The sequence below is a fragment of the Balaenoptera musculus genome, chromosome 13 (assembly GCF_009873245.2).
Source record: "Balaenoptera musculus isolate JJ_BM4_2016_0621 chromosome 13, mBalMus1.pri.v3, whole genome shotgun sequence".
Classification (NCBI taxonomy): Eukaryota; Metazoa; Chordata; class Mammalia; order Artiodactyla; family Balaenopteridae; genus Balaenoptera; species Balaenoptera musculus.
This window is the reverse complement of record NC_045797.1, coordinates 11,857,933-12,002,111: the sequence shown is the minus strand read 5'-3', so window position 1 is coordinate 12,002,111 and position 144,179 is coordinate 11,857,933. Positions and strand designations below refer to the sequence as shown.

Genomic DNA, 144,179 nt, shown 5'->3' with positions numbered 1-144,179 from the left:
GACCAGGGCTCGAACCCGTGTCCCCTGCATTGGCAGGCAGATTCTCAACCGCTGCGCCACCAGGGAAGCCCAACCCTGATTCTTGACTGCTATGTTTCTCTCCCATGAGAAAGCCCAGGAAGTTAGCAAGTGTGTGAGGGCCCCAGCTCTGCAACTGAACAGCTGCCAGGATGTGGCACAGTCATATTTATGGGCTGAGCGGCCTGAGTGTCAAATTTATGGGCCGAGCAGCTGATAGGCAAATTCTCCACAAGGAGTCAAAAGTAAAATAAGGGAAGACAAAAGCTGTCACATATTCTCTCCAATATTCCTTTCCCCCAATGTTTTGACATTTTGCTGTGCTGGGTTGTTTGGGTTGGTGTGATTCTGCACACTGGGAACTCGGGATATTTTACATGAGGGTAGCTGGATTGTTTGGGGCAGGAAAGAATGAGGAGCATTGAAATCAGCTGCCATTAGGTAAGGGACCAAAAGCTGAGAGGAGCTTCTCTGAGATCGCTCAAGCTGGCACTCCTGTGTCCTCCCAGCCTGCAAGTCCAAAGGCACAGAGCTCAGCCTCATTTGCAAAGAATAACCATTATATGATCAGGCGGGAGGGGGTGGGACTTTTCTTGTTTTGTTTTGTGTGGTTAGGGATTATTATTGAAGAAGAAATGTTTGCAATCACATGAACAAAACAGCTGCTGTGGACATCTGTGTTCATGGAAACTGATTTTTGTTACACAAAACATCTCCTCCTGATAACATGGATCGCAATGAGATTCTAGATAGTTCTTCCTTACAAAAAGAGGCTTATTGTTTTCTGTAGTAATTATATGTGTTCATTGCAGAGAAAATGAGAGCAATTCAAAAAGGAACAAAGCATATTTTAAGACGCCAAGATAGAACCACAGTTTGATGATTATCCTTCTCGATAAATGGTTCTCGATGTAGATCTACACTTAACTGAAAACAAATTAAGTTTGTTAGATCTTGCCACACACTATTCTGTAGTTTGGTTTTATTCACTCAATATCACATCTTGGAGAGGCTTCTGTCACCTTACATATAGACCTACATCACCACTTTAATGGCTTCATAGTGCTCTGTAACTTCTATGCGTCATAGTTTCCTTACTGGGATGTTTCTTTTTTGTAACATTACATTCATGGAGTGTTGGTAAATGCTGAGCGAAGAACGTGTCTGTCTAGGCTGGCAGGAAACTCTGAGGAAGTGTGGCTCCAGGAGGAAATGGGGGTTGCTGCGGAGTCTCTGATCCTGTCTTCAAGGAATATCACACTGGTAGCTCAGAAGCTCCATCTTCAGCCGGAATGTCAGAGCCACCAGGAGGAGCTAGTGACCACAGCTCAGCACATCCTGGTAGACACCACGAAGGTAAGGCTGATGTCAGAGCTGGCTGGCCGGTTGGTCTGGACAGAGAGCTCATTGCTGGGAAGCATGGATGGGGCATGTCATTCCCACAAGGGATGCCCACCCCAGAGAGAGAAACCTGCCCAAGTTTATGCCAAGATCGCAGAGTTCATTACCAATTTAATAAATGCTCATTGTGGAAGCTGCCATAGGGAGCTGGGTAGACATACTGAGTCTATGTTCTTAAACCCACGTGCAACCCCTGATCCCCACACTTGGCCACCAAACCGTAGTGATAAGGGATGCATTTCCCACCCTACCCATGGCCAAGAGCTACCCGGCGAGAAGCTACCAAAACCTGGGCAACTCTAAGCCTATTTGGCTAACTTGCTGCATTGCCTTACAGCTGGGAGGATCTCAGGGGCCAGGATAACCCGCTCAGCCTCCAAATACTCCCCATTCTCCATTCTGACATTCCACCATCTGTCACAGCTCTTTCAGCTCGGTACATTGCTCCCTGTTACAATGTTACATGCCTCAAATATTATCAAATATTAATATATTAATAATGTTCATCATTTAAACTTTAATACTGTGGGTTATTGGGAGGGGGTGTAGTTGTAATTTAACAGATCCTCATTAAAGAAAGATTGAAATGGGGAGATGAGAGAGGCACAGCCGGAGGGCTTTGGCACCTGCTGATGGGAGGAGGAGAGGGGAAGAAGGGCAGGCTCTCGGAAGTGGTTGGGTACCAGCTCTGTTGAAGGGGATGAACAGAGCAGTCAGGGAGCGACAGAGTCAGACCAGGAAAGATTTCTTAGAGGCACTTCTTGGACAAGCCATCTCGCCAGCCCCCATCATCCTCATGCAAACAGTAAGTGCTTCCTAAATACTCTTTCGTTCGTGGTGTGTTGGTTGCCACGTGGACGGTTGACTGCTCCTCCTGTAATGTGCAGAGAAGGGCGCTTCAAAGCTAGATTGGACCCCACATTAAATGTGGCTCAATTTAGAGGTGCTTACATTTTCAGTTAAGCCAAATGTTTTCTTTAAACGTCACTCTTAGGTGACATCGTCATCATTATTATTACTATTATTATCTCTGAGATTCTCTTTAGTCTTTTGGAGGACCTTTATTTGCACAATGGGGGTAAAGCAGCTGCCGTTGCTCTCGCTTCGGCTCCAGAAACGTGTAGGCATTTTCCAGCTTCTCTTCCCCCGATTGCCCAAACAGGTCCTGCTGCTGGAAGACGCGGCGACGGCGAGGAAGATGGTGCGAGCGGCGGGCTGGTGCCTGACTTGCCTGGACGCGCTGGAAGCGGCGGGCGACGCGGCCTCGCTGCGCGGCCCCTTCGCCGACCTGGCGGTGGCGCTGCAGAGCCTGGGCGGCCTGACCGCGCGCGGGTCCGAGGAGCGCCTGGGCCGCGCCGGCCGCCTGCTGCGAGGCTGCGTTCCCGCGCTGCTCGTGGCCGCCCGCGGCCACCTCCGGCGTCCCCGCGACCCGCGGCTGGCCGCCTCCCGGCGCCACGTCTTCGCTCTGGCCAGGAAGACCCTGGGCGAGCTCCTGGGGCGCCTGGAGCCCGGCGCCGCCCCAGCGGCCCGCGCCCCGCACGGCGCGCTCCCTCGGAGCCTGCGGCAGCTGCGGGAGCTGCTGGCGGCGCCCGGACCCGAGCGGCTGCGCGGCGGGCTGGACGCGCCGCTGGCGGCCGTGGTCTGGCACTGCATGCGCCTGGCCGCCTGCTCCCCGCCGCCCGAGCGCCTGCGCCTGGTGGCCCGTTGCCGCCGGCTGCTGGAGCTGCGGGGCGCCGGCGTCCGGCGCCTGCACCCGATTGACGGGCCTCCGGGGACGGGCGGGAACAGCCAGGAGCCGGGCGAGGAGTGCGCAGCGCTGTGGGCCGCGACTGAGGACCTCTCCCAGGGGGTCCGCACCGGGCTGCTGCGCCAGATCCTGGACACGTTCACCGACACGCAAAGCCCTCTTCAAAGACTGGTCCGGGCCGCCTTGGCTACTCCCTCAGTCTCCTCCCGGTGCGATGGCGAGGCCTTGCCTGAGAGCCTCCAGCTTCTCCTCGCTGCTTTCCATGACCAGGCCAACCGGATGCTCAGAGTGGCTCACTTGGTCTTGGTTTGCTGCCCACAAGAGCAGACTGGCAAAGACGTGGAGGCCACCATGGCAGGCCTTCGGGGGCTTGTGGTCAGAGTGCAACAGCTTTTCTCACAAAGCCCCCTAGGGTCTGGTCTGGACTGCAGCCTTGCTGCCCTGCAGGCCCTGCTTCAGGAGTGGGCCAGGGCATCTCAAGGCTTATTAGCGTGTTTTGATGATGTCCTCGATATTCCTGAGTTCCTGAGTGTGTCCATTCAGGAAATGACCAAGCACCTGGACTTTTTTACATGGGCTTTGAGGAGTGGAGATTCCAGAGAGTTCTCTCCACTTGTGGCATATTTACAGGGTCGAGGGACACACATCGTGCAGGTGATGGGCAGGTATGTGGACCAAGATCGAGATCCTATTTTCCGGAATGGCCTGAGAGTCTTGATCCAGCAGCTGGAGCAATCCTCCCGGGTCCTGGGTGCAGCTGTGGAGCACTGTTCAGGTGGGCACGGCTCTCAGGACATAGATGCACTATTAACTTTGGCAAAACATGTGATCTCTTCAGCTCAGAGCATCCGAGAGGGGCTGGATGGAACTAACCACCCAGATATCCTCAGTCCCCTTCGGGACCAAGTCCAGAGGTTTGACATGGCTGAGAGACGGCCTTATTTCATTCTCTCCAGCCTCCAGGATTGCACAGCTCCTGCACTGAAACGCCAAAGGGAGCCTGGGCTGGGGAAAAGCGACCGAGGCACCTCCTATCCACCTAGGGATCATCTTTTTTGCCCCTTGATTCTTGACACCGGTCTACAGAAGGTGGGCTCTCCACTCCCTGCCATCAGCAAACCCATGCTTGCTGTAGACAGCCTGAGCCACCAGGGAGTGACCTCAGCTCACACCATCCTGCAGGACCAGGATGCAGCTGTGGAGGCAGCTCAGGAGGCCCTGGCTGGAGAGGAACCACTGGGGTCAGAGAGGATGACTGGACTCCAAGAAATCCCATCACTGGCACCTTCTATTATTGACCTAGCAAGGGAGATAGAACATTGCACAACTGCTAGAACTGATGGGCTTCTGGAAGTGGCTCTCCAACTGTCTGGGAAGACCAGGGAAACCAGGCAAAGTTTGGTAGCCATAGCTGGTGACTGGTATTCTCTGTGTCAACAGCTGTTTTGCAACAAGCCAGCAGCTGATCTTCAAGAGAACATGACAGTGTTCATGGAGCTTCAGCAGAACTTAGCCTCAGTGGTTCAACTAGCAGTCAAAAGTGGACCCATGGATTCGGGTAAGAAGGATTCTGACTCAACTGGGCATCCAGAAGCACATTTACAAGTGCAAGGCAGATTGGAGGAGGCGGAGACCCACGCCAAACAGCTTTTGGACAAAGTTCTGGCCTCTGATGGTTTCCAAGCCCCCGGGTCGTGGGAGGAGAGCATTGAGGATGGGTGCCTGCTATGGTCAGTGGCTGTCCAAGACCTGCTCCAGTGCCTGGAGAGGCTCAGCGGGAGACAAGGCCTGTTCCTACTGCCCCTGCGACAGGCTGTGAAGGACCAGCAGGGACTGCAGGAAGGGTTGGCTCAGGCAGCAGATGTTTCTCAAAGGCTACAAGAGGCTGCTAGGCTGTCTTGTCTTCTGTGTGGGGATGAGCAGGTGAAGGGTGAGATCTCCTTTCTGTGCAGGGAGGTTCATGTGCTCACAGATGCTCTGCTGGATGTGGCACAAATCCTGGCCTCCTTCCCCAAACCATCTCCCAGCCTGTCCACCCGCTTTGAACTTCTCTGCTTGGAGCTCACCCTTCAAGCCAAGGCCCTGACTGGCCACCTCAGCAGCATCAATGCAGACTATGAACGTGTCCTCCAAGGTGCCTTCTGCCCAAGGATCTCTGTCTGCAAAGACCCCCAGACCCGGCCAGAAGGCTCTCTGCAAAGAATGGTGTCTGGTATCCAAGCTGTGCAGGGAATTGTGGCTGGAGGTCAGGAGTCTGGGCCCTGCCAGGAAGACCTTCTCATGGCTCTGGAGAGCATTCTCGTCCTCACCAAGGAGGTGGCCCAGCGGGTCCCTGTGCTCCGAGAATGCCCAGAGGGCTGGCTTCAGCAGGAGTGGGCAGCCAAGGCCCACCATGCTGTGGCCCAGCTCCAGGCCTGGAAAGGTGGTCACACCAAGGCTTGGAGACTCCTGGCCCAGTGCTTGAAGCCCAGTGATGAAGAGGACCCCACCCAGCCCCAGCTCCACCGTGGGGAGGGTGCATCAGGAGCCGCTGAAGCCAGCAGTGTAGATTCTCAGGGTGCTGCTCCAAGAGACACCGCAGGGAGCTCAGTGAGGACCTGCACTGCTGACCCAGGCATCACCGGGACAGTCGCGGACCTGGGCATGGTAGGAAAGTCAGCCTCTCTCCTTCTCCCCCACCTCAGCCTTCTTTCTAGTCACCAAAGCCCCCTGTCAAGTTCCAGAAAAAGCTCTCTTGGTGCCCACGTGTCTAATTCACATCTGGCAGGCAGCACAGGGCACCCTTTGAGAATCCAAGGTCAGGAACCAGACTGCCTGCGCGGTGCCTGCCTCTACCATTTCCAAGTTCTGAGATCTCAGAGAAGTTTCTTAGCTATTTTGGACTTTAAGATCCTAGTCTAGAAAATGGGGACATTGATACTTTCCTGGCAGAGGGTTGATGAAAGCATCCATGGAAAATACTTGCACTTGCCTGGAACATAATTAGTGCCCTGTGGTAGGGCCTATAATGATTGACTTGCAGGAAGTTCTTCCCCTGGCCCCCTCCGGAGGGGGTTCCCCTTGCTGTGGCTGACAGCACTGCTCCTGTGGATCGGGCGCTTCATGCCACCTTGACCTCCACGATGTTACCTCCCTGCTCCAGTCAGGGGTTCTTTGGTTTGCAAGTGGCGGGAATCCAACTTGAATCCTCATAGGCAAAAAGAAAGATTTACTGGAAGGCTTCTGGGTCTGTTGAACACCTTCCACGTATAGTCGTTTCCTTCTGGGGCACCAGACAGTGTCAGGGATTGTGGAGCCCAAACATTTGATTTACTTAACATCAACCGTGGGAGATATAATAGGTTGGCAGTGACCGCCCAAGAAGTTCCCAGGTAGATGTGCTCGGCCCAGCGTTTTGTGCATAACCTGATCTGTCCCCTTTGTGACCTTATGCTTGGCTGCCCAGACTCCCCCCCCAAACCTTTCCCTGGGCTTTCTCCCAAGATAAAGTTGACCAGACCATGTGTTTCTCCACCCCATTACTCTTTACTTCGTTTTTCTCATTAAAATGTCATTACCATGAGAAAGGCCCTGTTCCCAGATTCGCTGGGAGCCCGGCCGGCACAGTTCCCTTGCTCCTGCAGCCTAAGCCCGCTTTGCTCAGGCTCCCGCTGTCTTCTCATCTCTCCTGCTCCGTGGCTCCTGGTCTCATGAATTCAGACATCCTGCCAGCTCCTCCTGATCTGTTTTTCCACAGGGTCTTTCTGACACATACGTAATGCCGCTGACTTCACTGACAGCACATTCTGTTTCTCTCAGTTCCGCTGATACAGTCCCCTTCTCAGCAAAGCCTCCTGACATGAGCATTTCAGAGAACTGCCCGCCCAGGTCAGCTGGCACCCAGAATGGTGAGAACAGCAGGCTCATTCAGCCCCCATCACCCCTCCTGTCCACGAAGGGGTGTCACCTCTGCTGTTGCAGGCTGCTTTTCTCTGGGTGAAGAGCAAGGCCTCACATGCCAAGGTGCCCACCCCAGGGAAGCATTCTCCTTCATACACCTAATTCCAGTGCATAGCAGGGGACAGTAGGGACAGCGGTCCTGCCGGGAGGGCTACCCCCGGGTGGGAGGGCAATTGGGGAAGGGAGAATCACATCCATGGTGTGTGTCTGCTCCACTGTCCCACTCGCTGGGGCTCCTGGGGGGTGGAGACACCCTCCACACGGCCCAGAACAGCACCTCAAACTGTGAGCCCCTGAGGCAGGGCATGGCCTTGGGAAGGTGCATCTTTTGGGCACTTGTAAGTCACAATCTGGAAATTCTTTATTCCAGTTATGGACTCTTCAACAGAGTCCTAGCCTCCTTCATTACTGAAGAGCCTGGAGACACTGCTAGCTTTGGATGCTTAAGGTCCCTGACAGTTGAATACGAGGCATGAGTTGAAAAGAATATTTCCTAGTTTCCTATCCCTTGGCTCAAGGCCTACCAAATCCCATATTTGCCATTTTCACCCTGGTTTTTAGTCACTACGGTTGAGTCTTAGTCTCAGTTGAGTTCTCGCCTTTCTCTTCATGTCGCATAATCCCGGGCCCCATCTGGGCAGCCCGCTGGCCCTCAGTGTGTTGGTCCTTCTCCAGAAAAGGTTCCGACTTGCCCCTCCCGGCAGTCAGGGGGCATCCCAACCTGTCTAAAACGAGGCCAGCAAACAGTTTTCAGAAAGGTGGGGGATTATTTAATTGAAGACGTAATACAAAAAAAGCCAGGTGACTTCTCAATATGCACTAGCACAGAAAGTCTAAACTCTCAGCCGCTAAAGTTCAAGGACTTCATCTGACTCATCTTTAGATCCTTCAGGACAAGCATGGTGTCTGGGGCATCGCAGGTGCATGGTAAGTGATTTAGATTGCTTGCTGGGATGCTAAAGACAGCCTAGAAGGGCAGAAGGGGTTCAAATTTGGGGGCAAAATGGTAATGGGAGGGGTAGAGCAGATATTCTAGATGTCTCCTGAGAGGAGGGTGGTCTTGAGTTGAGCTTCAAAGGCAGTTTGGGATTTGTATTTGCCAGGGAAGAGAGGAAGGACATGGCAGGCAATAAGAGCTCTGACGTGAACTTGGTTTGCAAGTGGCTATGAGCCCCGGGGCCGCATACCTGTGCTCAGATGTGCTCCCAATGTGGAAGTGAATACTTTATGGTTGGAGAGGAAAACAGCCTGCAGTTAAGCCTTCACTATGGATGCCCTGTGCCTCCTCCAGCCACCCACCTGGCTGGTTACTGTTCTCAGCATCTGGACAACTTCTGAGTCAAACCGAAATGATCAGGGCTTTCCCCACATGCTTGGCAACTGTTGCCTCTGCTTGCTCCTGGGCCAAGCTTGGGGCCAAGCACCACACTTAGATCCCAGCCTCCACGGTCTCCTGGTCCCAGACTCACATACGTCCCCTTGTCTGTCACATGGCAACTGCTCGCTTAAACACCCACCTGAGCTCTACAGCTACAGCCAAATGATGTGATTCATCCAACCCCTTCCTTGGATCATTGGTCTCCTGATGTCACATCTTTCGCCCAGCACCCTTCCTGCATGCTCGGCAGTGAGTGGAGCATGACAAAGACCGGACAAAGTGGCCAGCAAGGTGGGGGTGGAAGGGACACGTGCCTGGAGCAGTTATCCTTTGATTTCCATTCCTCTCCTGGTGACATATTTGCTACATATATAGCCTCAGACCAAACAGGATCATGAACTTATATCTCCCAATTTAGATAGAATTTGCTATCACACTCATACTTTTCCAACAGCTATGTTATGACCCTTCTGAGACATTAGTATGCTACATTGGGGTCTTGGGGGAGAAGTCAGGGTGTAGGAAGGCTGAGAGGTTCCTCCCACCCATGTTCTCCTTCCCACCTGCACCCGGGGCACAGCCCCTACCCCCAGGAGCTCAGGATCTGGTGGGTGAGGCCGAGAGATGATCAAGGGCACTCTTGACACTTTGTTATTGGGTTTACCTTCAAGGGCAGTACACCTGGTCTCGATTCCAGAGTCTGGAAGAGGCTTAGGAGAGGTTCCACTTAGGGTCTAAAAAAGAATAACATGGTGTCCCCACTTCTGGTTGGCAGAAGCTGCTGTTTTTCTCACTAGAAAATAATAAGCAAGTTAATGGGGGAAAAATAATTATTCATACCAGAACTGTAAAGTCCTTCCATATGGAATAATTGATATGAAACTGTCCCAAAGTAGGGACATTCAAGGATTCCTGAATTTCTTCAAGGAGCTAGAGATTCTCCCAGGTAAGCCCTGGAAATTCACCAAAGGAAAGAAAATGTGATATTTTAACTATACTGGGGATCTGAGTCTGCCCGGTTGCAGTTTATGCAAATTCTGGGTGAAAGGAGCACAGAGCAGTAGGGATTCATTGTTTCCTCTTGTCACTTTTTTCCTAGATGTTTGGAGGAGATTGTCAAGAGCTGCTGGCATGTGGGGATCAGGAAACCCTCTTGATTCCCACTCTTCTTTTAAAAATGGTGAAGAAGCCATTAACATCCCCACTGCAGTTCAAAGATCTGAGCATCTTGAATTTCATCAGTTCCACCCTGTCTTCTTCTTACAGCACCAGCATAGCGGCACCCCTGGCGGCTCCCCTGGCTGTCCAGCCTGGCCACACACTGAGGTGGACCTGCCTCTCCCAGAGGATGGCAGCGTGAACAGTGGGAACAGAATCACCCAGGTTACCCAGGAGATGGCCAAGGAGGTGTTCCTGATGGCTCAGAGTCTGAGGAGGAGAGGATGCATCTTGGTACTTGACCTTCAGTGGGTGGTGGGAGGATTGGGCACCACGGGGGGAAATGGGTCTCCCAGCTGCTGCCCCGCAGGAGCCAGGACAGAGGGGCCACGAGCGGGGGCCATTGGGCACGTAGCATTTTTCGGTGCTGTCTTCTCTCTCCATCTGGGCGTATCATAGAGCTCACTTCATTTTTCTCTTCCCTCCTCCTGTGGGCTCGTTACTAAGGCTTTGTCTTAGTCCATCAGGGAAGATAATTTGCCGGAAGCTGCAGTTTAGTAAAATCAAGACCCATTCCTATCCCAGAGGATGAAATGAAGGGAGCCATTTACGTCTTTAAAAATTCCCCAAAATAGAGGTAACAGGGCTGCAAGCTCCTGAAGGATGGCCATTCAGGGCCAGCACAGCCTGGAGAGGATGGGGGCTACTTTCCACTGGCTTTGGGGTGGGGGGCAGCTTCAACCACAGGTCACCTGTTCTAATTCTCTTTAGCCATCTCCTTGATTCAATGTAGTTAAGCATCATTTGCCATCCACACACACATCAACATTGAAAAAAATAAAAGAAGTCCATTTACTGAGTGTGGGGACCAGAAGGAAGAGATCGAATGGCACCAAGAGCCATTTAGAAAATGCCTTCTAGTGTAGGTCTGCTGGGTACTCATGGCCCCCAAACCCGTGGCTGGGCCACACGCGGTAGAAGAGTGGGGCCCAGAGAGAAGGTTGGATGTCAGGGCACCTCCAGACTAGGTGACTGCAAAGCCAAGCCCAGCAGCCCTACCACACCCAAGACTCAGACCTTTCATTGGCCTCTTCTTTCTCCCAACCCACGTCCACTTCAGTTAGTTTCTCACTGGAACAGTTACCCCAAGGTCATTAGGTCAAAAGTGGGAGCAGTTACCACTTCTTGCTGACTTCCGATTTCCTTCCAAACATCTCAGATATTCTAATTTATATAGGACTTGGGTGCTGATGGGGCCATGTGGCTGAGGGCCCAGGAATATGCAAATCCTCCAGCCTGTGCAGTTCCCTGGGGAAATGTGCGCTAAAGGGAAATAACAAAAGGAAAAGCAAATGATGATTTTTAACAGTGAGGCTAGTGCCTGGTAAAATGGAGTGACTATGCAGAATTTCCCCACGAATCCTCCAAATCTCGATCTTAATACCAATCAGATTTTAACAACCAAAGTCCCTGGTGCTCTTGAGTAAAACAGAGAAAAGAGTTTAAAATGGCTGGTTGGGGGGTAACAGGCAGCACAGGTATGGGGGCAGAGCAGTAATCCTGAGTCAACTGTATTAGCAACTCTTCAGCCCTGAGGCTGGGGGCAGAATTGGAGGAAGCAGGGAGGAAGATGGGGAGATTGGATGAAGGTTTCCCTTGGAGAGGTAGAAAAGGTAAGCATCTCCTTTCCTGGCAGAGGTCTGCAAAAGATTATTCTCATGTGGTTTGAGTTTTCTCTGGCACCTGTGAGACCCAGGTTATGAGTTCTGGAATATTCCAGCTTGACCTCCTCAGTTGAGCCCTCCCCCTTCACACATGGAGATGTTCTTACTAAAGACTTTCCAGCATCACGACCTTCATCAGCACTGTCTGTGTGCCAGCAGAGAATGATAGCCATTCCTCACGTCATTATCTAGGTCAGGGAAACTGTCGCAGTAATGTGTACAAAATAAAATACCCACAGGAAAAAACAGGGGTTCTCTCACCCTCCTCTCTCCTGTTTCTTTAGTATTCCTTTTCATTCTTATCCTAAAGACCAGTAATTCTGAAATCAGGTAATCAAACCCACATTTGGTACAGGGAGAGAGCTGACAGATGCAGAGCTTGCCTAAACCCAAGCCTTATCCAAAGAGAAGTGAAGTACATATTTTAGGACTCATTTGCTAACTGGGGTGGCATATCATAAAACAGAAACAAATTCTCGAGGGTGTGAGGACTCATGTATTCTCCTGGGACATCATAAAGAAGTGTGCTGCCTTGGATGTTTGGGATGGGGCTTGGTTTGGGGTTGCAACATCAGTTTTTTAAAAAGAAGGAGCAACATAGTGTCAAATGACCTGGCACAGATTTGGCTAATTTAGGACTGGCTGCTTGAGTTCTGTGTTTCAAAAAGGCTCTCCCAGTTGAAAGGGAGGTTTCTCGGACTGGTCTGCCCTGGAGCTTGGAATTGCTTGAATTAGGCATTGGACACATCTGTACCCACTCCTTTCTTATCTGGAATTGCAAATACCTCTAATAAACTAAGCCTCTAACATAGGTTTATTAGGATTGTTTTCTTCCTTACTGGAGAAGCTGAGACAGCATGACACATGGAGGAGAGGGAGCCAGAAAGTGGCTCCCCACCAGGGCTGGCCATTACGAAAAGAATGGGGCAGACAAAATTAAGTTCTGTCCATCCTCATGGAATTTAGAGGCCCCTCAACAGGGCAGGTACACTAAAGAGTCTGACTCCGTTTTTAATGTTTGCTGACAGCTTTCAAGCCCCACCCACTCCTTCTTCTTCCCCTCGTGCTCCACATCTGGGCAAGCCAACAAGAAGGTCCAGGCACGGTCTCCTTTGGTGCTAGTGGGAAGTTCAAACCACACAAGCCCTGACTGTTGAGTGGAAACTCCCACCCTGGCCCCATTCCCTGACCACAACAAAAGCCAGGCCGGTCTCCTTTCCTTGTTCTCTGAAGCCTTTTCAGACCTGGTTAGGAAAAGGCTTCTGTCACCAACCCATTAATTATCAGTTCCCAACTGGGAAGCTCTACATGTGGCTATAGGCCTTTGACCCTTTGGTCAAGCCAAGACCTCCTTCAACCTGCACGTTCCTCACACCTGGCCCTTCTTAGGGGGCTTATCTCTGCCCCGGGCCTGCTGAAAACTCTCTCTGAGCCACTGCAGGCCACAGCTCCTGTGCAGAAAATCTAGCCCAAGACCAGGAGGCTGGGCCACCTTCCCTTCAGCAGTCCCCACGGACAGATGGGCCTGGACCACCTCATTCTGTGGTTTTCAGGAGAATAAGCTTCTTGTTAACCTGGAGTGTCTGGACTTGAAGCCTCTGGAGGAGGTTCAGGACATCACAGTTTTAGACCAAGCTAAAATATGTTCATTCCGGGGCTGAAATAAGTTGTACCAAGCAAGTTTTGGATGTTTACGATTTGCCACCGATTTCTTAGGGAAAACCTGCGGAGGCGTTGTTCACCTACTTCCAACTCTTTCATTTCTTTTGGTATAGACCAAAGAACAGCTCATTACCTCTGCCAGGAAAATTGCGACTTCCGGACAAAACTTCGCCAGACTTATCCGCATCATGGCTAAGAACTGTGTAGACCAAAGATGTTCCCAGGAGCTTCTGTATATGGTAGAGCAGATTCAGACAATGAGCTGCCAGCTCCGCATCATCTCCAGGTAGGAAATGGCTTTGAAGGGAAGTTGCTGTCTTCTTTCTCGAGGCCCAAAGGGAAGGCTTGGAGGGGGGAAATATAATTCCTTCTTTTGTATACTCCTTTTAATGTTTTTTGTCCTCCAAGAATCTACATTTATTTGGGGAATATCAAATGTTAAAAATATAGAGTATAATTACAGAGCACAAAAAACACATTTAGGCTACTGTCATTTCTCACTGTATCACAAACATATCTGATAATATACTTAAGAAAGAAAAAATATTTAACATGGAAAACTAGTTCCTGAGTAGGTGTGAGGATAAAGTAACCATAGGATTTTTAAAAAAATTTTTCTATTTTTTTTGGCAGCGTTGCGTGGCAGGCGGGATCTTAGTTCCCCGACCAGGGATCGACCCTGTGCCCCCCACAGTGGAAGCACGGAGTCCTAAGTCCCCATAAGGATTTTTTAAGAATCAAATACATCAGAACTTAGGCTCTCCTTCAACATCGGTCCCTCCTCCCTTCATGAAAGTGACTCCAGTGGTGCTGCTGGGCTCACAACACTTCAGGGTTAATATACAAGCACAGATGACTGATCTCTACTTTACAATCATGTTTACATTTTCACCATTAGCTCTCTATTTGTTTTTATACGAATCATATCTAACAAACAAGCTGGTTAACTCTAAAAATACACTAATTGCAAAGTGAAAGCATTTTAAATGTCATTTGCCTAGGAAAAACTATGCCAGCACAGGGCTTATGTTAAGATTAATTCATTTAATGTGCCCAAACTCTGGAGTTGAGCAGTTTTTGGTCATCGTCTCCATATAACAGTTTTCACGTTGATAATATAGAACACTGGAATAGAAGTATAGGATGGTTTCATTTCCACCCAAGTCCCTTAATACCTGCAGTGGCATATTCATCAGTAACAAACGTTTATTAGTCATATATTATGGGAAAGTTTGGTAGTTAAGACTATTATCAATTATTGTGAGGCATAAAAATAACATCACCCAAGACCAGGGTATATAAATTGTTTTTAAACTAAACATAAAGCCTGGTTACTGTTCTCTAGGAAATAATATTTCAGGCACAAAATCATCTCACGATTAGCTACCAAATTTTTTCTACTTAAGATACAGGAACTGTAATTAATTTTAGCATTTCAAATATGGGTATTGTTGTAAGGGTACTCCGGATTTGTTTAAATCAGGTATATTAGGAGATGCAAACATGGACATGACAAGGAAGAAGGAAGAAAACAAGGAAGACAATCCCTCACGGACCCTTAGAAACAGGAGTCATGTCGGTAGGACCACAGAGGGAAGCACCAGGGTCAGTCAAAAAGCAGAAGGAGTGAGGGGAAAGCACGGACAAATCCTTTACTGTGTTTTTGTGGGAAGGAATGGACAAGTCAGGGGAAGTAGGCTAAACAGGTTTAGGATTGGTTAATTTGAATTTGGGCTCTGGAGTATAGAGATTATGTCTAGCTGTCTGGCACCTGGCCCTGGGGTGATCAGGGCAGGGGAATAGTGGCCCAGAGTATAAGAGTGCTATAAAGGAGAAGGTTGGGGGTGTGAACTTTGGATTGGTTGGTTTGCATGTATAAGTGCACTTGCAGGCAAGTGGTTTACTCTCTCTAAGAACTGGCTAACCCTGGGAGGGGCAGTGTTTCCAACGTCAGATGGCCCTAAGATAGTGCATCAGAAACACAGAAAATAAAAAGGCATGATTAATACAGGTACATTTATCAAGCTCTCAGTCCTCGAAAGGATCTGGAAGTCCTGAGATTTCACCAAAGTTAGTCACTTAAGTCTCACAGCATCTTCATTTTCTTTTTAATTTTAATTTTTATTGAAGTATAGTTGATTTACAATGTTGTGTTAGTTTCAGGTGTACAGCAAAGTGATTCAGTTTTATCTAAATCAATCTATCTATTCTTTTTTTTAAATCAATTTATTTATTTTTGGCTGCTTTGGGTCTTCGTTGCTGTGCGTGGGCTTTCTCTAGTTGCGACGAGCGGGGGCTACTCTTTGTTGCGGTGCGCGGGCTTCTCATTGCAGTGGCTTCTCTTGTTGCAGAGCATGGGCTCTAGGCGTGCAGGCTTCAGTAGTTGTGGCACGCAGGCTTAGAGCACAGGCTCAGTAGTTGTGGTGCACAGGCTTAGTTGCTCCACGGCATGTGGGATCTTCCCAGACCAGGGATCGAACGTGTGTCCCCTGCACTGGCAGGCGGATTCTTAACCACTGTGCCACCAGGGAAGTCCTATCTATCTATTCTTTTTCATATTCTTTTCCACTATAGGTTATCACAAGATATTGAACACAGTTCCCTGTGTTATACAGTAGGTCCTTGTTGTTTATCTATTTTATGTATAGCGTCTTCATTTTCATTGGTGAAAAACAACTTGTCTCAGTAAATTCAGTTACACTCAGTTTAAAGCAAGTATCATTGAGGTGTGTGATTCAATTAAGAAATATCAGTCTGATCTTTGATTAGAACTTTTACTTTAAGTCCTGAATGCAATTCTAGACAAAATTTCTTGTTCCCTTTCATTATGTATGGATGTTGGCATTTATTCTGCTAGTTCTCTTCAGTTATTTTCATTAAAAATACTTCTTAGCAGACTCACGGATATACAGAACAAAATAATGGTTACCAGTGGGGAGAGGGTAGTGGGGAGAAGCAATATAAAGTTAGGGGATTAAGAAGTACAAACTATCATGTATAAAATGAGCTGCAAGGATATATTGCACAACATGGGGAATATAGCCAATATTTTATAATAACTATAAATGGAGTATAAACTTTAAAAATTGTAAATCAATATATCGTACACATGTAACATATAATATTGTGCATCAACTATACTTCAATAAAAAATTTTTTTTAAAACATACTTCTTGTTAATTTATAGATACTATATGAGTCATACTTTCTTAGTATCAAAATATAAATTTTATGTTAAAATGTTAAATTATACCTTAAGAACTTTCTTTCTCTGAATAGTCCCTACAAAGGCATCCCAGCTTTCTGGAAGAGGCTCACATTGTAAAACCTTCTGGTATTTGTTTATTTGAGATTACACCTCTTACCTGGTATAATGTTAGCTGCTTTCCTCCTGTCAACTCCCAAGTGTAAAGGCCTCCTTGGCAAGAAGCAAGTCCTCTGAAGAGCTCCTGGTGGAAAATGCACAGCAGCTCCTCCGTGCTGTCTCTAAGACTGTGAGGGCTGCAGAAGCCGCCAGTCTCCGGGTAAGTGCTAATCCCAAGGGTGGACACTGGCACAGACATGCACAGGACCATGACTCAGGTCACAGGCTGAGAGCAACATTGCAGACATTCATGAGGAGACTCTACCTGCTTCTTAGCTATTAAATTCAACTTCATTTCTTACCGAAACCTGTCACCTGATTTCTTGTGCGTTTTAGTTTGGTTAATTTCTATCAACCTACCTTCGGTTCCACTGATTCTTTCTTCAGCTGTGTCCAGTCTGCTGATGAGCCTGTCAAAGCATTCTTCAATCTGTTACCAGGTTTTTTTCTTAGTTTTAGCATCTCTGTTTGATTATTTCTCATAGTTTTTGTCTCTCTGCTAAAACTCACCATCTGTTCATGCATTTTGTCTACTTTTTCCACTAAAGTCACTAATATATCAGTCATAGTTATTTTTAACTTCCTATCTGATGGTTTCAACATGTGGCTCATATCTGAGTTTGGGTTTTTTGATTGCTTTGTCTCTTGACAGTGGATCCTTCTTCTTTGTGTGTCTTGTAATTTTCCATTGAAAACTTGACATTATGCGTAGACTGGTAGAGACTAAATGAGTACTATGTATGCCTGAAAATGGGCCCACCTCTTCTTCTAGGCCTTTAGTGTGTGTGTGTGGTGGGAGGTGGGGGTATGAGTCAATATAGTCAGGAGTTGAGCTGAGTTTGGGTGGCATTGTTACAGTCATCCTTGGGGAACCACTGGATTCAAATGTTCTAGCATTACCTTGTGTTCAGTGCGGGGTCTGGGTTACCAGAGGGTTTTCATCAATGTTCCTGTTCCACTGTCTGCTTGAGGCTTTCCTTGTGAGTGTGCACCTCAGGGGTGTTCTCTCTCAATGTTCTTGCCTCTCCATAGCCTACTTGTTACTTGTGACTCGATGATTGCTGGTCTGGAGAGGAGGTGGTAGTGTTCATTGTTGTTCTCACTCAGCCTCAATTGTAGGCAGGCCTGGTGTCCCTGGATCTCAGGATTGGGGTTCTCAGTGATCCTGTTCCTCCCTCAGCAATAGGAGACTTTTAACAGTATGAATTCAGGATGGTTTTCTGCTTCTTCCCCCAAGGTAGAGGGCTGTATTCTGTTTTCTTTCTCCGCTTGCAGTGGTCTTGACCTGTGCCCTGGGGATGACAGGATTTGCTGCCCTTCCTTCAGGGACTTGAGCTTTTGTGCCATGAAGAGACAGATGTGGGCAGAGATTTGTGCCTTTGTTGCAGTGATGGCTGCTCCTCTTCCCAAAGCCTGCTCCACAAGGGAGACAGTCCCAACCTCCTGCCCTGTCCCAAATCTTTGTCATGAGCACCAGGAGAGGTCCTGGAGAAAGCCTGTGAACAGGTGTGGATTTTTCTTCGTTGTGGTTCTCATGGGTCCTATACACTCACACTCATCTACAATTGGCCACAGCAATTTGTTAAGAATTTTAGCTAAAATCTTCTGATCAGGTATATGATAGTCTCATCTTCCTCCCATGCTCTGTCCTAAGGAAGCCAGTGCTGGGCCCTTGCCTCTCCCTGAAAGTGGCTGTCTTTTCTTAGATTTCAGTCCAGTTAGTGGCCCTTCAACCTCAGCTCTCTAATAAGTTCAAGAAAAGGTATGATTTTGTGGATTATCTGACTTTTTCTTGTTGTTAGGGTGGGAGCAACTCCCTTTCCAGCTTTCTATGTCCTAAGTGAAGGCAGGAAATGGGAAATATTTGGGTGCCCAAAAGAATACCCTGCCAGGGCCTTCACACGTGCTATTCTACCTGTGTGAGATGCTTTTCTGCCCCTCCACTTCTCCCAAATTGTCTTATGTCTGGCTCCTTCTTATCTTTTAGGCCCAAACTTAAATTCCACCTCCTCAAAAGGGATGAAATACCCCCACTATATCTAAATGAAATCTCACCAAGTGTCCTCTGCTTTAGTACCTTGTATGGTTCCTTCGTAGCACTTATCACGTTTTGTAGTTGTCTGCTTCTTTTCCTCGCTTTTATGTGTTTGTCTGGCTCTGTTATTAGAATGTATACTTCATGAAGCCAGAGACCTAGAATAGTGGGCAAGTGCATGGAGGCACTAAATAAATAGAATGGGAATTTTCATTTCAAGTTTAAAGAAACTTTGTACTGGTTAAATTCAAAGAATACATAAAATAGACACACCCAGTGAAAAGCATTTGGAAAATGTGCATACTTGAACTACAAGTTCCAGAATTTCTTGAATATAAAGAAGGCTGAGAGGAAAGCTCAGGACTGGCCCTATGGATCAGTGAGCATCTCTCCGGCCAGCACGCCAGCATGGCCACAGCCACAGCCTCCCGCAGATCCTGCAGCACCACCCAGGGCAGGGCCAGTCCCCGTGTCCCAATGCCCAGGCCATCTGAGTGCAGGAGGACCTGAGGGCCAGGCTGAGTGCTTGCCGTGTACACCTGTGTCCTGGCTCTGCTTAGGCCGCTGGCTAAAGACCCATGCATAGTTTGCATAAAGCAAAATGAATAAAGCAAGATCCAGGAGGCAGGATTTGGGTTAGAGAGAGATTTTTTTTTTTTAATTGACTACAGTCCCAGAACATTCTATCGTGATAGACAAGAGCCTTTGTTCTCTTGTGCTTGTCCTTTAAGAATGAGTGGGCTCCAATTCAGAGGACCTCTCCAAACACGACTCCTTGCTCTCTATTAAACTTAGGGCTAAAATATCAGAAAACCAGCCCCAGCATCACTCAGAAGAATCCCCTAGGAGCTCCAATCAGCTGACGCTGGGAGAGAGTGCACAGCGCCTCCTAGTACTTAATCATCTCTCTCTCCTCCAGGGTTTGAGACAGCCTTCCCCAGATCCGGAGGAACTGGAAGTTGCTGCCTTCTGTATGCAGTGGAGAAGAAAATTGCGAAGGCACAGACTTCAAGAAACCTCAGACCTGGACCGTGATGAGCTGGGCCTCCGAAAAACAAGCACTAAAGGGCCCCCGACACTCGTGGCCCTAGTTCAAGAAGCGTTATAAAAGCTGAGCAATATTCTCCAAGTCAGACTCTCTGTTGATGTGTGCACTGGCCCTGAGACTCTGGCAGCCCATGGAAAGTGCCTCTTAGGCCGAATCAGCCTGTGGGGACACAGGGGGACATGGTGGGTTGGGTGGGTGCAGGGCAGCCAGGGCTGGGCCTTGAGCAGAGCTATCCTGACAGCATTCCCAGTCAAGGAGACAGCTCTGGGCCCCTGGTGAGACTGCTATCTTCCTGGGAAGGATACTTAGCTTTCTGGGTTTAGAAGGAACATCACACATAGACCGGGAAAGGATGGGGAAAAAAACACCCAAGTCCTATTAGCTTAAGCCTTTTTTAAGATGTTGCAATGTGAGAACAGTCCCAGTACGTTCTATAGGGATCCAGGAACTGAAAGATTTATGGATTAGATTGGTAGTCAGTCAGAGTTCACCTTGCTTGAATAATTTGGCACTCTTCAAATTTTCAAGGTATAGGGAGACTGAAGATGTGCTAGTTTGGGATACAGTGCAGGAGCTGCAAGTCTGAAGGCCCTGAGTTGTGATTCGGTGCATCTGGGTTTAGCATCTGGGACGGAGAGGAACAGTTGGGCATTAAGGTCTTGGAGAGTCAGTGGAAATTTTTCAGTTCTCAGTATCTTTCACAAAACCTATGTGGTAAAGGAATGAGGAAAAGGAGAGTGAGGAGACCAGTGACCTTCACCTCAGGGGTTGAACTGCGTGGGCCAAGAGTGGAGAACTGGGTCTGGAGGAGGGGGATGCAGACAGGGACTGGGTACATGGTCTGGGAGCAGGGATGCCCTGGGGGCTGGGGCCTTGCTTGTTTGGGGGACATCGTGCCACCCTCTTATATTCTGGTACAGCCCATAGGGAGGAGGGCTGACACTAGATGAGATAGAATTTCCTATAACCCAGTGGGATTGTGGTTCAGATTTACAGTAAATAAAGATAGGGATTTCTTTCCACTTTTTTAAAAAAAAAAAAAAAACAGAATACAATATGATGTTTTGCCTTGTATACACCCATTAAATCATCACTACAATTGGGATAATGAATATATGCATCACCCCAAAAGTGTCCTCACTCCCCTCCGGGGTCCCTGGAATGACTGATCTTCTTTGTCACTTAATGATTAATTTGAGGGACTTCCCTGGTGGTCCAGTGGTTAAGACTCTGTGCTCCCAATGCAGGGGGCCTGGGTTCGATCCCTGGTCAGGGAACTAAATCCCGCATGCCACAACTAAGAGATCTTGCATACCACAACAAATATCCCGCACGCAGCAACGAAGATCCCACGTGCCACAACTAAGACCTGGCGCAGCCAAATAAATAAATAAATATTTTAAAAATAAATAAATAAAATAAAATTTGTCAACCTAACCCGCTTTAAGAAGAAAAAAATTAGTTTGATTAGTTATCTGCAAATCAATCAATGTTATACACCACGTTAACAAATAGAATAAAAATCATATGATCATCTCAACAGATGCAGAAAAAGCTTCTGACAAAACTCAACATCCATTTATGATAAAAACTCTCAATGAAGTGTGTATAGAGGGAACATACCTCAACATAATGAAGGCCATATAAGACAAGCACATAGCTGTCATTGAAAAATTAATCAGTCAATCTAAGAAAGAAATGGAAGATTTTATTTGAGCCACATTGAGGATTGTTACCTGGGAACAGCCTCAAGGAAAGTTCTGAGAACTGTTCTGCCCATTAGAGGTCAAAGCACAGTTATGTAAGTTTTTAAGACAGAGGTTGTACATTAAATAACATATTGTTAATAGTTTATACAATCTAGTGAATAGTGGGTCATGGTTCATCGTGGTCCCTTACAAGATTAAGAAGGAATGTTATCTTTTAAGTTGCCTTGTTGGTACTGGGAGAATGTTGCTCTTTATGGTGGAGCAGATATTTCTGCTGATGGGGAGGTTTGGACAATGTAATATAATGCAGATGCACAAAGCACAGTAGAGAGGATAGAGGAGGCCAAAGGGCAGAGAAAATTTTTTATGTTTAAATTTTTTTGACTTGTCATAAAATATGAATTTTATTTCACACAGCTAACATCATACTCAATGGTGAAAAGCTGAAAACATTTCCTCTAAGAGCAGGAACAAGACAGGGATGCCTATTCTCACCACTTTTATTCAACATAGTATTGGAAGTCTTAGTCACAGCAAATCAGACAAGAGAAAGAAATTCATTTTATCTAAATTGGAAAGGAAGAAGTAAAATTGTCACTGCTTGCAGATAACATGATACTATATATAGAAAATCCCAAAGATACCACCAAAAAACGATTAGAACCAATACATGAATTCAGTAACTTGCAGAATACAAAATTAATATAACAGAAATCTGCTGCATTTCTATACACTAACAATGATATATCTGATAAAGGGCTAATATCCAAAATATACAAAGAACATATACAACTCAATATGAAAGAAAAAAACAAATCAAAAAACAAATTTAAAAATGGGCAGAGGACCTGAATAGACATTTTTCCAAAGAAGACGTACAGATAGCCGACAGGCACATGAAAAGACGCTCAACATCACTAACTGTCAGGCAAGTGCAAATGAAAACCACAAGGATATATATCACCTCACACCTGTCAGAATGGTTATTATCAAAAGACAACAAATAAGTGTTGGTGAGGACGTGGAGAAAAGGGAACCCTTGTGCACTGTTGGTGGGAATGTAAATCGGTGCAGCCACTATGGAAAACAGTATGGAGGTTCCTCAAAATATTAAAAATAGAACTAGCATACGTCCAGAAATTCCAATTCTGGGTATTTTTCCAAAGAAAACAAAAACACTAATTTGAAAAGCTATATGCAGCCCTATGTTCACTGCAGTACTATTTATAATAGGCAAGATGTGGAAGCAACCCAAGTGTCCATCAACAAATGAATGGATAAACATACATACACAATAGAGTATTACTCAGCCATAAAAAAAGAATGAAATCTTGCCATTTGCAACAACATGGATGGACTCAGAGGGTATTATGATAAGGGATATAAGTATGACAGAGAAAGGCAAACACCATATGATTTCACTTATATGTGGAATCTAAAAAACAAAACAAATAAACAAAACAAAATGAAAATAGCCTCATAGATACAGAGAACAAAATGGTCGTTGCCAGAGGGAAGGGGTGAGGGGATGAGTGAAACAGGTGAGGAGATGAAGAGGTACAAATTGCAGTTGTAAAATAAATAAATCACAGATTTAATGTGCACGATAAGGGATATAGTCAATAATATTGTGATAACTTTGTATGGAGACAGATGGACACTAGACTTACTGTGGTAATCATTTTGTAATGTATAAAAAATTGAATCACTCTGTTGTACATCTGAAACTAATATAGTATTGTAAATCAATTATACTTCAATTAAAAAGATTAGTTTGCATTACCTAGGATTTGTGTAAAAATGGAATCATACAGAAGGTGTTCTTTTCCCCCTCTAGCTTCTTTCATTCAGCATAATTATTTTGAGATATCCATGTTACCATGTATATCAAGATTCATTCTTTTTCATTGCCTAGTAGTATTTCATTATATGGATATAGGACAATTTGTTTATCCACTCACCTGTTGATGGACATTTGTGTTGCTTACAGTTTGGGGCTGTAACAAAAAAATCTGCTATGAACATCTTATGTAAGTCCTTGTACACACAAATGCTTTCATTGCTTCAGGAACATTTCTAGTAGCGGAATGGCTGGGTGGTAGTGTAAGTGAATGTTTAAATTTTTAAAGAAACTGCCAATTCTTTTTTCAGAATGTCTGTAGTGTTTAACATCCCTACCAGCAGTGTTTGAGAGTTCCAGTTCCTCCACTTCCTCTCCAATACTTGGTATGGTCAGTCTTTTTCATCTTAGCCTTGTAATAGGTGAACAGTGGTATCTCACTGTGGTTTTAATTTGCGTTTCCCTGAAGACTAATGATGTTGACATCTTCTCATGTACTTATTTGCTATCTACACATTTTCCTTGCTGAAATGTCTTTCCAAATCTGCTGCCCATTCTTTTTGTTTTTTCTTATTGTTGAATTTTGAGAGTTCTTTTTATATCCTAGATACAAGTTCTTTTGTTGAGTATGTGATTGCAAATATTTTCTTCCAGTCTGTAACTTGTCTTTTCATTCATTTAACAATGTCTTTTAATTTTTAAGTACAATTTATCAATTTTTTTGGGGGGGTATATGGATCATGCTTTTTGTGTGCTAAGAACTCTTTGCCAAACTTAGGTCACAAAATTCTCTATGTTTTCTTCTAAAAGACTGATAGTTTTACATTTTACATTTAGATACATAACACATTTTGAATTAATTTTTTTTTTTTTTATAACATTTCCATCTTTTGTTTTTTAATAAACTTATTTATTTATTTATTCATTTCTGGCTGTGTTAGGTCTTCGTTTCTGTGCGAGGGCTTTCTCTACTTCTGGCAAGTGGGGGCCACTCTTCATCGCGGTGCGCGGGCCTCTCACTATCGCGGCCTCTCTTGTTGCGGAGCACAGGCTCCAGACGCGCAGGCTCAGCAGCTGTGGCTCACGGGCCCAGTCTCTCCGCGGCATGTGGGATCTTCCCAGACCAGGGCTCGAACCCGTGTCCCCTGCATTGGCAGGCAGACTCTCAACCACTGCGCCACCAGGGAAGCCCTGAATTAATTTTTGTTTGAAGTGTGAGGTGGAGGTCAAGATTAGTTCATTTGGGTTCCTTTTTTTTGTATATGAATGTCCCACTGTTCCAACACTATTACTTTAAAAGACTATCTTTTTGCATCAAATTGTGTTTGCACCATTGACAAAAACCAACTGACCATGTTTGTGCAAGTCTGTTTCTAAAATCTCTATTCTTTTCCATTCATCTATATGTCTATCCTTTCATGAATATCACACTGTCTTCATTCCTGTAGTCTTATTGCAAGCTTTACAATCCAGTAGTGTAAGTCCCCCAACTTTGTCCTTTGCAAAATGATTTTGGCTATTCTAATTTTTTGGCCTTTCATATACAAGCTGATTCTAGAATCAGCTTGTCTGTTATCTCCAGAAAATTATGCTGGGATTTTGATTGGAATTACATTAAATCTATAGATCAGTTTGGAGAAAACTGACATCTTAACTATGTTGAGACTTACAATCCATGAGCACAGTGTATCACTCCAGCATTTTGTAGTTTTTAGCATAAGGTTCCATGCATATTTTATATATTAAACCTCAATATTTCACTTTATAGAGTTGTTGTAAATGGTACCGTTTAAAAAAATTTTTTTTCCAAATTCTATTACTAATATACAGAAATACAACTGATTTTTTAAAATGTTGACCTTGTATCCTGCTACCTTCCTAAACTCACTTATTGCTTCTAGGAGCTTTTTGTAGATTCCTTAGGATTTTCTATGTAGATATTACTGTCATTACTGTAAAGCTTACTTCTTCCTTTTTAATCAGTCTGTCTTTTATTTCTTTTCCTTGTCTTATTGTGCTGGCTAGAACTTCCAATATAATGTTGAAGAGAAGGAGTGAGAGTGGACATTCTTGCCTTGTTAGGGGGAAAGCACTCAGTCTTTCACCATTAACTATATTGCTAGCTGTAAGCCTTTTTGGTGAATGTCCTATATCAGGTTAAGAAAGTTCCTTTCTATCGTTATATGTGAGAATTTTTATCATGAGTGGATGTTGAATATTGTAAATACTTTTAATGCATTAATTAATATAACTACGTGGGGGTTTTAATTTTTGTTTTGTTTTTGTTTGTTAATATGCTAGATTACATCGATCAACTTTCAAATGTTGAAACAACCTTGCATTCCGAGGATAAACACCATGTGGTCATGACATATTATTCTTTTGATGTATTGTTAGATTCTATCTGCTAGTATTTTTTTGTTGAGGATGTTTGTGTTTGTGCTCATGAGGAATATTGGACTGTAGTTTTTTGTTTGTTTCTTTGTACTGTCTTTGGTTTTGGTATTAGGGTAATACTGGCCCCATATAATGATTTGGGAGGTGTTCCCTTCTGTTTTCTAGCAGAGAATTGGTGTTATTTCTTTTTTAAATGTTTGATAAAATTCATCAGTGATACTGTATGGGCCTGGTGTTTTCTTTATGGGAAGATTTTAATTAAAATGTTATTTTTAAATAGGTATAGGATATTCAAGGTGAATATTGGTAGTCTGCGGAGTTAAAGGAATTGTTTATTTCTTTTAAGGTCAAACTTATTGGCATAAAGTTATTCATAATACATTATTATTCTTTTACTATCTGTAGGATCTGTATTTATGTCACTTCTCTCATTCCTGATATTGGTAATTTGTCTTTACTCTTTTTTTTCCTAATAAGCCTCTGTAAAGATTTCTCAATTTTATTTATTTTTTAATATAACCAGCTTTTGGTTTTGCTTTGTCTTAGATTTATGTTTTCTATTTCATGAATTCCTTCTCTTATCTTTAACATTTATTTTCTTCTGATAACTTTTGGTTTAATTGTCTCTTCTTTTTCAAGTTTCTGAATGTTGACGGTAAGGTCATTGTTTTGTGGCATTCTTCTTTTCTAATATGGGCATTTACTGCTGTGCATTTCTAAGCCCTATTTGTGTGTCATCCCACCAATTTTGATATTTTTTTATTTCTCATTATACATTCTAATTTCCTTTTTAAATTATTTGTTGACCCATGGATTACTTGGAGCTGTGCTATTTAGTTTCAAAATATTTGGGGGAATTTCCAGAGATTTTCTGTTTTGACTTCTGATTTAATTCCTTTGTGGTCAAAAAACATACTTTGTAGTACTTGAATCCTTTTAAATTAATTGAGCCTTGTTTTATGGCCTGGGTTATAGTCTATCTTGATAAATGTTCCATGTACACTAGAAAAGAAAGTGCATTCTGCTGTTGTTAGTTGGAGTGCTCTATAAAAACCAATTAGGTCAAGTTGACTGACACTGTTGCTCAAGTATTTGATGTCCTTACTGATTTTCCTTCTACTTGTTCTATCAATTTTAAAGGTAGGATATTGAAATTTGCAAATATAACTGTGAATTTGCCTATTTTATAATTCTATCAGAGTTGCTTCATTTATTTTATTTTATTTTATTTATTTATTTTTTGCTTCATTTATTTTAAAGCTCTGTTATTAGGTGCATAAACATTTATATCACTTTGATGAATTAACTCTTTTATCATTAATAAATTAATCTTTTCATTCCTGGCAATATTATTTGCTCTAAAATTTGATTTTTTAAATATTTCCTAAGCTTTTACTTAACTTACAAACATGTGGGATACAATTCTAATAATTCTTTTAATGTCTTTGTCTCTACAAATTCTTACATCTGTGCCCATTCTGGGTTGCTTTCAATAGATACATTTTTCTCCTCTTTATGGGCAGTATTTCCTGCTTCTTTGCATGCCTGGTGATTTTTTTTACTGTGTGCCAGACATTGTGATTTTACCTTTTTGGGTGCTGGCTATCTCTGTGTTCCTATAAATATTCTTGAATTTGTTCTGGGAGACAGTTACTTGGAAACAGTTTAATATTTTCTGTCTTGCTTCTAAGATTTGTTAAGTGGGATGAGAGTAGAGTTCAGTCTAAGGTGAAATAATTCCTTCTGAGGCAAGACCCTTCTGTGTACTCTATCCAATACCTTGTGAATCATGAAGTTTTCCATTCTGTCTGGTGAGAACAGGTGCTTTTCTTGGCCCCATACTAGCCCCAGGCACAAATACCTCTTATCCTTTCAGATGGTTCTTTCCCCAGCCCCTGGTAGTTTCCTCACATGGATGCACTCATCAGTACTCCCTGAAACCTCTGAAGACGCCCAAAGTTCTATTTCTGTGCAGCTTTCTCCTCTCCAGTACTCTGTTCTGCAAAATTCTTTGGTTTCCCTGGTCTTTCAGCTCTGTCTCCTCCTTTAAGGAAACTGCAAGGCTCCTCCCGGGCATCTTCTCCCCACACAGCTTTCTTGCTTCTTTGCATGTCTGGTAATCTTTGATTGGATGCCAGCCATTGTGAATTTTAACTTGATATGTGCTGGAAAGTTTCATATCTCTGCAAGTATTCTTGAACTCTGTTCTGTGATGCAGTTAATTTATCTATAAATAGTTTGAGCCTTTCAAGCCTTACTTTTAAGTCTTTTTTGGGGTAGGGTCAATGCAGTATTTCTTCTAGGATTTATTTTGCCTCACTACTGAAACAGTATTTTTCTGAGTGCCTTAGCTGGTATCTCATTACTTACATGATTTATCCATTCTGGATGATGGAAAGACAAACTGAATACAGCCCTGTGTGAGCTCTGGGGAATGTCTCCTCTCATTCTTGTCCTGACCTCAGGTAAGTTTCCTCAATCACATGTGTTAATTAGTACGTAGCTAAAGACTTGTGCCTCTCTGAGTTTTCTCTCTGTGCATCTCTCATCTTTTCATACTCTGCCTTACAAACTATAGACCCCTTGGGCTCCCTGAACTCCCAACTCTGTCTTCTCAGCCCTGGGAGACTGCTGGTTTCTTCCTGAATTCCCCCTCTGCACACCACAGCTTGGAAACTCTCCAGGAAATAAGCTGGCTTAGTCAAGGGCTCATCTTTTTGGTTTCTTCTCTGTTAAGAATCACTGTCCTATGCTGTCTGATGTCCCATATCTGAAGACCATTGTTTTGTATATTTTGTTCAGTTGTTTAGTACCTTCAGATGGGGGGTGTGTGTGTGTGTGTGTGTGTGTGTGTGTGTGTGTGTGTGTGTAGACCTAGTCTTTTTACTCTATCTTGGCCAGCAGAAGTACTCTCTCTTTTTGAACTACCTTCCCTCTGGCTCATGTTCAAGTCTCCTTTTTTGGGGTAACATTCCCTGGACCTTCCCCTTCCAGTCACAACTAAGTTTCTAAAAGTAATAATCTATTACTGCAGTTTTGTTTTATTACCATCCACCAAGGCTTCAAAAATCTGGCTTAGTTTTTCATCTTTTCCAACTTGTCAGATGAAATGGGATCTTCTTAGTATTCAATCTCTTAGAGTTCTTGACCCATCCAACTCCAGTTAGTACTCCCTTCTTGACACTCTCTCCTCCACTGGCCTCCCCTCTGCAGTTTTCCTCTTTGCTGTTTATGGCTTTTGACTCCCTTTGCTCCAGTCCACATGCATCTCTTACCTCTTCCATACTGTTGCCATTTTAACCACTCTAATTTGCAACTCTATTCATGTCTCTTTTTGGCTTCAAATCCTTCAGTGACCTTACCTGCATGTGAGACACAGTCCAAAATCCTTTGCAGGGCTTACCAGACTTGCCATGCATTATCTATGTTGTCTACTCTCCCCACCTCCCAGACAGACAGACAGACACACACACACACACACACACTTCCACTTAATTTCCATCTTGTGCTCTAGCCTTATGAGACTAGTAAGAGAAGTCACTTGTAGACCCCGAACAGAAATTTCTATTTCGTACTTTCACGTTTTTGCTCTCACTGTTTCCTCTTCATAAAATGTCCTGCTCCCTGCTCCAATCCACCTAGCAAACTTATATTTATCTTGCAGAACTCAGCTCAGCTGTATCCTTTTCTATGAGGCATTTCTTTAACGCTGACACACACTTAACAACTCTACTCAGAATTAACAAGCCCCTCCCCATGTGTTTCCTTTGCCTTCACCAATTTCTCCAAATTCTCAGCACAATCTGTGAGACACCATTTGATCTCGTTCCCACCTCCCTCTCCACCCTCAGCCTTCCCCACCCTGTTCTTATTATGATCCAACCACACTAGCCTCACTTAATTTCCTCAGGTACAGAAGCCCTGCCTCAGGGCCTTTGCACAAGCTGTTCCTACTCCCTGGAATGTATCTCTTCCCTGCCCACTTAGCCTTCAGATTTCAGCTTAAAAATCACCTTTTAAGGAAGTCTTTCTTAATACCTCATACTAGATAAGGCTTTCAGTGTATGCTGTCCTTTTCTTTTAAAGCTCTTGTCACAATTTGTAAATATATACTGATAAAATCGTATGATTTCCTCTCTAATCCCTACAGACAGTGAACACTGTGAACATGGGATCTGTATCTTTTTTTTTGTCTTATCATTTCAACCTTAAAACCTGGCATGAGCTTGAGGCATTCAATGTTTGCTGAAGATGTGTATGGGATGGATGCTGGTACTTGGTACTCCATCTGTGAGCATTGATTCAACATGGCCTCCAGATGGCGGTCAGACTCAGCCACCCTGCCTGCAAGGCGCTGAAACAAGTACAGGCCAGAGTTCCCTGAAAGAGAGGGAGGTCCCAGCTGTGTCCTTCGCCAAATGCCCTGTGGCTCAGCAGCCCTGAGAAGTGGTACTTGGCACAATGTAATTACATACTTAACACATGTCAGGCTCCTCCACCAACTGTAAACTCCAGGCCCATCTGTCCCTTTGCAGCTGAATCCCCAGGGCTAGTGCCAAGACAGACAAAGAGTAGGTGCTTAATATATGCTGAATGAATAAATAATTAAAGCATAGGCAGTTATTCACAACTGGCTAAAACATCTTCCTGTATAATCTTGTACATAGCACAGAAAACTGTGCCTAAGGACTCTCCATTTTTCTTGCATATATAGTGAACAAACAGAAATATAATTAATACTCAGTACAAAGCTCCAGATCTATAGAACCATGAGCCCTATTTTCTCTATTCCAAAACATTTCTTGGATATAAATTCTGGATTGGAAGCAGGGCCATGTGATGACTTCCATAGGCCCTAGGTACTCTCATTTCTAAAGGTCCCACTGTGGCACAGTAAAGTGTACACATATGCCACATTAAGTGTGTGTGTCTGTGTGTGTATTATATACATATATATGTGGTGTATATATATATATATATAATATTTTTATTTCTATATACAATTATTAAATATATTCTATTTAAAATATATTTATATTTCTATATTTAATTACTAAGTATAAACATTATGAAAATATTTAATAACTTTGCTTTCAAAATTATACATTTCACCTTTATAATTTTCTTATAACATTTTGAAACCATAATCCTTTTTCAGGTCTCAAACATTGCTGTAGATTTTTGAAAAGGCTGTGGGACCTGGGAGTGTGCACCTGTGGCCTCTGATTTGGAACCCCGGTCTGTCCTACACCATAGTGAGTATTCAACGAGCTCCTGCTGAGGAACAGACACTGTGTGAGGTCCTGGGGAAATGGAAGCAAATGGGAAGAGAGTTCACAGCGCACCTGAGAAGACAAATTTGCAGCTCATTAGAATGGAATGTGATTGATACTATGGGAGCACATAGAGAGACCGATTAGTTCTCTGCAGAACTAACTGGGTCTGGATCTGTGGATCTAGGGGTGTGACAGCCAGAGTCTGGAAAGCACTTGGAAAAGGAGCCTCCATTGCAAAGCCAAGGAGTTTGGACCCGTCATACAGATAAGGGAAGTCCCTGTGGGCTTTTAAGCCAACGAGTGGCGAGGTATTAGCTATGCTTTATGAGAACTGGTTGCCCTGTGGGGGACTTGCTCCTTTGGGGTGATTCAAGTGTGGGATCCAGCACCCCACCCCAACTTGAGCCAGGATGTCTCTGCTTTCATCCATTTTGTAGGCTGGATTTCACATACATTTTTCATTTGAGAAATGTAGGATAGAAATGAGCCTAGAATTGGCAGAGAAGGTGCTAAATAAATATTTGTTGAATGAGTATGAATGTTTGAGAATTGATTCAAGTGTTCTGATAGTTTAGACTATTATTCAGCAATTTCTCACCCCACTCCCCTTCCCACTGTGGACAGACTGTACTTCTGCAGATTAAGATGTTCGTTTTGGCCATGGAACTTGTCTTAGCAATGGAATGTTGTTGATATGATGTGTTAGTTGAAATATGCTTATATAGTTGGGTTCATCCTTCTGTGCTCTTGCCTTTTGTGATAAGAAGAATATGCCTTAACTAGACTTATTGTGGTGATCATTTTTCAATTCTTACAAAATATCAAATCATCATGTTGTACAACTGTAAGTAATTTAATGTTACATGCCAATTATACCTCAATAAATTAAAGAAGAAGGAGGAGGAGAAGGAGGAAGAAGAAGAGGAAGAGGAGGAGGGGGAAAAAGAATGAGAATATGCCTTAATTAGCTGCTGGCCAAGGAGAGTAAGATGTGGACCTGAACTGCCGCTTGACAAATGTATACACCTTGTAACCATGGTCACACTACAGAATATTTTCCATCATCCCCCAAAGTTCCCTTGTGTTCCTTTACAGTAAAATTTCACCCATCTCTGGGCCCAGGCAACCACTGATCTGTTTTCAGTAACTACAGATTTGTTTTGACTACTCTAAAACTTCACATAAAAGGAATCATATGGTAAGGACTGTTTTGTGTCTGAATTCTTTCATTCAGCACAACCATGTGGCTTTGTGTATCAGTAGTTTGTTACTTTTTATCACTGAATAGTATTTCAATTATGGATATAGCATAATATCTTCATCCATTTGCATGCTCACAGATATTTGGATTCTTTTCAGGTTTTGTTATTTTGAAAAAAAAATGAACGTACAAGATTTTGTGTGGACATGTATTTTTATTTCTCTTGAATAAATACCTAGGAGTGGAATTGCTGCATTGGATAGTAATTATACTCTTACTTTTATTGGAAACTATGAAATTATTTTCAAAAGTGGTTGTACCATTTTATATTCCCACCACTTGATATTGTCAGTCTTTATAAATTTAGTCATTCTCAAGGGTGTCTACGGTATGTCACTGTGGTTTTAATTTGCATTTCCTTGTTCACTAATAATATTGAGCACCAAGGGACTTCCCTGGTGGTCCAGTGGTTAGGACTCTGCACTTCTACTGCAGGGGGCATGGGTTCAATCCCTAGTCAGGGAAGTTCCAAGTGCCACATGTGGAATAAATAAATATTTATTTATTTAAATTAAAAAATAAAATAAAATAAAATAATAATAATATTGAGCACATTTTCTGGTACTTATCGGCCATTTGTATCGTTTTTTTCATTGCCCATATTTTTTGGTTGCTTTTTTTTAACCAGTGAGCTATAACAAAGTTTCTTATATATCTTGTATACAAATCCTTATTTCAAGTATTTTCTCCCAGTCTGGGGCATGCCTGTCTGTGTTCATAAAGATATCTCCTGAAGAGTAGAAATTTAAAATTTTTAGTGAAATCAAATTTACCATTTTTTCTTTTATAATTCATTCTTTTTGTTTTATATCTAAGAAACCTTTGCCTCTCCCAAGATTGCAAAGATTTTCTATTTTTTTCTATAAGTGTATATGTAATTTTAGCTTTTACAATTAGGTCTAAGATCCATTTCAAATTACTTTTTGTGTGTGGTGTCAGAAAAGGGTTAAGGTTTATTTATTTATTGCATATGAATATCCAGATGTTCCAGCATAATTTGCTGAAGTGACTGTCCTTTCTCCATTGAATTACTTTAGCTTCTTAGTGAAAATCAGTTGGCCGTATATATATGGGTCAACTTCTAGTGTCTCTCTTCTGTTACATTGGCCTATATGTCCATCCTTAAGGCAATCTGACTCTCTCATGATTATTGTGGATTTATAGTGGCTCTGACAATCTCTGCAGTTTAGTTGGAGTATTTAGACCATTTACATTTAACGAAATTATTAACAAGGTTTGTTTTCTTCCTTTTTCTCCTCTTTTCCGCCTTCTTTTGGATTACTCGAACATATTTTTATAATTCCATTTTATCTCCCCATTGTATTATAAGCTGTACTTCCCTGGTGTATTTTATACTAATTGCTCTGGGGTTTACAATATTCATTGTTAATTTATCACAGTCTACTTTTAAATGATATTATACCTCTTCATGTACTGTATAACTCTCTCTCTCAAAAGAAAAAAAAAAAAAATCTTCCATTTCCCTCTCCTTTCCCATGTGCCACTGTTGTAACATATATTTTATAAACACCACAATCCACAGTTATAATATTTTCTTTAAATAGTAATTTTTCTTTCGAAGTCTTTAAAAGTCAAAATTTTTAATATTCTCTTACATATCTAACATTTCTGATGCACCTCATTCTTCATTTATTTCTGCCCAAAGAACTTCCTTTAACGTTTCCTATTGTACAGGTCTGATGGCAACAGATTCTCTCAGCTTTTGTTTGTGTGAAACTCTCTTCACTTTTTCCTGATTTGTGAAAGGTATTTTCACTACTTACCTAATTCTACATTGATAGTTTCCTTTAGTACTTTAAAGATGTCTTTCCATTGTCTTATGGTTCACTTGGATTCTGACAAGAAATTTGCAGTTATTGTTAGGCTTATTTCTCTGTACATAATATGTCTTTTGTTTCTGTCTCTCGAGTTTCCCTTAATCACTGATTTTCAGGAATTTGATTATGTGCCTTGGAGTGTTTTTCTTTGTGTTTATCGTGCTTGAGGTTCATTGAGCTTCTTGCATCTGAACTTATAGCTTTCATCAAATTTTGAAAATTTTCGGCTATCTCTTCAAATATTTTTTTCTGCTACTCCTTCCCCCACCAATCCTCCTGGGAGTCCAATTACATGTATGACAGACTGCTTGGTATTGCCCACAGGTCACAGAAACTCTTGTTCTTTTGTTTTTTAGATTTATTTTTTCTTTGTGCTCCATTTTGGATACTTCCTATTGCTACATCTTCAAGTACACTAATACTTTCTTTTGCAGTGTCTTTCTCCTTTTAATTGCATGAAGTGAATTTTTTACTTCTGATGTTGTACTTTTCAGCTCTAGAAATCTCATTATTTTAAAAATAATCTTCCATTTCTCTCCTCAATATACTAATATTTTCCCTTAAATATGTAAACTTATTTATAATAGTTGTTTTTATATCCCTGTCTGCTAATTTCATCATGCTATACTTTCTGGATATGTTTCTACTGACTTACTGTCTCCTAGTAAAAGACAATACTTTCCTGCTTCTTGGCATGTCTACCAATTTTTGGTTGGACGCGGGACATTGTAGATCTTACGTTGTTGAATGTATGGATTTTACTGTCTCACTTTAAAGAGTGTTGAGCTCTGTTCTGGCAGGTAGTGCAGTCACTTGTGGCTTAGTTTTATCCTTCTGAGCCTTATTTTTAAGCTTTGTTATATCAGACAGAGAGTAGTCTCTACCTTAGAGACTTAGATAATTTAAACCTACTATTAAGCTTCAGCCTTTCTGGAGTCTCTACTGCATACTCAAGTGATCAGTGAGAACTTTCCCCTCTCACTGGAGGAAGCCTGAACAATTCCTAGCAGTGGTAGAGCTCCTAGAACAGTATACTCACAGCTCCCCAGCCACTCTTTATCCAACCTTGTGGAGTTTCACTCCACAAATTCACATTTTAGTGTTCAACAAAGACTCAAGGGGACCCCTACACGTATTTCTGGAATTCTGTTTCTGCTAGCTCTCTCCTCTCCAGAACTCTGCCACACAGCTGCCTCTGCCTCCTGCTTCCATCTTTGCCTCCATTTAGTGAGACTGCTGTGCACTGCCTGGGATCCTCCTCCCTACTCTGTGGTCCAGAATGTAATGACAGGCAAAGAGCTGGGGTGATTGCAGGGCTTCCTTAGTTGTTTTTCTTCTCTTAAATATCAATGTCTTTCATGGACTATGGTCCAATGTCTAATAGAGTAATTTCATATATTTTTGTCCAGTTTTCTAGTTGTTTAAAGGAGGAGGATAAATCCAGTCCCTGTTACAACATTATGACCAGAAGCAGAAGTCATGTTCAGTAGTTTTCACTGGAGAGATGTAGCACACATGTAGGTGAAGTTGCTGCCATACAGAGACTGAACAGAGAAGGGATGCCTGGAAAAGCAAATCCTTAGGGGAAGGAGGAGACAAATCAAGATTTGAAAGTGGGGAGGTAGGATGGACAATCCTTTCTCTAAAACAAAATGAAGTAAAAACTGGTAAAAACCTAGGTATGGCTGGAGATCAAAAAACAGAAGAGGGCAGGAGGAGGGGACTTAGAAGGAGTGGACCGGCAGGCCAGTCTTCCTCCTCCTCACAACCCTGCACACTGAAACTGGAACACGCAGGAACTTGTATGTTGAGGAGACAGAAAACATTCTTTCCCTTCTACATTTCTTAACATTATCATGGGACTTAGTAGCCTCCTGAGATAATTTACACTTAATTCACAGAAGAATATTAGGGTGCTTCTCTTAACTTCCTACATTTAACTCTGAACTGAGCTGGTACCTTGTCCTGCTTATCTGGACCTAATAGGCAACTGGCACCGATTCCAAAACTAAACTAAACACTGGGACATCTGGTATGTCAGCACAACACACACACACACACACACACACACACACACTTAAACAAAAAATGGACACAGAGATCCAGAAACATACATATTTATAATTTTGAATCTGGAACAAGAAATTTCATTCCTCAAATTAAATGCATTATTTTACTGAGGAGACAACCAAATCCCATAGACGGGGCCTTGATATAATACCAACTTAAGATTTCCAAACCAGTCTTAGAGCAGTTGTAAAAACGAATGCAAACCTTTGTGAGGCTGTCTCACTGCTTCCTAGGTCAACTATGTCCATTTTAGTTGTACTTAAACTTGTATTCAGTTCATTAAATGAACCCACAGTTTAGCCTTATTCATAGCCTTTATTTTTCTTCTGAGACTCATTTAAATTAATTTTCTATCTAACCTATCTTACAACTATGCTTGCTTAGCCTCACCCATGACACTCTCTTCCTTTCTATGTATACTGAAGCCCTCTTGAACAACACATTGCCAAATTTCAGGGTCTGCTGCCTTCCTGGAAATGGATGGCAGTAACTAAACTGCCAACACCGCCTCCTGGAACATGTAATGAGATATTGTCTCAGTAAACTCTTGGGCTCTGTGTAAGAATTGGACACCTGGTGAACTCTCTCTGAGCCAGTGTTCAATGGAAATAGTGGAGGAGGCCTCAGAGTAAACACTGAACTTCTGTTGCCCCGTCTGCTGCCGTGAGCTTAGGGGAACTACAAACTCCAGATGCTTGATGGAACATAAGCTGCTCTTCAGTAAGTGTCTCTTGGGTTGCAGATTTTAGCAACTCAGATATGGAAAGGTTTTTCGTTTGCTTATTTTGTCTATAACCTGTCTGGCCTTTCTCCTGGGCTCACACCCAATGATCAGCAGGAGAAAATTAGATGTCCAAGCTGGTTTAAAAGCTTAGTAGGATTCAGTCTCTCCCAAGATGGCATCTAGGGGTGTGTGTCTGGGGGGAGGTGGGGGGGTTTGGTAGTGAGCCCTGTAGCTTTGCTCATACATTTTTTGGCTTGGGGGTGGGGTAGTGAGCCCTGTAGCTTTGCTCATACATTTTTTGGCTTGGGGGTGGGGTAGTGAGCCCTGTAGCTTTGCTCATACATGTTTTGGCTTGGGGGTGGGGTAGTGAGCCCTGTAGCTTTGTGCTGACCCTGGAGTGGCCACTGGTTGAAATCCATTGCTCTGATCTCTATCCACAACACCTGCTGGCCTCTCATGCCGTATCTACACCTGGGTAAACTGTGGCCCTTTCTTCGGCTTGGGAAGTGCTCCCAGGGAGCATAAAACCACTGCCCTCACAGCCTTTGCTTCTCCTTGGCTCCTAATGGCTTAAGCTCTTAATGACCCCTTCCTTGGCTTCTGCTGTGTGGTCACCACATCTTATCACAGAGGGCACCCATGGACACACAGGTTTGAGAGTGCCCCAGGAGAATCAGGACATCCTGAGCAAATACTTCCATGTAACCTTGGCTGCCCCACATCAGTGATGGGACCTCTGCACTACAGTCTCCTCCCAGAATCTCAGACAGAAATCAAAGCTCTCGATACCCACAACCCCCAAGAAAACGATTCTGGACATCCATCTGATCAATCCCCTCTTCTCCTTTCCTCTTATGCTTTTTCTTAGAATTCTCCAGGCACAGAAAGAAAAAGGCTTCCTTCCTCCACCACATTTCTCTTTTGTTTGCCCCTTTTTTAAGCAAAACTCTGGTCATTGATATACTGAAGGGGTGATAAAGGAATTCAGACAATTATTTCAAACCAGGTTATGATATTGCTGCAAAATCCCATTTTTGAGTGTTAAAGCTGAATATTACCTTCATTCTCTTTGTATTCCTTGTAACAAGCCATAATGGTCTCTTCTCTTTCACTCCACTATCCCAGTTGGATGGCTGTCACAAGCCAATGAGGCAAGAGTTTGCAAACTCCAAAAGACAAAAGAGAAAGTCCGTTAATAATTTGAAAAATGACACATCTTTTAATGACTGTTTCTGATGCTACTTAGGGGGAAGAGGTAGATATCAGGGATGTAGAGAGGCTTGGCTCACTTTTGGGAAAAGAGCTTCTAAGGATAATTAAAGACACTTAGGGATCCTTGAGAGACCTGCCAGGTTACATGCCTGTAAGATCAATGGAAACATGTGCTCGTCTGTGGTTATGGCTAATAAATCCTATGTTGGAATTTTGCTTTGTTTTATAGGAACACTTTGGTCTTTTCACTTCCTTGGATGCCATCAATATGACAGTGGTGACCATATTTCACTGGTCTAATTCCAGCTTCAGCAGCTGATTGGAGATCTGAGAACAAGACCAATCTGCATTCTTTCTCACTCATTAGGTACTCCACATACAGTAGAAGAAAACTGCAAGTGTGTGAGTCTTTCCAAAGCTTTTCTAAGCTGAAATTAGTCTATTCAGTCAATAAATATTTATCGGCCATCAACAAAATGAAAAGGCAACCTGTAGAATGGGAAAAAACACTCGCAAACCATCCATCTGATAAGGGGTTAATATTTAAAATATATAAAGAACTCATGCAACTGAATAGCAAAAGAAAAAAAAAACAAACAATCTGATTAAAATATGGGCAGAGGATCTGAATAGACATTCTTCCAAAGAAGACATACAGATGGCCAACAGGTACATGATAAGGTGCTCAATATCGCTAATCATCAGAGAAGTGCAAATCTAACCCACGAGATAGCACCTCACCCCTGTCGGAATGGCTATTAACAAAAATACAAGAAATAACAAGTGTTAGTGGAAATGTGGAGAAAAAAGAATCATTGTGCACTACTGGTGGGAATGTAAATTGCTTCAACCACTACGGAAAACAGTATGGAGGTTCTTTAAAGAATTAAAAATAGAACTATCAATGGTCCAGCAATTCCACTTCTGGATATCTATCTGAAGGAAACAAACAAACAAAACTAACAGGAAAAGGTCTATGCGCCTTGATGTTCACTGCAGCGTTATTTGCAATAGCTGAGACATGGAAGCAACTTAAGTGTTCATCAATGGATGAATGGATAAAGAAAATGTGGTCCATATGCATAATGTGAAATATTATTCAGCCATAAAAAAAGAAGGAAATCCTGCTATTTGTGACAACATGGATGGACTTTGAGGGCATTATGCTAAGTGAGGTAAGACAGACAGAGAAAGACAAATACTGAATGCTCTCACTTATATGTGGAATTAAAAAAACAAAAACAAAAAGCCAACTCAGAGATACAGAGAACATATTAGTGGTTACCAGAGGCAGGCCGGGGCAGGGAGGGGTGGGGTGCAAAGCTGGTGAAGGGGGTCAAAAGGGACAAACTTCCAGTTATAAAATAAATAAGTCCTGGGATGTAACATACAGCATGGTGACTATAGTTAATAACACTGTATTGTATATCTGAAAGTTGTTGAGAGTAGATAAAAAATTTGTAACTGCGGGGTGATGGATGTTAACTAGACCTATTGTGGTGATGATTTTACAATATATACATAAATTGAATCATTATGTTATATACCTGAAACTAATAGAATGTTCTATGTCAATTATATCTCAATAAAAATATTTGTTGGCTATTTTATTGATGGTGTATCCAAGAATATATTGTAGTAAAAAAAAAGTCACCAGCATGTTCGTCACATGGTGAATATTTAATTAATCCCCAAGCACACTGCCCATCACTAAACTAGCATGTATTGAGGTTTTACTGTAATTATCATAAACACTTTTGGGCTCTAAAATGCTGGGCAGACAAATGTGCCATTGTGGAGGAGGAAGTCAAAGGGGCAGAGCCACCACCAGTGTGAGGATGTTAGAGACGGGCATGGTTTGCTTTGAAAGAATTATGTAACATTATGTCCACCATACTTTGTTTTGTTCCTTATAATTTTCCAAAATATATCCTTGTGCACTTGATCCTTTGATATTAGCCGCAAAGCACTGTGCCTTCACTCACTTTGTAGTAAGTCTGATTTAAAAAGCAGTCTATCTTACCTATCTCTGCACTCAAAACATAATAGCAAATGCTAAGTGCTCAAACAATCTTTCTTAAATAAGTGATGAGTCCCCATTTTGTCCATGAGGAAAGTGATACTCACTGAAGTCCTAACTTGCCCCACGTTGCACTGCTCAGGAGAGACTGCACCAGGACCAGATCATGCTAGCTCTCAAGGAAGAAGTTTCTGATAATCTGAGTTGCTCTGTAATTAAACCCAGTAATCTACTAGGTTCCCTTATTTGAGACAGGGTGCCCTTGGCCATTGAACATACTAGAACAGAAGTCAGAAAACACTTTTTAATGATACTTCCTGACCTTTGAGGGAAGCATGACTAGCCACTTCTTTGTTGCTCCTGATCTTGGAGGGAAGAATGACCAGTTGCTCTCTGAGACCCTTTCCTGCAATGAGATCTTATTTTGACCCTGAAGAGCTCTTGTTCTACTACTCTAAGCATTACATTTGCTCACAACCTCTCAGATTCAGATCTTTTAACAGAAAATTAATTTAAGCTAATGTAAGAGATACTCCCTTACGCAGGATAGGGCCTTAAATGCTGTTAATCTCTATGGTTAAGTGAAGCACACCCTCTGTGCACTAAGGATAACCTGAAGGACAGTTTACTGCTGTCCCCTTCTTTCAGGAAGACCTGGAGGTGTTCCATTTACAAACTCTCATACGAGTACGCGGCTCCCCAATGCTCTATCTTTAACTACTGAAGATTTATTAAAGCAAAGCAACGCACTGCCAGACAGATATTATTAGAAACATTTTTATTTAAAGTCAGACAATAGAAAGATGTCACAGAAGAAAACTACAGAAACTTGCAACAACAGAATGCAACTTGGAAAAGTTTTTAGTAAATGAGAAGGGGGAAAAAAAGATATTCCTGATGTTACCAAGGGATTTGTTAGTCCTCATGTAGAATAATTTATCAATTCAGCAAAGTATACCCTTTGCTGGTGTCTTTCGAACAGACAGTAGATTAATAATTTAGTTAATCTACTAAATTGGTATCTATTAAAACCCTCCAAAGTGAAACAGTCAAGGCAGCATTTCCCCACCATTTGAGATACAATGTGGGGAATTGAAATAATAACAGTAGGAAGTTAAAAAAAAAAACACTACTTCATACTGCATAGGTTTAATCTGGATTTCAGCCTACCCTACAGATGGTGCTTGTAAATCTGATAGAAAGTGGGCAACCAGGAATCTGGACACAACACCACCTCCTACCAAACACACAAACACACGACATCCTAGGACACAAGTGCCATCAATGCCCTTACCATGTGCAAGCATAGCAGCCCTAGACTAAAAACAAAATGACCTGGGCCCTAGACTAAAAACAAAATGGCCTAGAACCCTGGATTTATACTGAGCCCTTTCTGAATCCTTGGTGGAAGAGCACTGGGTTTACAGTAAGAAACATAAAATGTTTAAAAACTTTGGCAAGTAAGTATAGAAATGACTATTTCTTGATTGTCACTTTTAAAGGAAATTTCATTCTACTTCAGGAAAAGATATTCTCCTATCTTATTTGACTTCTCTCTCAAACATTTGGAGGGCAAATTCCTATAAAATAGAGGTGGATTAAAACCTCTTATCTGTAATACTAGTTAATTATTTTTCACCTTCTCTATTTAAAAAGCACATAAAATGTATAGTCTATCACTGACAACAAACCCCAAGATCTTGCTTGTAATGGAAGTTTGGGAACAACATGACTAATTTTCAAAAACTGGGTCTGTATGTATTTAATTCCTTTACAATAACCTATATATCACATCACTGACAAAATAATATTATCTAACACAAATTTCGCCATTCTTCTCAACCTTAATGCCCTCACAGAGGTATTAAAATCAGTAGAGTAATGAGCCAAGGAGCATGGAGCCTGATAATTCACAGAGTTGATTTTTTTCTAAAATGCTATAACAAGCTATACATTAACTTTTTTCTCATAAATTCTAAGTTTAAAAAAACAAGAGATTCAATGATAAACCAAGCTACAAGCTATTATTCCAAGAACTCATAGTTGTTTGAAAAAACAGATTTCCTTTATGCTCACAACTGTAGCACATGAATGTTCTATTCTAAAGGGTAATGAAGGGTGTTTAAGGACAAGACACAAGACCCAGATTTAGAGTCCAATTCATGACTTGAAAGGGTAAGTTAATGTTAATGGTCTTAGGAAAAAATGCTATTTGAAAGTCACTGGGTTAGGCATATCTTCATAATTTTGGTTGAATTTTGAGGAGAATAGGAAGGGGGAAATTAGAGAAATATATTTTAAAAGATAAGATTCTAGCATGTAGTTCTTTCAGATTACAGAAAGAATCCTTCAGAGATCTATGGGGATAAATTATTGATCTATTCAAACTTCCACAATGAAGTAGTAAAATTATCTTGTAAGTCTAGGAGGACTCTTAGAATTACAAACTATTGTAGAAACATATAACTCCTAAGTAAAGCTGCCATAACCCTACTTTCACATTGTTTGGGTGGGAGGTGGGGAGGGGAGACAAAAAAAGAGAAGGCTGGTGCCCTGTGTCTACTGAAGGAGATATAATTTATGATTGTACTCTTTCTAATACGATCATGGAATGGTTCTGTCGCACCTACTCTAACAGATGACAGCACCTGTAAAATCTAAACTTGGATGGACGTTGGGAACAAAGCACCCACTGTGTGTGTAGAAGTAGGCTTGCTGCAGTGGGAAAACAGAAAAGCAAGGAGACACATAAGGGTTCTGCCTCCAAAAGCATAAAATACAGTTTAAAATATGCTTTTTATTTCTTATTTTAAAATGAGAAATTCTAAATGTTATGTTGACATTAACTTAAAGTCCTTTCTCAGGTATGTATCCTTTCCAAGAAAGGCAGGTTACTTTGGATTTTGTTACAACTGGCAGATACTGCTAATAAATAACATACTCGAAAACATAATGCCAGCAATAACAGCGATTGGTAGCTACTGGCGCTGGTTCTGCAAATCACATAAGCTACTTCGGGAAAAGACATTACATAAACACTAAGTCCTAACACATAAGTGAGAAAAACAGCTTTAAACACTCAGACCCTGTTTGGTTACATTTTGTCAAAGCTTAAATTTCCTAAACTCAGCCTTATTTAAACTAATTAAATTTACTAATGACCACTAAATTTTGAACATAACATTATCAAGCGCTGCCAAACCATTTCTGAAAAGATAATTACAACTCTTCATTCTAGAAATTCACAGAAAGCCCAATATTGAAGGTTGCAGGCACCCTATCAGTGGACTGCTTGACTGCAGACCACCTCGCTGAGGTACAGCCTTTAGCACAGACAACCCCTCTGAGGTGTAGCCCTCAGCCCAGAAGGGTGAACTCAGGGAGAACATCTCCACCGTTAAGACTCTGTCCTGTGCAAATGGAAATACATTGACAAGCCCTCACATCTAGATCCCTAGGAACTTCCGAACGTCAAGATGCCATTAACCAAAGGAAAATGTACCTTTATCAATATCAAGCAAATGGTCACTAAGAAAGACGTCAAGGTCACATGCTTGCAGAAATATATATTAAGAGGTGGGAGTAAATATCCCTAGTGTTTCTAAAAGCCAACAGCCCTTATACTGACTGAGTTGGCCACTTTGCCCACAACACACATGCTATGATTCAAGCAAATACGTCATACGACACTGACTATCAGAGGATTTTCACCCTCCATCAATATCCAACTTGTATAAAATGGGCAGAGCGGTCGGATCTTGAATAGACACTACAAGTCCATAGAGTTCTAAAATAGGAAAGTCCTGTGTTTTACTGATACACAAAATGTTTAAGGAAATTGCCAACTTGATGGGTAAATATTCTCTGGAACAACTTCTCAGGCAATTCTACTGTGTCTTGAATGTGTATCATCTGAAACTTCATAGAACTGGTGAACCACACAAACCATATCATGTTATTCTGAAATCTGTACAACTTAATGCAAACCCAGTGGGAACGTAATGATTATGTTTGTGAAAGTCATAAAGCAATTTTATATTTACAAATACTTAAAAATGATAATTACTTCGCTCCTTACATCAAATCTGTGAACAGTCAAAATTATACCCATTTCACAGAAAATGAACTAGACATTAAGATAAAACACCTATAAATCAATTCAGAACAAGAATATGAATTCATTGTCATAAACCTCTAGCCCTCGTAAGTTCTCCTTTCCTCCCTCTCTCTCTTCTAATTAATTTAGCAAGTAGCTTATACGAACACTCATACAGGATTTTTTTTTACTAATCTACTATTCTTCTACTCTTAAAGTAAGTACGACTAGCAAGGAAAACTACTAAACTCCTACGGCAAGTTAAAAGACAAACAAACCTAAGCAAACATCATTTCATAATTAGGCTACTTTGGTTGCAACCTAATTCTGGGGTTCAGTGCATATGGCTGGGTAACACAGAGGGTCTGTACAGCAACAGACCTAACTGCTGAGGCAGAGTTTGAAATCACTCCAACATTTGGTTCATTTTCAAGATTCAGAATGAGGTCCTAACTAGGAAAGCTCCAGAGATAGGAGTTGGGAGCAAACTAAACAAGACATGGGAAAGTAGCTGCTCAATCTAAATTATGATTATCTGGGTATCCCAATTCAACACCCTGATATATCCCACTCTATTCAACATCAAAGGGAACAGGTATAAAACTCTCACACACCAGTATGAATAGTTAAGTTACATCTCAACCAATGAGTCTAGCAGACTCTTTAAAGACACAGTTATTTCTGTTATCTGTAAATGTTTGGCTTCTAAGAATAGGGACATAATGTACTTTTCAGTGTAATAGTGTAAATCAAATTAGATGGATTCTAAAAACACCAATTCACCTTACGAGGACCTTATTAATTAGAGAGAACGGCTACTTATTAAATTTTGGTAAGAAAATGGGAAAAAAAGAATATTAAGATAATCCAGGTTGATAGGATATAATAGAATATTCCCTAAAGTTATGTCAATTAAAAAGCATTACAAATAAAAATCATTATTTTAATCATAAATAAAACATTTTCATAAAAAATATATTGTTAAATTTGAAGGTAAGTTTAAACTTTCTTGTAAAATAGCCTCTAGGCCACTAGCCGATGTAATAGGGGCTCAAGAATACTAAGTAAATGAACTTACTTAGTAAGTAAGTATTAATGGTTTTTAAACCTTACTTTTAAATTAATCTTTTAATATCTCTCTTAGTAAAAAGGATTTTCTGTTAAGAATCTGGAAAAAAATCTGGATTCCATTTTGATCTTTAACAAGCCAAATTATCTTTTTTTGTGTGATATTTTAAATGTAAACAGCATCACTTACAATAATTATAAAATCATGAATTAAAGATTTGCTAAAATTTTCAATTTAATTACTAAAATTCAGCAATTTTACTGATTTTATGCTGATAAAGGAATATTATTCTTAGGAATATAAATGTGTCTATATATTTTTTTCTGTCAGTTTTATCCATTTTATTGACTTTTCAATTAACAATAAAGTTCGTTTGGACAGTAAGTCAGAAAATTCTTTCTATAATGGCTTTAAACTGCATTTTTTAACCCAAAAATATTATCCAGAACCATTTTAGGCTACAATGTAACCAAAGTATAAATTGTAGGAACTCACATTCCCTTGAACAACTGTCCTTCCACTTAGAACACAATGAACTTCTTAGGTAGGCAGGCAGAATTCTTGTTCACTTAACTGCAACCCCATTTAAGCATGGAATCAGAGCAAAACAAGTAAAAAGTGAAGAAGGGAATAGAAAGGATATACATTAGTATTAAACCATATGCTATCTGAGTGTTAGGTTCCCCCATAAATATTTTGCTGTATATTTAAAAAATCACTTCTCAAGGACTGATTTCCTCTACTTCCATTATCTTTTATAATGAAATACTCCTTTTCAAGTTACTTATTAGAGTTGTTACTAGCAAATACTGTCACATACCTCTAGTTCAAGATATTAATACATACACTTAGCCTGAAACTAAGCGTACTACTTAGTTTTAGTTATAAATAATATATGTATAAAACAGGTAGGGTTGCCATTATTTATATACTGCAATAAATATACAAGAATGAGTACAAATTATTTTTCATAAAAATACAACCTCTAACCAATTCAGGAGGTTTCCGAACTGTGAAGACATTGAATACATTAAAACACCAGGCAGTCTCCTCTGTTATAGAATGCCAGTCAGGTGAGATCTGAAAGAGATTCTTTATTGGTAGCCATATACAGTTGACTATACCATCTCTGTGTTTTCTTGCTATTTAAGAAAAAATATAGAACCTGGACATTTAAAACATTATCAATGCAATAATCACCACAGACTCACTGATCTTTTAAAATTTTGTTAAAAATTGCCAAAGTCATGATGAATACAATTATTGCAGCTACATCATTTGAAAAAGTAATATAAATTATGCTGCTAAAGACAAAAAACATCGAAACGCATAAACATCATAACGTATAACACAGCAGTAACTCATAACTATTAATATGAAAAATTAAATTTAAAAAGTTATGTTAGAGAACTTGGAAATTTTTCGCTTTAGCAAAACATTCTCTTTATATATCTCCAACTTCTATGATACAGTATACCATAAAATACTTTTAAAAGGTACAACATTCAAATGCTCCATTTACACAAATAATATTGCCAGTACTAATAAAAGTGATGCCCTTAAACATGAACTGCTCTGCTAATTATGATTTTAAAAATGTTTTACTTCATTTTACATTTTAGCTAGCAGTTAGCATTACATATTAATCAGTTCTGTGTTGACAAATAGGATCCTAGTCAAAATACTGTTTCTGAAAAGTAATGTACATTATATTGCTTGAAACTAATAACCATATAAAAGTGGTAATCATTTATCTAAACACTGATTATGAAAGACAACTGGCATATATTCAGGCAGAGTGTTGAGTTCATGACGGTTTATTTACAATAAGAGTATTTTTACTGAAGCTAACTTGATATATAGGTTTCTATGTCAATTACTACAGTCTCTTAAAATTATAAAAATATTATATAAAATACCACAGGCTTTAGAGGATATAACTTCATGTGGTTCTGATACTAGCAGCTGAAAAGTGTTTATAATTTAAAAATAAATAAACTATAGAGGTAAACCAGTTACAAAACAGCAGGGGACTGCAATAGTCACAAGAGTGAAAAGAACTGCTTAATTACACAATAGCTAACAAAACGGTGAAGCAGTTGGATCAAAAGTTTTAAAAACCTCTTTCAGAGATTTGTCATCTGTTGCTCTACGAGGATCATCATCTGGGGTGGGGCTCACCTGACCCGGCTGCTTTGACTGTCTTGGATCGCTGTACTGGGGTCTAATTAAGCCTGTTAATGCCTGAATCGGAAGACTGTGCACTGCTGGGACCTGAACGGTACCGGAACTCCCAAGAATATCTGCCTGTGGGTCAGCTGGCCCATCAACAGTGACGTCCACGTTTGGAGCGATTTTCTGTGGTAGGACTGCTTCTCCAGGAGGAGGCTCGTTTTTATCACTGCTTTTTAAACCACCACTTTTTTTCTGGTTCTCTGCATTTTCTGTTGCTAGCTCTGATGTAGATGATGAACTATGCTCCCTAGGGTCATACAAACTAATACCACTAAGAACTGAACCTGGAGTTCCCAGGGGAAGGCCAGCTGAAGATGAGAGTTTAGGGGCATATGGAGGCAAAGCCCCGGGACCAGAATTGCTAGATACTGCCCCTAAGGTCTGTGATGAACCAGAGTTTGATCTGGCTAAATGAGGGGCACCCTTTGATGTATGTGAATCCTTCATTACTGCTTGATGAGACTCTGTATTATGCAGTCTGTGAAGTCTAGGATCAAAATTTTTTTGCAGCCTAGGATCTCCTAATTTACTTCCTGAACTATGTAAGTCTCCAAATTGTTCTAGGTAGCCTTCTCTGTTTGCTGTGTTAATTTTGGCCTTGGCTGCTAGTTTTGCATCAGTGGCCACTGTGCTTTGACGAAGATCACTTTTTGTGTTCCATAACCTACTGAGCCTCTGATCAGCTATAAGAGGGGGCAGAGGTAAATTGATTGAAGATACTGGGTCAGGTTTAGGTAAAGGGACTGGAAGTAAGTCTTCTGGAGCCCACACGATGTGTTTTGCAAAGTTGGGTTTGGTTAGGGTAATATCCATTTTAATGTGACTAAACTGTCTCAGTTGTGACCTTGGATCCTGGAGCATTATACCAGGGGAAGAATCCAAAGGTATTAGGAAAGCTTTTTCTCTCAGTTCTCTTTCTGTATCTTCATCGTCATCGTCTCCTCTTTTGTGTTTGACATTAGGGCCAGCATTTCCATGATGTAAATCAAACTTTGCTCCACCAACAGAAGAACCTACATGACCACTTCCATTCCCTCTTAATTTCCTGGGATCCCATGCAAGTCTAAGATCCAGCGGGGTAGACTCAGAAGATTTTCTAACGTCTTGCCTTGAGATAGTCCTAAGTCTAGGGTCAACAACTTGGCTTCCTTTATTTTTCTCTTTAGCAAGTCTTGGATCAGTAGGAGTGCTGAGTTCTGTGGAAGGTTGTTGTTGACTCCTTAAAGTTTCTGTTTGCTTCTGCAATGTTTTCAGTATTGACTTGACACTGCTTCCTTCTTCCTCTTCACTACTGGAATACCAGTTAACGGTATCATCTAAATGCAGACAAAAACTATGGTAAAGAATGAAGCATTCATATTTGGCCTTAATTAAGATGAAAAAAAACACATATACTATTTCTGAAATAAGTGTAGTCTAACTTCAAGAAAACGCATCATAGAAATGACAGAGTTTCAACACTGGAACAAGATAAGATGTGGTATAACAATTAAATATTCAGTCACTATACTTTATAAAGAAAGAAGTATGATATTAGAACATGTGTAATGTCCTTCTAGTCAGAGAACAGTCTGAACCTTTCATTCCAACTGGCCAAAGGGAGCTCAGAAATGTGTGGTAAGACAGAGCTGGGGGAGAAAGGAAAACACTCTTGAAAAGGAATACCAAAATGTTTTGGCTCTCTTTAATTCAAGCAATCCCTTAAACTTCATAGCTCTGGATTTATCAGGATAACAAGGGAGAGCTATAAGAAAAAATACCTGGAAAGAAAACAAAACACTAACAATGATGGTTAAGGAAGCAAAGGGAACTGAGCAAGTGTAGGCTCAGGTGGGGACTTTTCACTCATACTATATTTTTAGATGTTTGACCTGTGTGAATATATTAATTATTCAAACATTAAATTAAAAACAACAAAGAAAACTAACAGCCTAAAATTTATATACTTTAACTTTACGAGAACACTTTGGGCCTTACTCTTAAAGCCTATGTAACCCTAGTGTATTAGGCACAGTGTTAAGACACATAATCATCAGAGGTCTTCTCTCTAGTAGAGAAGGGAATAAAAACTGATGCTTCAGGAGGGCGAGTCTCCTTCCTCTCCATTAAAACACACATAGGTTATCTCTGAATTGGCCATATATATATATGTGTGTGTGTGTGTATATATATATATATATATATATACACACACACACACATATATATATACACATACAGGAACATATGTACACACACATATTCATACATATCCTAGAATATCTTGGATCAATAGAATAGCATATATATTCTCACTTTTACCTCATCTCACTGCTCACTAATGTGTTTCCACAGCATCGAACTTTAGTGTTACACACTTAGTTTGAACAGAACAGTGCTGACAAAACAAGCACTCGGTAAAGCAATTATACTCCAATAAAGATGTTAAAAAAAAAAATACATAGAACAGATCCTTCCCTCACAGCCCTCAGAAGGAATCCACCCTGCCAACACCTAGCTCTCAGACTTCTGGCCCCCAGAACTGTGAGACAATAAATATCTGTTGTTTAAGCCAAAACAAAAACAAAAACAACAACAAAAAAAACAAGCACTCGTATTTAGGGTGGGGATATGGCTTAAAATAGTATATATCAATATTATATCACAATGGCAAAAAGTTTTACTCATATCTCAGTGTCTGAAAAAACTACTTCTAGACACCGGATCTCTTTTTTTTTTTTCTTTGACTTCCAGGAAGTCTAGAGCTAGACTTGTGATTCACTTTCAGGTGTTGTAGTTATTTTAAATATTTCTGTATAGGAGTTTCACTCCTCATAGAATTTGGTACTTGATCCAGATAGGTAAGACAATCCAAATCTGATCCAAATAGGTAAGATGCTATTTTATTTTCACTTTCATATCAATATATTTTATAAGCAGTCTTAAATTCTTTCTGGAATAAGAATGAATATAGAGCAGAAAGAAAGTAGAACAGTAGAGAAAGGTCAGTGGAAAGCAGATATTAGATAGAAAATGATAGTTAAGAGATTTGTATCAGCATTTTATCAAAGGACAAATAAAATTTATAAAGGCAATAAAATTTCTAACAATGAACAAAAACACAAAAAACCTAGCCGTTTAAGAAGTTTTCTGTATTCCGAGAAAACAAGCCTCATAAAACATTACCAATTTTATAGTATTATAGTATAAAAATTTATATCGTGTAGAAAAGTTTTAATTTTCTTATTTATGAAAACATAAAGCTTTGTTACACTTTAAAGAAAGATTACCATTAAAATGGTTGTGTATTAAAATTAGCACCTAAAAGAGTACACATAAATTTTACAGGAAATTAACTTATTAGAAATTCCTCATTTCCCTGTCATGCTAAATAAATGAAGAGTTAATAAAACCTTTTTTGAAAACATAACAAACAATGTTTATATAATAGCTTGTAGCTACCTAGTGTTATCTAGTTTTACATAGTTATTCATAAATTTCATGGGGTTTTTTTTGGGTTTTTTTTGGCTGCACCTCGAGGTATGCGAAACTTCCCAGACCAGGGATCAAACCCGTCTCCCCTGCAGTGGAAGTGCAGAGTCTTAACCACTGGACTGCCAGGGAAGCCCTAAATTTCATGTTTAAGAGTGGCCAAACACATCAATTTTGTAATTCATAAGAAGAACTGGGTGACTTAAAGTTCTCTGCCCTTAAATGAGTTAACTAATTGCTGTACACTCATCAATATCAAAAATACTAAGGGAAACTTAATGTCCCCACGTAGTCTTTTACATTAAAAATAATATTCCTTAATAACATAGCAGAACCTGAAGTATACAGCCTCTGCCCATGAATATCTAATAATCAAATAACTTTGAGCTTGAGTTACAAGTTAAAATTCCTGAACTGGAAGGTATCTTGTTCCTGTTCTATTTCTTTTCTTTAAAAAAAAAAGAAAAGAAAAAAGGCTTAATAGCAAGTCTGCTTGCCCAGGCCTCACACTCCAGCTTCAGATCTCTTTATTGCTTCAAATCAAACCCTTTGCAATTAACTACTAATTCATCAATGGCACTGGAAACTACAATCAATCCCAAGAAGATAGGAGCTATGAGATAAATTGGAAATAGAATAGATAGTTCCCATGAACTCATTTTTCAAATTTTAACTTATTCAAGACCATTTCAGGAACTGAGTGATCCAAATAGGTAAGATGCTATCATACCACCTGACACACCTTCTTCCTTGCTTGGTGCCCTCTGAGGTTGGGTGTTGCCTGGCTCTTCATCTTCTTGGTATTTCTGAGTAAGTCTAACAAAAAGAGCTCTCTGCACTGCAGGGAGGAGACCTGGCGCAGGCAGGGGGCCATGGCCTGTCACATTACCGCTGCTGTCCGACCCACTCCCGCGGGTAGGTGAGTCTTGAACGACAGGAGGCTGATGCTGGGCAAATTCACCATGCCACGTCCCATCTGCATACATAACATGGAAAGAGACACTGATTTAGCATAAAACTCCACTAGACAAGTACCACTGTGAGTTGTAAGAAATTGAGTTACAATAATATCCCATTTGATTATCAGATTATTATGTGATTGTAAGCACTTTTTAAGGTTATCTAAAGGTCTATTGTTACAAATATTTGGTTAAATTTAAATCATATTTTAATGTTTCAATTTCATCACATTTTACGTTGCTTTATTTAAAACATGCATTCTTTTCATGCTTTTAAAGAAAAATAGGACTCCAGATATTTTAAATTAGAAATGAGTTATTTCAAAAGGTAAGCTTACCACCAGAGTTATTGGGAGGTTGAAAATTATGTACAGCATGCTGTGAATAGTAATTATCATAAAACTCAGCTGGGTTTTGTAAGGACTCATAATTAGTACTGAGCTGCATTTCACCAGGACTTTGCAGGTGTGATGAACCTGGAGAACAGTGATTCTCTCTAGGTACTTTCATCATGTGTTCTGGAAAGCCAGGGCAATGGTAAGCGCCACTCATATTTGGTGGTGTCAAAGGTGTATCCAGTTGAACAAGTACTCCCGCTTGACTGTGAGGGCCTACAATTCCAGGTGGACCAGGCGGCAAAGGTGGGCTCTGCGGCATTGGTAGACCAGGAGGTCCTGCGCATGGATGATGTCCAGGGGAGCCTGGGTGCATCACAGGACTATTGTGTCCCTGAGACATATTAGGTCCGGGACCTGGACTTGACCCCGAACTATACATATGTTGAGTATGTGGGCTGCTTTCCTGAAATTGTGGTCCTGGTGGTGAGGCACTGTTATAAAATGCTGGTGGCCTGTAGACAAAAGAATAATATTTCTTAGTTCAAAGAAAAGAGGCAAACAAGAATGTTACATTTCTAAATAGATATTGGTTGAATGTTTTACGGTACCAGAAGAGAAAACTATATTTTTAAGAAGCAATTTATTCCATATTATCTATAAGCAGAAATACCAACATATGTATCTTGCCTTCATTTTAGCCCCCAGTTTTCTTAATTGCTGCTTACTATTATCTGTTCTAAAACTTAATATTGATGTTTTGAAAAATATAGAAAAATACAAAGATAAATAAGATTCATCTCTAATCTTATCACCCAGAGATAAAATTTTTGATTGGTTCTCTTCTAATCCTTTTTCTAGGCACACACAGACCTTTTTATAACAAAATTAGAATCATACTCTATAAACGTACCGCTTGTATTACAATTTCTAATTGGTTATTGCTTGCATATAAAAAGATTTTAGTTTTTGAATGTTGCTCTTCTTTCTGGGCATCTTACTAATTTAATTACAGTTGGCCCTCCATATCAGCAGGTTCTGCATCCACAGATTCAACCAACTGCAGATCGAAAATATTCAGAAGAAAAAAATTGCAAAAAGTTCCGAAAGCAAAACTTGATTTGCTGTACTCCAGCAACTATTTACATAATATCTACATTGTATTTACAACTATTTACATAACATTTGCATTGTATTAGGTATTATAGATGATCCAGAGATTATTTAAAGTATACGGGAGTATGTATGAAGGTTATACGCAAATACTTCACCATTTTAATATAAAGGACTTGAGCATCTGTGGATTTTGGTATCCACGGAGTTCCTGGAACCAGTCCTCCTCAGACACCCAGGAACAACTGTACAACTTCTAATAGTTTTGTCAGTGATTCCTTTGGGTTCACTAAGGGAAAATGCCCAAATAATGAATCTGCCCCACCATTTCTAATCATATCTATTATCATATCTATTATATCTTTCTCTTTTTGCATTGACTAGGATCTAATCTATAATATTTAGCCAAGCAGTGGACAGAGTTGTCTTCTTCTTGACTTGCATAGAAATACTTTTAACGGCTCACATTAACTGTGATATTTGCTACAGATTTCTTATTCCTCAATTGCTGAGATCTCATTGCTTCCCCGAGTCTTCAGGATTAAAAGAATAATCAACAATGGGACTTAGAGCCCAGGTGCACAGACCCTGGAGGATGGGAAGCAAGACTGGAAAATGCAAACCTGGACGCAGACTTATCCAGAGGTTTTCCTCTAATAGCCCAAGGAACGACTTCTCTAAAAGAATGAATACGCTGGAGACATATTACCCACTATTTGAAGATGTTATCAATGACAGTGCTGCCTCATAACAAGGTGGTAGGAATGCCAGTTCCATCCACCTGGCAGTGCCCTTCAGGATTAGTGTGTGGAGAGGTTTCTGAAGCTGTGTCAAGGATTCTGTACAGAAAAGCACTGATGGCAGGCAGCAGAGGGTGGGGCAAAAAGGAAGCGGGAAGAAGCAGTTGGGGTGCATGCCAGATATCTGCTACCTCTACCTAAGTTTAATTATATGATTGACATGGAATACAAGTTAGTTTCTTAATAAGAATTTTTAGGGGGAAAATGCAGCCATTTTTTGAAAAATTTAACTTACTTCTTCCCAATTTTATGTGCTAAATCCACAGTAGGTTTTACAACTATTTCAAAGAGAGATGGAATTTTCTTGAAATCATCAGAGAGATCTGTCTGAAAATCATCTTCGGGATCAGAAAAGGGAAAATGCTCTGGTGGGGTTGGCAGAAGCCCAACTCCTGGAGGCGGTTTGGGAAGAGGAGTTATGCCACGCTTTCTAAGTTCTTCTAACTCTCTTTCGTCTTCATTTGTAGCTTCTTCTTCAGTATTCAACACCTAAAAATAATTGGCAAGGATTACTATTTCAAAACAAGCTTTCTTCCTCACATTTAAAACTGTGAAGACTTGAGTAAACTAAACTAGTTTTGTTAATAGAAAAATACAATATTAAAGTTGAAATAGATCAGACATAGCTAACTAATTTTTTATAAAGAATATGAGGTTCAAAGAGGTAAGGGATATTTCTTAAAGTAAATTAGCTTTTGTAGAAATCAAATTTTGTGGTTACCAAGGTAGTGGGAGGAAGAACTGGATGAAGGTACTAAAAAGGTACAAACTTCGAGCTATAAGATAAATAAGTACTAGGGATGTAAAGTACAACATGGTAAATGTAATTAACAGTGCTGTATGTTATATATAAAAGCCGTTAAGAGAGTAAATCCCAAGAGTTTTCATCACAAGGAAAAAAATCTTTTCTACTTCTTTAATTTTGTATCTATAGGAGATGATGGATGTTCACTAAACTCCCTGTGATCATCACTTCAAGATGTATGTAAGTCAGATCATTATGTTGTACACCTTGAATTTATACAGTGCTGCATGCCAATTATATCTCAATAAAACTGGAAAATAAATAAACTGCATTTGAACAGAAGTTCAACTGAGAGAAGTAAAATTTATGAGGGACTGGTTGAAAAAATTAGGTTTTTTAATGGCAGAACAATGATAAGAACAAAAGATTCTGGTTTTTTTTAAGGTTAAGGCAATTATATTACTTACTATCATTAATAAGTAAAGGATACTATAATAGGTGCCACTATTGAGCATTTACTATTTACTAGGAGTGGTATGAAGTGTTTCATATACATCACATAATTTAATCTTTTAAGAACAAAAGATTCTTAATTCTTAGTCCAATATTCCTGCTTTTCTAGCACATTACATTAATAGAATAAAGCATAAACTAACAAGTCCTTGATCTCTCAGCAGAGTTTTATAAACTATGACTTATAAAACATGATTCAAGTCAAATGAATCTGTAATCAAGGTGCAAAAATATTACTCACTTTGTCCAAAAGTTTCTTTGTTTCTTTAGTCAGATCATCATGTGAAAATTTACAGTTGTCTCCTTGGTAACATTTTGCTCCACTATGATAGAACTTGCATGGAAATTCATGTAAATAAAAATATTAAGGAATAGACCACGTAAAATCAAACTCTCATATTTTTAAACCAAAAACCATAACTGCTGAATCAATAAGACTTTATTACTATATATTGTACTAAATTTTCTATAATCACACAACTTATTTAATTTTTAATTTTAAGATAAAATATTTTAAATACATGGCAAAACATTCAAAAAATTTTAAGTCTCCTCTACTCTATTAAAACTAGAAAACATTTTTTTTAGAGCTTAACTTTTTTTTTTTTTTTTAAAGGAATTCCTTTATTTTTATTTTTTATTTATTTATTTATGGCTGTGTTGGATCTTAGTTTCTGTGCGAGGGCTTTCTCTAGTTGCGGCAAGTCGGGGCCACTCTTCATCGCGGTGCGCGGGCCTCTCACTATCGCGGCCTCTCTTGTTGCAGAGCACAGCCTCCAGACGCGCAGGCTCAGTAGTTGTGGCTCACGGGCCCAGTTGCTCCGCGGCATGTGGGATCCTCCCAGACCAGGGCTCGAACCCGTGTCCCCTGCATTGGCAGGCAGATTCTCAACCACTGCGCCACCAGGGAAGCCCAAGAGCTTAACTTTTTATTTTAAAAAAACTTGACTGTACAAACTATATTACCTGTTATTTTTTTCTGTCAGTGATAGATGTTTATATCTTCTATCACAGCAGAGTTAGTAATGTAGGTAACTAACACAGACTTCCTTAGAAAGAGCTTTGGGTCAAGATTTCACAAATCATCTCCCAAATACCGTAATATAAATTACGCCAAAAATTCTGTGCAAAATCTAGATGCTTTCACCACTGATCAAAAGAGTCATGTTAAAGTTTCAATAGTTTGTTGAGAGTACCATGATACTGAAATGTTAAGTATAAATGTTAAGCTTGGATAATTAGCTAATTCCATTAATATTCTTTTTTCTCAATAACCATTTTTTTAATTGAAGTATAGTTAACTTACAATGTTGTGTAAGCTTCAGGTATACAGCAAAGTGATTCAGTTATACATATATATATATCTATTGTTTTTCAAGAAAACAATTTTTTAAAGTAAAAATATTTATAATGGCTATAGCAAATATTATAGTGTAATTTAATTATGTAAACTCTGTTACTTTACTCAATAAAATAAAATATAGAACAAATAAATTTTGTAGCAAGAGCTCATATCTATGAAGAAAATAAAGGGGTCTGATATGTCAAATATCCCCAAAATGAAAACTACAGGCTAATCTTACTTAAAATTTTGGAGACAAACTTCTAAAGAAAATATTAAATCTAGAAGTATAGTGAAAAATATACCATTTTCAGGTAGTGTATGTTCTGGAAATTTCTGGGTAGTCTTAGGAAATTTATTACTGTAATCATCACATAGATAAGGTCAAGAGAGAAAAATCATGTGATCATCTTAGCAGATATAAAAGGCAACTGATAAAATTCAAGATCTTTTTTTGATATTAAAAACTCTTAGTAAAATAAGGATATACATACTTAACTTGATTTTTTTAAAAAATCAATCTTAAAACTATAGCCATAAGCCAAAGCAAAAGGGCATTATCTTTGAAACATATATTATGCTGCCACAATCACTATTATTTAACATTTTTCTGGAAGTATAGACAATACAGTTGAAACTGTCATGCCACAGATGGCATGACTATGGAGAAAAACATAAGAATAGATGGAAAGCTTTAAGAAACAGTTCAGTAAGGTATCTGGTTTCTAAAGAAGTACGTCAAATCTGAAAAAAAATTTTCTTTGTTTGAATAAGACAAATTTATCATAACATTTTGGTAAAGAAAAAAGGAGTATGTGCCCTAGTAAATATCAAATATAATATTACAGAGGGGAATGGTCAAAGAGCACAATGTGTAATAGTATAGAAGCAGAATTATGCACAGAGGAAAATTTAGAATATGGTTAAGGTGACCTTTTAAATCTGTGAAGAGGGGACAATGAGCTAACCATTTGGAAAAAAATAAGGTACTTACTGAAGGACAGTATATATATATATATATATATATATATATATATTTTTTTTTTAAGAGGACCATATATAGTGAAATGCCGTAAGGGTAAGGTAGGAATACAACTGGAATGTATAGATTTCCAAAGGGAGAAGTAGGGAAGAATATATAGTGCTTATCATTACGTGGTAAGATTTGAGAAGACTTTGATTTTATAATTTCCAACAATGACAATTTATTACTTATGAACCTAAGTAAATAATCATTTAGTCACAGAATAAATATGTTGCGAACTACTCCTTCAGGAAGCACGGTCTCTTGAAATACTTATAAGCTGAGTATATTAAATATAAAGTACATTTATTTCATAGATTTTTTTTCCAAAGGGAAGTTATTTCATTTCCCTAAAGAAAACAACTCAGTTTGCCCTTTTGAAGTGCAAGGGATGATTAGACCTGGTTTATATAACGTGCTATCTTAAATTTAAAACCAAACTAGGCTTTCCGGGTTGTACTTATGATTTTTAAAGCCTCAATGATGCTTGAAAACTGCAATATTTTGGTTAACATGTTTTTAATAAAGGATATTATGCATATAAATGCAGTTCTCGCCTTTGGTACAATATCCTTGTAAATAAAATTTGCAGATCTCTTTTCTCTTCTCCAACTCTGCATCATGATCAAATTTACATTGATCTCCCTGTTTACAAAAAAAGAAAAGAAGAAAGAGAAAAAAAAAAAGAAACCACTGAATTGAATTTTCTCCGTGGTGTTTCATGGTAGAACTATGGTCATATCTCCAGTCTTTAAATAATGAGCTAATGATAATTCAAACAGTCCTTAGAATTCTTGCCCAAGACAGTGGATGTGGCTGTGTGCAGAGAGCCAGCACAGGCAGCATGACCTCAGAGGATACTGCCTGGCCCCACCAGCACTCACCATTTCTAGCTGAGCTACTCTGGGGACTTATTTAACCTCCTCGTTTGGCCATGTTAAAAACAAGCATAATAACAGTAACTACAGTTCACTGTGTCACTGTAAAGATTAAAACATTTAATATTAGTGATCTACTTCGAACAGTACTTGCCATACAGTCAGCATCATGTGTTTGTTAAATAAGATCTCAAGTTATATTACTGCCCCAGAATGTAATTAAATGAGTTCTGATATACAGTATTCAACGCAAGATACATTTTGAAGAACCAGTTTTATTACAACTATATGAGAAATGAAAAAACTAACCACCCCCTAAAATGACTTTAAATTTTAAAGATGATTTCAGAAGTTAAAATGATTTATGATACCCCTATAAATTTACCTTAATACATCTCCCTTCCAGAAAGTATTTACAGATTTGTTTTCCTTTATGTTCCACTGTGTGCTGATTAATAAATTCCTGAGTCATAACCTTCCATTTTTTCCCTGGTTTACTATACTGCAAGAAAAAAAATTATTTAAATAAAACATATGAAGTAGTAAAAAGGTATTAAAATTTATAGTCAAATGAATCTAGAAAGCAGTATACATTGATTATTAAAAGTAGTGAAGACTGGACATTCTGATGCTATTCATTTACTTGGAGAGAGATATGCTTCTAGAAAAGTGCTTATTGCTATACTAGTAGTTGCAAAGAACCCTATTTCTAATTCAATGAGGACACACAACTACGTTTTTCAAAATAAAATTATGAAAATCTTGAAAATTAACAATAATACTTTGGCAAAGGTACAATAAAATATTTACTCTCATGTACTGTTGATAGAAGACGTAAAATATTCATATTGTTTGACACAAAATTTGTACTTTTCAGGATTATTCTGAAGGAATTATCAGGAAGGCACACAAAGATTTATTCACAAAAATAACTACTGCAGAATTATTTACAAGTAAAACAAACAAACAAAACAAAATCTAGAAATACTGTACCCATCCAAAACTAGGAGACAAGTCAAACACATTATGATACATTTAGGTGGTAGAATATTATGCTGTCATTAAAAAATCATGGGATGGACAGACAATTTGGGGACATAAGAAAATGTTCACAATACCTTACCAAGTGAAAATGTGACCCCAGTTTATAATAATAAAGACAAAGAAAAAGACTAAAAGAATACACCCCTACCTTTAACAGTGTATGTCTCTAGATGTACCTCTAAAAAATTATAGATTGCTTGCGTGTGTGGTTATTTTGTACTTTCTATAGGAAAAAAATGGAGGATGTATTCTTTAACTTTAAATTTAAAAAATTAAGAAAAACTAGTATGTGGTAGAAAATCTCACAGCCCTACTTATTTTTCTTAGTTCTTCTCCTCAGTCCCCTATTCAACTTTTGCTACAAGTATAAGAGGGTTGAGTAGCAAGAGAGTATGATGCTTAGCCAAGCTAAGGAGTTCCACTCATGAGCGCTATAAAACACCACTGTTTTTCAGGCTCTTAGCATGCATAGTGCCTTGAACATCGAGGAGCTTAATAACTATTGACATTTGCTCTTCTGATTTGTTATCAGTTTTCCCTTTTCCCTCAATTTGTTAGAAGATGGAGAACAAAGCACAATCTACTGAAAACAGGAAACTGCCTCACAGCAAACACTTAAGGAAATAGATGGCTAAACTTAAATCTGATCCTCAGCACTCCCAACTGATGAAATATATATTTTACTAGAAGAATTCTGAAAAAAAGTATAAGAATACCAGGAAAATAGATAATCTTTGAGGTTCTTTTAAAAATATATATATATACCCAAATTGCCCAAGGAAAACGCAAAGAAACTGCTTATACTCTACTCTGATAGGATCATTTAAAATGTCTTAAATCTATGCAAATTTTACTTACAAACATTTTCTATTTCTAGGCTCACTTAGAACAAGTAGATATAAATGACCAGTTCACATATGCCTTCTGTACAAGGAATTGTGGCTGTAATAAAATAGGCAGCCAAAGAGAGTGCACTGTGCAAAGTCAATGAGCCAACTTGAGGAATATAACTCTGAAATTAAAAAGTAAAAATATTAGGTAATCACCCTCCCCCCCAAAAAAACGCTGAAAAATGTACCAAGTTGTACCTATGTTTCATTAATAACTCACTCTTTCTGTCTATGTTACTTTCTAATGATACCCCTCGTTGTCTTAACGGAGGATCGTGGGGGGCTGTTTTTTTTCCAGTTTAGCTCTGTTTAAACGAGTAGTAAGTATTGCAGTACCCATAACTATGGGAAAACTGACTATAATCAAGGTATTCTAGAAAATCTAAAGCAACTTAAACAAAATTTCAGGATAAAATAAAGTGCCTAGAAGATCTGATCTTTTAAGCTTGAGCCTACAGAAGAACCACAAATGTCCTCTATCCTTTTTTTAAATTTTTAATTTAATTTTTATTTTATATAGGAGTAGAGTTGATCCACAATGTTGTGTTGTCCTCTATCCTTAAGACCTTTTATGAACTATAAGAGCTGGAAGAACGACAGAAGTAATCTAGTTCATCACCCTCATTGGACAAATATGAAAACTGAAGATTAGTGAAGTTAGTGACTTGCCAAAGGTTACGTTTCATGTTAGTAGAATCAGATAGAACTCTTTGCACTATATCACACTGTTTCAAAGAAAACACAATTCAAGAAAGAGGGAGAAGGAACTCCCTGGTGGTCCAGGGTTAGGACTCTGCGCTTCTACCGCAGGGGGCATGGGTTTGATCCCTGGTCAGGGAACTAGGATCCCGCAAGCTGTGCGGTGTGGCCAGAAAACAAAAAAAAGAAAGAAAGAAAGAGGGAGAGAAGGAAAAGACAGAGAAAGGGAGGGAAAAACCAAACTATCCACTTGGTGATTTTAAAATTTACTTACTCTAGAGGATGTATTATATTGGTATAGGGAACAAGAGCATAAAAGATTTTTCAAATATACTAAAAGGAGGAGGAAATTAAGGATCTACTGGGAAAAGAATATGTATTTATAAAAAAAATTTAATAGTTACTATAAAGACTAAAAAATTTTAGGAGTTATATGGCCAAAAGAATGAATAAGGCTTTAAAATCCATCAAAAGTTTGCATGTTCTGTGACTATACTTGAGTTTTCAAGAAAATTAGTGTGGACATGCAGGTATTCCTAAATTTATCTGGCCTTTGGAGGATCTTAATACTCCTTGAAAAGGCAAAGGTAAAAATGGATCTACGTTGGCCACTCCAAGTATGTTCACTCTACCCTGGATGGGCCTCCGCCAAAGCACTCCTGAACATGAGCTGCTTCCTTGGACGCTGACACGCTCCTGCTTGTTTCTGGAACCGTAAGAAGAAATCTCTCATGAGAGCCAATAAACTGACATAGTGTTGATAACATATTTTAATCTTGATAAAGAAAGGAAAAATATTCTAAATCTGATAAATGCAAAAGAAAGAATTTATTCTGATTTTCTACTACATGATAAAGAAATCTTTTAGTTGCAGCCCAGATCTGCAAACATCTAAAATGTTAGTGCTTGAAGAGGCCATTAGAGTTAATACTGTACTCTAATTTTACAGATTGAGCAAACTGAAGCTCAGAGATAGGCAGTAACATGATCAACACCATACTTTCTTGGAAGCTAATTTTTTTTCACATATAGGGTGTGAGTACTGAATATAGGAGAAGGCTTACTTAGAAAACACTCATATTAATTTGGTCTAGTGAAAGCAGCACATCCTAGACATCTACACGTGTCTAGAAAGATGGACAGGCAGGTTATAGTCACCCAGAAATTCTAAGCTTGTTTCCATGGAACGGTGAGTTAAGAGTAAATGTTAGTAGGTGTGTAGGAAAAAAAGAGTTCATGGTCAAGTAAATTTTGAAAATGATGGGTTGAACAAAGTAAAACAGACTTCTTTATGCCTAACCTGCTCAGAGTGTTTAATACATTAATGTTGACTGAGAATCCCCAAGAGTAGCATAGCATGTGCTGGGTTTCACAAATTCATTTGGGACCAAACTTCTTTTTTCTGTTAACAACTCCCTAAGTTGTACATTAACTAGTACATATTAAGAAATCTTTGCCCATTATCTTTAAACCCAGAAATGAGAAAACTGAGAATTTTCCAATTACAATATGTTACTATCCCTCTTCTTTTTTTTTTAATTTTTAAAAAAATTTTGGCTGCATTGGGTCTTCGTTGCTGCGCACAGGCTTTCTCTAGCTGTGGTAAGCAGGGGCTACTCTTCGTTGCGGTGCGTGGGCTTCTCATCGCGGTGGCTTCTCTTGTTGCAGAGCACGGGTTCTAGGCGCGTGGGCTTCAGTAGTTGTGGCACGTGGGCTCAGTAGTTGTGGCGCACAGGCTTAGTTGCTCCGCGACATGTGGGATCTTCCCGGACCAGGGCTCGAACCCATGTCCCCTGCATTGGCAGGCGGATTCTTAGCCACTGCACCACCAGGGAAGCCCCTACTTTCCCTTTTCTATCAATCAAGGTTGCAGCTACTGATAACCCACCCTTGCTCTGTACAATTCAATCAAATCTTACTGGAACAGTGGCAGAATACAGGAATTGGACCACTCTAATCCAGAAAGTCGCTACAAGGTTGAAATGTACTGTTCAGAGTTCAGTTCAATTCAACATATATTTATCCAATATCTACTATACACATAGTTCATAAATTCATCTTTCCAACCATTTATACCTCCTTTCTTCTCTTTTAATGATTTCAACTGTAATAAGTAAGTGAATTTACCGCTATCTCCCTTCTTGTTCCTGCTACGTATTGAGCTATTAGAATTTTATTGCCATTTGCATCTAGGGACCATGACTCCTAGGAAAGGAAAGTACAACAGAGAACTAATAGAACAAACATGTTTGCTTTCAGACATATCAATTTTATTTTGAGGTGCTTTCCAACTTACCGATTTTATTTCGAGGGCACCAAAACGTGCATCTGTGTACTACTATCAAAACTAATTAAAACAATACTTCTTTTCTGGAATTCATCTATACTCATTTGATCTGAACTGGAAAATTTTCATTTACTAGGAAAGTAGCATTAAAATCACAATGCTGGGCTTCCCTGGTGGCACAGTCGTTAAGAATCTGCCTGCCAATGCAAGGGACATGGGTTCGAGCCCTGGTCCGGGAAGATCCCACATGCCGCGGAGCAACTAAGCCCGTGCACCACAACTACTGAGCCCACGTGCCACAACTACTGAGCCCGCGCACCTAGAGCCCGTACTCCGCAACGAGAAGCCACCACAGTGAGAAGCCCGCACACCGCAACGAAGAGTAGGCCCCGCTCACTGCAACTAGAGAAAGCCCGCGCGCAGCAACGAAGACCCAGTGCAGCCAAAAGTAAATAAATAAAATAAATAAATTTAAAAAAGAATCACAATGCTTTCTTTTGCAGCCAAATAAGTTACAAAATGGAAAAGCTCCTCTCCTCATTATATATAAATTCTCAGTACCTCTTGAAAGTCATCCGTTCCTGAAAACACATTAGGCCCTTTATTGGCCCTTCCTCCACGGTCTTTGCGTTTGATTTTCTTCGGTAAGCCGCGTCCACGAGCAACATTAAAACTTTTAACCCTCTGTTCAATACCTAAAAAAGTTAAAATGTACTTCAGATAGTTAAAAAAACAGCACACTAGACAATCTACTAGTTTACAGGGAATAGCATATTTTAAATAGTCTATAGTGTACGGTGTATTCTTTTTTTCCCTTTAGATTCAGTGAAAAAAATTAATTCAGTCTTTACATTTTACTTCGTGGGTACTGCTCCTTATTGTTTTGTTTCTTAAGGGATGTTAACAACATGAGGAAGGCAAGAAACAAGGATATATACATGGCTGGAGAGGTCAAATCTAGTTTTATTCTCAATTTTCCTTAGAATAAGCAATTAACAAGGTTTTCTGTTTTTAAGAGAATTAAATATTACATTCATCTCTAAGGAAGACATTGTAGGTATTAGTGATTAATTTGTGGCAAATTGAGTTTCTATTGATAATGTTGAATAGACATCACATATATCTCCAAGCAAAATTTATACTTGTCTTTTACTTTTGAAAAACTTGATATTTAAAAGTCTCTAAAGAGATACTCAAATGACTAAAATTATATATCAGGGCAGTAAGTTACAATACAAAGTGATTTCTCATTATACCAGAGTCATATTGAACTAATAAGTTTTCTAATGATATTAAACCTACAAAATAGCCAATAGATATATAGAAAAATGTTTCACTTCATTAAAGAAATCAAAGAAATTAAAAATTTAAAGATAACATAACTATTTTCACCTCAAAGAATAATGTTGGTAGGGATTTGGAGAAATTGGCATTTGCACACACTGGCAGGGGTGTTATAAATTGCTACATCACCTTTTTGGATATCAACTTAGTATATGGATCAAAAATTTTCAAATGTAGCTATGTCTTTTGACTCAATTCTACATTTCAGCATTTACTCTCAAAAAAAAAAAAATGTTTGCCAAGATATGTATAAATATGCAGGGTTAATCACAGAATTTTTAAAAATGGGTGCAACTTAAATCCCAAATAATTACTAACAAACAAACCTAACACTTTATTAGGCAAATTATGGCATATCTATTTAATTGAATAGAATGTAGACATTAAAATCTACTCATTAACATAAGAATGACTGAGATACAATTCACAGTTAAGGGAAAAAACCAAGTTATAACAGTGTATAGTTTTTTGTTAAAAAATAATTGTCAAAAAATTCTAGACGAATGTATACCGGGGAATTCCCTGGCAGTCCAGTGGTTAGGACTCCGTGCTTCTACTGCAGGGGGCCTGGGTTTGATCCCTGGTTGGGGAACTAAGATCCCACAAGCCGGGGCACAGCCAAAAACAAAACAAAAGTATACCAAAAATATTAATAGTAATTGTCTCTGGGAGTAGGGATTCAAACTGCTTTTGTTTTATCTTTGATCTTTGCTGGGTTATCTTTTCTACACATAGAAAAAGTTTTCTACATTTGAGCATATATTATTTTCATAACTCTGGGGGAAAAAATGAAAGTCAAAATAAAATGCAATACTCAATTCTTTAACAGAACAAACAGAAAGAGTTTGAAAGGAAGAACCCCAGGTGGGAAAGGATGAACAAGGTCTCTACATTCCCCTTATTCCCCAAGTGGAATGATCCCTGACACCACTATGTCTGGACTCCAGGAACAAACTTACTAATTACAATAGCACATGCATAGACAAATTCCTGTCTCTTTAGTTCAACAAAGCCTAGATCCACATTTTTCAAAGGAATTTTGCTTGGAAATCAAGAAAAAATAAAGCCATAAAAATAACCAAATTTACTCGTAACTGATTCCTTTTTTCAATGATAATTAAATGATAGTTACATAGGGCTTGGGTGCTCACTACTTCACCTCAGCCTCATCTCGTTCCAGTTTTCTTGAAGCAGACATATTGACTGGACAGTTCTTAAGGCTGATTTGACCCTGATGTGACCCATAATTTCTATGGCAATCTTGTACTGGTCTCTCCAGGGACGATGTACCTCAATATAGCAGATGAATAGGTTATCACTCCAGAAATTTCTTTAGATTATGTTCTTATTTCTGATCCTGAAGAATGTCTATAGTCCTGAGTACATTTACATAGAAAAGATGATCACTACATTTTAAAGCCTAATAAAAGAATCGCTTCCCAGGATTCTGTCCTTACAGGTCTAAAACATAAAGTAATACAGAGTAACAGAGACAGCTGAAAAAGGTAGGGTATTTCTTTCAGTATACTGATACCATATAGAAGGGAGGGGAAAAACATAACAGGAAAGTTGTTTTACATTTTTATGCACTTTAAAAATATTAAGAAATCTTTTAAATTCAAATTTTAAGATATCATGCAGATTGAAATATTTGTAGATTTTTGTCCTCAAGGTCTACAAAATAAATAAAAACGAATTCAGGAAGCACAGGAATAAGCTGATCATGGGAAAGGACAAAGAAATTTAAGATTTTACTTCATATTTACCTGTTTTAATAAGGTTCTCATATTAAAAAACAGACAATTTCAAACTTACCTTGCTGAATTCCTTTCAATCTTTGTTTTTTCCCTGGTTCTTTAGAAAATGATGATCCTAAAGCAGTATTTGAGGTTTCTTTAGCTTGCCTGTATTGTTTCAGCTGACTGGCAAAATCTTCCTCTGTTTCCTGACTGTAGTTACCAAAGTTCTCATCACTGTAGTTACCAAAGTTCTCATCACTGTAGGTACTGTACTCATCATATTCTTTACTCTTAAATTTTCTGTTATGTTGACTCTTCTTTGATGCCATGTAGCTTCCTGATATATGTCCATGCTAAGTGAAAACGCACAACCATTATCAAGATTTTTCAGTTATATATAGGAATTGATAGAAACACAGGACAACTTTTTTCCCCCAGAAAGTTGGGAGAAAGAAGGGGAAAAGACAGTTATTAGTTCTGCCTCTTGGTTAGAACTTATCTATGGCACTATTTAAAACTAAGTTCAAAAAGCTAAATGCTACTCTGATGTTATTAAACATTATAATGTTCATAGAACATTGCTGGAGAGTGTGTCTTGTTCACCTTCTGTTTTCCATGTCCATGTCTTATGTTTCCCATGCTCCATGCCTCAATATTTATACACATAACAGTACTTTAAAATCCATACTGTCATACAGGAATTCCGTCTCCAAAAAAACTGAAGAGGTCTTTTTGAAAACAGAAAAAAAAAATAGTAAAACAGCTTGGAGCAGGGGTAGAAAATATATAGAGTCTCCTAAGATTCAAAAATTCCCAAATGACACGTTTAAGTACATTATATTTAATTAAAAAACCATATGTAAAGTCAAATTTGTAAAAAGAAAATATATTTGAGGTCTAATAGAAAAAACAGAGATTTCCCTAATTGTAAAAAACATCTAATGAATAAATTGCTCATTAGAAACTATTTATTGCACTTATACATTATTAATTTTAATGCTTTTTACTAAAGCATGTAAAAACAAAAAATACATTGTAGTCCTAGAAGTTCATTTAATGATAGTAATTCAAGTATATCTCTAGTCACTGAAATATTTTTATTACTTCTATCATATCTATTGTCAATTTTTTTATAAGAAAGCAAGAAAAAAATTGCACATAATTACAGCTTGAGGATCTAGAAAAAGTCAGACCATGACTCATTTTCAGTTTAGTACATTTTAAATGTGATATAAAAATACTGCCCTGGCAGAATACTAACATGAGACTGTGTTTTTAATAAAATGCAGAGAACATACAGAGTGAAGTAAGTCAGAAAGAGAAAAACAAATATCGTATATTAACTCATATATGTGGAACCTAGAAAAATGGTACAGATGAACCGGTTTGCAGGGCAGAAATAGAGACACAGATGTAGAGAACAAACGTATGGACACCATGGGGGGAAAGCGGGGCGGGGTGGTGGTGGTGGGATGAACTGGGAGATTGGTATTGACATATATACACTAATATGTATAAAACAGATAACTAATGAGAACCTGCTGTATAAAAAATAACAATAAAATAAAATTCAAAAATTCAAAAAAAATAAAAAGTAAAATTCAGAGAAATACTAAGTCCTTTTCAGCAATTATAAAATAGAGAAAAAGTATATAACTAAAGCAATCAAGAAAATCAATTAGCTCATCAATTTTAAATTTTGAAGACATTATATTAGATTTCCAAATTTTTTTAAGCAACATTTTTAAAGTTTATAAACTGTTCTCAGTCTAGCACTTCAGAAATTCAGAAGGGGATTTATAACTATAACCAAAAGGCAGTTTCTTACATTTTAAAAAAAGCCACTATGAAAATAAAACAAAAAATAATTGCTTTGATTAAGTTGAAGATTAATTAATTAGTTGAATGGTACTTACATTTCCTTTTATAAAAAATGTGATTACATTAATTCTTCAATGATATATTTCAACGCCTAATGAGCAAGGATTACTCTGTTAATGGGCGAGTATGAATTTTTCTCTAGAGATTAGATGCTTTTCACAAAAGCTTTAAGTCTTAATCCAATTCTCTGATTTTTCACAGCCTTTACAAAAATAATCTCCATAATTCCTACTTTTTCAAGCAGAATTATCCCTAAACTTTCAATTCATCCCTCGTTTTCCCAACTGCAAATAATCCTAATAGCCCTCTAATTATGCAAACCTCAGGGCTTCTTCAGCAGTGACAGACTCTAATGTGGCTTGCTGCAGTGCTTAGTGTTTGCATCAGGGCACCACCCATGCGGTGCAAGCTCTCCAGGAAGCGCTAAATGAATGAGGGGTTACAGAGCAGCCCCAGTTCTCTAGGAGAGTATCTCCTCGTGCTTCACATGTTCACCATTTGGAATGAACAAAATGTACTCACCAGCAAGGATCTAGCAAGTATTTTTAAAAGCCCTCCTAAAGATAAAAGAAATGAAAAAGACTATAAATTTTACTGAAGGATATAGTTTCTCCAATCACTCTGCTTATTGATTATTAGGCTATCTACCTGCTAGAATGTCTGTGGGGGCAGATTTGGTTTCTGTTACACAGGCTGTCACTCTAAGCATGAAATAAGAGAACAGGAGACCCTGAGCAAGGATGAGGAAAAAGGAGATATATTAAGTCCTCTAATTTAATAGCTAGATGCTGATACTATATTCTATTGTCGGCCTATAACTGTAGAAGTGTCATACAGTAGATACTTGTTATCTAATTACATGAGATTTTTAGGATATACTTTCTAACCTCAATGAGTCAACCCTAAAGCATATGTGAAGGAAATGATCCTGAACTTTCTCTTCTAATGGCAGACTAGGTAATTTAATTCAGATCAGTCCTCCTCCTAAAAAAATGCAGCAAAGATAGACAAGATATTTTTTTCAGACCACTGTAGACATCAGAGAGCTAACAAATTAGTGAAGGATTACTGGACCATTACCCATGGAGTAGATGAAAATCCCCAGAAGTGAGCAGTATTTGGAGCTGTTTTTGCTCTGAAAGCATCAGCCCAGCATGAAAAATCATCTGGAAGGTTCAACAGCACTTTTGACTATCCTTTCAATCTTTGGGAACAAAAGGAGTCCAGAGTCTGGAAAAAGCGGAAGCCTTAGCGACCCCCACCCACGAGAACTCAGGAAGTCTGGGGTTTTTCAGATACATGCACACTGACCCGAATACTCTCAGTGCTCCTGAAAGCATCAGGATTTTTCTAGCACAAAATAATATTCAGACTGAAGATTCTGTTCATACAGTGCAACATATTTAAGGAAGACATAAAGTATATCATATTGTTTTAATTTTTTTTTCTGTTTAAAACACATCAAATAATGTTTGCACTTGAAGAGGTAGGTGGCACAAAATTCATATACTGAAGCCCTAACCCCCAGTACCTCAAAATATGACAGTGTTTAGAGAAAGGGCCTTTAAAGAGGTGATTAAGTTGAAATGAGGATGTTAGGGTGGGCCCTCATCCAATTTGACTGCTGCCCTTATAAGGGGAAATTTGGACACACAGAGACACCAAGAGTCCACGTGCACAGAGGAATGACCATGTGAGGACAAAGCAGCATGAAGGTGACCATCTACAAGCCAAGGAGAAAGGCCTAAACAGATCCTTCCCTTGTGGCCCTCAGAGGAAACCAAACCTGCCAGCACCTCGATCTTGGACTCAGATCTAGCCTCCAGACAGTGAGAAAATAAATTTCTGTTGTTTAAGCCACCAGTCTGTGGTATGTTGTTATGGCAGCCCCAGCAAACAAATACATGACATATTCTTTACTTTCAAAGATTTAAAATTTGTAGCATATGTCTTATAAAATATTTTTTTAAATATCAGAAAGCAAAGAATGAAATTGAAAGTTTAATTTTTCTCTTTATAAAGCAGTAACTCAAAACCACAGTGAGATATCATTTCACACCAATTAGGAAGGCTGTTATCCAAAACAAAACAAACAAACAAAAACAGAAAATAACAAGCTTGACAAGGATGTGGAGAAATCAGAAAAATCTCATGCATCGTTGGTGGAAATGTAAAATGGTGCAGCCTTTGTGGGAAACAGTTGGTAGTTCCTCAGAAAGTTAAATGTAGAAATAACATATCATCAAGCAATTCCACTCCTAGGTCTATACTCCAAAGAATTGAGAGCAGAGTCTCAAAGAGACACCTACACACCCACGTTCATAGCAGCATTATTCACAATACGCAAAAGGTGGAAGCAGTCCAAGTATCTATTGACAAAATGTGGTATATACATATAATTGAATATTATCCAGCTTTGAAAAGGAAGGAAATTCTGATACGTACTACAACACAAGTGAACCTTGAAAAAATTATGGTAAGTGAAATGAGCCAGACACAAAAGGACAAATACGGCATGATTCCACCTATATGAAGTACCTAGAGCAGGCAAATTCATAGAGATGGAAAGTAGAATAGTGGTTACCAGGAGTGGAGGGAGGGGGAAATTAGGTATTATTGCTTGATAGGTACATGGCTTCTATTTAGGAAGATGAAAAAGTTCCGGAAATGGACAGAAGTGATGGTTGCACAACATCGTAAATAAACTTAATGTCACTGAACTATATATTTTAAAATGGTGAAAATAGTGAATTTTTCCAAAGACATACAAATGGCCAACAGACACATGAAAAGATGCTCAACATCACTAATCATCAGGGAAATGCAAATCAAAACCACAAGGATAGGGCTCCCCTGGTGGCGCAGTGGTTAAGAATCCGCCTGCCAATGCAGGGGACACGGGTTTGATCCCTGGTCTGGGAAGATCCCACATGCCGCAGAGCAACTAAGCCCGTGCGCCACAACTACTGAGCCTGTGCTGTAGAGTCCGCAAGCCACAACTACTGAGCCCACGTGCCACAACTACTGAAGCCCATGTGCCTAGACCCCATGCTCCACAACAAGAGAAGCCACCGCGCACCGCAACGAAGAGTAGCCCCCGCTCCCTGCAACTAGAGAAAGCCAGCGCACAGCAACAAAGACCCAATGCAACCAAAAGTAATTAATTAATTAATTAAAAAAAAAAACACCACAAGGATATATATCTATCACCTCACACCTGGCAGAATGGCTATCATCAAAAAGACAAGAAATAACAAGTGTTGGTGAAAATGTGGAGAAAAGGGAACACTTGTATGCTGTTGGTGGGAATGTAAATTGGTGCAGCCACTGTGGAAAACAGTACAGAGGTTTCTCAAAATATTAAAAATAGAACTACCAAATATCCAGCAATTCCACTTTGGGGTATTTTCCCAGAGAAAATAAAAACACTAATTCGAAAAGATATGCACCCCTATGTTCACTGCTGCATTGTTTATAATAGCCAAGATATGGAAGCAACCTAAGTGTCCATTAATAGATGAACGGATAAAGAAGATACAGTATATATATATATATATATATATATATATATATATATATACATATACACGCAGTATATGCAGTATATATACAATGGAATATTACTCAGCCATAAAAAAGAATGAAATCTTGCCATTTGTGACAATAAGGACGGACTTAGAGGGCATTATGCTAAGTGAAATAAGGCAGATAGAGAAAGAGAAATATCACTATTATTTCTCTTATACGTGGAATCTAAAAACCAAAACAAATGAGCAAACATAACAAAACAGGAACAGATTCACAGATAGAACAAACAAGTGGTTACCAGAGGGGAATGGGGATGAAATAGGTGAGGGAGATTAAGAGGTATAAACTTCCAGTTGCAAAATAAAGGAGTCACAGGGATGAAATGTACAGCATAGGGAAAACAGTTAATAATAATGTAATATCTTTGTATGGCGACAGATGGTAACCAAACTTATTGTGGTGATCGTTTTGTTATGTATAGAAATATTGAATCCTATGTTGTGCACCTGGAACTAACACAGTGTTATAGGTCAATTATACTCCAATTTAAAAAAAAAAAAAGAGAGAGAAAAAGAAATAGTTAAAATGGTAAATTTTATGTTAGGTATATTTTATGACAATAAAAATAAAGGCAATACCTGAGGAAATGGAATGTTATAATCCCTGTAGAAACCACTTCTTTTTCTGTGGGAACTTTCTGTATGTTCGACCTCTGAATCAAGGCTGTAGTCTGAACTATCATCACTGGATGGAGAATTATGCTAAAAGAAGGAAAAACCAAAAATGTTACATTTACAAAAGGAAGAAAATTTAACTAGTAACTAGATAAGCTGGTTTCAGCCAGAGGTGCCAACCAATAGATTATATTATCCTAGTAGGTTCTGAAGTATTAACTGGAAAATTCTTGCTCCAAAGACCACCTCCACCCCAACTTCTCTGAAATTTTCTGAGGAACAGTACATTTTCCTCTTTTCTCGGGGATTTTAATGGCAGCATTTTCCCCATCATCCCTTTGGCCCAAGGACTTCAAATAGAAAATACTGCACCTCTAGGCTCTAAAGTAGTCTTAACTTTAAGTTAATCTTTATTTTTTAAATTTTTTAAAATTTTTGGCTGCGTTGGGTCTTCGCTGCTGTGCGCGGGCTTTTAGTTGCTGCGAGCGGGGGCTACTCTTCGTTGCAGTGCACGGCTTCTCACTGCGGTGGCTTCTCTTGTTGTGGAGCATGGGCTCTAGGCACGCGGGCTTCAGTAGTTGTGGCACACGGGCTCTAGAGCGCAGGCTCAGTAGTTGTGGCGCACGGGCTTAGTTGCTCCGTGGCATGTGGGATCTTCCCAGACCAGGGCTCGAACCCGTGTCCCCTGCATTGGCAGGCGGATTCTTAACCACTGCACCACCAGGGAAGCCCCTAAGTTAACCTTAAAGGAAATAAAATTGGTTCCTCATCACCAAAAAGAGTCCTAGAACATGAATAGAGTATGAATTAATTTATTTTTTACCTAAAACAGCTTTAGAGTTCTTAATCTATTACATAAGTACCCTAAATCTAAAAGATATCAAAACATTCCAAATTATAAATATAACATAAATCCAACCCACAAAATTGAACAAAGATGAAATGCAAACCACAAGTAACTGACAGTGATTGACAAATATCAAGAATAAGCTTTTTCAAATATGAATGCAATTTCAAAAAAAAAAATCACTAAATATCCTTCTATCTAGCCAAAATAATTACCTTCCCAGGTTAAGCACCCTCTTTAAAAATTTTTTTTGAAGTTCTTATCAACAAAGACACTGGCTCTGTATTTTATCATCCTTGCATTCCCAGCATCTAAGACTAGAACAAACTCAGTAAAAATGTGCTGAACTAAATTGACCTCTTGATACTTTTAGAGTAGAAGGATCCGTTTTCTTCTACTCCATTCTTAAATGCTGGTTTAAGAAGACAAACTTTTCCTCCACCTTGTTCTTAAATGTTCTGGGGTTTAGTTTTGGGGTGCTGTTAATTCTGCTTTTGTTGATTTGATAGGTGATATGAAGATCTTTTTATAATTATGCTATGAAATGCTTCAAGCTTAACTACCTAATCTTTTTGGTTAGGACTTGAAATAAATATTGTCCATTTAAAAGCCAAGTTTGCTCTGTTACTAGCAGAAGTCAGCTCTGGCTCAAAAGAAAACCTTTCACCTGAAGAACACTAAAGGGGTAAGTCTTGCTTAAGAAGAAGTTCAAACAAAGGCATTGCTTCAGGAAGAGCCATCAGAGAAGAGAAGATTCTGTTAAAGGGAGAAGATTCTTCAGGCTAGCCCCAAAAAATGAGTCTAGAACACAGACTTTAAGAAGTCATTAGGAAGGCTATTATAAAATAATACATATGTGGCTCACCTACAGTAATAAGAAGTAGAGTAATTATTAACCCAAAATTAGCAATTGGACTACATTAAAAATAGCTGGAAGTAGTAGAGAGTAATTAAAAATTATTAAATTTTTAAGTGAAAAGGATAGTATACTTTTTTTATTTCAGAATTTTTGAGTTTCTTTTTTTTGGTTATTGTTTGGTATCTGTTTAGTGTTTGAAAGTGTTCCTTTAATTTTGTTATTTTACCTATAATACACTGGTGGATTATTTCTTTCAATACACTTGGTTGGTAAGTACTAAAGTTCAAGTCTAGGGACTTCCCTGATGGTCCAGTGGGTAAGACTCCATGCTCCCAATGCAGGGGGCCCTGGTTCGATCCCTGGTTGGGGAACTAGATCCCTCATGGCGCAACTAAGAGTCCGCATGCCACAACTAAGAAGTCTGCATGCCCCAACTAAGAAGTCCGCATGCCCCAACTAAAGATCCCACATGCTGCAACGAAGATCCTGCATGCCACAACTAAGACCCGGCCCAGCCAAATAAATAAATGTTTTAAAAATAAATAGGGCTTCCCTGGTGGCGCAGTGGTTGAGAATCTGCCTGCCAATGCAGGGGACAGGGGTTCGAGCCCTGGTCTGGGAAGATCCCACATGCCGCGGAGCAACTGGGCCCGTGAGCCACAACTACTGAGCCTGCGCGTCTGGAGCCTGTGCTCCGCAACAAGAGAGGCCATGATAGTGAGAGGCCCGCGCACCGCGATGAAGAGTGGCCCCCACTTGCCGCAACTAGAGAAAGCCCTCGCGCAGAAACGAAGACCCAACACAGCCAAAAATAAATAAATAAATAAATAAAATAAAAAAAATAAAAGTCATGGCTTTAAAAATAAATAAAGTTCAAGTCTCAGTGATTATCCTTTCTATAGAGCTCTTAACAAACATGACACCACAACGTGGTGAGTAAAGAGGGCAAAAGACATAGTTAAGAACTAATTAATAGGATAGCCATTTAGTGACCCCTTTAAATAGTCAAACAGTAACAGAAAGAATTTAGGGACTTCAGTGACTTCCCCAAACCATGCCAGCCTTTTCACACCTTTTTGCTTTTGTATTCTCTGTGTCTCTTTGGTCAACGAGCTAATGCCTACCTGTCCTTCAAGATTTATCACAAAAAATCTCCATGTTCAATAGTAAGAGAACGATACTAAAGTATAATACAATACAGAGTAATCAATTAAAATGGTATTTTAGAAGATTTTATAGAAACAACAAAATGTTTATCTGTACTATTAAGTGAAAATGCAAAATATAAAATCAATTAAATGGCATTTCTCTAATAATAATTGTCCACAAATTCATTATTACTCCTACCCTCAAGAGGTGGAGATTAATTCCTCTCCCTTTGAGTGTGGACTAGACTTAGAAGCTTGCTTCTAGCAAACAGAATTTGTCAGAAGTGATTAGGTTATAAAAAAGACTGTAGCTTTCATCCTGGGTGCTCTCTCTTGCTCTCTTGCTTTGGAGGAAGCCAGCCAAAGCACGAGGTTGAAGAAGTGGTGTGTAAAGGGGTCCACATGGTGAGGAACGGAGGCCTGCCAAGAGCCACATGACCGAACTTGGAAGAGGATCCTGCCTTAGTCAGGAGATGACTGCAACCTCGCAGGAAGCGCTGAGCCAGAATACCAAGTTAAGCCGTGCCCACGTTCCTGACCCACAGAAACTAGGAGACATACTTTTGTTGTTTTAAGCTTCTAAGTTTGGGGTAATATGTTGCGCAGCAATAGTTAATTAATACAGATTTTGGTATCTGGAAATGCGGTGCTGCCAGTACAAATATCTAAAAGGTAGAACTGGTTTTGGAACCAGGCAGTGGATAGAAACTGGAATGATTTTAAGAGGGCGCTAGTGAAAGCCTAGATCACCCTGAATGATTGTTAGTAAAATTTTGGACTTTGGGGCAACTTAAAGGGAAGTGAGAGTTATCTTATTAAAACTGGAAAAAGGGAGATCCTTGTTATGTAGTGGCAGAAATCTAGCAACACTGTTACCTTCAGCAATATGGAAAGTAGAAAATGTGTCTAATGAACTAGGTGATCTAGTTAAGATTTTCAAGCAAAATGTTCAAAGTACCTATCTATGAGGGAAGATAGATGAATTAAAGGAAGAACTGTTAAAAAGGAACCAGGACTTGATGGTTTTAAAAGTTCTTAGCCTCAAAATATCTAACTGTGTTTTTGCGCTTCCCTTTTTTTCTTAATTAGTTTGGCCAACCCGTGCTGCAGGGGGCACAGGTTCGATCCCTGATGGGAGAACTAAGATCCTGCGTGCCGTGCGGCATGGCCAAAAAAAAAAAAAAAAAAAAAAACTACTGACTTTTCATTCTAATTTGTTAAATTCTGCTTATAACTTTATTAAGCCCTTCCTTTTTGTTTCTGTCTTACTTTGCTGTTTTCTAGATTTTAATACTATAATAATTTTTCTTCTGATAATTTTTTAGCTATCTTCCATATGTCAAATTCTATTATTATTTTCATGAAATTCGGCAGGTTTAGTCTGCATTCAAAGGTGTTTTTGTTTTTCAACTTTGTTATTAATGTCTAGTTTTATTGCATCGTGGTTTGAGATTGCTCTTTGTACTATTTCTACTTTATCAAATTAATTGGAGTTTTCTTTGTTGCCTATGACATGGCCTGTTTTTATGAATATTCCAAGTATACTTGAGAGGAAGATATATTCTCAGGATTCAGAGCTTACTATATATTTATAATATTTATTTAATATCCTTACCACCTTTTCATCCATTTGATTAATCTCTTTGGGTTAAGAGAGATATACTGATGTATCTCCTGTTATTACTGTATTCCTGTCTATTTCTTGAAAACTGATGTTTAAGGGGATATTAAATATTAATAACAAATCGTCACTGTGAATTATAACCTTAACATTATAAAATGCCCTTCTTTCTTTCAATGCCTTTTTAACCTAAATTTGACTTTTTCATATATCAACACTGTGATTTCTGCCTTCTCTTTCTTTGCATCTGCCTGGTATAGCTTTACCCACTTTTCATTTCTTTATTTTTTATTTTTTTAACATCTTTATTGGAGTATAATTGCTTTACAATGGTTTTATCCACTTTTTAAATCTTTCTCTTCTACATACCTTAGAGCTGGATTTTGCATATCTTTTGGTATTAGAAAGATTATATTTTTGTTTCAGTTATTTCTTTCAAGTTGTCTTTTTCCAATAACCTTAGTCCCTATCCCTTCTTTGCATACTATTTGTTTACTAGTAGGACCAATATTGAAATTAGGCAGTAACCTCTTCTTCTACTTCCTCTCTTTCATTCCCAGGATAATAATTTGAAGTATATTTAAAAATTCTCAGTTAATAACTAAAAAACTACCAATAAGGTTATCCTGCTTACCATATATTCTTCTGCTTTCCCTGACATTTTTTACAGCTGTAATGTTTCGATACATAATATACTGCCCCCCATGTCCATCATTTAGTCTTAGCTTTACAGACTAATACGTAGTGTATGTAGATCACTCTCACTTTTTCACCCAGTCATTTTGGTTATCTGAACGTGTGCTCTAGGAGATTCTATGAGAAGTCTTATGATAATAAATATTTCCTGACTTCTATTATATACAGTTTTTCTGAGGACTTTATATTTGAAGTTCGGTATTTAGCTGGATATAAAATGCTTGGCTTGCATTTTATTCAAATATGTTACTCCATTATCTTCTGGCATAAAATGTTGATATCAAAAATTTTTCTATAAATCTGACTTTCCTTTCTTAATAAGTGACTTGGTCTTTTTGCCTAAATGACCAAAGGATTCCCTTTTCCCCCAGTTCTGCTGATGCTGTTTGATCATAGCCTGTATTATTTTCTTAATTTTTAAAAATCATTTTGAAATGTTAGGTTAAGTTTTTCATGTTTTGTGAGCATTCTTTCCTTTCTGGAAGAATATTATTCTCCCCATTTTCCTCTTTTTTTTAATAATAATAACTTATATGGAATGTGATCATGGTCCAATCTTGTTGCTCATGTGTCAAAGGAGGAATGAGCCAGGAAAACTTTCCTAGCTTCACTCTCTAGGGTTATTTCTTCTGTTGTTAGCACATGAAGTATTAAAAAACATGGCTGTGTATCATCTTCTGAGATATGCCACCCCTGCTCCCTTCCCCCAGTTTCTTTCCTTGGCCCTAGTATTCTTGTCCTCTCAACTTAGATTCTACTCCTAGCAGTTATCTCCTCAGGGTGGGACTCTGTCCTAGAAGAGATTTAGCTGATTAGTATTCATCAGGCACAGACCATTGTAGCACCATCCAATTTTACGTGGTCACCTTATACTCATGTGGGAATTGGGAGCTAGTAAAGCCCCCTCTCAGTTTCCATTGCTGTTTCTCAGTTTGGCCGACAGGCTTTCCATGTTCACTGGGGACTCCTTCATTGAGATGAATACCTGTTGGTAATTTGTTTTCTGGAAGTTCTTTTTACCTTTCCTCTGCTTCATTTCACACAATTGCTGATCCTGCTCCGGTCTTGCTGCTGTCTGTGGTTTGGCCTTATCCATTTTTATTTTTGAGGTTTGTGAAGATAATTTGTTACTTCATTTTTTTGGTAGATGTTGCCAATGAATTTTTGGTTTTGCTATCCTAATTGCTCTGTTTTTACGGGGGAAATTCAGGGAGTTTCAAAAACTACCCCACCACTGCTGCCAACTTTTCTCTGAGTTCTCTGTCAGTATAGGTTTCCCTTCTTCTCAACCGCAATCCACATTATTCTGTATCCAGCACCCAACTGTTCTCTTGATAGCATTTGTTTTTCAATTGTTCACTGCCTCTCTCCTTCCCTTTTCAATGTAATCTCTATAACAGCAGAGACCATTTCATTCATTGCTATAACCCCCAGCATACAGCACAGAGATTTCCACAGCAAGCACGCAATAATACTTACAAATGAGTAAGTAAATGAATGGATGGACAATGCCAGTGCTGTTAATCTACATCTGTAGAGAATGAAACTTTCTTTCCTTAAGCTTTCAGTATTCTTGCATACAATCTTCCATCAATTTAAAATATTTATTCTAATTTGCATTAAAAGTTACTTTGATTATTTAATTTTTTTATTGGAGTAGAGTTGCTTTACACTGTTGTGTTAGTTTCTGCTATACAGCAAAGTGAATCAGCCATATGTATACATATGTCCCCTCTTTTTTGGATTTCCTTCCCATTTAGGTCACCACAGAGAACCGAGTAAAGTTCCCTGTGCTATACAGTAAGATTCGCATGAATATTTTTTAAATCTTTAAAATATTTCATATAATCTTTATGTTCAGAAAATTTCTTAAGCACATAAAAAGACCTAATCCATATATTTTATAAGAAAATAGGCAATGATTTATACTTTATAATTTTCAGTGTTTTATATTTCATAAAAATTTACCAAAAGAATAAAAAATAGATTCTAACTAACCTTATGTTTCTCACGTTTTCTCCTTTTGGACTTTTTCTTCTCTTTTTCTTTCTTGTGTTTTTTCCTTGATTTTCTGTAGGCTTTCTCATTTTTCTGCTTTTCATCCTCTTTTGCTTCCTGTTCTTGAGTTTCTTCAAATCCTGCATCATCTATTTCACCATCTTCTAATTCACCATCTTCTCTGTAAAAGACAATGAAAATTTTAATTTTCAAATGTCAATTCTAAAGAGAATCTTACAGAAACAGTTCCAAAAGAAAAAAAAAAGCATGAGCCAAGAATTTAAGTTATACTCATTTAGATCAGGGGTTGGCCAATTTTCTATAAAGGGCTAGATAGTAAACATTTTAAATTTGCAGGCCACATATGGTTTCTGTTGCAAGATCTCTCTTTTTTTAAAACACCCTTCAAGAATGTAAGAAGCAATTTCAGCAGCCGCAGTTTGCCAACCTCTGATTTAGAGTAAGAGCATTGACTCTCACTCAATAAACGAATGAATGCATGAATGCAATACTATCCCAAGGTAATACTGCGATAGTTACCATCTATAATACTAAGCTATCATAAGAAAGAAAGAAAAGAAAGAAAGAAAGAAAGAAAGAAAGAAAGAAAGAAAGAAAGAAAGAAAGAAAGAAAGAAAGAAAGAGGGAGGGAGGGAGGGAGGGAGGGAGGAAGGAAGGAAGGAAGGAAGAAAAAGAAAAAGAGGGAGAGAGGGAGGGAGGAAGAAAGGGAGGAAGAAAGAAATTAAAACACTTTAGGAAGCAAACATTCTAACTACAGGAAGGAATTTAACTTAGTGGCCTGTAGACAGCTATAAATAGCTTTAAAATAAAAGCAATGTAATATATTAATTCTCACCATAAGAGTAAACTTCAATAAGAAGACAAATTTCAATAGGTAGATAAGTAATCTACCTACTGAAACCTGAACCACAAAAGCAGAATAATAAATTCCTCAACTTGAATCTATAAAAAATATTCATAGTAAAACCAAAAATCTACAAATCTTTATATTAATTATGACATTTTAATAGTTATAGAAGCCCAAATGTTCACTAACAGTATTTTAAAATGCAAATTAACCAACTGATCTACATGGGAAGATAAATACATACAATAATTTTAACATTTTAACCTGTTTCCATACAGTTTGAAAAAATGCAACTACAAATATTACATGGTGATACAGAAAGATAAATGTCTTTTGTGAATGGAAGCAAATGAGAAGCACACAAACTATGGTGTGTGCATTTTAAAGATACTTTTAAATTACTAGAAATGTGTGATTTCTAAAATGCAAAACTGATCATGTATCACTCTCCTGCTAAAAATCTTCAATGATGATGTGATGTCTCAAATTTGCTTCAAACAATCCACTGGGGATGAAGGAAGTGGTCTCAGCAAGACTGGCCATGAGTTGGTAATTGCTGAAACTGTGGGATGTGTATATGAGGATTCATTCTACCAATCTATCAATATGTGTTTGAAGTTTTCCGTAATAAAAAAGACAGTATCAGTGATTCCCTTCTGACCTGAGGATGATGTCAAAACTCCTTGACTCCAAAAGGCCCTTTATAATTGAGTCCCTGATTAACCAGCTAATTTCAATTCCTCAAGTCCCCAAGCCTTAAACATTGCCTTAAAAACTCTCATTGCCTTGCTCCTCTCAACATCCACCCTCTCACCTCCTTCACCTGGCTAAGTCCAATTCAATCTTTAGGACCCGGTTTAGATGTCCCTTCCTGCAAGATGCCTCCACTGACTACTCAGGATTAGGTGAGCTGCTCCATCCTAAGCACTCCCCTAATAATTCTCATTTCTTTATCTCTGCACTCTACACGTTATGTTTGAATGACTTGCTTATTGGTTGGTGAAAGCGGGGTATATGACTGTGTCTTTCATAGCTGTATCTCTAACCCCTAGCACGGTGCCCTGCTTTTTACTGAATGACTGAATGTAAAATATCCATAACCCTTGCCATTATAGAACAGGCACATAATATCACCCTGTATTGACTGTGAAGTCAATGTTGTTTTTCTCCAGTTTCCATCATAAAATCAGAGGTATATGTCTATTTAGGTGGACTTGAAAATTTCATGTGAGGCAGGTTCAGCATACTGGCTGTTTTAATTTAAAAAGTTTTGAGCTTTCATAACACTATAATACCTATGGCCCAAGAAAAATGAGTGCATATATTCACCCAAGGACAAGTATAAGAAAGTTTTTTAACAGCTTTAGTCATGATGGTAAAAAACTGTAAACAACCCAAATCTCCATGAACAGGTGAATGGATAAATAGTGTTTTATTTATATAATGGAATACTATAAAGCCAAAAAAAATTAACTACTGTACTGCTACACACAATACGATGAATGTTATAGACATAAGCAAAAGAAGCCAGACACAAGGGACTATCGTCTGACTCCATTTATATGCACTTCAAGAACAGGCAAAACTAATCTATGGTGATGTGAGTTAGAACAGCGATTACCTCTTGGAGGGTTATAGCTGACAAAAAAGGAGTACTAAGAAGCCTCCTAGGATGTTAAAATATTCTCTATAGATGGGTATGGTGATTACTACATATACACGTGTGTAAAAATTCATCAATTCTTAAAAATTCATTTAAGAATTGTGCATTTTACTGTCTATATGTAAAATCTAAATGCAAACAACAACAAAATCTACAGGTGTTCATCCTTTCTTTTACCACCATTTTCCTCCAGCTTGAGCTCCTTAAAGCATACCTTAAAACCACTAATTCATAATTAGCATTTTTGACTAGAGCTATTTAAATAAAGTACTCAAGCTGAAAATGCTGCACATAATTGTGTTCTACTTTACTTAAATTCTTTACCTGTGACATACGGGAATTTATATTTGTTATTAAACATAAAACACTTAAAGTTTTATAATTTTTCTTTCTTTTCCTTTAGCCTCTTTATCATTTCAACATTCATGCAATAACACATTTAAATTTGTAAATTTATGTTTGGTTACAAAAAAGGTGAGTAGGGGCTTCCCTGGTGGCGCAGTGGTTAGGAATCCGCCTGCCAATGCAGGGCACACGGGCTCGTGCCCCGGTCCAGGAAGATCCCACATGCTGCAGAGCAACTAGGCCCGTGAGCCACAACTACTGAGCCTGCGCGTCTGGAGCCTGTGCTCCGCAACAAGAGAGGCCGTGATAGTGAGAGGCCCGCGCACCGCGATGAAGAGTGGCCCCCGCTCGCCGCAACTGGAGAAAGCCCTCGCACAGAAACGAAGACCCAACACAGCCAAAAATAAAATAATTAATTAATTAATTTAAAAAAAAAAAAAAGGAGATTAAAAGGAAATGAAGAACAATGATCCACACTTCTATGAGCTGCTTCCAACGCTTTAAAAAATCACCTTTGGGCATATATGGAAAGCATGTGTGGCATAATGGAAAGAGACTTAGTAGGAGGAAACCTGGATTCTAATTCTAGCTCTGCCACCAAAATAAAATAAAGCTTTCTTGATTGAGCACCTACCAATGTATCAGATACTAATCCAGCTCTGTGAAAAATCAAAAATAGAAGAGATAATAGAAGTAATTAAGAGTGCTTGGCATTCTCTAGATTTTGAATTAACACTATTATGAAAGTTGTTGTGGTTACTAAACCCAAGATAATTTTTTTAAATTTAATAAATAAAAAATAAAAGTTCCTAAGTCAACCATATATGGGTGACTTTTTATTAATGTAAAAATAATAGAATGATTATGTCCTTTTTAGAAGGAGTCATATTCATGTCACAGACATGTACATAACTGTCCAGTTAATAAACAAAATTATTTTTAAAAGAATTTCTCTCAGGCAAATCCATAAGGACAGTTAGACTAGAGGGAAGAATGGGGAATGATGGTCAATAGGTACAGAGTTTTTTTTAGGAGTGATGAAAGTGCTCTAAAATTAGATAGTGGTAGCAGTTGCATAACTCTGGAACATCCTAAAAATCAGTGAATTGTATACTTTAAAAGGTGAATTCTATCTCAATAAAGCTGTCATTTTAAAAAATAACAAAATAAAATTTTAAAAGATTTTATCTCTAGATTTGAATATCTAGACTGGAGACAACTAGAGAAAATCATAATACACTGTAGTATAAATTAAAGACTCTGAAACTGGTCAATGCCCTCACTGTTCTTATTCTGAGGTAACTAGTCACTAAATCCTTACAAATTGATATGCCTCAATAGAGAATTCTACTTTTCTCCATTTTGATATTGTTGGCTATTAAAATAAATTAACCTGAACCATTCAGTCTTACCTCCACAGGTATTGTCTGCTTTTTCTTTATGCTTGCCTAAAGTCTCCTATTACAAGCTACAGATCAGAAACTGAGTCTTCTGGAAGAAACACAAAAGCCTCAATAAAAGACTATACAAGTGCTCCTGATGGATGATATTACAAAGATATTACTCATGAACACAAGCTTCCTGGGATAAGCTGATATGATCACTACAAAAAAGACATTTTTCAGAGTAGACAAGTTTATAGAAGTAGACTGCTCATCCTAAAACCAAGAGAACACAAATTTTCTAGATGCTTGAAAATTATTGCTTGTAGCACTTTTCATGCTTTGTTCTAATTCATCCTGTCATTTCTCCCTTACCATGGATAATGTAGGGGAACTGCTCTGTACCAGCACCCTGGCAGCCCTACATGTCTCCACATAGGCCACACAGGCAAGGCTCAACCACAGGCTGACCTAAACCTTAGCAGACGCCCTGTGGTCCCCCCAAAGTATGGAAAGATAGGTGCTGCTGCAAGGCTATTTCTCACCCACCTCCTTATTTCGTGGGAGGCTGCTATAAGGCAATTTCTCATCCACCTTCCCTGCTTCCGGTGAGGACTCAGATTTTCCACCTTGCCCACTCCTAAGTGTACAGCTGCAGGCTAAAAAAACTGCGTAGCTGCAGTATGGAAACTGTTCCTCAGCAACAAGAGTGCCCTACCACTCACATTACCTATGATCCTCTGCCCTCTTTGATTTCAGTGTTATCCTGTAGGACAAGGGACACGAGAAGCTGACCCCATGCTGATCTTGAATTTGTCTTCTATGTATGAAATAAACTCTCTGAATCTTACACACTGAACCTGTAAGCAGGTGTCACAAAAAACTTGCTTGGGTCTAGGATTTGCCCATGCCTACTCTGATTGTTTCCCTCAATCTGTATAGCTTATGTATGATCCTCTTGATTAAGCCTTAACGTAACTCCCTACCTTATACCTCCAAAACTAGGTATTTCCCCTCAAGGAAAACACTGGCTGGCCATATTGGGGTCATGGAAGAGCTACCTAACTTGAGTTTTTGTGCTTTTATGTTTATCCCAAACCGGACCTTGAACATTTGCATCCTAGATGGTTTATCACCATTTGTTTCAGAAAAAGTTTGTCTTTACAAATTACCAGTGGTAAAATCTGGATACCTACCAGCCTTCAAATCACTTTTATCCTTATCCTTTACCCAATACATTCTTACACCCTCTGGAATGTATTGGTTTGCAGAAACTCAGCTTATCGCTTTATGACTATCTACAGACATGGCAATTTTCACTTGGTTTGTTTTACTCCCCAAGCCAGTCTTAGAACTTAGTCAAAGTCTCAACCCAAATACAAATTCCTTCAGGAATGGGATTTTTGTACAAATATATGGGCAAAATTATATATTTTAATTAGCCTAATAGCCTTCATAGTCCTATGACAACCTTTGCAAATTTTGTTTAATTCTATGTATGTTATCTGTACCCCAGAGAAAACTGAGAATTCCTTTGTTACTTTTGTTACAAGTAATTGCTCTTGTTTTTAAAACTATATGTGGCCCTTCTAATCTTTATTTCCTGAATCAACAACATGCTTTCTCATATTTACTTCATCAAAACCTAACTTGCATATATAAAGTATTTATAACAATGTAATAATTAGACATCTTTACATATTTCCTTCCTATCTCCTTCAGGAGACCATGCTTCTCTGGGAGTGTCTGAAGGGACACTGATCTCCCTAGAGAAAAAAAAACAAACAAAAAAACTGTTACTCCCTTAAAGCTAGAATCCTTAGGGCTCTATCTTCAACTAAGGGGGTCATATAACTTGAAAAATATATCAAAAATGTGTTATTAACATTGACTGAAAGAATAAATAATACTGTAAAGCCCTAAAAGTACAACAAACTAAAGTCATTGATCCAAGTGGTTGTAGGTAACAGCATAGCCCTGGACTTCTTCCTGGCAAGCCAAGAAAAATATACAATATGGCTGATACTGCCTGCTTCTTATGGAATAATTCCATAAGGAAAGTTGACCAATCTATACTCAAACTAAAAGACAACTTGGCTATCAAATGTGGGCTCAGCAGGAGCCTTAACATCTGACCTCCTGGTCAAGTGAGGAATCTTTGGTCATCATTCTCAAGTGCCTTCCAGTTTCTCCTTTTAACAGTCATCGATAGTCTTACTTTTCTTTCCATGCCTGGTCTCCAGAGTCAGATATGCTACTGCACAGCTGTTATTTCATGAGATGGTACAAAAATTTATTTTTATAACAGAAGGAAAACAAAGGGACTCAGTTAAGCCAAGGCCTTTAACCAGAGTTCCTACAAGATCGTAGCGTACATGTTAACTTGCTGTTTATGTGAGTAGGACAAGGGGAGACTGTTAAAACTCTGCCAAGTTCCCAACATGTGCATACAAAAAAAGTGCTGACTGTGTGTCCTTGAGCCTAACAGACACTTTCATATCCCTCCTCAGACATCGTCATAAAGCAATGCCTGTGCTTTTGTGACAGAAGCAGAAAAAAATCAAAAGGAAGAATTTCTATTTCCCAAATGAACCAATCAGAACTTAATACCTAGAATTCCTCCCAATATGTAATAAACATTTTATATTCCTCTTTATCCCTTCCACTTTCAGCATGGAGAGACACACTGAACTTGTTTCTTAGCCAGCAAGCAGATTAACAGATTAATTTTGCCTTTTTTTTTAAGGTTCTGATAGAGTTCTATTATTCCTTGGAAGCTATTTATAGACACTTTTATTGAACAAACTATAAAATATGTAAATAAATCACAGTTAAAATTCTAAATCTTAAAACAACGCTAAGACTAAGATTAGTTTACATAGTGGCATGCCAGAAATCCCTGACTAATTTCTAGATGTAAGCTGCAAATTTGACCCTGAGCTTTAGGAAACAGGATAAGGTATGAGACAACAGTGCTTTTAGAACAAGAACAGATCCGTTGCTCAAGAGCAGCACAATTTTGTTTCTGGGAGTGAGAAGGGAGAGAAATTTCTCCTCTGAGTCCTTATAAAGACAATATTATCAGATACAATGGGCAGTACTTGACACAATGGACACTATCTTCAACAGTGTCCATACAACAGCTTATCACTTACAGCATACCCCAATTTGAACCAAGGGCATGATGCCAAAGTTCAATTGAGAAGAAGCAATTATATGAGGAAAACAAAGTAATATTGTCCAAGTACACAACTGTCTGTATGCTTGTAAGAATCTTCTGCCCTCCCAGCAAAAAAAAAAAGTGCCATTCATTCAACATATTTATTCACTACTGTCTTAATTGGGGATACGATGGTAAACAAAAAAGATAACGGCTTTCTTCTCTCATGAAGTTTTCAATCTAGTGATAGCGGAGACAGACAACAAAGAATCACACAAATAAATATAACAACCATATATGAAGGAGGTAAAAGTGCTATGAGTGTACACAATAGGGAAAAATCATCTGTCAGGGAAGTCTGGAAGGTTTTCCCTGAGGAAGTCATGAATGAACTGAGATGATGAGTTAGCCTAGGAGAACAGGGGTAGGGAAGGCCCTCTGGCAGACAGAGAAAATAGGATGAGCAAAATTTCTTTGCATGAGAAGTGAGACAGGAACGGAGACAAGGCCAGTGTCACGGATCATAGAGGAAAGGGGAGAAGCTGGTTCGTAATTATACTGGAGTGATGGGTAGCACTAGATCATGCAGGGCTTCGGGCATGTTTGGAGTTTATCCTAGAGAAATGAAAAAACACTGGAATTGTTTCCAGGAAAGGAGGCATTGTAATTAGATCTCCATTTTGAAATACAAATTTAATTGAACGTGAAAAACAGATCTAGAGGAGAGACAAAACAGATACGGGAAAAGCAGGATGCCACTGCAACAATCCAATGTGAGTCCAAAAGAAGAATGGAACAGATATGGAGATGCTGATACTAGATGCACTCCACTCGAATACAGTCACTCTGTTACTGATAGGAATGTTTTTTCTCCAACAGTCTTGAGGCAAAAAAAAAAAAAAAAACTAGCTGAAAGCTACTAATATCGAGAAATGAATAGACTATTATCCTTCAGGCAGTCCTCTGTGAATATTACAAACATTCCCATGATTTATACCTTTAAAATGTCACCTCATTATTGCTGAGACCATTCCTTTGAATAGGGTCAAGATTTCCCTTAAAAATAGTAAGGATATGAATGAATAATATGTTAATCTTCTCTATCATAGCAGCACGTAATCCCAATCATTTAAGCCTCAAATTATTCAAAGAAGGCATTATTATAATTATCTGATGCAGTAATGAATGTATCAGTAACATAATAAAGAAACATCTAAATTCAAGCAATGTAACTTCCTGGTGAACTTCCCAGTATAAATTTGGTGCAGAGTACACCATGAAGTTATTAAATTAAAAACCTTTTGAACAAAGAAAAGGAGTCCTTAGAGGGAGATTTATGCTTTTATTTAAACACATTTTCAGGAAATAACAAAGATTAAAAACAAATGATCTATACATTCAACTAAAGCACTTGGAAATGGGTAAACTGAAAAGAAGAGTGAAAATAATACATGTGAGGACATACATCAACAAAATAGAGAAAAACAATAGAGAATACAAATAAAACTAAAGGTTATCTTTTAAAGAAGCATTACAAGTCCCCATTCACTACAGTACCAGGTTGTCTTAGTCCTGCAAGCATTCAAATCTAGATATGAGCAAACAGAAAGTGTAAATGATTCCATTTTAGCTGTAATAAGTTAACTTTGTTTCCCCATAAAGGCCAAAATATTGCCTGGAACAGAATCTTTCAAAAGCTTGGGGCCATCAGAGGATTATGGATATATGACTTCTATTTCTCAGCAATTTTTCATCTATACTTTTTGTCATCTAGTTATTTCACTATTTGTCTATCTTCAATTCCAGCTAATGTGTTCATGATAAACTAATATTAATTCTGAAGTAAAATAACACCTCAATCCAAATTTGTAGTGAAAAAATAAAATTATTTTTACATCATCATATAATACGATTGTTAACAATTACTGAGCACTTACTAGGGTGCCAGGCATGTTGGGTCAGTTCATTTTACCCTCATGTTAACTCTATGAAACACAGCTGACCCTTGAACAACATGTGGGTTAGGGGTGCCGACCCTCCACACGTAATTTACAGTCTGCCCTCTATATCAGAGTTCCTCAAAACCATGGTTCCGTATCTGCAGATTCAACCAACCCAGGTTCGTGTAGTACGTAGTCTTTCCTATTGGAAAAAAAAATCCAAGTGGAAGTGGACCCACGCAGTTCAAACCAGTGTTGTTCAAGGGTCAAGTGTAACTATTATTATCCCCATTAAACTGGTGAAGAAAGGAGACAAAAAGCTTAACTAACTCTGCTAGTAGATGACAGAGCTAGAACCCAGCCTAGGCCGTCTGATTCCCAGGCCCATCTTTCTTAACCCTGTTGCTATAATAGTCACAACATGTGTTTGGTCTTAGGAAGAAACTGCAAATAGCTAAACCCCTTAATAGTAGCTGATACAGAGATTAAGAACCGTACCAAACGGTGGATAGCACATGAGGGTGTTTACTGTAAAAATTTTTTCAACATTTTTGTATGTTTAAAGTAATAAAATTTGGGGGAAAAGAAACTTCATCAACACAAGATTTGGGTGGTATTTTAAGAGATGATACAGAGAAACTGTTGCGGTCTGGAAGTTGCATTTCTGACATGTAAAGTAAATGTGCTATACTCCAATACAAATTAACTAAAAAAAGAGTAAATGTGAGTTACTTCAATTCCACAGGAGTTATTTTAATGTTTGTCAGGAAACAGAGCCACCAGGCTAGACCAGTTGGACTGATGCTATAGGGTTTTCTTTTTATTGAATAGTATGTTTTTAACTGCTCAAAGGAAAATTTTTTTATTGAACAGATTAAAAAAAAGAGGTAAAAAGTTTTGATCAAATCATGAGAGCTGGAAAATGGGTCTCCCTATTTCATTTCAGGGTTCCAAGCAAGCTGATAAAAAGGGGTGCAGTTCAGGTAACCGCCTACCAAATGAAATTCTCTACATCAAAGTCAGAGAGGGGAAGAAAAGAGAGGAATGTTGGAAGAAACGAAAATTGCTATGTTATTACTAAGGTTTGCCATTCAATTAACAAGACAGGGCTAAGAACCAACATCCAGAAAAGAATGTGTAATACTTAATAAGGTAGTTGGCTTTGACCCAAACCAAAATCAAACAGACAAAAAACCTCTCTTATTTAATGAGGACCCAGGGCTCTGGCAAAGTGAGGTCACCTGAACCTGGAAATTAAAGTAGGAGTGTTAAACAAGAAAAGTAACCAGCAACAGATTTCTTAAAAGGACTATTTAATGCTTTAAACTTGTGATATGTTAAAACTGAATACTTAAAAAAAATCATAGTAGGGCAGAAGAAGAAAGGTTCTAGAGCCAGAAGGATGTGGGTTCAAATTCTGCTTCTAGGTATATGAGCTTGAACAAATGATCTCAATCTCTAATATTCAGTTTCCTCATCTACAAAATGTAATGAATCAATTTACCAGCACAGAGTTAAGGACTAAGTGAGATAAAGTTAGGTAATTACTTCGCACTGTACCTAGTAGACAGCCCTCAACAAGTTTCCTTTCTTCTTGTGATCTACTCGAAATACATGCATTTGAATAAAATGGGTATGCTAGACTACAGGTACTTCCACAGAAATTGGGAAAGGTTATAAATCCAAGGAGCATGGATTCTAACGGGAAATTTCTCTTATTTTCCTTCAGAGAATAACAATGAAAAGCTATCTGAAACAAGTAGAAGCAGAAAGGAATCTGGGGTAGACTAAGTTTGGAGTCTGTTCCTGAGGGTATTTCTACTTATCCTATCATTAAGCAACACCTAGCAACGACAGTCTGTGTGAAAGCTTCCATATTTCCAAAGTCTCCGGAATGCAGCAAGACACAAGATGGAGTATAATACCTAGTATTCAGAGCGATTATAATGACAATACATATTCATGATGATCCTAAGTAACTAAGAAAAAGCTAAATCAGTAACTGTCTATTTAGTAAGACAGGAAGGCATGCCATGTTTTTTAAGAGTTCCTTCCAAAAAATTCACAAACTTGGTTTCTGATAAAATCTTTGTTAATGCTTAATTCCCAGCCCCCATCCAATGCCAGCCAGAATAGGTACTGTTGTGTATTAATTTATGAAATTAAATTTTTTTAACACATCCTTAAACTTGTATGTTTAACATCATGAAGGAAAACCATATCATTCCTCAAACATCCTTTATGCCATGAGCAGAGACTATAACATAATTAAAACTGAATTAGCTTGCCATAGTTTTGAGACTACATTTTAAAAATTCCTTTTTTTGGCCCTGCCATGTGGCTTGCACGATCTTGGTTCCCCGACAAGGAACTGAACCCAGACCACGGCAGTGAAAGCCCGGAATCCTAACCACTAGGCCACACCCTAAAATTCTTTTTTGTATTTCATTCACTATCTTTGCTATCTCACTAAGCTAAAATTAATTTACTTTCATTCCCTTTCAATTTATCCTTTTGATTTAGGTCCTCTGATATTGACCAGAGAAGCTAGAAATCCAACAGAAATGAATCTCAGCAAATAAAATACCTTTAGAATTTGAAAGCCAGAAAACAATCTTCTAGGCATCATGATATCAAAACAGAAGTTGAAGAAGTCTTGTTGAATGAATCTATAATGAGGTGGGTAAAACTGCCTGTGACCCAATAATATCCAAAAAGGATACTTGGTATATAAGTGTCCAATACCCCAAATTAACTGATAACCAGATTAACTGTAATATGAGGAACTGGGGCTCCAGGATTTGGGGAGTGTGGTGGGAGTATATATATTTTTTAAATCCAAAATAGGCTTTGCCTGAAGTATCCAACTAAAGTACCTTTCTTCGTTCTGCCTTGGCCTCCTTCAAGTCAGCTCTGGTATCCCTGAATGTGACATGATCAGGGATTGTGTGATTATTAGTTTAGTGTAACAAGGTCATATATTAAAAGGCCATGTCAAGTGAATTTACTGTTAGTATCTGAATATTCATTTTCCAAGTTAAGAAGGTATTTTAGGTACAACTTAGAACTAGAATCTCCTTGTGTGCGTTATATATATATATTGACATTTTATGAATTAGATGAAGTATAAATGTACATTAATGCAAGAGAAAAATGTCACAATTGATTATGAAAGCTATTTTACGTACAAATTAATTTTCAAGTAGTCAAATAGAAAAATAGAGTAATAATACTGCAAGAGTGAGTTAGCTGATGACTTTAGAAAGAATATTATATCCTTTCTGAACTGACAAATAATTATAAAAATTTAAATAAAAAATGCAAAGCAGAATAATAGAAATTATATGTCATAATTCTAACTTTGTTCAATTATTTGGCATACTAATATTCATAACATTCAACAAAATAACTTCTAAAGACCATGTTTAGTTTTTAATTATTTAATTCCATAAATCTTTCAAGAAAAAAAAATCCCATTTGGGAATTCACATCTTTTGTGGATAAATGAAAAACAGAATGTTAAGTTAACTTTGCTACCTCAAAACTTCATGAGGAGAAAAAACTTCAGTTATGTGCAACATAATCAATCATGTTTGCCCCAGAGAGTTAAAAAATATATAAAAAAGAAAATGTTAGAGGAAAAAAAAGTTCCCTCAACTATCTTGAATTCCACTAATCTCAGTTGAAAATGACCCTCCATTCACTATCATGTGCATTACAGTAATCACAGGAGTACCTAACAAGAGGCAGTGCTGAAAATTGTTACTGTACTGTAATGTCCTATTTTAAAAATTAGATCACTAAAATTTCTAATAATAAATTGTAATAATTTGAGGGACAATATTTCAGATTTATTCATATATTCCAAAAGTTTAATCTATGGCTTCAGCCCTAGCTTTGGTCAAATACTGGTTTTCACACATGGACATCTGGCATTCGGAAAAAAAAAAAAAAAAAAAAAAAAAATATATATATATATATATATATATATGTAATATATATAAAGTCAAATATGTAGGTATTTCTAACTTAGATGCATTATTCTATTTCATTTTCATTTGCTTGCACAAAACATAATTTTAAACCAGACTCCTATGTACTCCAAGGGTGTAGAAAAGAAATCAACCCACAACCTCCTTTATAGGCCAAAGAGTAGAGGTTATAAAGAACTTAACCCCACACACAAGTACTAGTGATCTAACATTTTATTGTCAGCTGCAAGTATTCAAGGAAAATCCAAGCAAAGAGGTAACGGTTCTGAGGCTTCCCCGGTGGCACAGTGGTTGAGAATCTGCCTGCCAATGCAGGGGACACGGGTTCGAGCCTTGGTCTGGGAAGATCCCACATGCCGCGGAGCAACTAGGCCCCTGAGCCACAATTACTGAGCCTGTGCTCTAGAGCCTGTGCCCCGCAACAGGAGAGGCCGCGACAGTGAAAGGCCCGCGCACCGCGATGAAGAGTGGACCCCGCTCGCCGCAACTAGAGAAAGCCCTAGCACAGAAACGAAGACCCAACACAGCCAAAAAAAAAAAAAAAGAGGTATCGGTTCTTCTGACCTCTTACGAATTTTCAATGAATTCCCTTAATAGTTTGAAACTTGTGTTTTCTATAGTTAAAAATTTGTAGATTTAAGTTAGTTAATTTAATTGATTTCATAATCCCTTTTAAAATAATGTGAAAGTAATATTCTTTATAAATTCAATTTTTAATGTTTTAAGATTTAGAAAAACCCTTTGTCATATAAGATGAATTTATAATGAACTAGGATGAAATTGCCTGTGATCAAGTGATACCTCAAACAAAACAAAACAAAAAAAACTTTCAAGTGTCCCAAATCCAACCTAGCATCTGATATCAGATTTCCTATCTTTATGACAAAATGGAGGCAACATAAAATGAAGACATTAATATCTGTTCTTTCTATATGGACCAAATGAATTCAAGTACGTTAATTATAAACAGCAACATATGTATATTATTGAATATCATGAGTTCTAAATCTAGGTTATTTTTGTACCACTTTTATAAACAGATTGTTATTTTTATGTGGTTTTATAATTTTAATGATAATTAACTTAGGACACCTTAAAAACTCGTTTTACATGACTAAATTGGCATTCTGATATGTATATATACACTCTCATGTGATGAAGATGTCTATTCTACCATAAAAGTGTGGGCTCTGGAGTCAGATTATTTGAGTTCCCACTGATTTACTCTGTGAATTTGAGAAATTTACCAATCTCTTGTTTACTGGAGTCAATGCCTTCCCTCACTAGGCAATTAGTTAATTTATTCATTCTTCCAGTTTCATTGAGATATAATTGACATACAGCACTGTGTAAGTTTAAGGTGTACAGCATAATGATTTGACTGGTTGTTTGTAAAACCAGACATTGTGTAGGACATCAAAGTGAACTCTGATGTAAGAAAAGGCATCTGCAACTTTTCAAATGAAAATTATTGACTTCTTAAAGTAGGAAGGGAGATTGGAAGTGATCTAGTTCAACCACCTTATTTCACAAATAAGAAAAATAATCATGAAAAAGAAGAGAGCATTAACCAAGCTAGAGGAAAAACTAGGATCACAACCAAGGTTTCATTCAGAAAACGGAGCTCTCTTAAATATACCACATTTCAATCCCAAACAATTCAAGAAGTAAAGGCTAGAACTTACTGGATTACTTCCCCATGCAAACTTAATGAAGAGTTAAAAATAACACTGCAGGTAGGAGTTTGCATTCTGGATTCTTACCTAGGCTCTATCTGTGGGATCTCAGAGAAATTACTGAACATCGCAATACTATATTACCTCATGGAATTAATGTGCGAGCCAAAGGAAAGCCCTGTTACAAATGGAAAGTGTAATCATCTTCTTCACCCTCACCTCTTCATACTCTCCGGTGTAAGGTTTCAATCGCTATGTGGGGGAGGGAAAGGAAGGAGAAATATAAACTACTACAATTCTGACTAGCTGGAGTTTTGGTGATCTCGGTTTACATGAGGAAGGAAAGCGGGGAGAGGAGGGAAAGAAGGGGAAGGTTGTTCATCGTGGGCAAAGAATAACTTCCTCCCAAAGGAAAGTATTACCCATACCTCCTATCAATTAGACTCTGAGAATCACAAGCTCTCATACTGATCATGTTAAAATTATCCTATTCCCCAGTGTAGGCCCTTAAAACTTTTTACCTTTAGCATATTTCAAAAAATGTAACAATTACTTGGGCATATATTTATCTTTCCTTCTCAACTGTAGATGTGTCCAGAACAGGGCCTCATAGTATTTAGCCTTTAAGAGTTATCTGTGAGTTGTTTTAATTAGGTCAACATCCAGCTGAAATATAAAGCTAGGTGGCTGGAGCTGTGCCTAAGAGAACTGGATGAAAGGGAAGAACTGAATGCAAAGAGTGACAAGAACTTTATCTCCCTTTGACTTGCTCCAACTCCTTCTCCACCTCTATTAATTAATTCTAAAGATCTATGCAGAAGTCCTCTTCTAACAGTCTACGTAGTCACAAGTTCATTTATAGGTATTTTTATATTAATAACACTTTATAAAAATACAATGTTTTCACTCCAGGCATGAAAATATTTAAAGGAAAGTACAAATGGGTATTTTTTTTTAAAGTTAACTCATTTGGCAAACAAATCTTATGCAATATGTTCACCATATAAAACATGTACAAGAAAACACTTTTTTAAAAGAAAAAATTGTGCATTCTGTGAATTTCCATTTATATGTAGAATCTAATTCTCATGTAAACCATCATAGTAATATTTTAATTTGTATAATTATACCAGTTGTAAATAAAAATCATAGATTTAACTTTTTTCCTGCACTCACGCAGTATCTTAATTTTCAAAAATGACAAAAAAAGAATATCCTTGAGACAATGCCAAGCTCCAAATACCAGAATTCATATATCTTCTCCATCTAATTCACGGAAACTTTTATTACAGTATAAAATAACTATAATATGAAAGCACAGAATATTTTGGGATTCCACAGATTAGTCCTTTTTTCCCAAATTTCTTAAGAATTACCCAGGGAGCCCATTAAAAATACAGATTACCACAATCCTCCCCTAGAGATTTTTTTTTTTTTCCCCCTAGAGATTTTGATTCAGTTGCTCTGGACAGGACAAAAATCTTTATTCCTCAAAGTGATTCTGATGATTAGCTAATATTGATCTAGTATAGTGGTTCTCAATTTGATACATGTTAGAATTACCTGAGGAGCTTTAAAAAATCTTAAAGCTCAGACCAATGGAAACGATTTCAACATTTTTTAAAAAGCTCCCCAGAGAAGGTTGAGAACCACTGATCCTGCAGAACTCGAAAAATTCTTATACAACCCTCTTAACAATTAAGAAACTAAGCCTGCTCAAGTTCACAAAGCTAAGTGGTAGCAAAGTTGGAGCTAGAACCACTTCTCCTGAATCCTAGTTCACTTTGTTTTTAGATATAGTTGTTTTGTTTTTCATGTAGGTTGACTAAAAAAGGTGTGAAAAAGATAAACCTTCTTGCCTCAGAATAATACTGCCACTTAACAAATGGATAAATTAAAACAGAGCTAATCTTTTTGCTTCAGAAATCACTAGAAAATAGTTTTCTTAATCCTAATATAAAACAAAAAAAGACTAAATACACTACTGCTTAATCCCTACTTCCTACCACCAAGCTGGTTATATATCTTACAAAGAATTATTTAAAATTTTATTTTTAATTTCTAATTCAGTGTTTTAAAATTTCAAATTCTTTTTAAAGTTTGGCATCACAGTTCCTTACTAGAAAATTAATTCGATATCTGAATTTGGCAACATGGTTGCTTCCTTATGTATAATACATAATTCTACATATTGACGTTGCTCTGTGAACTAACAGGAGAACAGATTTCCTTCTTTCACACAAAAGAATGAATTTTAGGTTGCATTAGCAAAACCCCATCACTGGTTTGTCCACAGATAGAGTGGGAAACTTCGCAGGTTATTAGTTAACCCATTCCAAGAATTTTCTCATTTTAATAACAGGATAATGTAAAATAATCATGAAAAATGTGTCAAGTGCAAGCGTACGTACCCATAATTTTTTTTAAGAGCATTTTTGATTTTCTAAAAATTACGACACATTTAATTAACTTGCCTTCTGGCCGTCTACATTTATTATTACGGTACCAAGATTGTTAAAATAACATTTTTATCCCTCTCAAAGTTGCCAGATATTTCGATATTTCGAATTTCAGTAATGTTTGTGATTTCTGCTTTTGGATTTAAAAAAAAAAAAAAAAAAGTGTTTGGTATACTTTACCAAAACAGGTCACATTACTCCACAGGTAAAACTTCAGCAATTTGTATACAGCCTAGAGTACAATGTATACTTTTGATTAATGCTATTCACAAGGGAGTAACTGCCGGGTTCTGGATCTTTTAAATTTTCTAAATAAGAATCAGATGCAATGGATTTTGTTCCAGCAATTTTAATGAATGAAAGCCCACCCTTTCTTTTTTAACGATTAAGATGGATATCAATATGAATTCAAAACCTAACCTTAACTTAAGGATGCTACTTGCGCTATTTAAAATAGTAAATATCCGCAAACCGTTAAACGGAACGAAGAATGGGCCTCTTAAGCCATAGTAAAGATAAAAAATCAGAATCTCAGTTAAATGTTCAAATGATACATCACAGTATTTAGAAAATCGGGCTAGACTGGACGATCCATGGAGTTTTTACTTTAGGAGAGATCTGTGCTACACTCAGGTTTGCAAAGTCTCTAACTATTTTGTGTTAACATTTGAAACTTGCCATTTCAAATTGCGAGGGGTAAGCCTGTACAGATACACGGCCTTTAGGAGCTGCTTAAAATTTTCCTAGAAAAAGACCAAAAAACCACACATGTTTATTTTTAGGAGTGTACTAGGGTAGTAGTCAAATAAATCACCAGTTATTGACAATTCTTGGCGGGTCCTCGTCGGACGGGGACGCCGGGCCCCGCACCGGGAACCGCTTCCTCCGAGCGCGGGCTGGACCGCAGCCCCGAGCCGGCGCGCGGGAGCCGCCCGGCGCCGCCGAGCCCGCCCGGGGGCGGGGGGCTCGCACGTGCGGCCGGGGGCGGGGCCGGCCGGGAAGGACCCCGCGCGGGGAGGCGGGCGCGGCCGGGCCGGCCTCCCCGCGGCCGCGGGCCCCGGGCTCTCCATCCGGGCGCACGTCATGGGACGGATGGAGCCACACAGAGACGTCTAAGTCATGCAGGAGGCGCGCGGCCCCGGCCCGCTCCCGCCGCCCCAGACCCCTCCTCTCAGCCGACAGAAAGACAGACAAGAAGGGTTCCCGACCTGTCGTGCCCTGCATGTTCAGAGTCTGTCATGTTTGGTCAAGAACGGGGCGGGGCTGGAGGGCAGGTCTGCGAGGCCGGCGGCGGCGGGGCGCGGGGAGGATCCCTGCGCCGCCTGCGGGTACCTGCTCCCGGCCGCCGCCGGGAGGTGACGAAGTGGTAAAAACTCACGGTTACTAGTGAGCGACACAGACACAGACTTTCCAGTCTATTAACAACCACGCCACAGAGGTGGGGCTCTAACTGCAAACACTGGGCCACGGCCCCGCGCTGCCGGCGCTGCCGCTTTAGTCTCTATTCGCCGCCGGTGGCTGAGGCTTGGGAGCGGGCGGGCGGCGCGCAGCGACGCGGGGATTTGGACAGTGGCCGTAACGGTGATTTCTCCTCACCAACATGGCGGCACCCGCGACAGGCGACTCGGTAAAATGGCGCCTGCCGCAACACCTAGCCCGGGACTAAAGGGCAGGAGAGATTCCTCCGCGTGCCGCGGCCCTTGCCCAGCCCGCCGGGGCCGAGCGCGCCGCCCATTGGAGGAGACGCCCCGTCAATCACCTCCGGGGGCGAGCTCTCACGCTTCCCCTGCGAAGCGGCGGAGGAGGCAGTCTCTGATGGCGGTGCCGGGCGGCGCCTGGAGTAGTTCAGGGAGGGGGTGGCGTCCCGCGGGACCTGCAGTCCTTCCGCGCCTCCAGGGCTGGTCCGCGGCGGTCCGCGGTTTTCCCTGCAAGACGCCGCCTCCCAGTGATGGGGAGTTTCAGACGTGCCCTAACAGACGGGCCCTTAAAAGCCATGAGCGGGTGTGAGCCCGGGTGGGGTAATAACTCGCGGCTGCTGAGTCGTCATTTATTCTTTTTTTTGAGTCGTCATTTAAAAAAAAAAAAAAAAAAAAAAAACCTTGGTTGCTTAAATAATGGGGAAATGTACTTTCTCGTTCAAGGTTGTAGCGAATGTCTCTTTTTGTAATGTTTAATACTCAGAATCACGTTGTGAGGAAAACTTGGCATGTAACTTTTTCTGATATTTAATACTAAATTTACCTACCCGGTTATTAGTTAATAATGACAGAAAAATCGTTAAAAGAATCATACAGGTTTTGAATTATTTCATAAAAACGTTGATATTTTATATGCAAAATACATACGAATATTTTATAAATAAAAACAACTAGCTATTACATTTCTTTACACTTATGAATGTGATCTTTAGAAAAAGAATTTTTAATGACAACATTTTGGCCTGTTTAGTGTGCTACTTAGTTTTGAAGGAAGGTCCTTGTTTTTTATTAACATGATGGATTGATTAATCCTCTCAAATATCTTACTTCTTTTGAGTAAATGTGTTTTGCTGATGCATAAGTGCAGTGCATTTAGAAGCAATTGCAATTAGATTAAATTTTCAATTAAAAAATGTGGATATGTGTATTGAAAAAAAAATCGCACTTTTTTCTTTTTTTCCAAGTTGAATGCAGCCGTTGACAGGAGATGTACACTGATGGATAATTCTGGAGGCACTTGCCACGTTTGGACATAATACATTTCTAGGAAACTTTCAAAGGCAGCTATATGAGCGTTTGGAGTTACATTAGAATCTCTACTTTGTCTCTATTGTAGCTATGTTACTTAGATCTTACTGTAGCTAATTAGGAGAGATTTCTTTGCAGTTTTCCGAGGACGTCTGAGGTAAACAGTTGCTGTTCCTTCTTTGCATTTCAGTTTTTCCTCTCCCCTATATCTGGGGGCATCAGGATCTCTTTCGAACTTTCTTCAGGGTCTTTGGTTTGCCGTGGTGTGGAACAATGAATACAGTTCTCACTACATGAAAAGCCTCCTTCCTAACCCTTGATGTACACCACTTAATAGGGCGTCAGGCCCTGGTCTTTTCCCTTGGGTAACTGAAAGGGACTGACAATGTGGGTGGTATGGAGGGCAGGAGGTGGTGTTCCTTTGAAGCTATGTGCTTCGAATCTAAAAGTGCTCAGAGATGTTAGATAAGATATATTTAAGTTGAGGGCTAATCCAAGCTCAGCATTCCTCACCTTTTCTTTAACTGCCTAAATTAAGAAGGCATGCATTCATCACAGAGATTAAACGAGATCATTAGTTTTCAACCTCGTAAATGTTACCTAACATTGAAAGAGGGACCATAAGAACTGCAGAACTCTCTGCACATAACAACTCCAGGGAAACCTCCGCCCCAAGAGACAGCTATATTGTAGCATGACTTCTAGCAGCATAAGACCAGACCCTCAGGAGGACTCTCACCTCCCATTAAAACGCCCATCTGAGAAAGCTCAATGCTGCCAGGAGAATTACTGTTTGTTCTAGCCAACACCTGACACAGGCCCCTAACCCCCCTGTACCTTTGTATCTCCTACAATTCAGGAGTGTCTTTCTCAAGGACCTAGAAGCCATTCCTTTGAAATGTAATCATCAGGAAGATAAGCCCCTGTCTCCCAGTCTCTGGCGGGGGGCTTTACAAATAAATACCTGTTTTAATCACATTCTTTGGAAATTTTCCAAAGAAAAACAAGCACCTGGATATTAGCCCAGGCTTTGCAAAAGTGCTTTCAAAATGTTGCCTCCCAATGAGATTAAGATACTGACACACATGGCAGGCTCCATCTCCGGGAAAGACGGCGGTGGTCCCTTCTCTAGTTCATGCTCTCTGACAGCCTCAGATGGAAAAGGTCAGGATTCGTCCGTAGTACACTTCAGGTGTCTGTCTCAAACGTAGAATTCAGAGGTCAATAAATCATATCAGGGGAATTCCCTGGCCGTCCAGTGGTTAGGACTCCCAGCTTTCACTGCTAAGAGCGAGGGTTCAATCCCTGGTCTGGGGACTAAGATCCCCAAGCTTCACAGTGCGGCCAAAAAAAAAAAAAAAAGTCATCAGAACTTCCTTAAGCCTGTTTCTTAAATACTTTCCTCCAAATTCTTTATTATTCTTCCCCAAAGATATTGAACTCAGAGGCAGCTCTCAGCAGTTGTGAAAGCATTTTCTGATGCAAAAAACAAAAAACAAAAAAAAAATAGTCTTTATTTTAGGATATCACTTATGTACACCTGCAGTAGAAATGTGGGTTTGTTTGTTTGTTTTTTCCAATAATAGGAATGGTATGTGCTGAGCTCTATATATCCCTGACCCCCACCTTTTAATCTTAGGAGAACTGATTCACTGATTTGTTTATTCAGCAAGGATTTATTGATCATGTCACTATGCTTTAGATATTGTGCTATTTTCTGAGCACAGAGTTGTGGATAAACTACTTGGGATGTCTGTTCTCATGGAGCTTAGAGTCTAATAATTTGCACTTGTGAAGTTTGCATTTATCAGAATACTAATAGGGGTCAAGGGTGCTTACTCAGTTAAAATTGAACTTGACTGCATATAATGAAAACTCAGCTACATGGCTTAACTAAAAACAGGTTTTAAGTTTCTTTAATAACAGGATATTTGGAGGTAGGAGTCCAAGACTGATGCAAGTGCTCACAGAAGTCATTATAAACACAGGCTCCTGTTGGCTTCTTGCTCTGAAATTCATAGCCCAAAGCTTTCATCCTTAACTTCTAGCTCAACTATCATGTGTTCTAGGGCATGGTCTATATAATATCTATTCTTTAAAATGTATTGATGCTTTATGTACATGATTAATTTTTATAAATATCCCATGCATGCTTAAGAAAATATAAATTCCCTCAAATGTCCGTGATTCTGTTTCAAAAAAGTTTATTTTTTATTTTCTCCTCCCACGAACCTCTCAAGCTCCCCCCATCCCAAGCCCAAGACACCCACCATGGACAACATTTAAAAGTAGCACCTCCTCCCGCAAACTCCACCATTACCCTTGGATCCCCAGTGGTTTCTTACAATTTTCTGTTTCTTGTTACTTTGTTAATATTTTACTCTATTTGCCTTAGTGTACTACTGGTTATCTATATTTCCCTCTATCCATCCATCAATCCATCTAATTTTTTGACACACTTACTTGTTTTTTCTGTGGCTGGTTTAAAATTTTTCTCTGCTTTTCTGCAGTTTCACTATGATGTGTCTAGGCATGAATTTCATTTAATTATTTTGCTTGGTATTTGTTGAGTGTCTTGATGTGTGCATTGGTATGTTTCATCAATTCTGGAAAATCTTAGCCTTTTCTCTTCAAACATTTCCTCCACCTTGTTCTCTTTCTCTTCTCGTGATTAAAGTTAATTATATTTAGACATTTTGATTTATTATTGCTATTTCTAATAGCCTCTTTTGTAGATTCTTTTTTTAAAGGTGGGGGTCTCTCTGGATAGTTTCTTCTGACTTGTCTTCCAGCTCACTAATTTCCTCTTCCACCCTGTCTAGTTTTCTATTAAAGACTGTCTTATTAATCAAGGTTCAGTCAGAGAAGCAGAATCACTATGAGATAGATAGATTTACAGGCAGTTGGTCTTATGCAATTGTGGGAACTGTTTAAAATAATCTCTGTAAAGTTTTTGTCTGAGTCTAGAACTTAAGATCTTCAAGGCAAGGGTTCAGGAAGGGAAGGTGGATGTAAAGAAGGAGAGTAGAAATGAATCGGAATCCTTAAGGACAAACTAGAACCTGTATTAGTCTCTCACCACATCCAACTTTTATAATGTGGGTGCTTTGAAGGAGAATCTTGTGCCTTTCAACATGGAGCTAAACATACCTTGCCCAGAATTTGGAGAAGCTGAAGGAAGATCTGTGGGAAGGTGTGTCAGCTGAAGGTCTGATTGTTGCCCCATTTCAGCAGGGTGAACTAGCAGATAAATGATAACGTGCATGTGTTGCACCAGCATCTGTCACCCCTGCAGTAACTTCCTGAGTATAAAAACAATATGACTGCTGTTTCACTTCCACCTTCCAAATTTTGTGCAAAAATCTCTCTGATAGCCCATTCTAACTGGAAACATGCAAGGACAGGAATCCTGCAAAACGTAGAGCAGCCCAGCTGAGGTGACACACTAGAAAACCACCATGTACACACTTTTCAACTAGGCACCCATGTGTACCACTTTAACTCATACTTAACTTCCATCCAGAATAAAAACAATAGCAAAGTCATGCCTTTGCCTATTATGATGCAGCTACACGATGTTCAGCCAAAAACATATTAACCCTTTCCCCTAAAAAGGATAAAAACTCTCTTTTCCATCTTTGAGTGATGTTTATTCTTCTAGTTTTTCCTTTAGCTCAGTCACACTCCTTTCATATCAAATAACTTGAGTAATGAGATATAAAGTTAACTGCTATTAATATATCATGTGTTAGTAGGAGAATGGGAGAGGGGAAGATTTCATGTATTATATAAAATATACATATTTATATTTCACACACATGTATGTGTACTCATACACATTTATATCAAATTGAGGATGAAATATTCATAACCACTACAATCATTTTTGCTACTGGCCATTTGGGAATCCATCTACCACAAACATATGTATAGCTTTTTATAGTCTTTATCTGAAAAGGCTAGTATCTGATGCCTTTGCAGGTCAGTTTTTCTTGCTTGCTGATTTTGCTGTGCTTTTTTTTTTTTTTTTTAACCTATCACTTTAATTTCCTTTGGTTGCCTGGTTATCTTTTGCTGTATGCTGGACATTTTAAGTGAAAAAGTATCTATGGTAATAATTTTTTTTTTTAACTTGGAATCTTAGCTCCCCGACCAGGGATGGAACCCGCACCCCCTGCAGTGGAAGCGTGGAGTCTCAACCGCTGGACCGCCAGGAAGTCCTATAATGTGAGTTTTGAAATACAGCACTTTCCTCCAATGAAAGGATACTAAAGGTAGCTTAATTCAATTTTCCTCTTAATTTTTAGTAATGATTCATGTACAAAGGAAGGTGACTGCCAATAATATAAACAACAGGGGAAAGTACAACTTCTCTGGGGAAGATCTCTGGCTTCAAAGAACTTCCCTTGTCTTGACTGTGAAGTGGACCCTGATTCCTGCCAGGAGTCAAACAGTCCTTCACTAAGAGAAGCAAGTCAGGCTCTCTATCATTGGTCCAACCTACCTTTTGAGGTTTTTTTCCCACGATTCCCTTATACTGGCATTATATTAAGCAAAACTAAACAATTCCCCATTTTTCAGACGTGTACTTTATTTTCCTGCCTTGATACGTTTCTCTCCACGTGTGATGCCCATTTAACTTCATCTCTTCTAATGGAAATTACCTCAAGACCAAGCTCAAATATACCCCTTTTAAGAAGCCTTCCCAACCAATGTGCTTTTTGCTCTTCTGAATCCTCTTGGCACTTAGTATCCAACCTCTTTTCCCCCAACTAACCCTGGGCATCTTCATTTCACAAAAGCCCCCTATCAACTCTTTTTTAATAGACTTTGTTTTAGAGCAGTTTTAGGTTTATACAAAAATTGAGAAGTCCAAAGTTTCCTTGCCCCCCAAAACACAGTTTCCCCTATTATTTACACCTTATGTTAGTTCGGTATATTTGTTACAATTGATGAACCAATATTGATACATTAACATCCATAGTTTACATTGGATTCACTCTGTGTTGTATATTCTATGGGTTTTGACAAATACATAATAACACGTGTCCCTCATAACTGTATACAGAATAGTTTCATTGCTCCAAAAATCTGCTGTGCTCTACCTATTCGTTCCTCCTTCCCTACCCTACCCCCAACCCAACATTTGGCAACTGCTGATTCCAAATAATTGACCAAAAATCCTGGAACTAACAAGCAATTAAAGCAAGGTTAATATACAAAAGTCAATTGCTTTCCTACATACTAGCCATGAACAACTGAAATGTGAACTTAATATCAGTTACATTGGCACCAAAAAAAAAAACCCTCAAGTGTAAATCTAACAAAATATGTACATAATCTATATGAGGAAAACTACAAACCTCTGATGAAAGAAATGAAAGAAAATCTAAATAAATGGATATTCCTTCATTGAATTTTTTTTTAAAATTTATTATTTATTTATTATTTTTATTTTTGGCTGTGTTGGGTCTTCGTTTCTGTGTGAGGGCTTTCTCCAGTTGCGGAGAGTGGGGGCCACTCTTCATCGCGGTGCGCGGGCCTCTCGCGGCCTCTCTTGTTGCGGAGCACAGGCTCCAGACGCTCAGGCTCAGTAGTTGTGGCTCACGGGCCCAGTTGCTCCGCGGCATGTGGGATCTTCCCAGACCAGGGCTCGAACCCGTGTCCCCTGCCTTGGCAGGCAGGTTCTCAACCACTGCGCCACCAGGGAAGCCCCCCTTCATTGAATTTTAAAAGCAAACTCTCCACTCAGTGAGAATCAGTGGACCGGCAGGGCAGAGGGGCAACCACTCATTACAGCCCTTTATTGGCTTGGGCTGGCTACACAGGACCCACCTCTTAAATCAGAGATTTAGAAATGCCTTCCTTCACAATGATGGTTAACAAAAAAAATCCCCCAAACAAAGGTAGCCCCGCAGGTGTGCAGCTTCCAGTGAAAAGCCCAGGGCCCTCACTCTGTTGCAGCAGGGAAAGAGGCGACAAGATAAAATACAAACAAGCGTTTCGTATTTATGTATAAGTCCTAAATATTGCCTGGAACGTACTCATACTAAAATGTAACAAAGTTATTTGTAGCTTAGCCAAAATTCAAATGTAACTGTGTCTCCGGTATTTTTATTTGTGATACCTGGCAACCCTACTCCAAGGCCTCACTGTGGCAGAGACTTAGAACGAGGAAAAACAACAAATATCTTAGGTGTATTCTGTGCTTGACATTTTTCAAAGCCTTTCAAGTCTCTTCTCTCAGGATCTTACTACAAGTCTGAGACGAAAGCAGAACAAGCATTTCCATTCTCATTAACCAGATGGGAAAAAAACCCCAGACACCATCCCCCCCCCCCCCCAAAAAAAAAACTCACACAGCAAAAAAAAACAGAACAGGGAACAAGAAATGGAGGGACGCTTACCCAGGTCAGGAACACAGCTGGCTCTGCTCATTCTTAAGCCCACCTGTTGAATTAGCCCAGGTTCAACCTTGGAATCACCTAGGGAACTGCCCAAAACCCGCTGATGCCCGGACCCCACTCCTAAAGTCTGGACGTCTTTTAAAAACATTTTACCTATCTACTTATTTATTAATTTAAATCAATTTTTTTTTTTTTAACCTTTGGACCCCCTTCACCCATTTCTCTTAGCACGTGGTACTTTCAGTGGACTTTTCGGCCTTAAAGTCATCTTTATTTTAATCTCATTAGATTGTAAAGAGTCTGCAAGTCGCAAAATCAGTCCACCGCTCTGGTTACTCATCTGAAAATGTGGGAGGTAACAGTGTATTTCTTAAAGGGCTGTTGTTAAGATTAGGTGAGCGAAAATGTGAAATGATGCCTGGTTCAAAGTGAGCGCTCAAATAAACGTCAGCTACCATGCCTTAGAAACACCGTGACTTCGATCGAAGAGTTTTCACTAAAGGGAAATAAAGGAGGACTAAGTTTTACAATTCTACTAAATACTTGAGATAACGTGTCGAGAAGTACACACGCAAACGACCGGAAGGAGAACGGCGCCTGCGCAGGGCCGCGGGGGGCGAGGGCGAGAGCGGGCGTGCGCAGAGCCGGGGACGGAAAAGCGCATGCGCGGGGCGTCCTGCCCGTGGTGCGCGGCGTCCTCCTCGTGGTGCGCGGCGCTCTCCTCACGCCGTGCCTGTTCGTCGGTAGCTGCTGGGCTCTGACGAGAATGATGGATTTTGAGAATCTTTTCTCCAAACCCCCCAACCCGGCTCTCGGCAAGAAGCCCGCCACGGACTCTGACCAAAGGTGACCCCCGGTGTTTTCATGCTTTGAATGCAGGGGATGCAGTTAGGTTCCGCCCCTTTGTTCCTTCGGGAGGCTGCGCGGGCAGGGCCGCCAGGTCCCAAGGGGAGCGCGTCGGGCCGGCCGGGCCGGTGCGACGGCCGGGCGCCCACAGGTCGTTCCCGGGCAGGGGTTAGAAGCCGGGGATGGGGCCCGGTTCATAGGCCGCCGGAGCCAGCGGTGCCGGGAGCCTGGGCCGGGGGGAGCGGCGGGGCCCAGGCGGCGAGGGAGGCCCGGGATGCTCCTCTTTCTCTGCGCCCCGGCCCCTCCGGCCAGGTGGGAACCCGCCTGCGGCCCCATAGCGCTTTGCACTTGCAGGCAGTCAGCTCCTAGGGGACGGAGATCATTTGTCATTCTCACTGCACGTGTTAGGCGCTTTTGGGTAGAAAAGACGTGCGGTGAAGGATAAGGAGTCTCCTGATTTACATCGGAAGATCCTACAGACCATAATAGAGCAGCGAACTCCATTGGGGTATTCTAGTTCCTTTAGGTTGAAAAAGGCACTGAGACTGCCACGGAGGAAATGGAAGCAGGTTAGGGAGGGAAGAGAGGATGGGATGGTAGGGAGGAGGTAGATCTTTTAAGGACGGGAGGTGAGGAAAGCCTCACTAATAACATGGATAATTAATATTTGAGTAGGGACCTGAAGGAGGTGAGAGAGGTTGATTATCTAGTGGGAAGAGTATTCCATATAAAGGTCCTGAGGTGGAGTGAGCTAGCTGTGATGGGGTGTTGGGAGCGAAGTGGCCAGAAGGACAATTGGCGTGGAGTAAGAATAGTGGGGCTGGAAGAGAGGAACTCGAGAGGTGTTGGGATGGGGGGCGGAGGGGGAGGCAGCTTGTGTAGGGACTTGTAGGTGCCGTAGTAAGGACTCTGGCTCCTACCCTGAGTGAGGTGAGAGGTCTTGGAGGGTTTTTAGCCGAGAGTGACATATTAGCAGGACCATCTGGTTATGTGGAGAGTAGAACGGAGGGGGGGCCAGAGTAGCTTGGATCGTAGTTTTAGCAACAAGAAGTGGTCAGGTAAGGATATATTTGGAAGATAAACTATTTTCTCACAAATTGGATGGGCAATCTGAGAGAGGAGTTAAGATCAACTTCAAGGTTTTTGGTCTGTATCATTAGAAGGTTGGAGTTGAGTTTCAGATTGCAGGAGGATTAGATCAAGAGTTCAGTTTTGGGGAGTTGCCTGGCGGTCCAGTGGTTAGGACTCGGCGCTTTCACTGCCGTGGTGCAGGTTCAATCCCTGGTCTGGGAACTAAGATCCCGCAAGTTGTGCAGCGCGGCCAAAAAAAAATGTTCAGTTTTGGATATATTAAGATTTTGTCCAGTTGATATCCAGGTGCATATTTTGAATAGGAAGTTGGCTCTGCCTGCCTGGACTCAAATCTCAGCTCCACCATTTGCTAGGTTTGAAGCAGGTTACATAAGCCTTCCATATTCCGTTTTCTCATCTGTAAAATGGGCTTTTAAACCATAGTGTATATATATGTCATAGGGCTGTTGTGATGTGTGTAATGTGCATGGAACAGCGCCTGGCGCAGAGTCAGCGTAATGCAAGAGTCAGCTGCTGCTGTTACTGCTGCTGTGGTCATTATTGCTCTGCCTAAGGAGAGGTTGCTTCCTGCTCCATAAGCTGATTCATTACTGCAAACCAGAACAGTGAAAGTCACAGCATTTGGTTTATTGGCTCTTGTAACGCTGGCCTCTGTAGAAGGCGCACACCTTGGTCTCCCGTCTGATGGACGTGACTGAAGCTCTGACTAGGGACAGATCGGCGTAGTAAACTGTTGGATTGGACGAGGCTGTGAAGCCTGAGCTCCTCCTGTAACTTTGAAAGAAGCACAAAACCACTCTTCACATTCCAGTGCTAGCAGTGCCTTTCCACTCGCAACGTGTTCTTCTGAGAACATACACATTGCCTAGTCCTTGCCTTTATCTGGCGTGCCACTCAGATCTTAAGCTTTTATCTCTTGGTCACTACTTGCTGAGACACAGTTGTCTTCAGACTTCTGTGTCTATAGCATCAACCATTATTTAGATGTACCTGTACATTTTATTGACTTGTTTGTTTCTTTTATTTCCCATCTTCATCTTTCTTAGGTTTATTTTTAGTTTTGCTGGAATAACCTCAAGTAGTCATCTCAGATGGTATCTATGCATGTTCAGCTTCTCAGTCCTAATGACCCTGAAAACAACTTTTCTTTTTCATCTTCCCACTTGAATATAAGTTTAGTTCTCTCCTGACCTCGGAAGGCACCCTGCATTCTACCTGAAATACTCTTCTCCCTGACATTCCTCTTTGTTTTTAATTCTTACATAGCTTTTAGGTTAGGGAAACTTTTGGCCCCCAAATCTAGGTTAAGTGTTCCTCATGTATGCACTGATACTTAGCACACCATACTGAAGTTGCTTTCTTTTTTTCTCCCAAGTAGATAGAAAGTTCTTAGAAGGCAGGAACAAGGTCTTTTTCATTGTTGTATTCCAGGATTTAAGGTCCAGAGCCTGGTGTATGGTGGATACTCAGTATTTGTTGAATGAATGGATGATTTATATAGCTGCTAATAGTTGAACATTAAGGTTATGTAATATAAAGTTTCAGCTTTGTGGTTTACTCATAAACATATGTTGACCTTTACTACTCATCATAATTTTGTACCTTATTTCTCTGGAATATTCGGGGTAGATTTTGAATTTGGAATTTCTTTGAGGGCAAGTTGAAGGTAAACCAAAGCAGTGAATTTTAATGTTATGGTATGAACCCTTTTCAGGTTGAAAAACCCTTTTGTGTTATTTGATATTTTTGCTGCAGAATCGATGGTGAAATAGATGATACAGAAGTTGAAGAAACACGAGAAGAGAAAATAAAATGGAAAGTAAAACTGAAGTGTGAGCAAATTTCCAAAAAAGTAAGATTAAGTTGGTGTATTGAAAAAACAGACAGAAATGGATGTGAGAAGTTGATTAGGGATCCTATTTGTCTCCTTGTAGTTAGCATTTGAGACCAGGTTACTTATATCAAAGGAAACCTTGTTGTTATACTTGAAAAAAAATTTATCATTTAAGAACTTTGTTGTTGTTTAACATGACCTGTTTTTAGTGCATTGTCTTTATTTTGGTTTCCCCTATCTTTGAAATGGTTGTTAACGGTTTCAAAAACTTCTTTCTTTTCAAATTAGATAAAAAATTTTGTTTTGCTAACTTAACCTTAGTGATTTATAGCTTGAAGCTTGTATTCAGTTGCTAGGACTGCCATAGCAAAGTACCTCATACTGGGTGATTTAAACAACAGAAATTTATTGTCTTGTGTTTCTTGAGGCTAGAAGTCCAAGAGCAAGCTGTCAGGAGGGTTGGTTCCTTCTGACAGCTGTGAGGAAGAATCTGTTCCATGCCTCTACCCTAGCTTCTGGTTGGTTTGCTGGCAATCTTTGGTCTTCCTTGGCTTGGCTTCCAGAAGCATCATCTTGATCTTTACCTTCGTGTTTGAAGGGCATTCTCCCTGTGTGAATACGTGTGTGTCTAAATTTCCCACTTCTATAAGGACACCAGCCATATTGGATTAAAGCCCACCCTAATGACCTCATCTTAACTAATTATACATATAATGGCCCTATTTCCAAATGAGGTCACATTCTAAGGTACTAGGGGTTAGGACTTCAACATAAGAATTTGGGGAGGACACAGTCAACCCACAGCAAAGCCAGTATCTGCTCCTTTCTTGCTTTTTCTCTTTTTTGAACTTTTTTTATTGTGAATTTTAACGCACTGCAAAAGAATGGGTTCAAATTGGCAATGAGACTCACAAGACACACATGGGCTTTAATATGATATTCTTTTTTTTTTTTTTTTTTAATTTTTAAATATTTATTTATTTATTTATTTATTTTTGGCTGTGTTGGGTCTTCGTTTCTGTGCGAGGGCTTTCTCTAGTTGCGGCAAGTGGGGACCACTCTTCATCGCGGTGCGCGGGCCTCTCACTATTGTGGCCTCTCTTGTTGCAGAGCACAGGCTCCAGACGCGCAGGCTCAGTAGCCGTGGCTCACGGGCCCAGATGCTCTGCGGCATGTGGGATCTTCCCAGACCAAGGCTCGAACCCGTGTCCCCTGCATTGGCAGGCAGATTCTCAACCACTGCGCCACCAGGGAAGCCCTAATATGATATTCTTATACTCAGCTTTATGAAAGGATACAGGACAGAAAATCCAGCAGGTGCAGCATCTTCATCTCCTCAGGAAGCCTCTCAGCTACCCAAGTACATAACTTCTTTTGCCCTTTGGGGCATATATGGCTGCTGTGGACGAGAGCTGTGGTTGACACCAAGAAACTGCAGTTTGGGTTTCCCACACCTTTTTTATGCTATTTTAGTCATGTAGGTCCCAGTCTTTCATGCCCACTTAAAGTTCCCCAGTCCATGTGTAACACCATACAGGAGATGGGCAGGTACAACCTTCTATGATTATCTTAAGGAGTTTCCCAGAAACAATACTGTGAGAAGATGGATACCTAGATTATTTCTAAGTAGGCTTACTCCAGGCCAGGCTCTTTACTTATGAGTGTGTAAAACATAAATGTATAGTATCACAGCTAATTAAAAAGAGAACACCCAAGTAAACACTATGCAAGTCAAGAAAGCTTTACCCACAGTGCCTCTGATGCCTCCTTTTTCAGTTGCATTCCCTTTTCTCCTCCTGGAGGTAACTACTATCCGAACTTGTGTACTGATCACTTCCTTGTTCTTTACAGTTTTACTACTAATGCTGTCACCCTTCAGAATGCAGTTTTCTCTTGCCTGTTTTTGCACTTTATAGAAATAGAGTAGTGTTGTATGTGCTCTTTGCTGTCTTCTTTTTCTCACCGTTCTGTTTATAAGATTCATAGTATACACGACATATACATGTAGTATATACATAGTATACACAAGTGGCGTATGCTGATTTGTTCATTTTCTTCGCTGCATAGCATTCCATTATTTGAATATACTAGGTTCTGGTGTCGGTAGACATTTGGTCTCATGTCCGGTTTTGGGGGTTATGGGCAATGCTGCTACGTCTCTTACTTGTATCCTGCTGCACATCTACTCTGCACTTACCTAGGAGTGGAGCTGCTGGGTCTGAGAGTACAAACATCTTTCCCTTTACCATGATGCCAAACTGTATTCCAGAGTGGTTCTACTGATTTTTATTCCCAAAGGCAGCGTATGAGAGGCTGTATTTCTACTGCTGCTCACTTGATATTTGTTACCTTTCTTATTTTCTGCCATCTGGTGAGATATCTTCATTGTCATTTAGTTTGCATTTTCTTGATTACTGTTGAGCATCTTTTCATGTTTGTCCAAATTGGATTTGCCTCTTTTGTGTGCCACTTTAAGTCTTTTTTTCATTTTTTTCTTTATTCTGGATATAGGGGATTTTTTCCCCTTCTTTGTGGATTATGTGTTGCAAGTATCTGCTCATTTTGCGGCTTTCTTTCCAGTCAATGGCAGTTTTTGATAAAAGGTTTATAATTTTAATGTATTCAAGTTTATTAATCTGTTCCTTTATAGTTAATGTTTTATATGTTTTATTTAAATATCCTGAGGTAATAAAAATATTTCCCTACAGTGTCTTCTAAAAGTTTTGTTGTTTTTCTTTCCCATTTATGTTTATAATCACCCAGAATTGATTTTTGTGTATACTATGAGGTATAGGGGACAAATTTCATTTTACATTTTTTTCATTATCATACCCAATTGTTCCAGCACCATTCATTGGGGGGAAAACACTTTCTTTTCCCCCATGAGTCTGCAGTGTCACTGTTGTCAAAAATCAAGTGTTTGTGTTCGGATGGGTCCGTTTCTGGACTCTCTCTTCTCGTCTGCTGGTTTATTCGTCTGTCCCTTCCCCCAAGACCTCACTGTGTTGATTATTACAGTTTTATTATAATAAGTTTGGATATCAAATAAGCAAGTCCTCTCACGTTGTTTTCCTTCTTTAACTGTCTCAGCTATTCTTAGCCCTTTGCATTGCCATATAAACTTTAGAAAGAGTTTGTCAAGTTCCACAAAAAATCCTGTTGGGATTTTCACTTTGGAATGCATTGAATCTGTAGGTCATTTGGGAGAGAATTGACACCTTTAGAATATTGGATTGTCCAGTCTTTAACTCCTCTTTAATTTATCTCAGTAGTGTTTTATAATTTTCTTTGTAGATGTCTTCCATCTTATATACCTTTTGTTAGATTTATTGCTAGGTGTCTGATGAGGCTATTGTGAATTACATCCTTTCCTTTTTCTTTTTTTTTAAGCACCATTTTCTAACTTGTTTTCTCATTTAGCTGGCATACATTGTTACATAGGAATGCATGGAATTAAACTTTTGAGTTCTTGTAACATTTCTGAAAATATCTTGACTTTATTCTCATAGCTGATAGGTGATTTGGCTGAAATAGAATTAGGCTTGAGCTTATTGCCCTGTTTTCTTCTACTGTCCAGTGTTGCTAGTGTGAAGTCTTGGCAATCTAATTCTATTTACTTTGTTAAGTATCCTGTTCTCCCTGGAAGCTTTTAGAGTCTTCTCTTTATTCTTGGTGTTGTTAGAGACTGTGAATCTTTTTTCATTCATTGTGCTTAAGTGTTTGGTGAGACTGTTTACTCATACCCTTCATGTACAAGGAATATCTTTTATTTTTATTCTCTTTGCCTTTTTTCTTTATATTCTAAGACATTTCCTCTATTTCTGTTTATCTTCATTTCATAAATCATAATTATCAAGAGCTCTTTCGTGTTCTGTTTTGTTGTTATAGCTTTCTAGCATTTTTAAAAAATATAATACCATCTTGATACCTTTGTGTATTTATTTAAAAATTTTTGTGCTCTTTTCTTTTCCTTGAATTGTATTTGCTTCTTCTGGATCAGGTTTTCTCTTTCTCCTGCTTTTTTGTTTTATTCTCTAGATTGGGAGTCAGTAAATATTTTCTGTAAAGGATAGGCTTTGCAAGCCAAAAGCAAAATTGAGGGTAGAATGTAGCTACTGATATAACAAGTGGGAGAAAACAAATTTCCACAGCAGTTTTATTGACAAAATTTAACATATAATAATAATTGAGTTTTTTGTTGTACAGGTTTACTAGTGAGAATGAGGGGATTCTTCTTTTGGGGATAATAATTTGTTTAACTGGAGTTCAAAGTTAGTGTTCCCTATCAAAATGGATTGCAAAGATTCATTTGTTAGTGCTGATCTGTAATTAGACTCTATATGTTTCATCTTTAAAGATGTCTTTTTACTGCAGGTACTGCAGAAAACTCTTATCAGTTCACCAGCATGATTGTTATTGAGTATATTCATTGCTTGGAAGGCATTTTTAAAACTTTATTAGATTTTTCTCTTGAGATTTGTCTTTTAGCATGTCATTACATTGCAGATTAATTACTTCCAATTGAAGGTTAGGTGATAACTCCTCAGTTGCACAGTTAAATGGATTTTGAAATAGCGATTTCGTTTGCATATACATTAAAATCTGAAAAACACTGCTGGAACTGTAGTTTGGGCCTGGGAGATAAATCTACTGCAAATTTGCGTGAGAATGGAGATCTTGCTTCTTGTTTTAACTTTGGACAGCACAGTGATATGAGTGATGTCAGTAACATCTGTCAACTCATCAAGAGCCAAGGAAAACCACTTGATATCATTTGTCTTATTTTTTTAGTTGTCAGAGTTTCTCCCAGTTTCCTCACGTCTTTGAGAAACTTGTTGCCAAAAGGCCAGTTTTCTTAAACAACTTTTTCTCTGGACAGTTCTTCAGTCGCTGCAATCAAACATGATTTAATTAACTCACCATCAGCTTTCTTTGGCTAACAAATGAACCACTCAGAAACTTACTTTGATTGCAGCCTCATTTTCATTTTTGGTTTTTGTGAGGAAATAATTTTGTGATGAGATATTTTGCTTAAATTTTCTAATTTTTCTCACCATGGCTTTCCTGTGAGTTGGGATTATTGTGATGAATGCTTAATATTGTCAATAATGTCAACATATATTGTATTCCTTCAGCACTGCTGTAGTATCATTGTATAATAACCGTAATGCTTTGCCACCTAATTTGACAGTAAAATAATCCACACTTTACTGTGTCTTAAATGCATGGCATTCAAAGTCTACTTTTCATGTTTTGACATGGTGGGTGTGCACTGGTAATGAAACAAAAAAGTATCATGACTTGGTGATATGTGACGTATTCAACATGCTGTCAAGTTATAACTGTCAGGGCTTCCCTGGTGGCGCAGCGGTTAAGAATCCGCCTGCCAGTGCAGGGGACACGGGTTCGAGCCCTGGTCCGGGAAGATCCCACATACCGCAGAGCAACTAAGCCTGTGTGCCACAACTACTGAGCCTGTGCTCTAGAGCCCACGAGCCACAACTCCGGAAGCCCGCGTGCCTAGAGCCCGTGGTCCACAACAAGAGAAGCCACCGCAATGAGAAGCCCACGCACCGCAACAAAGAGTAGCCCCTGCTCGCAGCAACTAGAGAAAGCCCGCGCGCAGCAACGAAGACCCAACGCAGCCAAAATAAATAAATAAATAAATAAATAAATTTATTAAAAAAAAAAGTTATACCTGTCACTGAAATTCATGGTATGCTGAGCATGAGTGTAAAGTGATGAGAGAGCCACAGCCACTTATGGTCTCTTTTGCATCTGCTCAGCTCTGTGAAAGCAGCCAGTGTAATACGTAAATGAATGAGCATGGCTGTATTCTGATAAAACTTTATGGATGCCGAAATTAGAATTGTATATAATTCTCATGTCTCATGAAATGTTATTTCATTTTTTTTCCCCCAACCATTTAAAAAACGTAAAGACCATTCTTAGCTTGCTGACCATTATTACAAAAACAGGTGGCAGGATAGATTTGGCCCTTGGTTATATTTTAATGACCACTGCTCTAGATTTCATCACTTGCTTTTGTTTTTCTTTATGTCTCTTGATTGAAGAAAGGCCTGGAGAGCTGATGGATGTTCTTTGTTGGTCTGTTGGTAGGTCTATGTCTCCATAGGCCTTTCTTCTAAATGGGAAGCCTGATCGGGCATTCAGTACGTGAGTGGGCTGTGTGCATCTGTAGATTTCCAGCAGCGTAGTAGTTCTTAACCTTCTTTGTGCCATGCACCCCCTTTGGCAGTCTGGTGAAGCCCATGGGCCCCTCCTCATAATAATGTTTTTAAGTGTATAAAATATGTTGGATTATGATGGAAATTGATCTTATTGAAACACAGTTATCAATATATTAAAGAACAAATGTGGTAAGAGTAATATGCTCTTTATAAATGCACTAAATAGTAAGATCCAGCATTAGGTCTAATTATTGTAATTTTGACATAGTGATGAATATAAAAGATATTTTGAGGTCTGCAATAACTATAATATATGAAAGTGCCTGTGCTTTCTAGTGGTGACAGTCGCAGCTGCTGCTAATGCTACTGTGGTTTGTTGCTGGTGTTCAAAACAGAAGAAAATGCCAAATGTCAATTTAGAGGTTGATGAAAATAATGTGTGATTTTTATTACTATCCAAGTTCATTGAATTCTATTTGTAGACCCTTGGCCATGGGCAGGGCAGGCTGGGGCCATCTCTGGACAGCAGGTTAAGAACCCTGATATAGGGTGAGTGGATAGAGTGTTTTTCTGGTGGGAGTTGCTCCCAAATGTCAGAATATGGAGGACTTCACTCTGGGGTCTTAGTACCCATACAAGAAGACTTGGCGTTCATCAGACATTTTAATACATTTCTTTAGCGAATAGCTCTCTTTTTGCCCAGGGTAAATTTTTTTTTTTTTTATAAAGTTTTAAAATTTATTTATGGCTGCGTTGGGTCTTTGTTGCTGCGTGCGGGCTTTGTCTAGTTGCGGCGAGCGGGGGCTACTCTTCGTTGCGGTGCACGGGCTTCTCATCGCGGTGGCTTCTCTTGCTGCGGAGCACGGGCTCTAGGCACGCGGGCTCAGTAGTTGTGGCTCGCGGGCTCAGTAGTTGTGGAGCACGGGCCTAGTTGCTCCGCGGCACGTGAGATCTTCCCGGACCAGGGCTCAAACCCGTGTCCCCTGCATTGGCAGGCAGATTCTCAACCACTGCGCCACCAGGGAAGCCCAGCAGGCAGGTTCTTAACCACTGCGCCACCAGGGAAGTCCCCTGCCCAGGGTAAATTTTTGTTTGATTGTATTCTGGGTTGGGGGTGGGTGGGCAGAGATAATTTGTTACAATAGCTTTGTTTGTTTTTATGTAGAATTTTAATTCATTCTCATTTATAGCCCTATTTCTCACACTGCACCCTAAGCCCAACCTCCAAATTATAACTTGCTTTTTGTTTGTCAAAAATTTGCCAGGAATTTGTTGAACTTTTCTTAATTCCTAATGAGTGTACTTCATTCCCCGTCTCCTATACACACACTATTTTAGGACTGTTAATTTTTATATTTCTGTACTTTTATTTCTGTGGAATTTCAGGAGGCCATATGAGTGCTATATACTATCCTGAATCAAATGCAAGAAAATCTTTTACTTAAAAAAGAAGAAAAATACTTTATGTAGACTCCTTTATAAAACATAAAAAAGTTGTAATATCGTGTTCTTATACTTTCCAAATTATATAGAGAACAACAGACATCAAAGCAATGAGTTTATAGTTAGCTACATGAAGAAAAGTATTTAAGCAATCATTTGTATCCTGTGTATTTTGTTGCCCTCTGAAAAGAATCATATCAATTAGGAATACTTCTCTATAGTAAAACAACATAGTTGATGATTGTCCTGGTTTTATAATGTTGCCAAGTCATCTCATCTCTTCATTTAATACAAATAAGTCAGTTTTGTTACTACTTGTAGTGAAAGGGGTCTGCTTCAGTACTGCAGGCTTCTGCATCTTGTGCGGGGGAGGGAGAACACGTAATCACTCATTTGGATCCTCATAATATTTTGATTCAGATGCACTGAATAGAATTTCACGTTTAATTGAGCTAAACTTCTTGTGAACTGTTGCATATTGAATGATTTTTTTGTTCTCCCTGTGCCTACTAAATAAAATTAAAGGCCAGAACCAAGGTAAACATAATAATTATCACAGGAGTCAGCCAACTTTTTCATAAAGGACCAGATAAGTGCATCTTTTTGACCTTGTGAGCCATATCGTCTCTGTCACAGCTAAGCAGCCATAGATAAATGAATGAATGAGTGTGACTCTTCCAGCAAAATGTTATTTATAAAAGCAGGAGGCCAGGCCTAACCCCTGACCCGAAGCTGTTTATAAGTTTGTTCTATGGTATGTTGGAAAAGGGTGCTCTTTTCTTGAGGACTCGGCGATGAGAAACTTGGAGGCTTGAAGATTGGGTTGGTTGGTAGTCTTGTCTGGTGTAATGAAGATAAGATGTACAGTGACGCCCTTGTCAGTTTAGGCAACCTTCTCAGCTTGTTCGGATTCTTTAATCAGGGGGCAAATTCATTTTCTAGGCCACAGTCAACCCTCCAGTGGTGCAGCTCCTAGCTTGGAAGTTAACCATCAAAGGTAAACCGTTAGGGCTTCCCTGGTGGCACAGTGGTTGAGAGTCTGCCTGCCAATGCAGGGGGCACAGGTTCGAGCCCTGGTCTGGGAGGATCCCACGTGCCGCGGAGCAACTGGGCCCGTGAGCCACAATTACTGAGCCTGAGCGTCTGGAGCCTGTGCTCCGCAACAAGAGAGGCCGCGATAGTCAGAGGCCCGCGCACCGCGATGAAGAGTGGTCCCCGCTTGCCACAACTGGAGAAAACCCTCACACAGAAACGAAGACCCAACACAGCCATAAATAAATAAATAAACAAATACTTAAAAAAAAAGGTAAACCGTTAAACTGGACCACCTAATATATTTTGTGATTCTCCTTTGCTGCCTTCATCAGTTATGTGAGGGTGGATGAGACCAGGCCCAAAAGCTCTGGAGCAGGGTAATTGGCCAATTTAATGATAGACATATCATCTCTTCCTGAGATCAGAATAGGAGCCCTTTGGCAGTTGGGCTTTTTAAAAATAAACTTTTTAATTGAAATGTACTGGTTGTAGTTATACAGCTTGATACACCTGTGTCACCAAGTATAGACACCTGTGTAACCAGTACTTGGAAATTTTTATATGCAAAGTGCTTCCAAGTTGTCTGCTTTGATCACCTCGGGCTGTTTCAGGGTCAGCTGCCGTACCTGAGTTCCTGTTCCAGTGGATGCCTGTGTTTGTAGCTGTCACCTTGGGGCAGCTCCAACAACAGAGTTAGAAGCCTATTTCTGAAAGTAAAATTAACTTAATTACAGAGAATGGGGCAGTTCTTCCTTACTTCTCATCATTGCTGCCACATCCTGTGCCACCAGTGCTGTGAGTTATAGGGAAAAAATAGGCTTTGGTATCTGTGATGTATCTTACTTAGTATAGCGGATTTTCAATTGGGCCATTACGTGTACTTGTTCTTTTATGAAATGACGAGCTATTGAATTAAACCGTTTAAAAGTATAGTCTATGCAAAGGGAGAGATAAAATGTGAACTATAATTCTGTAGTTCCTTTGCATCAAATAATTAAGATATGGGGCTTTAGTCTTTCTTTTTTCTTTTCTTTTTTTCTTTTATTGGGGTATAGTTGTTTTACAATGTTGTGTTAGTTTCTACTGTACAACAAAGTGGAGTTCCCTGTGCTATGCAGCAGGTTCTCATTAGTTATCTATTTTATACAGATTAGTGTATATATGTCCATCCCAATCTCCCAATTCATCCCACCCCCCCACGGCTTTAGTCTTTCAATTCAGTAAAGTATACACAGTGTACAAATTCAGAATCTTCCCTCAAACCATCTTTAAGGATATATATATATATTTTTTTTTTTAAATTCTGAAAAATATCATATACATAAGAACGCAAAGAATAGCATATGAAACCCCTGTGTACCCATCTCCCAACCTCAACAATGATCAATTCATGGCCAGTCTTTGCTGCTTCTTTATAACCAGATTGTTTTGAATCATGCTGGGTTTTAAAAATTGAAAATGTAATTTTCACTTAGTTTAGGCACTTTGGAAACTCTACATCACGGAAGAATTTGCAACGTAGAAAATCAAGAAGTAAGGACTATGATGTATATAGTGATAATGATATCTGCAGTCAGGAATCAGAAGATAATTTTGCTAAAGAGCTTCAACAATATATACAAGCTAAAGAGATGGCAAATGTTACTCAATCCTTACCGCTTCCTGAAGAATCTGTGAAGAAAGAGGGAGCAAAGGATACCCAGAAAGGTAAAGGTAAGAGTCCAATTATTTTATCATTTAAAGTTATCTAGAGAAGCAGTCACATTTGTCCAAATATGGATGGGGGGGAGGGGTTCGCTTGCATTTTATCTCATGATAAGATCACGTTTTCCTGGATCTTTACACCAAATGTGAGCTGGTCACTTGGTGTACAAACGCTCAGTTTGCGGGAGGAGCGGAGAGTGCAGGAGGGTTTTCAAAGGACATGACTACTTTGAAAGGGAGAATGCTAAATCCCTGGCCTCAGCGTGTGTGAAGGACAGGAAATACCTGTTTGCTGTCCTCTAAAGAAGGATGGGTTTAATTAATGTCTGGGATGGTAGTGTATCAGACTAAACTCAGGAATATATTCTTTTAGATTACTAAAATGAAATTAAGCCACAGATATGAGAATAAATGACAATTGTAAATGAAATTCTTAATCTTCTCATTTTATTTTTTTCCCCCTCTTTAAATGTTCTTCTATTTAAAATGGATCTATAGGTAAACTTAATATATATAAAATGTTTTCAGTGAGTAATCTGACAGCCATATATGAGGTCATTTAAAACATTTGAAGGTCTTACTGTTACGGTGCTATAGCAGTTCCTGCTTAGATCCGTTGTACTCTGAACACTTCAGAAGGCTCTGGCTGATGGCTAGCAAGATTGATTTCATGAATTATCTTGTTTTTTTCCCTAATAATACCTTATATATTTTCACAAAGAATTAATTTGGGATCCGGAATATATTAATCCAAGAGCTTCTAGAAAGACAGGTCGGCATCATCGTAGTTATTACTCTTTGAGCAGTGGAGAAGTTTTCCTGGATTATTATAGAATATACTTCTTAAGAGTAAACTGCTTTTGTACTTCTGTATCATCTTTAAATTTAACTTTCTTGCTTTTAGCTGTTAAACAAAAAAATAAAAATAAAAACCTTAAAGCTGTTCACAAGAATGGTAAACAGAAGAAAATGAAGCGAAAATGGCCTGGCACTGGAGACAAAGGATCAAACGCTTCCCTGAGGAACAATGGCTCACAGGAACAGGTATGAGAATATATGCCTGTCGGAGGGCACTGCCTGCCCTTGGATTTTTATCTTGCACCCCGATGGGATCTCCTCTTACCTCCAGTGGGCTCCGTGGGTTCTTCTTTCTCACTGTCGGGCTGCCTTCCCTCACACTCGTTACCTGCCAGCGCCCACTCAAGCCTTAGTGTCGTACCTGTTGCCCCTGTATACATGCACACAAGCCCCCTGATTTCTGAGGGCTGTGCAAAAACAGATTTGGGAGGCAAGGAGAATGTAAGATAGCCATGAGGGCATTCCAAAGGCTACAGAGTCTTACAGAATTTCTACTCTTTTTTTTTTTTTTTTTTCAGAGCTAAGGGTCTGGCTATCTATCTATCTATTTATTTATTTATTTATGGCTGTGTTGGGTCTTCGTTTCTGTGCGAGGGCTTTCTCTAGTTGCGGCAAGTGGGGGCCACTCTTCATTGCGGTGCGCGGGCCTCTCACTATCGCGGCCTCTCTGCTGTGGAGCACAGGCTCCAGACGCGCAGGCTCAGTAATTGTGGCTCACGGGCCTAGCTGCTCCGCGGCATGTGGGATCCTCCCAGACCAGGGCTCGAACCCGTGCCCCCCGCATCGGCAGGCAGATTCTCAACCACTGCGCCACCAGGGAAGCCCCAGAGTTTCTACTATTAAAGTCCCTGGTCTGTTGGTTTTTGACTCCCTCTGGAAATTAAAAATGAATATTTTTGAGCTTTGACCTTATCAGACACTCCCTACCCTCCTGGAATTTTGATTTTGCTTTGTAGAAGTTCCTCTTCCTTGGTCTGCAGATGTCATCACGGTAGAACAATAAGTGACTCCTCTGAACTCTGCTTTTCTGAGGGCTTCTAAGCTGGATGGCCACCTTTTTTTTTGTTAGGATTGGTTCAGGAGGCAAGAGTTGAGGGTGGTAAAATATTAGAAATACCAAATATTATAGATTGAAATGTATTTATATAAAATCTATTTTACAAGGGAGGAATCCGAAGCCCTAGGGTTTAGGTAACTGCCTGTAGTCACAAGGGCCAAGGTAGGGCTAGACCCAGGCAGTTTCCCTTTCCTTTGTTTTTTTTTTTTTTTTTTTTTTTAATATATATTTATTTACGTATTTATTTATTTATTTGGCTGCGCCAGGTCTTAGTTGCTTCATGCGGGATCTTTAGTTGCGGCATGTGGGCTCTAGTTCCCTGACAACCTGGGCCCCCTGCACTGGGTGCATGGAGGCTTAACCACTGGACCACAAGGGAAGTCCCCCCTTGCGTTTGGTTTAGATTGACTCAAATGATTATTCAGCCAAAACTGACAGCCCTGCTACATGAGGAACAAATTGTAAACATATATGTTAGAATTTAATAACATAATCAAAATAAAACCCAGAGTTAAAACTGACATATTTATTAGACACATAATTTTGATGGTGCTAAGTGGAAGTCTGACATTATTGCAAAGCAGATCACATAAATATACAGCCAGCTCCCTACTTTGTACTTAACTGAATTCCTAAGACTGTATGCGGGTATATGGTACGTAGAAGCTGTAAGTTGTACCACAAGTTAACGCATTAAAAGTGATTTATGTTTCTAAAGACCTAAAATGAAATTCCCCTTTCGTTTTCATACCTTTATTGCCATTTTTGAGGGTATATTTCTAATTATGTTTGTTAATTTGAGCTCATCAGTACACTCAGCTCACACATAGTGAGCATCTCACTGAAATGAAAGATCACACTACTTTCGGTTTACCTTATGATTTTGAGGTTTGTCCCCATTGTTCTAAAGAGCCTTGTTCTTAGGCTTCACTTTTTAATCAGAAGTAGTGGTACTTTCCTTTTAAAATTTTTTAATTAATTTTTTAAAACAAGGGCAAGGTACAGTAAAATATTCATAATGTTCAGTGATGGAATGCTGTTGAAACTGACAAAACATTCATTTTTTTCAACTGATGTACAAAAGTCCACATCTTAACCTGCAGGCCAATTCAGAAGAGTTACTTTTTAATGTTTCTAAAGGTGGTTTAAAATAATTTTGTACGGCCTTCCCTGGTGGCACAGTGGATAAGAATCTGCCTGCCAATGCAGGGGACACAGGTTTGATCCCTGGTCTGGGAAGATCCCACATGCCGTGGAGCAACTAAGCCCATGCGCCACAACTACTGAGCCTGCGCTCTAGAGCCCGTGAGCTGCAACTGCGGAAGCCCGTGTGCCACAACTACTGAAGCCCATGTGCCTAGGGCCTGTGCTGCGCAACAAGAGAAGCCACCGCAATGAGAAGCCCGTGCACTGCAATAGAGAGTAGCCCCTGCTCGACGCAACTAGAGAAAGCCTGCACGCAGCAACGAAGACCCGATGCAGCCAAAAATAAATAATTAATTTTAAAGACACATTTTTTTGTACAATGGAATAAAATATTTAACTTTTTATTTCTCACATTTAGTTTTTTGTTTTTGTTTTCAAAGGATGGTAAACCTAAAGAGAAGCAGCAGCCTGTGAGAATGAGTCAGGGATTCATCAACCAACATACGGTGCAACGCCAGGGAAAACAAATTTGTAAATATTTTCTTGAAAGGAAATGTATTAAGGTATAAAAAATGTGTAAGCAAAAATATACTAAAATGTAAGATATAGCAAAAATGTACTGAAACCAACTCCTCTTTCCATTAGACACTCCAAAAGCATACCTGTACAATTCTAGAACCGTTTCCTTCTGGGAAAGTTTCAATTAGAAGATTTTACTGAAATATTCTTTTATGTTTAGGAAAGTAGATAATTTTTTTAAAATGCTTTGTGTTAAAAATATTAAGGACTTGACCGATTTTTAAGCAGATATATATATGTGATGTGGTTATGATAGCTCGTTAAGAATTAGACTGTACTGCTTCTAAGACTTTGTTTTCTTCTAGAATCATTAAGTTAAGTAGGAATTGTAATGACTTAACTATGAGGAATAATGGTTTTTCCTTGTTCCTTCTTTTGGCCCAGGGAGACCAGTGTAAATTTGATCATGCTGCAGAGATAGAGAAGAAAAAGGAAATGTGTAAGTTTTATGTACAAGGATATTGTACCAGAGGCGAAAACTGTCTATATTTGCATAATATCCTTTATCACAGGTACAGTAACTTTACTTTTCATAAACATTTACATGAATGTAAAATTTTGAGTGAAACCAGTGTTTTAGCCATGGCAAAATTACATTATCCAAGCTCAACTCAGTATTGAAGTGATTAAATTGTACAGAGATTTTTTTCTTTTTCCCCCAAGCAGGAGTCTTTAGAAATTCTCTCAAATGCACATCCTCTCAACCTGGGTAGTGTAACAGGTTCGTGAGATCTATTCAGGTCCCAGAAAAACTTTCTCTGAATTTCTGCTGTGACATCCACTAATTGAATCTATATTCATGTAATTTACTTCATAAAAGAGGCAGGAATTGCACAGTTTGGGAGTACTCGTTTTCTGCACATTCTGTACTGTATAGAGGTTAATTGTCCCTTAATTTGAAGAATAACCCTAACTCTTCAGTGTAAATGGTCTAGACATGTTGTAAAAATACGAACATAAACATTTTAGGGTAATTGGATATTTGATCAACACAAAAGTTGTTTTCCTTCAGTCATTCAATACAAGAAATCGCAAATTCTAACTTGAGAAATTTTTCCTAGAAAACAATTTCGAAGCTGTATAAATTGATCCTATTTTATACAAGCCTAATACATGAAGGATCCAGATTTGTAAGACATATCATTGTCATTGACTTTAATCCCCCCACTGCAAAAGAATGCTTTAAAAATAATCCCATTTCTCAAAGTATTTAAAATACACATCCCTCTCTTATATCAGTGAAATATACCTGTACTTTATTTTTTTTTATTTTATTTTATTTTTTTACCTGTACTTTATTTTAAGAATGGATATGAAGGAAAAAAGTGTCCTGTGATAGCCAATAAACTTCATAATCATCCTAAAATTAGATTTTTCTTATAACCCAGTTAATAATTTACTGTTTCATATTTTAAATAGAGAATTTGTTTCTACTAGTAGAAAAGAACTTTACGTAGGAAAAATAAAGTTACTAAATTAATAACAAATTATTTCAGTTGGATTACAGTTGTTCTTTTCCTTAACATTTGGGTTAACATGAGTATCCTTGCAAGTTTTACCATACAGGAGCAAAATGTTATCAGGGAGAATATTGCAAGTTTTCACATGATCCACTGACTGCTGAAACACAAGAACTGTTGGCTAAAGTAAGTACAATTTTAATATTTGTTTTTCTTTTTTAAAGAATACATTTGAACTAAGGGTGGAATTTGAAAAGACACTTACAGTTCCTTAAGGAGAGTGCCTCATAGGGTAGCATATGGGTTATATTAGGACTGATAATCTAAGGATTTACTTCAGTTTAGAAAATTCATTTGTATATTTTTCCTTATAGCTTAAAGGAAAATTTATACTTACTGCTGGTGTAAGTTGGAATGTTCTTAAAACCTTCAGTGTAGTTAGCAACCTTAGTGGCTAAGTTAACCAAAGGAAAACAAAGCAAATAGGAGAAATAGTACTCCTGTTATACTCTTAGAAGGAAAGTTAAGGATCATTGGTTGATAAATATTTTAGGGTTACATCAAAACATACTTAAGTAGTTATTTCAAAGTTTTCTTCAAATATTCTTTCAGATGTAAGAAAAGATAATGGAAAAATAATAGTCGTTTATGTTCTTTCGTTTCCCATGTGTTAGTTGGAGCTAGTCTCTTCAAAATTAAACTGAAATATAAGTGAAAATAAAAGATTCTTTTAAAACCAAACCATTCCTTCTTGCGACAGAAGTTCCCTTGACTATAGGCAAATATTTGAAAGTCAAAGGTCCTTGTTTATGGATATGTTTAATTGTGAAATATGAAGGGTTACCCTGGAATTAGAAATTATACCAAATATTTGGTTGTTTATTAGCATGAATGTATGTGGAAAAAATGATAAATATAAAAGTTCCCCTTATAGTAAATATTATTAGATGATTACTAGGATGAATATTATTGGAATCTTTAGAGAATTACAAGAGTATGATGATGTACCTGAATTTAATGCATACAAATGATTGTGTGATTTTTTTTCCCCCATATTAGGTTTTGAATCCTGAAAAGAAGTCATCATGAAAATAAGAGACATAAAAAGGTAAAATTAATGATTTAACCTTTTTTCCCCCTCTGAAATGTCTCTAGAAATTGGCATGGGGACATAGGCCTTTTTACATTTCTCAAATAGAAGTCTTTTACTCTCCTACCCCACTAAAAACTTATAAAGTATTTGATACATATAAATAGATACATATGTGGATCTCCATGGACCTGCTTCCCTTTCTGGATTTGTCACTGTCTTTTTGTATTTTTATTCTTCTGTTTTGTTTCTTTGTAAATTTACCAAATGTGTATGATTCACCAAATATTATATTTAGTTTTGCTTGGGTTTGGATATTAAACGGTATCATATTCTATACTTACTGGTGACTTGCTATTTTCACTCAGCATTATGCTTGTAAGATTCATTCATGTATATGCATGCAGCTGTCATTCATTTTTACTCTTGTATAGCATTTATTCTATGAATATGTTACAAATTATTTAGTCATTCTACTATTGACGGACATTGAGGTTATTTTCAATTTTTAAAATATAAACTGTTACTATAAATAACTGTTTTACATGTCTTCTGATGAAAATGTGTGTGAGTTGTCCTGAGTGTACCAAGGAGTAGAATTGTTGTATCATCTTAAAACTTAAGATAATACCAATCTTTACTGAAGTACTTATAACAGTTTTTATTGCCATCAACTGTGTAAAAGAATTTCTGTTGCTCCCCACTCACTAATGCTTTATATTGTCGTGACTTTAAATGTTTTGGCCAATTTGGTGGGTGTAAAAATGGTGCCGCATAGCTTTATTTTCATAAAGTTCAGCACTTTTTCTTATACTTACTGGCTTTTGAGCTTCATCTCCGGTGAAATGCCATTAATGTCTTTTGCCTATGTTTCTATTGGGCTGACTGTCCTTTATAAATTGATTTTTATATATAAATTGTTTGTGACGTATGTGTGACAAGTCTTCTCCCATTTTGTGGGCTGTCTTTTCACTTTTTTAAAGGCGTTTCAGTGAGCAGAATTACTTGTTTTGGCAATCTTTTTTCTTTATGGTAGGTTTTGTGTTTTGTGTCTTGCTTAAGAAATCCTTCCCTATCATGAGGCTGTAAAGTACTTAAATTTTTTTTAGGTTTTTGTAGTTTTGCTTTTTACATTTATATTTTAATCCTTTGGAAACTCTATCAGTTAACAGTTGTCACAATAATGGTGTTTAAAACCAACCACAAGACTCTCAGTAGCATATAAAAATAAACATTTCTTTTTCCATGCATCTGCAGATTGGCTGGGAATAGGCTGATACAGGCTGCCTCTGGCTGGGTTGGTTGTGCTTCATAAAGCAGAACCACTGGGATGGTTCTGCCCCACATTTGTCTCACTCTCCTCCTGGGACCAAGGGGCTAGCTGGGGCATGTTTTTCTCATGGCATTGGCAGAAGGACAAGAGGGCAAGGTCCTGTTTGTATCACATCACGTTTACTTACAACCCATTGACCAAAGTAAGTCACATAGCCAAGCCCAAAGTCAGGGAGTAGGAAAGTATACTCTACTTTCTGTACTTTCCATGTGGGAGGAATTGCTAAATTACATGAAAATTTTTCTGAAGGGACCTTGAGGGAATTATGCTAAGCAGAATAAGTCAGAGAAAGACAAATACCGTTATGATTTCACTTATGTCTAAAAAACAAAACAAATGGACAAATAAAACCAAACCAAAATCATAGATACAGAGAACAGAGAGTGGTGGTTACCAGAGGGGATGGGGATTGGGCAGTGGGTGAAACAGGTGAAGAAAGGGGTCAAGAGGTACAGACTTCCAGCAATAAAATAAATAGGTCATGGGGCTGTAGTGTATGGCATGGTGACTATAGTCAGTAATGTTGTAGAGCATACTTGAAAGTTGCTGAGAGAGTAAATCCTAAAAGTTAAGTATGTATGGTGTTAGGTGGTAACTAGTCTTATTGTAACAGTCATTTCTCAATCTATACAAATACTGAGTTATGTTGTACACCTAAAGCCAATGTAATGTTATATGTCAATAATACCTCAATAAAGCAAATTTTTAATTACACGAAAAAGAGGGCAGCTGTGGGTATAGGGAAAAGGGAAGAATTAAGACTAATTGATTTTTTTTTTTTTTAAACAGTGTGCTATAGGGACTTGATTTTCTTTTTTTTCCCCATACGGATAACCAATCTCCCAGAACCATTCAACTGAAAAGACTGCCCTTTCCCCACTGATTTGTAATGCCCCTTCTGGTATATATCGAGTTTCCTTCAAACAGAGGTCTATTTCTGGGGTCTCTGTTCTGTTCCTTTTGTCTTTCGCTCTAGTACTCTGCTGCCTTAATTACTGGAGCTTTGTTGGATTTTGATATAGTTTGATAATTTTTCTAATGTTGTTCTTCAGGAGCACCTTGACTATTTTGGACCCTTTTACTTTGTTAGTTGTTTTTTTTTTTTTTTTTTTTTTTTAAATTTATTTATTTATGGCTGTGTTGGGTCTTCGTTTCTGTGTGAGGGCTTTCTCTAGTTGTGGCAAGTCGGGGCCACTCTTCATCGCGGTGCGCGGACCTCTCACTATCGCGGCCTCTCTTGTTGCGGAGCACAGGCTTCAGACGCGCAGGCTCAGTAATTGTGGCGCACGGGCTTAGTTGCTCTGCGGCATGTGGGATCTTCCCAGACCAGGGCTCGAACCCGTGTCCCCTGCGTTGACAGGCAGATTCTCAACCACTGCGCCACCAGGGAAGCCCTGTTAGTTTTTTTAAAAACAGCTTTATTGAGGTATGATTTATATATCACTTGTTTTAAGTGTATAATTCAATATTATTTGGTAAATTTACAGAGTTGCATAGCATCACAAAATCTAGTTTTAGAAGGTTTTTGACACCCCCAAAAGATTCCTTTTACCCATTTGTGGTCACTTCCCAATCCCACTGATGAATTTTCTAGATTTGCCTTTTCTGGGTATTTCATATAAATTTCAACACGTGGTCTTTTTTTGGTTTTGGTTTTGTTTTGTTTTGTTTTTTTTATTTTTGGCTGAGTTGGGTCTTCTTTGCTGCGCGTGGGCTCTCTGTAGTTGCGGTGCGCGGGCTTCTCGTTGCAGTGGCTTCTCTTGTTGCGGAGCATGGTCTCTAGGTGTATGGGCTTCAGTAGTTGTGGCACACAGGCTCAGTAGTTGTGGCTCACGGGCTTAGTTGCTCTGCGGCACGTGGGATCTTCCCGGACCAGGGCTCAAACCCGTGTCCCCTGCCTTGACAGGTGGATTCTCAACCACTGCGCCACCAGCGAGGCCCCAGCATGTGGTCTTTTGCGTCTGGCTCTTTTCATATAGTATAATGGTTTTGAGATTCATCAGTGCTTTAGCATATATCAGTGATTTTTTAAAAAAATAATTGCTCCATTATTCCATTGTATGGATATACCACTTTTTTTTTATCCTTTCACCAATTGATAGATATTTGTGTTATTTCCAATTTTTAGTTATTATGAATAATTCTGCTGTGAGCATTTGTGTGTGAATCTTTGTGTTGTGGACATACTTTTTTTTTTTTTTTTTTTTGAAAATGAGAATTCTAATACATTGTCAAAATATGCCTTGGGGATATCACAGAAAATCAATGTTACGAAGCTACCAAATGCATAAATGAATATTCTCTTGAGGAACTTCTCATCTAAGGACTTTTTTCCCTTTTGGTGGTACAATTAGGAACAAGTGGGTTTTGTGGAACTTTTTGGTGCTGGTGGGGTGGCTGTCAATTCAGGGTAGTTTTGGACCTGTGTTAATTTGAAGTACTTTTTCATTTCCTCAAGCAGGGATGACTTATTTCTACGTCATGGGATCAAGAGGTGACTACTTGAGATCACAGAAAACCTTAGGTTGCATCAAGGAAGTATTGGTAGGAGGAATAATCAGGATGAGCTTATTATTAGCTGTGCGGACATACATTTTTATTTATCTTGAGTAGGTTACTACTTTAGTGGAATTTCTGGGTCTGACAGTAAATACATGTTTAACTTTTTAAGAACTGCCACATTGTTTTACAAAGTGGCTGCATCATTTTACATTCCAGACAGCAATGTAGGAGGATTTTAGTTTCTTCACATCCTCACCAATGCTTGTTATTGTTAGCTGTTTTGATTATAGCTTTTTTGTTAGGGGTGAGCTGGAATCTCATTGTAGTTGTAATCTGCATTTTTCTAATGACTAATGGTGTTGAGCATCTTTTCATGTGCTGTTAGTGGATTCAGATCTTTGCCCATTTTTTAATTGGGTTGTAAGCTTATAATTGAGTTGTAAGAGTTCTTTATATATGTTGGATACAAATCCTTTATCAGATATATAATTTGCAAATATTTTGCCTCAATCTGTGGCTTTGTCTTTTTGTCCCAATTTGTGCTTGCCTTTTAAAAAGTGTCTATTGAAGCATGAATGTTTTCATTTTGTTGTAGTACACTTTATCAGTTTTTTTTGTCATGGATCATGCTTTTGGTGTTTCATCTAAAAATTCTTTGTCTAATCCAAGGTCACAAGATTCACTTTTATGTTTTCTTCTAAATTTTTTTTAATAGTTTTAGCTCTTATATTTATGTCTGTGATTCATTTTGAGTTAATTTTTGGGAATGGTGTGAGTTAGGATCCAAATTTTTGTTTTGCATATAGATATCCAATTGTTCCAGCAAGCATTTTAAAAAACTACCCTTTCCCCACTGAGTTGCCTTGGCACCTTTGTCAAAAATCAGTTGAACTAAATGTAAGGATTTATTTCTGGGCTCTCAGTTGTGTTCTCTTTTTTTTTCTTTTTTTTTTAAATAATTTTTTTTAAAATTTATTTTTATTTATTTATGGCTGTGTTGGGTCTTTGTTTCTGTGCGAGGGCTTTCCCTAGTTGTGGCAAGTGGGGGCCACTCTTCATCGCAGTGCGCGGGCCTCTCACTATCGTGGCCTCTCTTGTTGCGGAGCACAGGCTCCAGACGCGCAGGCTCAGTAGTTGTGGCTCACGGGCCTAGTTTCTCCGTGGCATGTGGGATCTTCCCAGACCAGGGCTCGAACCCGTGTCCCCTGCATTGGCAGGCAGATTCTCAACCACTGCGCCACCAGGGAAGCCCTCCCCTACAATTTTAAATAAAAGTAGTGATAGTGCAGTTTTGTCCTAGATGTTAAAGGGACTGCTGTTAATACTTCCTCAATTGACTGCAATCTTTGCTGTGATTTTCTGGTAGATGCTCTTTATCAGATTAAGGAAATCCTCTTCAAATTGTAGTTTGATAAAAGTTTTAGAGAGTTTTATTTCTTTGTTTTATAATCGTGAATAGATGTAGATGTTGGATTTTTTGGAATTCTTTTGAGATGAGCACGAGTTTTTCTATTCTGCTGTGACGAATTATATCTATGGATTTAGAAATGTTAAGCTACCCTTGCATTCCTGAGATAAACAAAATTTTCTAATTTAAATTAAAAATTTTTGAATGTTTTGACATAATCATGATATTCTCTTTTCTTCTTAATATCTGTAGCATCTGAAATTATAGCTGCCTTTTTATTCCTTATATTGATTATTTGTGCCTTTTATTCTTTTTTTTAATAAATTTATTTATTTTATTTATTTACTTTTGGCTGCCTTTGCTTCTTTGTTGCTGTGTGCGGGCTTTCTCTAGTTGTGGCAAGCGGGGCCACTCTGTGTTGCAGTGCGCGGGCTTCTTATTGCAGTGGCTTCTCTTGTTGCGGAGCATGGGCTCTAGGCACGAGGGCTTCAGTAGTTGTGGCACACGGGCTCAATAGCTGTGGCTTGCAGGCTCTAGAGTGCAGGTTCAGCAGTTGTGGCACACAGGCTTAGTTGCTCCGCAGCATGTGGGATCTTCCTGAACCAGGGCTCAAACCCGTGTCCCCTGCATTGGCAGGCGGATTCTTAACCACTGCACCACCAAGGAAGCCCCTTTTATTCTTCTTGATCAACTTCTCTGGAGGTTTAACAGTTCTGTTATCCTTTATAAAGAACCAACTTTGCTTTTGTTAATTCTGTTTTATATTAATCTTCCATTTCATTAATTTCTGTTCTTTATTATAGCATTGATTTTACATTCTTTGAGCTTATTTTGCCCCAAAATTGATTGTTTCCTTTTCTAATACATAGATCTAAACCTATAAATTTCTCTCAATGTACTATTTGATTTATATCTTAGAAGTTTGTTTCATTAAATATTTTTTATCAAGGTAGTGTATTTAGATAGTTTTAAAAGGCATGTAGTTTTACAAGGATTATCATGGAAAAATAGCAAAATGGTAGTCTTTCATTTCATGATTATTTCTGTAGATGCTGAAAAGACTTCCTCCAAAATTCAATGCTTGTTTCTTATTTGAAAATAAATACTTGAGAAGATAGGACTGGATGGATGCTTTTTTTTTCTAAATTGTGGTAAAATACACATAACATATTTACCATCGTAACCATTTTTAAGTGTACGATTCACTGGTATTTGAGTACAGGCATATTGTTGTGCAACCATCGCCACCATGCATCTTGCAAAACTGAAACGTCATACCCATTGAAGAAGAACTCCCCATTTCACCCTTCCCCAGGCCCTTGGCAATCACCATTTTACTTTCTGTCTTTATGATTTTTGACTACTCAAGGTACCTCTTGTAAGTGGAATCATACAGTATTTATCTTTTCGTGACTGACTTATTTCACTTAATGTGTATCTTCAAGGTTCATCCATGTTGTAGCATATTTCAGAATTTCAATCCTTTTTGAAGGCTGAATAATATTCCATTGTATTGGGACTTCCCTGGTGATCCCATGGTTAAGACTCTGCACTCCCAACGCAGGGGGTGCGGGTTCGATTCCTGGTCGGGGAACTGAGATCCCACATGCTGCGTGGCGCAGCCAAAAAATTAAAAAAAAAAAAAATTCCATTGTATGTATCTACCACATTTTGCTTAACCACCCATCTGTCAATGGTTACTTGGGTTGCTTCCATTTTTTAACTATTGTGAATAATGCTGCTGTGACAATGGATGTGCAGATATCTTTTTGAAACCTTGCTTTCAATTCTGAGTATATACCCAGAAGCGAAATTGCTGGATCCGTTAGAATAGAATAGAATAGAATGTGATAATTCTATTTTGAATTTTTTGAGGAACCGCCATACTGTTTCCCAAGAGGCTGTACCATTTTTACATTTCCACCAACAGTACACAGGGTTCCAATTTCTCCCATTCTCATCAACACTTGTTATTTTCAGTTGTTTTGATAGTAGCCTACCTAATGGGTATAAAAGGTAATTATCTCATTGTAGTTTTGATTTGCATTTCCCTAATTAGTGATGTTGAACACCTTTTCATGAATATTCTTTTACGTGAAAGAATAACTCAGGGACAGGGACTTCCCTGGTGGTACAGTGGTTAGGAATCCACCTGCCAGTGCAGAGGACACGGGTTTGATCCCTGGTCTGGGAAGATCCCACATGCCGTGGAGCAACTAAGCCCGTGTGCCACAACTACTGAGCCTGTGCTCTAGAGCCCACGAGCCACAACTACTGAGCCCGCACACCTGGAGCCTGTGCTCTGCAACAAGAGAAACCACTGGAATGAGAAGCCCGCACACCACAGTGAAGAGTGGCCCCCGCTCAACAGAACTAGAGAAAGCCCGCGTGCAGCAACAAAGACCCAACACAACCAAAAAAAGAAAAAAGAAAAAAAAAAAACTGAGGGGCAAACTGGTTTTTTCAGATGTGGATGTTTGGCAGGTAGATTTTCACAAATGAATGGAGTGACCCTGTCTTTTCAAGAAAAACAACTGAAAGTATATGTTATTGATGATAAAGTTCTGGCTTTTGAGCAAAAATTACAGTTTAGCAACATTTGATCTGCCTCTGTGAGCTTGAAAGCTTTCCTGTACTTAAAGACTTTTTGGTAAGATTGATTGGTGATGATATTAAAGAATGTGATTCTTAAAATGGTATAGAATGAAGCATTCGAAAGATCTGCATAAATTAGTAAGGTAATATTTTCCAAATAAATAATGCATGATATTATAAAATATGCTTGTGTAAAATATACATCCAACCTACAATGTATATTAATAGATTTTAATGTAACAGTACAGAAAATTTCTTGATGTGGTTTCAGATTCTACATTTTAGCCAGAGATTTGTTTGCATTTGCTTTTAATATTCATTTGCCCATCATTTTATTTTTAGCTTTTCTGAGTCAGTTTTAGGTTTGTTTCTTTAATAGTGCATATAGTTGGGTTTTGCTCTGTGAGCCAAACCAGAAATCCATTTTTTTCTTTTGGTAAGTGAATTAATCCGTTCACATTTATTGGAATGACGGAATGTTTGATTTATAGTTACTATGTATATTATGTTATCTCTGTGATGGTTTTTCTTTTTTTTGCTCTTTGTTTTACTTTCTTCATCTAATTTTTATTCTTTTTCTTTTTCCACTTTTGTCCAATTACCCTTATTAAGTTTCCATTCAAATCTGGTCTGTATTATAGTCTTCATTTTTGATGTGATTACTATTTCTTCTGTCATTTCTGGGGTCAGTCAACTCTTGTTTCATTACTTCCTTTTTTTTTTTTTTATTCTTTATTGGAGTATAATTGCTTTACAATGGTGTGTTAGTTTCTGCTTTATAACAAAGTGAATCAGCTATACATATACATATATCCCCATATCTCCTCCCTCTTGTGTCTCCCTCCCATCCTCCCTATCCCACCCCTCTAGGTGGTCACAAAGCACGGAACAGATCTCCCTGTGCTATGCGGCTGCTTCGCACTAGCTATCTATTTTACATTTGGTAGTGTATATATGTCCATGCCAGTCTCTCACTTCGTCCCAGCTTACCCTTCCCCCTCCCCATGTTCTCAAGTCCATTCTCTATGTATGTCTGTGTCTTTATTCCTGTCCTGCCCCTAGGTTCTTCAGAACCTTTTTTTTTTTAGATTCCATATATATGTGGTAGCGTACGGTATTTGTTTTTCTCTTTCTGACTTCCACAGACCCTAGGTCCATCCACCTCACTACAAATAACTCAATTTCATTCTTTTTTTATGGCTACTTCCATTTTTTTTGTTCAGTTTTGGACTTAGTTTTTGAATTTCAATTCAAGTTGTTGTTGTTTTTTCATATACCTAAATTGGGATATTTAATTCAGTTTGGATTTTTGTGTTAGTTTTCTTCTGTGCATGTTTTTTTTGGTGGAGTCGGTAGCTAAGTTGGTAATTTTTACCAGCTCATGTGTTTTTGTTTTCTCTTTTCTTCTGTAGCTTTGTGTGGATGAAGAGTGCTTGTGTCTGCCTGTTCAAGACTATTCAAGACTTGATTTGGAGTGGTTTACAAGATTCCTCATTTAAAGCGCCCTCTTGTGTCATTACAGTAATGTGCAACTCTTCAGTGGGTGGCGCCGAGGGACAGAATGTAGTGTCTAAGTGAAGGGTTGGTCTTCACCGAGATGGTTCCAGCCATTGAAACATATGTGAAACATATGGGAGGAGCATATGTGACAGAGATGCTGGCTGGTGCGTAAATGTTGTGGTAGTAGACTGCAGAAGTCTCTTCTGATTGATTGTGTTTTCTCAATAAAATAGGAGAAAGGTTAGGCTGAGTGAGGATGGAAGAGAGAAAACTACTAGGTTCCACTAGGAAGACATTGGGATAATAGACAATGAATATACAGCTAGATCTTTTCATGTCATTAAATACATTCACAACATATTTTTATTGTTTGCTCACAGTTCTGTTTTATGGCTTAAATTATGGTTCTGTGATTTTTTAAAACCAGTTTCCTATTGTTGAACAAAAAAGTTGTTTCTGATTTCTTACTGTTATAAATAAAATGGAACAGTGTCTCTGGCTATACCATTCCTAAACCTGGAGTTCTTAAGTTTTTTTTTTTTTTTTAATTTTATTTATTTATGGCTGTGTTGGGTCTTCGTTTCCGTGCGAGGGCCCTCTCCAGCCGTGGCAAGCGGGGGCCACTCTTCACTGCGGTGTGCGGGCCTCCCACCATCGCGGCCTCTCTTGTTGCGGAGCACAGGCTCCAGACGCGCAGGCTCAGCAATTGTGGCTCACGGGCCCAGTTGCCCCGCGGCACACGGGATCCTCCCAGACCAGGGCTCGAATCCGTGTCCCCTGCATTGGCAGGCAGACTCTCAACCACTGCGCCACCAGGGAAGCCTGAGTTCTTAAGTTTTTTGTTGTTAAAATATAAGAATGGTTATCTTTCTCATTGGTTCATAAACTATAGTCAGATTATACACTTGTAGAACATAAACTTTAGGAGTGTGGTAATATCTTTAATATAATATTCCAATACAAAATTTTCCAAGCATGAATAATAAGATTCTAAATATGTACTTTTATATAGTGGTATGATTATTATTAGAAAAATGAAATTGAAACTATTATCATAATATTGTTTTATTGCTGGGAAAAATAATAGCATCACTAACTTGCTGTATACATCAGAGTCCACCAAAGTTAGTGACGCTTCTTAGCAAAGTCTTGTCTGAAAATATGAGTCAGAATTATTTTGGTTGTAACCTAATCCCACAAAAGCAAGAAAGGGAATTGCTTATACTCAAGCAAAGGTATATCAGACAAGACCTGGGAAAGGAAGAAACAGTGATGGATCCTGGGCCCTTAGCATCAGGAGTGTGTGAGCTGAGAGTGAGTCATCTCTCAGCGCCCATTGCAGTCTTCCATGTTCACTCCATGGCTGTGATAGGAAGGAGGGAAAGGTAATGCACTAGAATCGTCCAGAGGAAGTCACAGGGGAGAGGGGCTGAGTTGATGCTTTAAGAGGGTTCATTACAAGAAGCTTCAATAATTTAATGAAATTGTGCAAGGGAGTGGTTATACTACCTGTAGAATTGATACTTCATGTCTTCTTTAAAGATCACATACAGTTTAAAGGAATTCAAGATCTTGTCATAGGGCACAATTGTAGAAGGTACATTTTATGGCCAACCTGTACGTAAGCTAACATTGGCTGACATAAAGTTTATGTATAAGAAAAAAGTAATTCTTATATTCCAAGAGGCAGTACCCATCTCACCTGTAAACTTAAAAGACCAAGCAGAGATTTGAGGGAGTGAGAATCAGAGAAGTTTAAATAGCTACAACTATCATTATTTTGAAGAGGCAAACATCGCTGTCAGTGAAATCTCTTAACTTGTGTTAAATCAAGTTGAGGGAGAGACGTTTTCCCTCAGATGTGCCCTGTGCACCTAAAGCAGCTATCAGGCTGTGGGTCTCTAGTCTGTGGGTTATTACAGCCCTTTCCAGCTGGACTCCAGCCTCCAATTTCCACTTTCTTCTCTACAATTCTCTAAAGAGAGCTTTTCCTCAGAGCAGGTTTCCCAATGTCCTGCTTCAGTCATGCCACCACTGTGTTGTACCTTGAATCAGGATCTGTTTGTCTGCCTGGTTGTAAGTGCTCTGAAGTCTGGCCATCTCGGCCGTACGAGGCTTTAGTGCCCATTGGCCTCTGCTCCTCTCTGCTCCCTTGGGTTTCCTCTTGTGAAGTAGGGGTCTCACTGACCCTTGATGCAGCTCCAAGCAAGTATGAGTATAATAATACCATAGTTAAAAAAAAATCTGAACCAGAGGAAATATAAGCAAGAAAGTTGTAATGGGGAAAGCTGTACATGGATTTACATGTCATCTGGTCGGCATGGTTCTCATGGCTGTATTAAATTTATCTCTGATCTTTTTTTAAATTCTTTTGGCTGCACTGCGTGGCATGCAGGATCTTAGTTCTCCAACCAGGGATTGAACCCATGCTCCCTGCAGTGGGGGCATGGAGTCTTAACCACTGGACCACCAGGGAAGCCCTATCTCTGATCTTTTTTGGAGCCAAAACAAAAAGGATGAAGTGGGTATCTATTTACCTCTCGTTTTCAGAAAAGAGGGAGGGTGCAAAGCCTAACTCTTCTAATAATACTTTCATAAAAACGGTTCTTACGTAGGTCTTCATTGTGGAAATCACTGAGTAGAATGGAGAGAATTCTTATTTCTAAGATTCTTTGTGACAGGTTTCATATAACTTTTTTACGGTCAGTTACTGAAAGCCACGTGACAGCAAAACTCAATTTTTGTCATTTGGTAAGAGAATATAAGTCAAGTATGTAGTCTTCCAGTGTGTTAACTTGATCTAGTTGTAGACGTCAGGAATTCAGGCGCAGAGGTATTGAATGACCTGCTCCCTGTCTTAATAGGATTCCTGACTTCCAGCACAGGTACCTCAGTTCACTGACTAGTTTTAATAAACATAACCATTGAGAGGTTAAAAAAATATTGATGCCTGAGGCCCACTCCCAGAAATTGTGATTTTGGGGAGTTTGGGGGGAAGCCTGGGATGTGGACATGAGATTTTTCAGTAGTTCCCAGATGATTCTACATACGGCTGTTGAAAACCACTGGTCTCAACAACTAATGGAAGTGCCATTCTTCTTGCCAGTAATTGGTTTAAGCTTGAAATACGAATTCATGTCCTCTGGTGTGCTGGAAAAGCTAACATCTCTTGAGATAGACAGGAAGAGGTTAGACGTTGCCATGTCTAAATAGACTCCCAGAACTGATGCAGCTGTCTTAGGGACCTCAAGGGGAGCCAGCTAAGCAGCTGAAGATGACAGAGAAAAGAGATGGGAAGAAGCTGGGTCCGTGAGAACAGCTGAACCATGGAATTCACCACTCTTAGGAGATAGCCAACCTTCAGATCTCATGTTATGCCACATGAAATCATATATTCTCCTTACTGTTTAAGCCATTTTGATTTGGGCTTTATGTTACTTGCAGCCAAAGGCTGGCTAATACATGTGAGCCAAGAATAAGGGACTTTTGTCCATCCAAAGGCCATGGGTCCCCACTCACTGCCCTCTTCACCGGAGGCTGTATTCACCTTCTGGGCTCCTGCAGGCAGCACACAGTAAGAAACGAGTGTATTTATTTTTGTGGTCGACATCTCTGAAATTGGGACGTACTTTACAGTTGATAGAATATCACATTTTCATTGGCAGGTTATTTTTTCTTATTGGTACATTAAAAATGGTGGCTCTTATTAAGCTACTGACATTTAGATTTGGTTGAATGTAATTTTTAAATGAAATTATATATATAGGCAAAAATTTACTGTGAAATAAAATTTGTTACGGGATTTATTTTGGATTAATGAATTATGAAAACATAAAAAGGTTTTTAATGAAAACGAGTGATTCCCTGTATCCTCCCTTTTTCCCACCCCCTTTGTGGGAGGTAGAATTCTAAGACGGCTTCCAAGATTCCTCGTCCCCAGTGAACACGGCCTTTATAACCTGCTCCCTTTGAGTGTGAGCATTACTGTGAGTAGGATGGACTTCACTCCCATGGTTAACTTACATTATATGCCAAAGATGAAGTGGTTTTTACCTTTGGTGTAACTAAGATCTCAAATCAGTTGATTCTGAGTTAATCAAAAGGGAGATGATCCCAGGTGGACCCTAACTAATCAGATGAATCCTTAGAAGAGACTGGGCTCTTCCTGAAGTCGAAGATGAGAAGTGTCAGATTCCCCTACTAGCCTTGAAGTAAGCTGCCGTGTTTCGAGAGGGCCGTGTATCCAGAATGACAGGGAAGAAACGGGAGCTTCGGTCTAAAAACCACAAATTACTGAATCCTGCCAACAGCTTTAAGAACTTGGAAGAGGTGCTCCAGGCTTGTTTTGTATGTTCCTACCTCGGCCCTCGAATGGGCCATTTCTCTAAGGAGGCCAGATTCCTTTTAATTGAGAAGACAGTCCCCAACTTAAAATGGTTCCACTTAGTGATTTTCACACACGATGGTGTGAAAGTGTTATGCATTCAGTAGAAACCATGGTTGGGTTTTTGAGTTACGATCTTTTCCCTGGGCTAGTGGTATGTGGTGGGATGCTCTCTCATGATGCTGGGCAGCCCTGCAATCGTGAGAGTAAACAACCAAGAACTTAACGACCATTCTGTACCCAGACAACCTCCTGTTTTTCACTTTAAGTACAGTATTCAGTACATTACATGAGATAGTCAACACTTGATTATAAATTAGGCTTTATGTTAGATGATTTTGCCCAACTAACTATAGGCTAATGTAAATGTTCTGAGACATTTCAGGTAAACTAGGCTAAGCTATGATGTTCAGTAGGTTAGGTGTATTAAATGCATTTTCAGCTTATGATATTTTCAACTTAGAGTGGGTTTATTGAGACGGAACCCCATCGTAAGTTGAGGAAAATCTGTAGTAGTTACAATCCAAGATCTGGATGCTCTATGTGCTTATTGCTTTTGAGTCTGGTCAGCTGAAGACAGGCCCTGAGAATGTCGTGTGAACTGTCATACAAATCAAAGACAATTTAGGGAGGAGTGGATTCGGCTTTTGAGGCGCTCCCCATCTCTTCTGCCTGGTCTGGGGACTATGGGTACTGGTTTTCAGTTGTCATTTTGGGGCTCTTGATTTTCAAGGTTGCTGTGGAGCTGGGGAGAGGAGAATGAGATTAGGGCAAGTCATTGTCACGAGGCATTTTACCCAGATGCAGCTGTTTTTCTTGAGTAAATTCTCTTTGAATTGTTGTAAGGCTTTAATTTCCAGAATTCTGAAAAAGTTGATTTTCACTGTTTTTGCCAGTGTTCTCTCATGCCTTTTATGGAGTAGTAGGTTTCAGAGATTCTTACTCTGTCATTCCAGAAGTGGTAACAACAGTTCACTTTTAAGTATTTGACTTTTTTTTTTTTTCATGCCTGTACTTTAGAAATATTTATCTTTGATATGAAGACTGAATGTGTGCCATTTTCGTAGTCCTTTTATTTCAGAATCCCCCTTTCCTGCCTGGCGGTCCAGGAACTCATCTTCCTGGCAGGATGCTCTTCATTCCTGAGTATTTAGGGCCTTCGCTCCTGCTCCAAATGTTTAAACTGCCTTTTTCAGGGGTTCCACAGAAGTGGCTTTATTTACCGTTCACATAAGTCTTAAATAAATACGAGTTTTGTATCCCAGCTGTATCCTGCGCAAAAATATTTCCAATTTATTTGCCTGGATGTGTTGCTTGGCAGGTAAGTTTGTTACATAATAATATAAACTGGACTTTAATCTTGGACTTCCTGAACAGATTTGTGATTCAGCCCATATCTGCTGACACACGAGCTCTTTCAGCCTTCTGTGTGCCTGAGAACTGCAAGCCAACTTCAACTTCCTCGTGGAGCTGAGCTCAGTTAGGTGAACCCGGAATCAACAGAAATGCTCCTTATTTCAGCCAGAGGCACATAAAACAGTCATTTCAGTCCATGAAGAAGGAAAACCTGGTCCCGGTGAATTCCTGATTGTCTCGGGGGCTGAATGGCTGTCCTTGTGCAGCTGTGAAGGGTTCTATGTTCTTCCCAAGCTGGGGAGGTGATGCGAGCCGCCCCTCAGGAAACAGAAGCCGCCCAGCCTCCCGCAAGACCGCCAGCAGCTCTGCAGGGCTGTGCTCTTGGGGATGCACCTTCCAGCTAGATCTGCACCAGAAAAAAGAAGGGGGAAAATGACCTTGACTTTTGAATGGGATGTGCAGGCCCCTTCAGCTGGGGGGCCAGAAGGCAAGAGGGGAAGGAGGAACAGATGGGGAGACACTGCTCCTGCCCTCAGCCTTTGTTCTGTCAAATTTCAGCAAGATACCGTGGCTGAGGTGCTGGAGCTGCATGAAGGACCATGGAACCGGCCTTCTGGGCCCACCCACGAATTAGCGAGGGTCTGTTCAGAACCGTCCAGGTCAAATTGCAGGAGTGGGAAATGGGGGTTCAGGCCAGCACTTGTGTCCATGGCCTCAGGCCCTCACTGGCCTTTCCTCTTTCCTCTGAGGCCTCACCCACATTTTCCCTGTGTTGGGGGCAGCTTTAGCGAACTTAAGGCAAGGGCATCCCTCGCCCTCCACCCTCCATTGGGCTCTGCAGCCCTCACACCCGTTAAATTGCCCTCCCTGATATTCTGGAACTGTTACAAGGGATGTGCAGTGTCTCTGTCTTGTTGAAGCCTGTATTCCCTGCAAGGATCAGGCACATAAAAGGCCCTCACTCACTAGTCATTAATCATTAAAATATTAATTTCCCCCAACCATAGGAAGAAGGGTGGCCCTTTAGGTGAAAAGAATGAAAGTGATTTCTTAAAATGTTTAAGACTTGAAGTGGTAGAGGCCAAACCATGAAACAACGCCGATGGGGATGATGGGTCCTGCTCAAGTAATTCCCCAGACAGGCAGAAAGGAAGGAGGGTGGCTCACAGCAGGGTTCCCCTGTGTGTCAGCCCGGCGCGCACACCTCCCTCTGTGTGACGTCCGCATGTGCGTGTGCACGGGTGAGGGGCCCTCCGGGCTTGGCACGGTTCCTTCTCATTTCCACACTTGGGCCTCTTAACTAGTACCAGTCGCCAGCTACCTAGCACGCGCCTCCCAGCTGGTCACCGCCTACCAGTGTGTGCGGATCTGGGGAGCAGAGGATCCCTGGTTGCTCACGTTGGAGGTTGGTGCCCATCAGTCAGAGACCACCCGGCACCCCCTTAGGGTCCACAAAGCAGGTTTATAACTTGCTGCATCAAGGCAGAGACTGCATTTCTGGGGACTGGGGGCAGCTCAACAGGAGGGAGTTAGGGAAAGATAAACACAGTTTTTGAGTCAGTCCTGGGATGGCCTTGGCGGGAGTGGGGCAGAATTTGTCAGGTACAGAGTTGCTGGAAGAGCCGGTGGTCTTGTCCCTGCTAGTGAGCAGGTGCTAGGAGTTTACACTTAAGAGTTTGCAATGCTCATGCTCTGAATGGGTGCAGTTTCTGGGTGGTGTGAGTCCCAGAGCAGCCTGTTCTGAAAAGCTGTGGCTTCTGTTTCAATTTTCGGTTTCCCCCTAAGGCTGGCTGGCAGCCGAGCAGTTTTTCGCTCTTATCAAAGTGTGGCAAGTAAGAGATGGAGGGATGCTGGGAAATGACCTTCCTGTCCAGCAGTGGGAGGGCGTTGCGTGCATGATGCCCGAGGACACGGCAGGGTGGTTTCTCAGATTCAGAGAAGGCCCTGACTCTGAAGGAACTTCTGCGGAATTCCTGTCTTTTTTTTTATTTTTATAAATTTATTTATTTTATATATATATTTTTTATTTTTGGCTGTGTTGGGTCTTTGTTGCTGTGTGTGGCCTTTCTCTATTTCCGGCAAGCAGGGGCTACTCTTTTTTTGGGGGGGGGTGTATACTATTTTCTTAACATTTAAATTTCACCAAGAGTTCAAGCATATGCTAGCCATTTGTTCAGATTTTTGAAATGAAGACAAAATGGGCAAACAGCTTTGAGGGTGCGATGTGTTTAACACTGCACAATATATTCACCAACTAGACAGTCGAAGGGGTGGGATAACTCTACACTTAGGAGCACCAAGTATAGGAACAAGCCCCGGAATTGGAGGAAAAACCCGCCATTCAGGACTGCACAGAGGTCCTTGGTTGCCGATAGAATCTCCCCTTGACTTCAGACTTGAGACAAACCGAGGGAGTCTGACAGTATACAAAAACCACTGCCTTCAGTAACAGGATGGACTGGCCAGAGTCAATTCAGATTGTGGGGGGGCCA

At 39.2% G+C, this 144,179-nt stretch overlaps 3 protein-coding genes, 1 long non-coding RNA gene and 1 other non-coding gene across 9 annotated transcripts; 3 read left to right on the top strand and 2 right to left on the bottom strand.

Moving 5' to 3' along the window:
- Positions 1-7,442: 7,442 nt before the first annotated feature.
- LOC118905677 (vinculin-like) lies at positions 7,443-19,610 on the top strand. The gene is made up of 4 exons (XM_036872388.1): positions 7,443-9,935; positions 13,141-13,313; positions 16,434-16,551; positions 19,346-19,610. Exons 1-4 carry the CDS (start codon positions 9,615-9,617, stop codon positions 19,532-19,534), a joined length of 801 nt encoding a protein of 266 aa, XP_036728283.1. The 5' UTR covers positions 7,443-9,614; the 3' UTR covers positions 19,535-19,610.
- A 12,739-nt stretch (positions 19,611-32,349) lies between these two features.
- On the top strand, positions 32,350-32,422 carry TRNAR-UCU. Its single transcript has one exon. It is a non-coding gene; the product is annotated as a tRNA-Arg (tRNA).
- Positions 32,423-46,060: 13,638 nt separating this feature from the next.
- Positions 46,061-98,762, bottom strand: ZC3H6 (zinc finger CCCH-type containing 6). Of its 2 annotated transcripts, XM_036873201.1 has the most exons (12): positions 98,350-98,762; positions 79,657-79,837; positions 72,452-72,574; positions 66,481-66,757; positions 63,883-64,016; positions 58,787-58,903; positions 58,057-58,168; positions 55,399-55,508; positions 54,135-54,388; positions 51,990-52,501; positions 51,435-51,668; positions 46,061-48,537 (listed from the first exon to the last, which is right to left on the bottom strand). In XM_036873201.1, the coding sequence occupies exons 1-12, from the start codon at positions 98,379-98,381 to the stop codon at positions 47,066-47,068; spliced, it is 3,558 nt and encodes a 1,185-aa protein (XP_036729096.1). In that variant the 5' UTR covers positions 98,382-98,762; the 3' UTR covers positions 46,061-47,065. The 2 variants fall into 2 exon arrangements, with proteins under 2 accessions (XP_036729096.1, XP_036729097.1); XM_036873202.1 differs by lacking the exons at positions 79,657-79,837; positions 98,350-98,762 and adding an exon at positions 68,808-68,842 and having other exon boundaries at positions 72,452-72,513.
- An 8,191-nt stretch (positions 98,763-106,953) lies between these two features.
- ZC3H8 (zinc finger CCCH-type containing 8) lies at positions 106,954-136,449 on the top strand. Of its 4 annotated transcripts, none has more exons than XM_036873715.1 (9): positions 106,954-107,120; positions 109,968-110,064; positions 120,191-120,422; positions 121,324-121,463; positions 123,921-124,043; positions 124,444-124,555; positions 125,596-125,705; positions 126,579-126,627; positions 135,860-136,449. In XM_036873715.1, the coding sequence occupies exons 1-8, from the start codon at positions 107,041-107,043 to the stop codon at positions 126,606-126,608; spliced, it is 924 nt and encodes a 307-aa protein (XP_036729610.1). In that variant the 5' UTR covers positions 106,954-107,040; the 3' UTR covers positions 126,609-126,627; positions 135,860-136,449. The 4 variants fall into 4 exon arrangements, with proteins under 4 accessions (XP_036729610.1, XP_036729609.1, XP_036729608.1 ...); XM_036873714.1 differs by having other exon boundaries at positions 120,191-120,428; positions 135,970-136,449; XM_036873713.1 differs by having other exon boundaries at positions 120,191-120,428.
- On the bottom strand, positions 124,720-125,583 carry LOC118906257. The gene is made up of 2 exons (XR_005022465.1): positions 125,348-125,583; positions 124,720-125,308 (listed from the first exon to the last, which is right to left on the bottom strand). It is a non-coding gene; the product is annotated as an uncharacterized LOC118906257 (long non-coding RNA).
- Positions 136,450-144,179: the final 7,730 nt, after the last annotated feature.

Bases quoted from the DNA above. Each gene is read 5' to 3' on its own strand.
- ZC3H6 (XM_036873201.1), bottom strand. From the start codon at position 98,381: ATGACAGACTCTGAACATGCAGGGCACGACAG. The intron at 54,389-55,398 runs GTGAGTAATATT...AATTATTTTTAG, and splicing joins CAAAGAAACTTTTGGACAAA to GTGTTGAATACTGAAGAAGA. The intron at 52,502-54,134 runs GTAAGTTAAATT...TTTTGTCTACAG, and splicing joins GCACATAAAATTGGGAAGAA to GCCACCAGCATTTTATAACA.
- LOC118905677 (XM_036872388.1), top strand. From the start codon at position 9,615: ATGTGGGGATCAGGAAACCCTCTTGATTCCCACTCTTCTTTTAAAAAT. The intron at 13,314-16,433 runs GTAGGAAATGGC...TCAACTCCCAAG, and splicing joins CAGCTCCGCATCATCTCCAG to TGTAAAGGCCTCCTTGGCAA. The intron at 16,552-19,345 runs GTAAGTGCTAAT...TCTCTCCTCCAG, and splicing joins CAGAAGCCGCCAGTCTCCGG to GGTTTGAGACAGCCTTCCCC.
- ZC3H8 (XM_036873714.1), top strand. From the start codon at position 107,041: ATGATGGATTTTGAGAATCTTTTCTCCAAACCCCCCAACCCGGCTCTC. The intron at 107,121-109,967 runs GTGACCCCCGGT...TTTTTGCTGCAG, and splicing joins GCCACGGACTCTGACCAAAG to AATCGATGGTGAAATAGATG. The intron at 120,429-121,323 runs GTAAGAGTCCAA...TCTTGCTTTTAG, and splicing joins GGATACCCAGAAAGGTAAAG to CTGTTAAACAAAAAAATAAA.